The sequence below is a fragment of the Prionailurus viverrinus genome, chromosome A1, assembly GCF_022837055.1.
Source record: "Prionailurus viverrinus isolate Anna chromosome A1, UM_Priviv_1.0, whole genome shotgun sequence".
Lineage (NCBI taxonomy): Eukaryota > Metazoa > Chordata > Mammalia > Carnivora > Felidae > Prionailurus > Prionailurus viverrinus.
This window is the reverse complement of record NC_062561.1, coordinates 25,141,488-25,284,771: the sequence shown is the minus strand read 5'-3', so window position 1 is coordinate 25,284,771 and position 143,284 is coordinate 25,141,488. Positions and strand designations below refer to the sequence as shown.

The following is a 143,284-nucleotide window of genomic DNA, read 5'->3' as shown; positions in this document are numbered from 1 at the left end:
ATCAGCTCATTAGCTGTTGTTATTTCCTGGAGATTCTTCTGAGGGGAATTCTTCCGCTTGGTCATTTTGGATAGTCCCTGGCGTGGTGAGGACCTGCAGGGCACTTCCCCTGTGCTGTGGTGTATAACTGGAGTTGGTGGGCGGGGCCGCAGTCAGCCCTGATGTCTGCCCCCAGCCCACCGCTGGGGCCACAGTCAGACTGGTGTGTGCCTTCTCTTCCCCTCTCCTAGGGGTGGGATTCACTGTGGGGTGGTGTGGCTCGTCTGGGCTACTTGCACTTTGCCGGGCTTGTGATGCTGGGGATCTGGCGTATTAGCTGGGGTGGGTAGGCAAGGTGCTCGGGGGCAGGAGGGGCAGGCTTAGATCGCTTCTCCTTAGGTGATCCACTTCAGGAGGGGCCCTGTAGCAGCGGGAGGGAGTCAGATCCGCTGCCGGAGGTTTGGCTCCGCCGAAGCGCAGAGTTGGGTGTTTGCGCGGAGCGAGCAAGTTCCCTGGCAGGAACCGGTTCCCTTTGGGATTTCGGCTGGGGGATGGGCGGGGGAGATGGCGCTGGCGAGCGCCTTTGTTCCCCACCAAACTGAGCTCTGTCGTCAGGGGGCTCAGCAGCTCTCCCTCCCTTTGTCCTCCAGCCTTCCCGCTTTCCGAGCAGAGCTGTTAACTTATGACCTCCCAGACGCTAAGTCGCGCTTGTTGTGGGAACACAGTCCGTCAGGCCCCTCCGCTTTTGCCAGCCCGACTCGGGGGCTCTGCTTGGCCGGCGAGCCGCCCCTCCGCCCCGGCTCCCTCCCGCCAGTCCGTGGAGCGCGCACCGCCTCACCGCCCTTCCTACCCTCTTCCGTGGGCCTCTCGTCTGCGTTTGGCTCCGGCGACTCCGTTCTGCTAATTCTCTGGCGGTTTTCTGGGTTATTTAGGCAGATGTAGATGGAATCTAAGTGATCAGCAGGACGTGCGGTGAGCCCAGCGTCCTCCTAAGCCGCCATCTTGCCGCAACTCCTGAAGTTAGTTTTAATAATGAATTTTATTTAACCCAACATTATAATTTCAGCATGTAATTAATACAAGACATATTAATGCCTTTTTATATATACTTTTTTTTTTTTGGATACCAGCTTTTCTAATCCAGTGTGAGTATTTTACACTTAAAGCACACTCAGTTTGGACCAGCCACATTTCAAGTGCTCAGTGACCACATGTTGGGATTGGCTGCCATATTGGGTGGCCCAGCTCTGCAGTTTCCTAGCAACAATTACATGCTCGATCTAGAAGGGACTAATGCATATCTCTTCTGCTTACAACTCCTTGGATAAAAGTGGTCAAGTGGCTGTATCCAACCACAGGGAACCAGCAAGGCCAATCCTTCCTTGTGCCTTAACATGGAAAGGTGGGACTATTTGATAAAAGGCAGTTATGTCCATAAAGCCCTCCTTACTGCCCTTGATTAGGACAGTCCACCGGCTGGTGCCTCCTCTGGTATGAAAGTCTTTGGGGCCAGCTTTCTATTTTAACTTGACTCCATTCCTTGCTTGGCCAAAGAATTGGGGGCAGATATGCTAAATATTGCAGTATATGACTCAGAAGTTGTGCCATATTAATTTTTAGAAACAGAAACTCTTGGGGCATCTGGGTGACCCAGTCAGTTGCGTGTCCAACTTTGGCTCAGGTCATGATCTTGCAGTTCGTGAGTTCGAGCCCCACGTCGGGCTCTGTGCTGACAGCTCAGAGCCTGGAGCGTGCTTCGGATTCTGTGTCTTGCTTGCTCTCTGTCTCTGCCTCTCAAAAATAAATAAACATTAAAGAAAGGAAGGAAGGAAGGAAGGAAGGAAGGAAGGAAGGAAAGATAAAGAAAAGAAAGAAAGAAAGAAAGAAAGAAAGAAAGAAAGAAAGAAAGAAAAAGAAAGAAAGAAAAACAGTTCTTGGAAGCGTGAGGTAAAATACTAACAAATTAAGATAACTGGGAAGGCCAGAGACTGAGGTGATTCAGGAAGCAAAAGAAGACATTCACGGAGCAGGAGAATTTTTTGTTCATCCTTTACATTTGCCAGTATCTTTAGCTTCCTTTCTGGCTGCCTTGTTGCTGGAGTCCCTGAGCCCCCCCATCCCCCACCTCCCAGAACACCACAGCTAGGAGGCCAGGAGCAGGATCACTGACTGTCCGTTACGCTCTATAGAACACAACAGGATATTGGTGATTAATTTTTATACTGGAAGCTCTTGGACGTCCGGGCCACAACTTATTTTTTTCTTGAATCTCGGGTACTGCCTGGTTTATAGCAGATGTTCAGTAAATATCTGAACGAATGAGTTTTATATTAACTTTCACAAAACCGTTTCCTACGCTGTTTATATTGGTAACGGGTGGCCCTGTGACTGAGCGTCAGAACTGACCCGTGTGCCAGCTGTGTGGCTGCTAACAAAGAGCACCGAGTAGTCCTTGACCTGCCTCTTGGTGAGAATTCTTGTAAAATAACCCATGTGAAAATAAATCCGTGTAAAATGATCCATGACGTGTGGGCTTATATTGTTTTAAAATGTACCCTTTGTTATTTGGGTATGGTGAGGCCAGCAGATCAGGAGGCGGCGACTGCCATGGAAAAGATAGCTTATTACTCACAGTTCCCAAGAGGCGGGGTGGCCAGCTAGGCCGTGTAGGGTCACGAGCGGGACGGGACCAGTGACAGTCGGGAGCCAGAGGGAGTGAAGAGGAAAGGTAGGCGCGCGTCTTTAGTGTGGTTTCTGCAGGAAATGCAAAGCAAGATGGGGCAAACAGGCTTAGGATTGGCTAGTTTGACTGATTTCAGTGAGTTCTGGGCTGATTTCAGTGAGTTCTTAGTTGTCCGGGGTGATTGGGACGGGGACATGATTCGGTATGTGAGAGTCTGATAGAGGACGTGGTGACAGTATGGGTTTTGGATTGGCTGGTCTGCATATACAAGGCACGCTGGCAAGCAAACGTTTCCAACCTCTGAGAATTGGCTAGCTGGGGGAGGGACAGTCTCTTCAAGGTCAGCAAGCCCGCAGATACCAAAGCAACACAAACACAGGAAATAAAAAGGCATTATTAATACCCACACAAATGGCCCTACTGAGTTCAAAGGTGCCGTTTCAGTCCCTTAGGGCCTAACAGAGAACTGCAGCTTACATGCCCTTTACTTGTGCGTGTTCAAAGGTGGGTTTTAGCACTTGTCTGGGGGTTTGCAGGGCAAAAACGTAAGGGCAGACGTTAGAGACCTGAGGTGTATTTGTGGTCCTAAGCGGACTCCCTGGCATCCCAGGAGGGCCCTTGGAGAAGAAGTTTCTGAATTTTTGGATTAAAAACAGCAGAGCTGTGTATACCCAAAAGGGATAAATGTTACTTGATAGAAATTGTACCTCCATCAATATGGCTCAAAAATATGTAGGTAAGGGGCCCCCGGGGTGGCTCAGTTGGTTGAGCGTCTGACTTCGGCTCAGGCCATGGTCTTGTGGTTCGTGAGTTCGAGCCCCACATCAGGCTTGCTGCTGTCAGCATGGAGCCCGCTTTGGATCCTCTGTACCCCTCTCTCTCTGCCCCTCCCCAGCTCGCACTTTCTCTCTCAAAAATAAATAAACGTTGAAAAAATATGGGTAAACAGAACTGCCCTAAATTTTCCGGAGAGGAAATGAGGGTTCATTCATTTTCTTCCTTTTTCATTCTAACCCAGAGAACAGACTCACAGTTGGGTGAGAGATTACAGCTGGCGGAGTCGAGTGGGACGGAGGATGCAGGGATGATTGTCTGCCAGAACTTTCCGGCATGGATCAGGCTGCCGGTGCTGCACATTTCAAGCGCCATATGATGGGTCCCTAGCACCTCGGAGAGCAATTGGAAGGGCTAGCAAGGGAAGATTGATGTTCTTGAAGTGTGTGGTGTTTGCGAGCACACTGAGCTCTGGGAGTTCCTCCAAAGCGTGTTAGATGCTTTGGTGCCAGATTCTTGGAAAGTCAAGTGGGACTGAGTGTTGCCTGAAAAATGTCGACGCATCCTTTGGTGTGTCTTGAGCTTCCGTGTTATGCTTAAACCCATGGCCATTTGCTAGAATGGGGCACTGAGTCCAATCAGGAGTCAAAAGGGGTCTCTATTTCAGAAGGTCTGGAAGTCTCAATATGTCCCGTAGAATTGGGGACCTTGAATGCGGGGCGGCACGGAGAGCATCTTAAAATGGTGGTGTCTAGGGCCAAGGATGATAGCCATTTATAGCCAACAGCCAGTAGCTAATGCTGGCTTTGTGAATCATCGAGCACCCAGACAGATGCATGTGTGCAGCTGGTGGTGACACTGTGCTTTACAGTGAGGTCCCGCCAAGGCGTTGTCATCGGCCTGATTACAGCAAAAATCCTAGCCTGTTCTTGGGGGCTGGAAAAAAATAGACTTAAAATCTGTACTTTCATTTAAAAATATTTTCTACGGTCAGGAAGAAGCTTTTATGTGCTTACTCAGATTTACCCGGCTAATAAAAAAAGATACTGATTGATAGCTGGAAAAATGGATTAATGATAATACTAACGAGGAATGGATAATGTTAGTAGCTGATACTTAAGATGCGTCAGGCATTGGTCCGTGTTACTCACACTGATTTGTTAATTCCTTACAACAACCCTGTGAGATAGATAGTATATTATCTCCTCTTCCCAGATGAGAACAACAGAGATTAAGCAATTTGCCTCTAGGTCATGCAGCTAGTAAATGATGGAGCTGGGACTGGAACCCATGTGGTCTAGCCCAAGTTCATGCTCACAGCCCCAGCACCATGTTAAGGTGGGGAGCACAGTGGCGAGGCCAGCACTCTCCTTGCCTTAGCTCGTTACTCACTTTTTGGACCATATTGATGTCTGTTGAGCATTTCTACTGGGAGTTGTGGCACATATCTGGTGCTACAAGGCATACCTTCTAGAGTCATGAGAGGGTCATTAACCTCAAATAAGGCTTCCACAGGGCTTTTGGATCTTCCTATCACAGCTCTAGAAATAGAGGTCTAATGGAGTGCCAAAAATCTTAGCAATCGTAATTTTTAGCAACCTGGAATCTGGAATTTATCTTTCTACAATTTCAAAGCTCCCAGTTTCCTTGCTTGTTCCTGGTTCAAAAGCTTGGTTGCTGGATCAGTTACGAGAGGCTAGAGTGTGCTTTGTAAAAACCATAATATATTAAATAATGTAACATTTTAGAACAGACGTTTTTCACGCATGATGCATGCCCATAGGTCACGTTACACGCCTATCCCAGATTGCCAAGTGGTCTCGACTCATCAAAATCATTGAAAGACCCAGGATGAGAGAGGAGCCACCATCTCAAAGTTGGCAGTGGCTATGCCATAGGAAAGAATGCCCTGGAAGGTGCGTAAGACCTGCAATTAAAGGTGCTGCCTGGAAGAAACACATAATTCGTGGGCCCAACCTGGTCTCATGGCCTCACCCAACCACAGGAGACCTGGAAGTACAACCCTTACATGTGCCCAAAGAGGGGCGAACAACCCGTAGTTGGCAAACAGCATTCATGACCTCCACATGGTGCAGCCGGAACAACTATGAGCAAGAGGATTTTGGAAAGCTCCCAAGGTACTAATCAGAATCTGCGGAGATCTTGGTAGCACAGCAAACAGGGATCAGTGCCTGAGTCTGACTTAAATGCATTAGATTAGAAAGCACTCAATTTAGCTGGTGGTTTTCCTAATTTCAGCGACTGCTCCCTCCAGTTTTCTCTGCTTCCCTCTTTTTGTTCTCCCCCCATCCACCTGCCAGTTCCCAGGATTATAACAGTGATGCTGTTGTCATCACTACTGGGATGAGACGAGGTTGCAGGGCAGCTTTCAGTCATCGTGATTTAAAAGGTTGAATGAAACTGTGATTACAAAGAGTACAGAATAAGAATGGATTTGTAAACATTTTACGTACCGTCCACTGATTTTGTGTTCGCAAGAGGGGGTGGGGGCTCTGTGGGACTCCATCCCTGCCTCTCATGCAATAGAATCATTTCATTCTGTCTGTGCTGTTTTTGGTATGTGCAAGATGCAGCTTTTTACCACGTGCGGACCCGCCATCAAATCTGACTCTGGATTGACCTAGAGCAGAGGAGGTATGAGACCTGTCACTATTTCTCAGTGTGACTGATTCCGGGGAAAAGGCTGCGCTGCAAACGTGGTTGATCTTGGTGTGTTTCCCACCAGGAAACAGGAAAGGGAATGGATTTTGAAGTCCTACAGACCTAGGTTCAGATTTTAGCGGCACCGCTTATGAGCCTATGATCTTGGGCAGATCTGTTTCCTCATCCATTGTAAACTATCAAAACTCAGAGTCAACAACTGCTTACGAAGTTTGTCTCTTTAGACAGGCATGAAATAGGACAGCACTAGGCTGCCGTGACCTTGTCTCTGATGCTGACATGTTAGGAACTGTAGGAGGATTATTATGGCAATGAACCCACCAGGCTCTTCTCGGGTCCAGTACGTGAAGCCCAGAAGACACATGTTTACGTGAACTTGCCACCTGCTCCCCTTCAAAGAACCATAGTTAAAAATTTCAATGTGTGTTTCACATTGAGGCGATCAGTAAGTAGAGATTTTTTACACGGTAAAAAGACCTTTCAAGGAGAGAGAGGTCAAAATAGCTGGCGTGGGGTGGGGTGGGGGCTGATATTGTCACGTTATTGACTGTAAGTAGCCTGATTGTTAAAATTACACCATCCAAGTACATCAAAAGCCAGAAGGGAGAGAGCCCAACTGAAGTGGTTCTTTTTATTCCTTCATCACTGAAGAGAAGAATGCGTCAGTGCTGGGTGAATATACTCCATTGTGTTTTCCGGAAAATAGATTTAAACCGTATTTCTTGTTTCTTGTTTCATTAGAGTGAGAGATCTGACAACAATAGGTGGTCGGGATAGAAACTCATAAGTTCTGAGCAAACCAGTAAATCGCCAAGAATCACAGATTTTTACTAAAACAAAGGCCCCCTGCCCTCTGTTGACTGTCCTCTTCCCAAGTCTAATCCTGAGTGGCTTGCCAGTTTTCCTGCCCATTCCCGTCGTGGCTGCAGTGATGGGTCACGAGAGCCCAGGACCCCCTGACCGAAAATAACTCACTGAACCCAAATCCCTAGGGATGTGGCCCAGGACTCTTAATTTTTACAAGTTCCCCAAACACTGACATTTGAAAACCGTTGATGGAATGTCCATGCGTGAAATGATTCCTAAACTCCATTATCAGTGAGGAGAAGCCTCACACCTTTTAAGGATTATGAAAACTGGAGGAGGAATGTTCCAGAGCCTAACTGTCGGCAGGGAACTTCCTGAAACCCAAGCAGTTATCCGTTTCTCCCCATTTTCTACTCACATCCCCAGGAAATGGGCTCAGTAAGAGACTGTCTGCTGGGGATTTTCCTAATTTTTTTTTACATTATTGATATTCTTGTGACATTTCACAGATGGCTCCTTAAGTTTTCACAGCTTCTGTCTTGCCCTTTTGACTATAGATGGCTCTCTTGGCTGTGTTTTGTGTTCCCTTTTGACTATAGATGGCTCTCTTGGCTGTGTTGTGTGTTCCCCTTTTGTGTTCCCTTCTGTGCCCGGCGCATCATCTGTGCTCTATAGATATCTATAAATTCATTGATTTGGGCGCAGCCCAGGTGTCACTTCAGCTGGGGGGTTAAAGATACCCTGAAGGGAACGTCTGCATCTGAGTCTCTTGCTGCATCCCTCATGTGCTTGGAACAGAGCGGGTGCCCAGCAAATGCACACTGATTGATTGACCTTGGACTTGCCATCTTATTTTGACCGATGCCTGCATATCTTTAGGAAAATCGGCTCCTGTTAGCAGTCACCTGTGACCATCCAGGCGCCACTCCAGCAATGGCTGCTTCTCAGGCAGCTACTCCGGAAGTTAATGCTAACACCCTCCAACTGCCTACTTGACATTCCCTCCTGGCTGTCTAGCGGACATCTCTAACATCATACACCCGAAACCGAACTCCTCGCCCTCTCTCCGTTCTGCTCCATTCCCAATCTTCACCGTCTTGGGCAATGGCAACCCTATGCTTCCAGATGCTCAGGTCCAAACCTTTGGAGTCACCTTTCATGCCGCTCTTCCTCTTATGTCCCATATCCCATCTGCAGTAAATGCTGCTCTATCTTCAAGATACGTTGAGGATCTGACCGCATCGCAGCACCTGCACTGTTACCTCCCTGGTCTCAGCCCCCATCATCTGTCCCCGTCGGTTCTGTAACGGTCCCCTTGGTCCCATCCTCACCTCCCCCTGGTTTACTCTCAATATAGCTGCCAGGGTATACATTTAAATCCTCTGGAAAGTTAAGTTAGATAGTGTGATTCTGCTGCTACAGACCCTACAATTCCTTCTCCCATTTCTCCTAGAATAAAATCCAAATCCATAGTATGGGCCCTTCCGTATCTCCGTGGCCTCGTTTGTAATCACATCTTGCTCAGTCTGCTTCAGTGGCACTGCTGTTTGGCAATCCTGCCAGGCACCCCCGCCCCTCACCAGGAGGTGGCTGTTCTCTCTTAATGTGCCCCGTGGAGAACTCCCCCGTTTCATTCACATCTTCGCTCAGATGCCATCTTCACAGTGATTCTGTCCCTCACCACTCAGTTTAAAACTTCACCATCCCGTCAGCACACGTAATCTTCTAACCCGGCCCTAATTTTCCCATTGCATTTACCACATTTCCACACAATGTACACATTACTTGAGTATTGTGCTTGTTGGTCATATATTTTCCCAACCAGCGTGAAACCTGGGCGGGGCTTTTGTCTGCTTTGTTCCCTAATGTTTCCCTAGTGCCTAGACTATCTAGTAAATTGTTAAGCAGGAAGGGAAGGAGGGAAGGGAGGACTAAAGGGAGGGAAGGGGGGAAAGAGGAAGGAAGGAAGGAAGGAAGGACTCCATTTTGTTGGAAGACCTCAATATGAAAAACTACAGTGGTGAAGGCAAAATCAACGTAAATCCACATTGAACGGAGAGAAGAGCACCACATTTTTGAGAACTAGCAGAGGAGGCATTTCTCACATGTCACTTGTTTCTGATTGAACTCTGAGTGGTCTGCAGCACCTGCTCGGATTGATTAAATGGCTCCCTGTCTAATCAACTCTCCATCAGTTATTATCTGTGCTCTCACTGTCGGCCATATTGAATGGTGAATGGCTTCCTCTGGCTCTTTGTCAGGCTTCCAAAGCTATGGGGTTCGTGACGTAAGGTTCTGAGGAGGGTGGAAGAAGTCCCTAAGCTAAACAGAGGTTGAGAGCATCTCCCCGGGGGGGTAGTCAGAGGTCCCCACTGTAAGTGCCCCTTGGGAACCAAGGCTTTTGTGAGGACACTGGCTTCTGTGAGCCTGAAGCGGAAGCTTCATCCCTTTGCATTTGATCTAGGAGCTGCTGCCGCCTGTGGGGAGGAGGCGGATCCAAGAAAGGTGTGGATAGGTCAAAAGCCATTTCTGCTCATTAGCAATACCCTCTGTTAGCATTCAACAGCAGCACTGGTGTTAATGGGTCTCGTCAGTTCCATGATTCCTTACGAATATGGTCCTGGGGACACTCCCACAGGTGGGGTGGAGGTGAGCTCACCCTACTGCTATCTTCCAGCCACTCAGCAACTCACCCGAGTAAACCCGTGTTGTATTGGTTGAGGTCCTCATGGGTTGAGTTATCAAAAGGCTTCCGTGTGGGTCCCCAAGGCCAGGACCGCATATGAGGGTGGTTCCTCTGGGTGAGAGTGGCGATTTTAAAATGTGGTCACCAGTTCTTTGACACGTCTTGCGTTGAGAGGTTGGGGTCAACGTCCTTCAGTCCGGGTGGGTTCTGTGATTACGACGTACCAACAGAGAAAGGTGAAGTGATGCTACGTGACTTCCAAAGTTAGGTCATTAAATGTCATGCTGCCTCCACCTTTTTTTGTGGAAACACTCGCTCTTGGAGCCCCAGTCCATCGTGTAAAGAGTCTGACCATGCTGAGGCTGAGGCTGTCGCGCTGGAGAGGCCACAGGGAGAGACTCCGATTGACAATCCCAGCTGAGCAATCTCATCCTTACCCCTTCCTGACCCACACACCAGATCCGTGAGTCAAGAAGCTTCTTCAAGATTGGGTTCTGCAGGCATCGTGGAGCAGCTGTGCCCTCTCGCAGTTTCTGACCTATAGACCCCTCGAGCACAATCAGATAGGTGCTGTTTTATGCCACTAAATTTTGGGGTCTTTCTGCAGCCATACCTAATCGGAACAGCAGCATATGGGGAAGATACCAGTTTTGGAATCAGTGATAGGTCAGTTCGAATGTCGGCTCCTACTTGGCCAGTTCTGTGACATTGGACGGGGTCTGATGCAGCTTTCGAGTGGGGAAAATATCACCTGTGTTTCAGGGTGCTGTAAGGGTTAAATGAGGTAATAGACGTGCAAGGCTTATCAGGTAGTAGGCATTTGAAAAAAATCTTAGCTTCCCTTTTCTTCCCTTCCCTCCCACCTTAGGAAAAAGGAAACAATCGCCTGGCTGTGTCCGTACTGGAAGTGTGAGTAGGGCCAATGCATCCCGTGGTCCCAGGGTGGGCACTCTGTGTTAGAGCTTTCAGCTCGCTTGTCCCAGGGTCTCACCCATTTGCCCCAGCTCCGTTAAGCAGGGCCTGGTCTCCACGAGCTTAGAGCTTAGCACAGGGTCTGGGTCAAAATAGTTGCTCCAGAAGTGTCGTTCAATAAATAATGTGTTAAGAAGTGTACGCAAGCAGAAATCTGAACCTGTAGGTATGGCTTCATAGTGGCTAGGGGTGTACAAAGAGTTATAGTTCTAAGAATTAAACCTGATTTTTAGAAGTCAGCTGTCAAAGAGATCCAGACTCTGGCACTTAACTGCCAAGGGTCAAATCCTGGCTCTATTCCTTATTGGCTGTGTGACCTTAGGCTAGTTACATACCCTCTCTGTTTCTCCGTCTACAAAAGGGGAGACAAGGGATGGTACCTACCTAAGCGGTTTGTTGTAACAAGCAAACACTGTGCGTAAAGCACCTATAACAGCACCTAGCTCATGGTCACCTTATCGTGTTTCTCAAAGTAAGGTGCATAGGACCAGGAACATCCATATCACCTATGAACTTGTTAGTGTTGCAAGAATCTCGGGCCACACCCCGGACAAATCCGATCAGAATTTGTGTTTTAACAAGATCCACAGGTGATTCATACGCCCGTTAAAACTCGAGAACTGCTAGGGCACCTGGGCGGTGCAGTGGGTTGAGTGGCTCTTGATTTCAGCTCAGGTCATGGTCTCACGGTTTGGCTTCTCACGGATCTTCTGAGATCTCACGGATCTCGCAGGGATCGAGCCCTGTGTCTGAGACCGCGCCGACGGCACGGAGCCTGCTTGGGATTCTCTCTGTCTTTCTCTCTCCCCATCTCTCTCTCTCTCTCTCTCTCTCTCTCAAAATAAATGAGACATATAAGCTTTAAGAAAAATAAAACTTGGGAACCACTGCTCTAATAAGCTCAGTAGCATTATGATGTAAAGAACTGTCCTGCATTTGGGAAAACGTCTTTCTAAAAATTTTGTGCGGCCCCAACAGGCAGGGTTTTACAAAATGGGGTGGCCTGGGGATTAGGCCAAAGGAGGGGCCGTGCCAAGGGCCACCATGCACCCGTCCAGCAGCGTCCTCCTCCTGTCCTCCTGCCACTCTGCTTCAAGCTTCAGCGTTTCTTCTTTCTTGCCCGTAGGCAAATGCACGCCTTGCCAGGCGTCTCGTGCTTTATTCCTGGGCCTGATCATTCCCTGTGGTTCCACTGTGGTTCACTGTCCGGGGCTTAGTCCAGGTCAAGGGACACGGTGTCATCTGCGGTGTCCCACGCCATGGAAATTGGCTTTCCATTTGTCAGAGGCCTCCTCTTGTGTTACACGGGTAAGTGCCCCTGTAATTTTGCCTCAAACTAAGAACACGTTAAAAAAACGTATGCCTTTGTGCAAAGCCTTAGCTTCCCAGTTAACCCCTCTGCCGCTCTTAGGCAAAAATAACCGTTGTGGCCTATTTGTGGCCCGGTTCTTTTAGTAATAATATACCTCTGTGACTGCGTGCATCACTGCGGAGACGGCTCTTCAGAAACGGTTTTCGGAATAAAGATAATCATTACTTTTAAAATTACTGCAGTCTGACTTCTCATTAAAATTTCATTAATGCCTTTCCCGGGTGTATTAAATCGGACACTTTTAAAAGCATATCACTCTATCATATTTCCATTAATACTGCCCACCATTTTAATAGCCCTGGAATGCGTTAATACCTCTGTGCGCTTAACGCAAGAAAAGCAACGTAGAATGACCGAACTAGAGTCAACATCCTTACACAGTGTTCGGCCCAGCCCTGTCTCACTCCCGCACCTCTGTAGAACCACCTCGATAGAACTCAGCAATCAAAGTAGCAGTTCTAGGAAGATGTCAGTTAGGAAATCAGTGGATTCTGCACTAGGGGTCCTTGGGCCCCTGCGTTGTCATTTGAGCGATAAGGGCCCCCCAGGGCTGGGAATGCAGTTTTTCAGTGGCGTGCCGGCAACAGATAGGTCTACGGCAGGCAGGCTGCGGCCACGACACAGCTCTCCGGACTCCGTGCCCGGGTTGGGGGCATCTTCCCTTCCTGCTTCGAGGTACTCCAACCACCCCCCCCCCCCGGCCCCACCTCCCCTGCCTCACACAGCCATAGCCTCTCCGATCACGCCGCAGACGCCAGATATGAAATGGCTCGGAACAAAAAGGGAGGAAAAAGCCATCGCCTCACCGAGGCGCCCGTGTCCATGCCGCCTCCTGCTGTGGTTTAATGATTCAGTTGTGGGCGAGGAGAGCGGCATGCCTTTATGTCCCCAAAGGAGTCACTCAAATTTGCAAAGCCTCCATCCCAGCCTGCAGGAGCCCAAAGGTTTTCTGGACCAAATGATCTCTCCCGGTACAGATGTTACTGTTTTAATATAATGAAAAATGCAGTGACATCAAGGGCTTACAATAGCCCCCATCATTCATCCTTTCAAGCCATACAAGTATATTTAGTGAACGGATGGAGTAATCAGGGAGCACAAGGCAGGCTGATCTATTATTCAGGTTATTACGGAATCGGCAATGTTTACTTTCTTATTATAGTTTTCCAATTAGTGGGAGAGCAATGGCAGTAGCCCAGCTTGGGGTCTCTAGGGAGATGCCTTGAAATTTTATGTGCAACTTAAAGGGAATAGAAGAAGTTATCAGGGCTGCGACTTGTGCTCATCTTTGCTTTTCACCGAGGGATTAGGTGGAGGGCTGCGGATTTGCAGTTTTAATCAGAGGAACTGCTGGAACTTTCATCACGGCCTCTGAAGGATGCCCGTGGCTCCTTCCACCTCTGATGGAGCAGGTCACTGGATCCTTTGTGTGCAAGAATTATCAGGGCTTTTTGGAATTGGCAGCTGTGTGGTCAGCTGTTTCGGGCTCGACTCCTGGGTGCTCCCCTGTCCGTTGGCCATGAGTGCGGTTGAGGACGCCACACTTAGATGGGCATTTCTCCTCTTCTACCCCCTCCCCCCCTTCACCAGTGCCCATGGCCTTTCCTGGAATGCTCTCCTCCCTTCTCTCGGGCCAGCACACCCCTGAGGACAGCATTCTGCGTACATGTCCTTCCTCTTAAGGCTCTACTTGTCTGTAAATAGGCCCTTCCTCCTTAAAAATATATATTATGCAGGGGCGCCTGGGTGGCTCAGTCGGTTGAGTGACCGACTTCGGCTCAGGTCATGATCTCACGGATTGTGAGTTCGAGCCCCGCATCGGGCTCTGTGCTGACCGCTCAGAGCCCGGAGCCTGCTTCGGATTCTGTGTCTCCCTCTCTTTCTGCCCCTCCCCCACTCATGCTCTCTCTGTCTCAGAAATAAATAAATATTAAAAAAAAAATTAAAAAAAATACATACCAAAAATCTAATTCTAAGAGCTGCTCATTTTAGAAACTGTTGATAATAAAGAATATAACATAAAGTAACATCTAATCCCACCGCCCCGAAAGGTAATCATTTTTAGCTTCTTAGCGATGATTTTTAGCTTCTTAGCGATGATTTGCATGGTTACACACTCTGTTACTTTTGTCACTTGACAGTGTGTCATGAGTGTTTTCTCATGCCAGTGACAATTTTTCTAACAGTGTCATTTTAAATGACAGAATAGTAGTTTATTTAAAGAGGTATCTTGTGTTCAAAAACAACTCCTATATTTTTGGCCATTTAAGTGGTTTCTAAAATTTCTCTCATATAAACTGTGCCATGATGAATGTGTCTGTGCACATCTGTTATTATTGCCTTAAGATATGTTCCTAGAAGTGAGATTGCCGAATTAAAGCGTATACACCGGCTTGAAGGGTTTGACCAATACTGACATTTTATTCGCCGTAAATATCGTTCCAACTTCTTTTGGCCCAGCAAGCAAGTGTATTGTTAACGACTGCTTCCTAGTTTGACGGGGGTGGGGGGATAAACGTGTAAGTTCCCGAAGGGTGGGAAGCACATCTCCTCACTTTGTCCCTATACCAAATACGGGGGACGAAGTCTCTTATCCATGGCCAGCTCACCAAGGCTGGATCAGGTGAGAAGCTCACCCTCAGGGTTGTGCCGAGTACAGGGTCAGATCGGGTCTTTATTTACAATTCTGGATTTGTTGGCACCCGTCTTTTAAAAAATATTGCCAGAAAACATTTATTTTCATCCTTGACTTTGGGGCCCCTTCAATCTTACACCTGAAGAGAATGCCTGTGGGGGGCCGGGCCCCAGTGCCAGGCTGAGACCGGGTCGAGCAATGTTCCCCGTTGACTCAAGCCAACCCGGTGGTTCCCCCTCCCATTCATGTGGGAGGCCTGGCCCCGGCGCCAGGCTGAGACCGGGTCGAGCAACGTTCCCTGTTGACTCAAGCCAACCCAGTGGTTCCCCCTCCCATTCCCCCACTTTCAAGGGCATATGAAAGCCTTGTCAAGGCTGAGAAAGTTAATTCCTGAAGCCTGTGGTCTGCAGGTGTTGGCAGTAATGCTACCTCCCCTTTTCTACCCCGAGTCAGATAGAAACAAACAGGGGAATTGTGTTTTGCTAGCAATCTTATCAACAAGGTCTTGTGACCCGTCTAGAAAATGCACAAGAAACACAGAACTAAATGTTTTGGTGGGCAGCAATTATGTGAAACCTGTTTATTCTTAGAATGACCTAACCCATAAGAGTCTGGTTATAAAAGATTGTGTACAGCAACAATAAAGCCGTCACTTGGGCCATCAGCCCAGGGGACCCTCCTGTTCCCAAACTTTCTCTTCTCTCTTTTTTCTTGCATTCCTCTACCCTCAGGACCCTGACCTCGGTGTTTGTCGCGCCGGTCGCGACAAATGCCTCGCTGTCCTCACCCTACCCCTGGCCCTGTGCCAGCTTCTCTAACCCACTGTGGCCTGCCCTGAGGGGCCTGGCCCGGGTGGCCCATGTCCCATCCCTTGTTGATGCAGGCGATCGAAATGATGGCTCTGAGGTTGAGGTCACCCTTTGCCCCACGTGTTGTTTCCCCGGGGGTGGCTGAGGCTTGAGGAGGAGGAATAACAGATTCAGGGCCAGAGAACGGGGCGGGGGCAGGGCAGTGCTTCCCCGTCCAGGGCTTTCCACGAGCAGAGGTTTAATTCTGGCCAGGAGGTTCAGCAGCCGCCCTGTAATCCTCCCTTCGTCCTCCCACTTTCTACATCCCAAGCGTTTCCTGCCTCACGGTCTTAACAATTTAATGGTCATAATAATAGACTCTGTTGTCATGTCCTTACTGTTTGCCCGAGAGAACGCAGCCGGGAGGAGATGGAATCCTCACGTAAGCTCCCGTCACCCGGCCAAGGCAACGCGCTTACGAGCTGTGGCTCAGCGTCCAGCCCTACTGCTTTCAAAGTCTAGTTTGGCCGTTTTCAAACTGGGCGACTGGGCAAAATCCTTAAGCCTCCCTACGTAAGCCTCAGTTTCTTCAGCTGTGATGTGGGACTAACAGGGGTGGCCGTTTTGTAGGTAATGCGTTGCTACCCCGTGCTTTGTACGGGTAAAGTGGAAAGCCCGGTGCTCAGCGCGCAGTCAGTGATGCTTCAGCGTTAGCGTGGCGGAGGCCCAGAAGCTGTTCTCTGCTGCTTCTATGGCACTAGAAGCTCCCGGGCTTTCTGGGCTTAGGGTCATATGGAGTATTGACTCTTCTTCCCAGCCTGCGCGAGGCAATGAGTTCACCGAGGCCCAGCCCTGCAGAGGATCATAGGCTGAGCCCGTGTCAAAGGGGGTCTTAGAGATCATCTCATCCTTTATTACACAGTGTGTGGCCTGACGTCCAGCAGCATGGCTGTCCCTGAGGCCTTGTCAGGAGCACAGAATCTGAGACCCCACCCAGCCCCGTGGAGTCGAGCCTGAATTTTTCCAAGATTCCGCAGGTGATTCCAGGTACCCTAAGGTTTGAGAGCGCTGATCTGGTCTAATTCTCAACCCCGCCTCTCCTTCCTCAGGTCTCTCCCTCTTCCATCTAGCCTGTCGTGCCCCTGCCGGCTCGGAGTGTTAATAGTGGGGACCGTTCCTCCCTCTCCTTTCTCTCTGGCACCCCCCTCCCGCCATGGGGCAGAGAAATGGGACAACTTGATTCCGCGCATGCTTGCAAAGACCCTCTTCTTCTACTCTAGGCTCTCCAGATGCTCCTGCTTTGCCTCACGTTCTGGATGTCCCCAGTCCATCAGGCTTGACTGTGACTTATAGAGGCATGGTGACAGCGTGTGTAGAGCCACCGTTACCAGCTTCTGTGGTGACTGCAGCATTCCCAAACCTGCGTGAGTAGGGAGCATGCCCCTGATAGGCCCTGGAGGGAGTTGTTGTCAGCTAGGGTGGTGCGTCTGGGGGTAAGCACGGACAGGGAGCACAGTGAACCAAAGAGCTAGGATAGTTGAGTGACAACACAATGGCACCGGTGTCACACCCGCCAATCCTCCAATCTGCCGACCGGGACGCAGTGTCAGAAAGGCCAGGCGGTGACTCACGGGGAATTAGCTTTTCCGGGTTTGCAAAAGTTGCGTGGCTCTTTGCTCCCTGTATTTCTCGGGACTTGCCTTTTGGCAAGCTAGCCTTCACATTCAGCTTTGTCAAAAGTAGCGGACACTTATTGAGCTCCTGTTATACGTTGGGCCTCGTGCAGGGGTTGAGGAAGTGGTGGTCCTTGCCTTGCTGTTAAGACATGGAGACGGAGACATTTGTGAATAACTGGAATCCAAGAGCAGCTGGCTGGAGCTATGATACAGACGCAGAGCTGACAGGAGAGGAGTCCGGCATGGGGGAGGGGCAGACACCCTGACTGTCGAGCCAAAGGCCATCGGTCTTACTTCCTCCCAGCTACAGTCACCCTAACTTCGTGACCCCCCCTTGTTGGGGGACCATGGGCTTCAAGGGAATTGGGTCTTAGGTAACTTTGACAACCGACACAGATTAACGAAGAGCGGGAGGATTTTATCTTTTTCAAAAGCATCATCGTTGGAAGCGATCACATCCCTCTGATACGCGTTTATGTCTTCTTAAAATGTGTCTCCTTCCACTGTAATAATGTGAGGCCCTTGACAACAGAGATTCTGCCTCCTTGTTCAGGGCTCTCTTCCAGCACTTGGGGAACAGTGTCAGGCATGTGGTAGACATTCACATGAAATATACAGACCCACCCAGGCAGGCAGCTCGTTTGGATTCAACAAATAGTTATTGACTTTTCTCTCGTGTGCCAGACCCTGTGTTGGGCCCCGGGGACGCTATGAACAGACACGGATCTGGGAGGAGACACAAAACAAGGTACTTCGAGCGTGATGAGTATCATGCAGCAGAGGGATTTAAAGCAGGGCGGGCCTTGCGTTAAAGCGGGGGTGTCAAGAAAGAACGCCCCCACCCCGAGTCCCGGGAAGGAGAGTTACCCAGATAAAGGTGGGTGGTGAGCGGGAGGGAGAGCATTCCGGGCAGAGGCAGTAGCACGAGGACCCTGAAGAGCGCGGGTGCCGCACACGTCCTGGGAGAACAGAGTGCAGGAAGGTGGGCGAATGAGGCTGATGAGAAGGCAGGATCTGAGCAGGACGGAGCTGACAGACAGAAGCCACAGTAGGCTGGGGGAGCGCCCAGGCCAGGATTCAGACCGGGGTTGGGGGGCCGTGGAGGCCCACAAAGGGGGGAATGGCGGTGTGTGTGCGGGGCACTGCCGATGCGCCTGTGTCATTCCTGGTGACAGCTGACTGTGGCGAGCATTTTCCCCAGGGACACCCAGGTCCCTAACCCCCCTGCTGACTGAGTTCTGTGGATCCCACTCTTAGCCCGACGAACATTGGCAGTAGAGTCACCCCGACTCTGACAGGACCCCTGGGAGGGACCACGAGGGCAGAAATGGGGGTGGGGGTGGGGTGGCTATGGAGCAGAGCTCTGGAAATCGACTTGGCATTACAACATGGCCTCTCAGGAAGGTGATACGTTTATTCTTCCTTGTTTTACTGACGTGCGCTTTTAATTTCTGTTAAAATAACAGAATGGCAATGTCTGCAGCCTCTCCTGGGGGAACTCTAAGCCCTGAATTTAGCCCCATTAATAAGGCTATCAAGACTTCCCTTCCCTTGGGCTCACCCAACTGGTCTTTTCCCAGAACTATTTTGAGCTTAGCAGGATTTGCTGTTTCAACTCAAATCAGCAAGCATTTCTTGAGCAGGCACTGTGTCAAAGTGCTCGGCACTGAGGGGGATCCAGAGGTAAATGGAACAGTCCTGGCTCAGAGCACACACACATTAGGGAAGAGGTACATAAACAGCTAAACTGTGGTACAAGGAGGGATGAACTGGGCCCTTGAATGGCATTTGAATAGAGCATTCAAGGAGTAGGGGATCTGGGGGCAGGGAGGAGTCACCGAGGGGTGACTGAAGCTTGCAGGCTTCATAGGAGAGAAAGGGAGTTCAAGGGTAGGAAACAGCATAGAGCAAAGGGCTAGAGGAGTAAACTCATCCCATGTACTGATGCGTAGGATGTGTGATGGACACGTGGAAGAGAAGTTTGAGAGATAGCAGGAACCCACTTGTGATGGTTTTACGTGCCACACTCGAGCGTTAGAATTGCCTCTCACGACGGTGGGGAGCCATTAAGGACCCTGAAGGAGGAGAGGGACACGGCCTGATGTGTGCTGTATAAAGATCATCTTTCTGGCGGTGCAAAGGACAGATTGGAGAGACAAGCAGTCGGACACACAGGGAGTGGAGTAGGGAAGGGACGATAATTTTAGTATCCAGGTAAGAACTTGGAAAGAAGTGGTGGGCCTGGAAAGGAAACCTTAAGCACAAGCTCTAAGGGGGCGGTATTTTTCAACCCCGTCTGAAATGAAGTTCATAAATAATATAACCAACCTACTCTCATAACTTCAGAAATTATCAGACACTAAGTACAATATAAAGGAGAAACAGCAAGAAAGTTCTTTACAGTCAAAGAGCGTGCATTTCAATATGAACTGGTCAGATATTTTCACCCGTACTAAGACCTCTGTGAAGGCGCCACCTAGAAAATAGAACATGACATAGTGTGTGGAGCATCTTACGTGGTGGTCTGAGAACCTTGAGCGATACCGCCATTTGTGATGTAATTTTCTGAAAGGTGGGATGAGACGTGGGGAACCAGTGGTATAGGGGAAGGATCAAGGGGATGCCGGGGTGGACTGGAAAAGCCAGCTGAGGAAAAGGGAAGGGTTTAAGATGCCCCTGGGGCTTCTAGTCCAGGTAACTGAGAGGAGAGTGTGGCCTTTCCCAAGGCAGGGAACTGAAGGAGGAGGCAAGGTTTGTTAGGGGTGCCCCCTGGCAGGCAGAGGCTTCAGGTCCATGTCGACCTGGGTAAACTGAGTTTCAGGCGCCTAGCGGAGCTCTCCGTGTAGTCTTTAGGAATTTCCTGGAAGTCCACGGCATCGAACGTGGCGGAGAATTTGGGGGACGACGAAGTCTGGAAAGCGGCTACCGTATCTGGCAATAAGGCGGTAGCTTGTGACTTGAGAAAGCTGAGGCGGTAGTTGTGAGGGATGAAGCTGAAACACGGAAAGGAAGACACTGGGGGCGCCTGGGTGGCTCAGTCGGTTAAGCGTCCGACTTCAGCTCAGGTCACGATCTCGCGGTCCGTGGGTTCGAGCCCCGCGTCGGGCTCTGGGCTGATGGCTCAGAGCCTGGAGCCTGCTTCCGATTCTGTGTCTCCCTTAAGAAACTTAAGAAAAAAGAAAGGAAGACACTGGAAGTGAATGAAGTAGAAGCAGCAGACTTGAAGAGTCTGGACTGTTGGAAGGGGCGGGGGGGTGGGAGATGCGTGTGCACGCAGGCTGTGTGTGTGCGTGCATGCACGGGCACACGCACAGAGAAACGGATGGGGAGAGAGAGCCAGGGATAGAGGAGAGTGAGGTATGATGCATTTGGCTTGAGTTCTACCTAGAACTTAAGAATTATAGCAACAAAACTGGTTGGGTTAATAAAAGCCCTATCCAGGTTTTGTTTGGTTTTGTTTTTTTAAAGAAATTTACAAGGCATGTAGCCCAGTGTTCCTGGTACGCATCGTGGCCACTTTAATATTTCAGTCAAATCTAGGAGTTGGTTGGCCTTCCAGTAAAATGGAGGCAAGCTCATTAAAGGATTCAGTGGCAATTTAATTCTTGTTTTCTAACAACCAGGCCAAAGGATCTGGTGGCAGAGGAGGCCTCTCTTGGGCTAAGGCTCCTAGAGGAGGCAGTGGGCAGATTGCAAATATCATCTCTCCATTTGGATATGGGCAAAGAAAAATGTTTTGTTTTTTTAAAAAAAGGTCCATCACAGGGTACCAGCATGGAGACCCATGTGGGGGTGAGCCCTGAGATTCAAATACTTACAGGCTCCCATTCTGAGCTCAGTCACGGGCAGTGTAGCCCCTCAGTCCCTCCCTTGGGCCCACTGCGGAGAAATTCATCTAATTCCATTTTACATCTCTGACCTGCAGGGCTTATTACATCACCTTTCCCCCATTCACCCAATTGTCTCGTACAGCTGAATCAAGCTGACATTTTGATAGGAAACTCCAAGATGGGGTGAGTCTCAAATTTGGTGTCTTTTCCCCTAACATGGTTTTCATTGATTCCGAGAGTTACTCTTTTACAATTCCCAGGCAGGGACTGAGACGTTCTTCTTGGCGAGCAGGTGTGTCTGTGTGTGGGTTGGGGGTGGGGGAGGGGGGGCGGTGGGGGGAGGGTAGTGGTGGGGAACACTCTCTTTGTACCAAGATGGCTTAGATTTCTTCCCAGCTTCCTCTCCCGCAACAGCTCAGGAAGCATAAATGGGTTGGGGGATGGGCCGGGTGTCGAATGGAAACGTTTTGTAATTTCAAAGCAACCAAACAAAATAGGTCCTTCAGAATGGTTTTATTTTCTGTGGCGACATAGTCGTGGGCACAAAAATCTCCTCCTCTTCTTTAACCTGCGTCCGCAGCCTTTTGCATTACCCAGTCAATAGCAGAAAATAGGATTTCTCACCTACAGATGGTGAAGAGAGAAGAGGCTAGCCTGAACATTAGGTAGAAATTACTTGTCAAGTTTGATCAATTCAGAGAAAATCCAAATCCCCTTTGAAAAGGCACCGTTGATGTTCCAAGATTAGTGGGCATGTCCTTATAGATCTATTGTTTGGCTAAATTGTCTGCATATGCAGCGTGTTTGCTAAATGAATGATACATTTGCATCTAAATGGTCCATAAATAATTTCATTCTGCTCCAGACAGGATAATAAACAAGCCCCCTCCCCACTGTTGGACTGGTGAGTTGCGTGTGAGTGTGGACTCCTCTCTTACTGCTTTGCGCTATTATTTGACAAGGCACCGGGGAAGGAGTGCACCAATCTATTAACGAGCACCAATCTCCATTATGAGCTGAGGTCTGAGTGAGCCGGCAGCAAAATCCTTCATAATGTGCAGCTTTTGGCCTCCAGCTTCACGGGCAAAAATTTTTAAAAAGAAATCAGAAATCAGAGCCGCTGCCACTGTAGAGATTCTGCTTTGCACATTGGGGACGGTGTGAGGCATTAATTACCATCTGCAAGCTGCTTTTTACGAGAGCATTAAGCACCTATGCCTCCTATCCAACACGCCGGTATTTATAGCACGCATGCGGATGTGGGGCCCGAGATCTACATTCGAGTTGGTAACTCGGAGCATTTTAGCTACTAAGTGGACACGGCCAGGTATTAAGGTCGTGCCGAGCTCTCCCTCCGTGTCCAAGCTGATGAGTTCCAGCTCTTAATTTGGGAGACAGGGAGCTTACGATGGCATTGACAGTTGCCAGTTTCCAGCTGCCATTATGTCATGCCTGTTATGTCAAAACCGTGACTTTTTATGGCCTCCTTTCATGAGATTTGTGATGTTCCGTTCTTTTAAAGGCTCCAAGGGGATGGTATACCTTGATTTAAGAAAGCTCAATATATTAAATCTAGCTTCACGCGAAAGAAATATAGAAGCACAGTTATTCACTTTGCAAAAGGATTCACAATGGGATTCTTTCAGTAATAAATATTATATGCGGCACTTAGAATGTGATTTCGTTCATTGTTTCAGGAATAGGTCTATTGGCAAAATGCAGCCTACTTAAAGGATTTTGGTGCTTTTTACTTCAGATTATTCACCCTCTGTTCCCCAGACCCCACCGGCATTGGGAACAATCTAGAGCTCAGGTGGCATTTCCAGGGGTAGCCGCTTCTCATCACCAGTTTTGTTCCTGGAGCTCTGTTGTGCTTTACCACAACTCCACGAAACCTTAAGTGGACTTGCTTAGGGTAGATGGCAGTCCCCTTTCAGTTTGCCCTCTTGACCAAATCTGAGACTGAAACGCTAAGTGACACCTGTACTTTGCAGTTTTCCTGGCATTTAGGGCTCTTCATATAATTTAGGGACTTGATCTTTAGGCAAGGTACACCTCCTGGGTACCTGGGACACTCGGGAGAAATGAGTAAGCTGAAGAAGGGACTTGAGAATTCAGGATTAAACACCATCTTAATGGGGGGGGGGGGAAGGAGGGATTTAGGCCTCTCAGGGGAGAGTGACTGATTTTTCAGAAAGGTGAAGGAGCCATTAGAAAAACTGGAGGGAGGTACAGTTTGTGACAAAGTTTGTCTGAGTGTGATGTTGCCTTGAAGTCTCCTCTCCACGGTCAAAGTCAGTCTGCCCCCCTTGATGACATTCTGGGAGGGGGGGGCATTTATGACAACCGAGTTCCTGTTGGAGGACGTATCTTTAGACAGATCAAGGGAGTTCAGAGAAAGCCTCTCCCTGCGTTTGCTCTTTTTTGAGCACCTACAGCTCAAAATGTCAGTATATCAAAGTGGCATATTTGGGTGGGGGGGGGGTGCTTCTCCTGAACTCCCACAGGCATGTTTTGCTACCCTTCCTTCTTCCGGGGCAGCTGTGATAGAGTTTCCGAGCCTAGTGTTTGGTCTCTAGCATCAAGGTGTCAAGCAACAGAAGGCAACAACAGTGGTATTTCTGCCAGAAGAATGCTATACATAGCCGAGAGTTTTCTCTGGCTGGCTCTGTTTCTGACTGTATGACTCTTTGGATCTCCTGTGAATTTCCTAATACACTTCTGTTTAAACTAGCTCAAGTAGATTTTATAGTCTACAACTTGGCTGATTTACCCTCCCTTCCCTGTGTGCCCTGGGTGGTTCACACTCAAGGCTACTGTGTACAGCTGTTCAGATTGTGCACTGCACAACTCCAGAGGGCACCATTCACATAGGCTGAACAACTTTACGTTATGAATTGCTGACTTCTTGAAAGCCTGTTGCCTATCCCTGAACTCTGCAGCTCCCGCTGCCTTAGTTTGGATCTCACTCCACGACTTGTGCATTAGCTGCCTCCCCAGCGTGAAGGGAGAAGTCTCTATAGAGATCACAACTCTTTCAGCCCACATGACCTTCTCCAAGAGATTAAAACTCTTTTAGGCTGGACATATTAATCATGTTCTGTTTTTTTTTGCAATTTATGATGCCTTGAGGCCTTGACCACCTGGTGAGGGACTGTTCCTCCCCACGTTAGCTAATTCCTAGAGATAGCAAACAACTTGCCTAGGAACATGCCTTCGACATGCAAACCTGCCAATCCTGAATCCACACCCCTATGCTATTTCTTTTATCTGGCACTTCCAGTCTAGCACTGTCTCCCTGCCCTAAATCGCCCCAGTGCCAAGTACCAGATAAATTCAAGACCACCTTGGGAGCATAGAGTCTGCTGAAATGATTCAAACTATCCAGTTCTATACCTGCTCCAATGTTTACTCGGCCACACCCATTCCTTTCCCTTAAAACCACATTAAAAGCTTTTGCCCATGCTTTCCCTAATCCTTCTGCCTCCTGGTCAACCCTGGTGCCACCTTGTGCGGCCCTGCATGGCCTGGTGTGCCCCCTTCTCTTGGGAGTTGTGAGTAATAATTTTTTCTTTCAAAGGAAGTTGTTCCCATGCTGTTACTTTACCACACCCAATTAACAAAAAATCCTGGTACATCTTTAAAAACTGGGAAAGAGGATATTTGAGCAGTACTACGTACTATAATATTTCATACTCTTTTCTTTTATGATGAACTGGATTTCCCAAGACAGAACCTTTGTATTTTGACTGATTTCTGCTTCGGGGAAGTTCCTTGCAGAAGTATCCGTCCATGCAGTCCCCCTCATTGTTAGAATGAAGCCGAATCCCAGTGTTAGGGACAGATTACTGACCATCATATTCAAAGTCCCCTTTGTCACTTATTTCAGGGAACCCAGCAGCTATCATATCATATGAGCAAGGCTGCCTGTGGCTTTCTAGAATGTTCTAGGTCTTCTAGAATCTTAGAGATGAATATATATATATACAGATTCTAACAGCTCTCTAACTTCATCCTTACATTTGGAAGAAAGCTCAAAATGCCTGTGTAGTTTCTAGTTATTCTACCAAATCCCCAAACAGGGAATTGCTGAGTGATAAAGAACCCTACGAGTTACTTTATGTGCTTATTTCCTCTACTATTCTTTTCCTCATTCAGTACTTCATCCAACTCTTTTCCCTTTGAATGAATCCTTTCTACCATTTCCCACAATTGATCATCCCACTGCGTCTGTCTGAATGGTAATTGTCGTGTGTTCTCGTGTAGAAATCAACAGACCATAGCCCCTGGGACAAAGTCATTCTGCTGCCTGTTTTTGTAAATAAAGTTTTATTAGAACACAGCCACACTCAGTTATTTAGGTATTGTCTGTGGCTGCTTTCATATTACAATGGCAGAATTGAATAGTTGCAGTAGAGGGTATATGGTGTGCAAAACCTGAAATATCTGTTATCTGGCCCTTTCTAGAAAGGGTTTGCCAACCCTTTTTTCTGGTAGATAAAATGGGCTGGTGGTCTTGGATATTAGCTATAAGTTCTTCAGGGACAACTTCAAGTTCTTTTTCCACGAAGCATTCTTTAATCATTTTAGCTGCCATCAAGCTCTTCCTCAAACCACACCAGTTTAAACCTTAATCATTTCATTGACTCTTCATTATATAAAGCTGCGTGTTGCTATTGGTAAACTGTCTATGAATCTCTCGTGTTTTTACAAGTCTAGGTGTGAACAACCAATTTGTTCCAGAACCATCTTTTCAGGAATTTCAGTAAAGCATGGAGAGATGGAACTCCTTCTAGAGCAAATTTGTTTACATTCCTGGATAGTAAAGAAAGAGGTATTCCCTTCTAAGAGAGATTTGCTTCCATTCCAGGGTAATGAAAACAATCTCTCTCTCCAGAGGGGAGGATGGTCTCCTAATCTCAGGGTTTCTCTCCTATGATGTACCCACCACTCTGTGTGCAGGCAACACCTGGCCCTCATTGGACCGTCTTTTTGGAATTTGGTCAGGGAACCTGGCCCGAAAGGTTGCTATTGCTGTGAATAATAAACTGTCCAAACCCAGCCCTGTGGCCAGAGAGAATTGGTCACAGACTTGACTCCCCAGATCAAGGGCAAAGTTACCAAAGGGAACCCTCCCTCCTGAGTGCTTACTGTAGATACCATCCTCCCCCCAGAATAAAATGCATGCCGTTGATTCAGGAGGGCTCTTTCCCTCCTAGGCTGGCGGGACTTAGCAAATAAAAATCCAGGCCACCCAGTTATATTTGATTTTCAGATAAACAACAAGGACTTTTTTAGTATAAGTATGTACATCATATGTTGCGAGGATTCTAAAAGAGATGTTAAATTGTTTTGTCGCTGTTGTTTATCTAGAATTCAAATGTAACTGGGTGGTCTGTATTTTATTAAACAGCCCTACTGTCTGCTGTCTCCCCACTGGAGCCCATTCTGGAACCCAGCCTCTTCCTCAGGGTGTGGCCCCTTCTCTAAACCAGCCCCAGTGATCAGAGTTTTTCTGAGTCTCCTTATCTACAGAGCGACTTTCCTGGGTTGGTGAATACGCAGAGCTGGATGGTTAGGGAAAGAACCAGCCTTTGGGTTTTGCCCGGCAGCCTGGTCCTCCTGTCACTGTTTGCAGAAAGCAGGACCACGGGGTGGCAGGTGGCCTTGCCTTTTGAATGATCTGGAAGCATTTCGATATTTTGGGGGTGCTTGATTTCCTGTTTGATTGTTTCATTTTTAACCTCTGTCATCCCCAGAATCGTCTGTTTCATGTTTAACCTCTGTCATCCCCAGAATTGTCTGTTTCATTTTTAACCTCTGTCATCCCCAGAATTGTCTGTCGGGTCCAGTGTGAAAAAATCACAGTGTGTCCCTCTGCTGTGTATTAATGAAAGCTGAACTGGGGCCCTGGAGGGGGCAGAGAGAGTGGGAGATACACTCACCCCCCCAGACGGGTGGTAATCCACACCCCCAACTCTGATCCTTAATAGAGGCTTTTCCCATCGACTCCCTTGGAGAGGGTGTGCAGAGTATATCTTGTCTTGCTCTAGGCTAATAAGAAACCAGTTCAGTGATTTCCTTTTCTCTCACCCCACAGGCAAGGCTTACATGGGGCTTAGCTCTGAGCTGCCGCAGAAAGCGTCCCGATAATCCATATTCCCCCGGGAGGACCCTGAAATGGTGACCCTTCTCTGGCATGTTGGGGAGATTTGCAGGATAAATAAACGCCTCCCTGGGGATTTGCTAGGTAACTCCCTGTCATGGCTGGGGGCAGAGATTTAAAAATGAGTTACCATTCCAACCTGGCAGGGATTCACAGATGAGCCCCTTCTGTGTTCATGGGAAGATTTGCACAGTCCTTTCACTGGGCGCCAGGCTGCGGGGGTTGTCGCTGGGTGACCCTCAGCGCTAGGGATCGTTCTGCGCTGGCTTCCAGCAGCGGCCCTGGCCATGGGTGATGGCTGGGGAGCTCTGGTGTCTATGGCACAGCTGCTTCTCTCCCTCCTCTGTCCCCGCAGCCCCTGTTTCCATCCCAGAGTGATAGAAGAGTAGTTCCCTCTACTACTTGCTTACAGGGAACTCCTACCTAATTCTCTTCTCATATCCTTTTTGATCTCCATTCTGTGTTTCCTTGCTTCTCCATCCAAATGGAACTGTGGCCACTTCCCCAGCACCTCTTTTCCTGCCTTCCTCCTTTTTGTTTCCCCAATAAAAAATTTTTTTTTTAGTGTTTGTTTATTTTTGAGAGAAAGAGCACAGGTGGGGAAGGGCCAGAGAGAGGAGAGGGAGACACAGAATCCAAGGCAGGCTTCCGGCTCTGAGCTGTCAGCACAGAGCCGGACGTGGGGCTTGAACCCATGAACAGGGAGATCATGCCCTGAGCTGAAGGCGGACGCTTGACTGACTGAGCCACCCAGGTGCCCGCTGCCTTCCTCCTTCTTACAGAAGGACCAGCTTCTTCAGGGCACTTCATCTGCTCCTTTGTTTTCTGTGGCTCTCTTTCTCACCAGTGAGCTCTGCTCTGGATTTGAGAATTGAATGATCAGCCATTCCCTTCACAGAATCCCATGGAAGAGAGTGTTAAAAAACAGAATCCTGGGGCACCTGGGTGGCTCAGTCAGTTAAGCGTCCAACTCTTGATTCCAGTTTGGGTAATTGTCTCCCAGTTCATGGGTTCGGGCTCCACATCGGGCTCCATACTGACATGGAGACCCTGCTTGGGATCCTCTCTCCCTCCCTCTGTCCCTCCCTCTCTACCCCTCCCCTACACACTCTCTCTATAAAAATAAATAAACTTAAACATCAGAATCCTCGGCTTCACTCTGGACCTTTCTAATCAGAATCTCTGGTTCTGGGGCCTAGAAATTAAGTTCTCCAGATTATTTCCTGAGGACGCTGAAGTTTGGGAATTAAAACTCCAGATCCCAGAGTGGGGCCAGGGTTGGGCCTGTCGAATCCCCCCACAATGCCAGAGCAGGGTCACCATTTCAGGGTCCTCCCTGGGGAATGTGGATTATCGGGATGCTTTCTGTGGCAGCTCAGAGCTAAGATGCATGGAAGCCTTGTCTGTGGGGTGAGAGCAAAGGCCAGGTGGTTGAGTTTCTCCTTCCTTTTGGTGGAGTCTCGCCCTAGCACTAAGAAAACTTACTGCATGGCCTTGAGGGTATTTGGAGGGAAGGGGCAAACATCTGGGACACTGTGGGATGCGGGAATGTCCCAAGAGGGGACGTGGCCTGAGATGAATTAGGGCCTGGCTTGTGAATATTCATGCTGGCCACGGGGTCAGTTTGATCACTTAGATCAATCAAGGCGGTGTCTGTAAGCCCATGTGGGAGCAGGAAACAGGTTCTGGGAATAAGGAGGTAGGGAAGAAGATAGAAGTTAACATGAATTGACAGGCAATAGGATTAGTACTCTTGCTCAATCCTGATCTTGCGAGTAACTAACAGTGGCCTGAAATTAAAGAATCAAACCATGAAGGCTCCCTTGACAACTGATCTGATAGGCCCAGAAGTAAATTTCAGGAACACTGTTGTCAGGCAGGAGGAGGGAACAGCTAAGAGAAGGGGCCCTGGGTGGAAGGGAAGGGGAGTGAAAGCCTGTCTCTTTCTTTGGAGTCCAGTGAGGGAGGCTTTGGTCCCCTCAGGGCTGCCCCATACATTGAAATAGCGTTGGGGGCAACTTTGTTGCCAGGGCTTTTATTCACCTCTAGTAGCGCTGTCTTCCTTACATCCAATTATGACTTTAAAATCGAGGCAAAAATGAAAAGTGGGGGGGGGGGAGATAATGAAACATAAGTCAAATATGGCAGCTGGTGAATTTCTGATAATTACTTTGCCTTGTAGCATTTCGTTTCTGTCCCCGCATGTTGCACAGTAGCCTGTAGGGAGAAAAAACAAACAAACAAACAAACAAAAAAACAAAAAAAACCCCACCACCACCACCAAAAAACTCCAAAGGATCAAGGAAACAGTATCAAATTCAATTTAATGACACGTTTCATGGGAGACAGGGTAGAGATAAAGTAACGTTCATTCTAGGTTTGCTTCTTGCTGTCTTTAACACCATAAGAAAGCCTAGAAAAGTATATGTATACATCAATTCAGGATAAGTAAAATGATTCTCAATTTCTCTTTCTTATCTCAATGCCTTAAAAAAAGGTTAAAAAAAAAGGGGGAGTGTGTATTGTATAGTACTCAAGGTAAAATATTTTCATACAGTATTGGAAAAGACAAACTCTAACCCATGTAGATAACCCATGTGATAACCTGATGTGGGAAGGAATATAAAATCAATGCTTATCTACAACGGATCTCTTGGATCTCTTTTCAGTGAGGTTTTTCTTGGCTGGCCATTCTCCAGGTGAGCACAACAGAGAACTCACTAGTTCTTAGAAGCAGATCTTCAGAACAAATAATCTGAAAGCCTAGCAATCTATTGGGAGACTCTACTTTCGATGCTATTTGTAGCTGACCTTTTAATCGAAGCATAGTTTTGTGGTGTTTGGTCCATAGTCCCTTCCCTTTCCACCAGAAGTTGGATCCAGGTGGAAGCTTCAGCAACCCTCATTTCTTCCATCCCTCACGCCGAAATCACTGGAATCAGTGTAACTGACTCCCTGTTGACCTTGACATTCTGCCTGTTTCCAGACACTCAGCCTGGAGTTCCCTGTGACTTTTATCTTAGCGGGAAGCATGCCTTTAATTTGGAAAGAGTATTGGTTAGAGTAGGCTGTAGATTGTGAACAGGATCCTTTGTTGGGATGCAGTGGAGAGAAACAGCCAGAGCAGGAAAGTAAGGTGCTGGGGGCTCTCTGTTCTTCACGTGGTATCCCTTGACTCGTTACCTTTTCTGTCTCTCAGCTTTGTGCTATGCTGTGCAAGGGTCCTATTTTGATGGTAACAGACTTTATGTGACATTTGAAACCACTGCTCACGGTGCCCATCTCAGATGTGGGATATTTCCAATCACTAATTTCAGTATATGTGTGTGTGTGTGTGTGTTTCAAAGCAAACTATTGCTTTCGATGAGGTTTTAGTCCACAGATAGAGATAAGAAACATGACCCGTAAGAACAAGCAACAGGATATCCCAGTCTCTTAGAGCTTGATTTCATTTTGCAGATTGGGGCGGCCAAGAGGCTAGTTCTGAGCAGCCATGACTTTTCTATGAAATTCATCAGGTAGGACTTCCTGCACCAAGAGCAATAGTGCAAGGTCTGGAGTAGGTAGGGCAGGGAATGTGCTTGAAGTTGCTTAGAAGTCCCAGACTCCCTTCTACAGAATATTTTGTGTTTTCCCAATAATTGGCTGTTCGGCTAGCTTGACGGTAACCTGTGTCTCTGTCGGTGTGGCCAATAGGATTTTGCTTCTCCTTGCAAAGTCCCCTCTCCTCCACAATGCCGTGTGCATCCGAGATGTCTTGGCAGTGGTGGGCTGGTAAACGTTTAACATCTAGTTCTCCTAGGGGGAAAGGTCCTGGCTTACAGCTCTTGACAGTTGCCAGTGGTGTAAACACTACCACCACGGCCAATTTCAAGCTATGGCTGTGGCGTCACTTGGTTGAGGGGGGGTTGGTAGCCCGTCAGCGTGTACTGTGTTCACCATACAATTACGATAGATGTCAAGAATCTATACATCTACATATCTAAAGAGCACAGAAAATAATAGAGTCCTGAAATAATTAGGAAGTGCTGAGTTTTTAGTATTTGTTAACTTTTGTTTTTAATATAACCAATTGTACGTTGACGATTTAATTTTTAGTAACAGCCGTGCTTAATCAGCTCGCAGAATTCCTAAAACGTGTAACAACTGGTATCCAAAGCAGCTCTAGCACACCAGCCTGTCTTGGGCTGGGAAAAGCAGGCGGAAAAGGAGAAATCAAAGGGCACAATTAGTACTAAAAGGCCTCTCTGCCATTCAGAGTTTCTGACCCTTGGGTCTGAGAATTCCTAAAAATAGCACAAGTTGTTATTGATCAGAAGCAGCCTGGACGTGGGAGCAAGACCCGTGGGCTCCAGACCCAGCTCTACCATTTGCTAGCCGTGTGGCCTTAAACAAGGTCCTAACTCTCTCAGCTTTAGATTTCTCATGGGTGCAATAACAGTACCCATTTCATAAGGCTGTTATGGGATGAAATGAGATACTATATTCAGCATAGTCAACCTACTGGGTCGCAAACCCCCAATAAATGGTAGCCATGGGTATTGTTATTGTTATTAACCTGGCCCCTTTCTAAAATGTCCCAGGTAGGCGCCTGGGTGGCTCAGTCCGTTGAGCGTCCGGCTTCGGCTCAGGTCATGATCTCACAGTCTGTGGGTTCGAGCCCCGCCTTGGGCTCTGTGCTGACAGCTCAGAGCCTGGAGCCTGCTTCCGATTCTGTGTCTCCCTCTCTCTCTGTTCCTCCCCCGTTCATGCTCTGTCTCTCTCTCTCTCTCTCTCTCTCTCTCCTTCAAAAGTAAATAAAAACATTTAAAATGTCCCAGGTAGCCATGGGTAGCGATGGGATCTATCTCAGATGCAGGTTCAGGCAAAGACTGTGAAAGACAATCTGCTTTGTATGGCCTGACCTCCATTTCAGCATCCACCATTTATGTAGGCCTCCCTCAAGGGGAGGAATGTCCACACCTCCTGAAAAAATCATTCTCACAAATGCCTGAAATTGAAATACTGGTAACTCATTTCTCACTGTAAGTGTGGCTTTCTCCCTAGGCTTTTAAAATGCAGACACTCCTTAGCAGGTTGAGTCATTAAGTCAGCACCTGGGTGTCAATGAGGCAACGGGATCCCTGGGCTATTCACTGGACAGATTCCTGGAAATCCAAGAAAGAGGACCCTGGAGTAGGTAATGATCCCGAAGACTCCACAGCCAGTTCTCACTCCCACCACCCCATCCCCTGCTTCCAGGTTGACCACTTCTTCAAGTTGGGCCGCCATCTAAAAGCAAATCCACTCCAGTCTCTCTCTCTCCCTGATCCCTCAGGTATCCCAGAACCAAGACCCAGTTGACCCTCAGGCCCACAGTCCACTGATGAGGCGGGAATACTGCTGAATATTTGGGGTCGGTCTTCCTTTTTTCAAGAATACCAAATCTGTAGGCAGTTGGCTAGATTCTAGTCATGGTCCCACCCACTTGACGTGTGACCTTGGGAAGGTCATTTCGTGTCTCAGGATCTCTAATTTTTTCTAGTCTATCGAGGATGCCAATAAGGATTAACCCGAGATTCAAACGAGGGGGCCCTTTGTGGCTGTAAAGCTCAACACCACACACTTTGTTCGTATCGCTTTCAATTCTCTATTATCTTTTTGTTTGCTCTCTTTTCTTCAATTCCTCACATCTGGATATGGAGAGGCAGGCCTTCTTGGGAGCACCATAGATGGATGCAAATAAAACATTTCTACCCTTAATTCTAAACATTCCTAGGAACCCAAATACCAGTTCCTATCTGGGGTCACTTGTTCATAATACAGTCTTGTGTGCAGTAATAATCACCTGAAGTTATTCCTAGTCTGGCTCAGGTAACAGCACGACAAGAAGGCAGAGGTGATGTTTGCAGGAATCCTAAGGCCCCTGTGAACTGTAATTATATTCTTGTTGAGGTTTTGTTTGTTTGTGTACCTGGGGCACCTGTGAGGCTACAATAAATGTTTCAGAGTAGTTGACTATCGGAAACCCGGGGAGGGACTGTGGCTTCCCGAGGTGTCAAACTTACAGGCAAGGGGATCTGAGGTTTGGAGGAAGGACCTGGGAATAAAGGAAGGAGCCAAGCAGGCTAGTCTCTTCCAGCACCGGCCAACCAGCCTCAGCTTGATTCCTGGGCTGTGTGGCACGAGGGGAGAGCTGGAGTCCTGGAAGGATCTTCTGATAGAGCAAACAGGTTACAACCCTTTCCTTGGGACCGTGACCTGATGTTTGCCTCAGTCAGCGACATGATGTTTACGGGCCCCCTTAGGGTCTAACCTAACAAAAGTTTGGCCCCAGGGTCTGAGTGATCGCTGTGTGACTAGACGGGGTTGCATTATGAAATCTACTGACCGGTGCTCGCGGTGTGGGTTGGCAGAATAGGTGACTGGAGGAATACCGACTTGGGGGGAGAAGGGTGTTGTGTCTCAGGATCCAATACTTTTGGTGAGGGAAAGACTTGCTGATGCCAGGCCAAGCCGTCTGAAACTAAGGACTCGTTTGGAGGCCTGCTCGGATGCAGCCAAGACACCCAGGGAACAGGGCAATGAGCAACCTCTGGGCGGCCAAAGGCCCACTCAATTCTAATCAGCGTTGTGTGGGGTTTGGGCGCCATGCTTTTCAGCGACTGGAGAGTAGCCAAGGAGAGAACAAAACAGCAAACAGCAGGGAGAAGAGGCCCACTGGGAAGGCTGAAAGGTATTCACCTTTGGACAGAAGAGACAAAGTCGATTAAACACGCGTACTTTCTTCAACTACACGAGAGAGACTTCCACAAGAAGGTGCTGAATTGTTGCGACAGCCAAATAAGAGAAAGCAGTCTACAAGCAAGCCATAAGAGAAAGCAAATAAGAGAAAGCAATAACAAGCAAGATGGATTTTGTCACCTTTTCATTCACGCTGCAACAGGGCGCTGAATAATAGTTGACCAGCGACAACGTTTGTGTGCGGAATGGGGCCCTCGGAGCACTTTGAAAGTAAGGAAAGAGGACCCCTTTTCCCCTGCCCTAGGTGTACGAGTGACCTCTGACCCCCGGAAGTCAGAGGTCCCCTGCACACCCTCCAAATTCCTTATGGTTGATGCTAAGTCGTGGTTCCGCCTTACTGACTATCAAGAGTCAAGTGGGTCCTTTGCACCATACCAAAGTGTTCTACCCTAGCGAAAGGATCGATGGATTTTACAATTTGATAATAAAACTCTCTACAGAGAGAACGCCCTCCCAGAGCTGGGAGATTAATTTTATCTTTTGTTTTCTCAGCTGCTTCCCTTCCCTTGCATCTCGCCTATTCTTCTTTCCTACTCCACAGAGGGCAAAGAGGTTTTCACGAAATCACAAAAAACAAGAGGACTTTGATTCCGGAGCAAGAAACCATGGCCCAGGCCGACAGGAAGCCCACAGCAGCCCGCCCAACAGAGGGTTCAGCATCTGTGCACCCCCTCGAGCCCCAGGATCAAACCGGAGGGCTCATGGTGTTGTGGTACCTCCAGCCCGGGTTCCCTGGCCTTCAGAGGTGATGCCACGTCCTCGTGTCCAGGCAGCTTAGCCCTGACCCTAAGGTTCGTGGGAAGCTGTCAGAGTTGCGTGTGGTTGGTCTGGAATACACCTCAGAGCTGGCCAGGTCCCTTTCCCCAACCTGCTGTCCTCACACAGTTCAGGGTTGGCTTGGTCCGAAATAGACTGAAAAGAGAAGGAAGAAATGATTGGGACACCAAATCTCCTTTCAACCCCAACGGTCCGCTTTGCGGCCTCGGTGGCTCTCGCTCATTGGGGAAGCAGCAGAGGAGGGACCTGGGGGTGGCGGGAAATAACCCTCCCGATCCAAGTGGATTAGAAATGCTCTAGAAAACTCTACCGACAAATCAGGACAAACATCACACCAAGGTCTTGAATCACAGGATGTTTACCTACTAAAATGCCCATGGCAGACAAAGACTAAGTACCACAAAGTACCTGAGACAAAAAAAAAGAAGGGAGGGAAGGAGGGAGAAGAATAAAAAGGAGCCTGGAGTCCCGGCAACCGGGGATCCCAGGACCACAGGCAGAGTGTCTCGGCGGAGGGGGGCCGGGCGGGAACGTCCGTTGGCCTCTGGCTTCACACCTCGGCTTCTGCAGAGCAGACCTCGGCGGCGGTGATGGCGATGCCGATGGCGAGGCTGCCGTTGTCGGAGAAGAGCTGGGCCAGGGAGGTGTTGAGGACGAGGCAGTCCCCATCGGTGATCACCGAGTCCACGCACTCGAGAACGGACCGGGGGGTGGCCTCCCACTTGAGACGCCGGTGGTTTCTGTTGAGCTCCAGGCGGTAGGTGAAGCAGTCGGCCTGGGTGGGGGTCCCGATCAGCATCATGGTGGCAAAGAACTGGGGGTGCCCTTCGTGCCTCTCCTGTTTCCTGAGCACCAGCAGGAAGTGGTGGCCGAGGCAGGAGTGCATGATGATCCAGTCGGCTGGGGCGGGGAGGTGCATGTCCGTGGCCAGGAAGACTATCTCCGCTCCCTGGAGGATGTCAACCCTGTGCATCTGCCGCAGGTGGGGCACCACCACCTCCAGGTGGCCTTCCCACTGGCAGGAGAACAAGGGGCACATGCAGGGTGTCCCCTGGGCGGCGTGCAGCCCCGCCTCCTGGTGGCGGAGGTGGTGGGGGCGGGCGTGGTGGCGGAGGTGGTGGTGGGGGCGGTGGGGGCGGTGGTGGTGGGTGAGGTGGTGAGGGGGGAAGCCGCCTTGCTCTGGTGCGCTCTGAGTGACGGCGCGTCGGCTGGACACATACTGCGGGAGAGAGGAGAGTGTTAGTGGCTGAGGCCAGTCCCTCAGCCTGGCTGAGGCTCCCCAGGTGTGCCAAGAGTGGAAAGCAGGCGGCGAAAGCTTTGTTTCTTAAAAAAAAAAAACAAAACAGGGGCGCCAGGGTGGCGCAGTCGGTTAAGCGTCCGACTTCAGCCAGGTCACGATCTCGCGGTCCGTGAGTTCGAGCCCCGCGTCGGGCTCTGGGCTGATGGCTCAGAGCCTGGAGCCTGTTTCCGATTCTGTGTCTCCCTCTCTCTCTGCCCCTCCCCCGTTCATGCTCTGTCTCTCTCTGTCTCAAAAATAAATAAACGTTGAAACAAAACAAAACAAAACCAAGGGGCCGGGGCTACCCGGGTGGCTCGGCCGGTTGAACATCCGACTCTTGATTTCGGCTCCTGTCACCATCTCACGGTTGGTGAGTTCGAGCCCCACGTTGGGCTGACCGGTGCAGCGCCTGCTGGGGATTCCCTGTCTCCCTCTCTGCATGCCTTCGCTGCTCCCCTGAGCACACCATGCGTTCTCTCTCTTTCTCTCTTTCTCAAAATAAATAAATATTAAAACCACCACCCCACCAGAAACGAGGGGAAACTGCCAGACTGTTCTCCAAAGTGGCAGCACCATTTTATATTTCCGTCGGCCAGATAAGAGGATTCCAGTGTCTCCCCGTCCTCGCCAACACTTGTGATTATCTGATTTGACAGATGCTTTCATGAGACACAATTAAATTGTTCTGAAGGTCTTGCCAGATGTAGGTGCTGAGACATTGTTAAATCTTCTCCACGTCGTGTCATTTTGGTATAGGATCTAAATTGTGCCAATTAAAAACGGAAGCTCCCGCTTTCGTGAAGAAGATATTTTCCAAAGCTAATAGCATGTTAAAAAAAAAAAAAAAAAAAAGAAAACCCTAAAAAAAATTGAGGTAGATGCCTTGGGTGGTTGAGATTCTGAAACTTCAGTCCAAGAAAAGACAATATTTATGTCTTTCTGATTCCTTAACAAAATCCTGAAACACATAGGCAATTTCCCCCTTCAACGTGCATTATGATGGTCATTAGTCATAAAGACAAAAAGCAATTTTTTTGTTTGCTTTTTTAATACCGCTAATATTTTTGTGCAGGCATTAGAAGCCAATGGAATTCCTCCCCTCCCTTTCTTATCATTGATATTATTATATTTTTTTACGTTTAATTATTTATTTTGAGAGAGAGAGAGAGAGAGAGAGAGGGAGAGAGACAATCCCAAGCGGCTCCGCACTGTCAGCACAGAGCCTGACGTGGGGCTTGAACTCACAAACTGTGAGATCATGACCAGAGCTGAAATCAAGAGCCGGCCGCCTAACCAACTGAGCCACCCAGGCGCCCCCATTGCTATTCTTATTAGAACAATGCTGCCGTAAGTGCCTGTTTGTCCTTCCTGTGCTGCCAAGGGTTGTGCCGTCTTGGGTGGCCTCCCCTGCGTTCTCAGGAGGGATGCAGAGCTGATGATGTGCAACTTAGGCCACAGTTCCCAGGCAGGGAGCCTCATCTGTGACTCCCGGGACTTCGCCCTTACCCCCGACCACCCCCCCCAGCGGGCACATTTCTGCCCTGTTCCAGGCTCACTGCTCCAGAGCAGCTTCCCAGGGGCTCAATGCAAGGAAGCCTCCACCCCGAGACTCTCCCGATCCTTTGTTCCTCGTGGCATTGTGTCCACAAACACCACCCCCCCCCCCCCCCCCCCCCCCAGGAGCTGTGATGGCTCTTGCTGATCAGGTATCAGTAAACACTGATTGAATACCTTCTCTGGCCGGACTGTGAGGGTGCTTAGGGGGATCAGCTGTGAGCAGGATGAACCGTGTTTCTGGCTGTGGGTGGCACAGACATCAGCGTGCGCCTCATTAATCGTGATTTTCACAAGGGTCCTCCCTGTGACCCGAGGACTACGGTTCCTATTTTTCAGTTGAAGAAACCGGCTTCCGTGGTTGCGTGCCCAAAGTTACAAAGCTTGGCCGTTTTGACACCCCCCTGACTCTGAACACGGCAGCCCTGCTCCCCCCCTTCTCCCTCCCTGAAGCTCTCCCTGCCTCCAGTTCCTCCTCCATTCCTGAAGTTCCAGCTCGGGTTCCTTGAATTAGCCTGCGGGACCGGGGCCGTGCAGTGAGGTGGCACCTCGTGGGGCGCTCGGGGCACGAGGCCATCACGGGGCAGCCGGCCTCTAGGCGGAACTCAGGCACCGTGTCCCTTGTGCCCCGGCTCTCCAAGCCCTATCAGGACTGCAGGTGCCTTTGGACCCTTGCCTCCTCCTCTCGTCCCCTCTCCTTCCTTTCGTCCCCAACGTGGAGAGTTTGAGGGTGAAGGTCTGCCTTCTGACTCGTGCCACTGTGGCCGCCAGGGTGCCCGTCTCCCTGGGCTCGAGGATGGCTAATGGTGGAGGCCTGGCTGGCTTCCCTTTCTTTAGGGTATCCTGGGCCCCACCCCCCCTCCACTGCGTACACAGCCCCACATGGTGTGCGGGTCGCCCTGTGGCTCGGGTGACCTAGAGGCAGGTGGGCGTCGCACCAGCTCTGCTCTGGGGTTGTTAGCTCCAGCTGCCAGTTTCTACGCCCTGCCCGGGGATGGCAGCCGACCTGGGGGGTGAGCCACAGGGGCCTTTCCGTGGTTCCTGCGCTGTTCCTGGGCGGAAGCGGAGGGGCAGCGTGCCGTCGCCCATCCTGCACCCCTGCCAGGCCCATGAGGGAGGCTGAGTTCCAGAATCCTGCTAGTGATGGGTCTGACTTCCCCTTTCGTGTTAAATACAGGAAAGGGGACTGACTAGTAGGTAACCTCTGCTAGGAGTTAGGCACTGTGGAAAGTTGGTATTTTTTTGCATAATTACTTCATTTAATTTTTCACAGGAAAGATCAATTCCTCTTTATTTTTTTAAAGTTTATTTATTTTTGAGACAGAGAGAGACAGAGCATGAACAGGGGAGGAGCAGAGAGAGAGGGAGACACAGAATCTGAAACAGGCTCCAGGCTCTGAGCTGTCAGCACAGAGCCCGACGCGGGGCTCAAACTCACAGACCGTGAGATCATGACCTGAGCCGAAGGTGGACGCTTAACCGACCAAGCCACCCGGGCACCCTGATCAATTCCTCTTTAAAAGACAAATGAAAAACTTAAATCTGGCTTAGCTCCTACCTGCCTGCTGGTGGCATGTACCATTCAGTCAGTGGGAGAGGGGGAGTTTCTCGTATCCCTTGGGAACGTACAAAAGCCCAGGGCTCGCACACTGTCGGCCACATGCCAGGGTCCCCCCAGGTCTTTCCAACAGACTCAGGCCTGGCAGTGGGGTTCGTCTGCTGGGCTCAAGAGGACCGGTCTCGGCCTCTCACGGAAAGCCCCAAATGTGTTCCCCTCTCCCAGCCTCTAAGAAGCTCTTCTCTCTCACTTTGTCTTTACGACAATCACTAGAGAAACATATTATATTAGTCTTGCAGATGAAGAAACCTGGAGATGTTGAGTCCCTTGCCCAAGGTGACGTGGCTCATAAGGGGTGCCGCTGGGAACAGAGCCCAGATCAGTCAAAGGTGACAGAGATCAGAGTCTGTGATGATCACAGGCTGGATGTCCGCAGACTCTATTCTGTTTCACTGTTTATTTGTCCCGTAGCCCTGATTAAGTCAGTTTCCCTATCAACAAAATATGTATCTCAAAGGGTTGTTTGGGGATCGAAGGAAATAATGCTTGTGAGACAGCTTTAATAACTACATCAAATTATCACAAGTATTGCAATACTTGTTAGTAAGTATTACATCAAGATGGCATTTCCCTTTAGGTGTGGATTTGGGTGATTACTTCCGGTGGCCTTCTGCCTCAGTCCATGCCTGCCTGTGTCTGTCCTGGCCAGATGATCTTTGCACTTGGGCAGCACTCTGGACTGAACACAGGCCAACATAAGGGCCTGGAAACCCCAACGTTGCACTTGGCCTGGGGCCTCCTGTCCCAACACAGACCCATGATGGCAGAACATCCTGAAATTCCCGTCGCAGAAATGGGTCTCTGGGGATTCTGGTAGAGATGGAGAAGAGGTGGCCGTGGTGCTGGAGAGCAGCCAGAGGCGGCAAGATATCACCGGTGCTCAGGGGAAGTCATTAAGGGGCCCAAGAGACACAGCTTCCTGCGGTAGAGCGCTCCTGCGCGCTCAGGATGGGGCCGGTGGTAAGTCCCACTCTTGTCCAACCAGAGGACCTTAGCAATGGCCCTTCCACCTTGCTTCCTTGCTTCCTTCGGCCTCATCTTCCACTAGCCTTTTCATTTTTTAATTGCTGCTGGGTGACAAAGCCCAGGGCACAATCTGAAGCCACTGGAGTGAATGACTATGCAAATAGAGCGGGACACTATCAACTCAGGGAGCCCCTGCAATCGCCGTGCCCCAAGAAGGCTCTAGGAATAAACCCAGCCTTAATTCTTCCCCTTCTTCCTGCTCCATTTTCTGATGCAAAATATGTTTCGTTTAAACGATCTTCGGGTGAGTGAGGTCACAGGGTTTCTGGCAGGGAGAAAGGATTCTTTTAATTGGCAAAATGCTAATCGTTTTGGAAAATGAATTCTAATCTTCCCATCTAATACAGTGGATGTGTGAGTAATTACTTTCCTTCACTAAACTGTTAATGCAACATTAGTGATTACGCTAATTAAAACTAATGAACTCTTACAGGCTGATAAACTCCTCAGTCAGTCAGCAGATGCCTTCCTCCCATTGGCTGTATTTAACTTCCCATTTGGAAGAGAGATCTTGAATTAACCTTTAGAATAATGTGCACAATTGGGTTTAGAAGCGTTAGGCTTTATGGACTGGGTATAATTCTTTCCCCAAGCATTAGTGAGACCATTTCCACTGAGGGTGTAATTGAATTTAAAAAACGCCTTCCTTAATTTGATCAACCACACTCCTATGGTTGGTAATGGCTCGCTCTCCAAATCCTGGCCTCCAAAGAGGACAACTGCCCCTGGAAAATCTCATGACCCTTTCTGCTCTCTGTGGCCAGCAAGCCCTGCTTGCTACTGTATTTCAGCTGGGGGAGGGTTTGCACCCAATTTCAAATGATAGGCATTTGCTTAGACTTTGCTCACCCGAAGTCTCTTTTGTGAGAGCGACTTAAGGGGGGGTGTAGGGGAGGGGAGAGCAACATGCTTATCAGTGCATTTCACACCCAGGGCCGAAAAGCAGGTGGGGGAGGGGGTAAAATTTCAGGGTAAGGTATCAGAGTTTGGGGATAACATCAAGGCCTGCACCAAGTTTGTAATCAGGGCTGCTAAGAAGAGGGAATAGTTGTTAGCTACCCTAGGTCCCACTCTGCAGTGCCTAAAAATTCTCGCTCTTTCCAGGAGGGACGGTCAAGGCTGAAGGCTGAGCGTTGCCTGTTCTATTTTCCCCGGACATCTTGGCCCTTCCCCTCTTTTTGTCAAAACCCACCGTGGCTGTAGACGTGCCCACAAAACCCAGGAGGACTCTGGAATGCCTTCCAAGCAGTCAAAAAATACGCTGAGAGCAGAAAACAACAGTAGGACTCTTGTCACCTGGGATAGAACATCTTCATTAGAGAATGTGTCCCATGCTCCATTTCCCCCAGACTTAGTTATACTTGGGACACAGATGGATGAGATCTTCCTGTGGACAGCATGGTAATGTCCATGATTTTCTTTGAAATATTTTAGTGGGAGGGATGTGGTATAAACGTGAACCTTTTTAACCAGACTGTAGAGGCTATCAGTTCCCTAATCAGGAAGTCACTCTTTGAGGTGATCATCCGACACTTTAGCAGGAAGGCCACACTCCAGAGATGACAACTGCCGTTGCCTCAGTATCCGTATTTCTGATCCACACCAGATGCTGCTAATTAACATTTCGCAGAGGCTTTCGTTGGTGAAATTGGTGGTTAGTTAGTCAGAATAACGAAGGCTAGAAATGGACTTGCCTGTATGAAATTCGTGGTTTTCAAGCCATGAAGATCGGTTTAAGTATTGCAGAGAGATCCTTCACTGTAGGGGTGGGCCTGGAAGCTTATTCCCTAAACATTGCCGTATCTGGCCACCGAGTCAAGGCCCATCTCTAAGAATACCTGATTCTTGCCTCCGTTACATCACTGCACACACAGTTTCTTTTACCGATGAGCAAAATTATGTAAATTCAGCAGAGAGATATGGGTTAGCAGACACACAGAAGGCTTGGGCCTTGGGATATATGTATGCCGTTAACTAATTGGAAAAGAGGACAATGAAAACGAAAATTTTGGTGAACCAAACTTTTTTTTTTTTAATTAATTTTTTTTTTTTAACATTTATTTATTTTTGAGACAGAGAGAGACAGAGCATGAACGGGGGAGGGTCAGAGAGAGAGGGAGACACAGAATCGGAAACAGGCTCCAGGCTCTGAGCCATCAGCACAGAGCCCGACGCGGGGCTGGAACCCACGGACCATGAGATCATGACCTGAGCCGAGGTCGGACGCTCAACTGATTGAGCCACCCAGGCGCCCCTGAACCAAATTTTTTAAGAACCAAGATCCATAGGCAAAGGGCAGTGAGAGGAGTCCATACACGTGTCTGTACACACACCAGTCCTATGATTTCGAAAGCCTCTTGACCCGCCTGGTCAGGTATACATCCAGGACAGTCTCACTCTGTGAGGAGCGGGGAAGGAATATGTGGGTGACATTCTGAGAACAAAACCTAGGACTCAGATCTTGAGCTCTCAGGGCCCTTCTTTAGTTCCTAGGCCCTGGCTCTTGGCTGCCCGGGGCTGGTTGATTTATACATAGTTTCCTGCCTTTTGAGAGCCTTCAGGATGGGGACTTGTTGCCCACACGTCCTCACTGCTCACATGGTGCCTGACACGTGCTAGATGCTTGATACGTATTTGTGCCATCCATCGGGATATTAGTGACACCTTCACGTACGAGGATCATGTTGGCTCTTGTCCTTTATAGCATTTAGGTGGCTCAGCCACAGTCCCGACTGGTGTTGTCTGAGACCAATAAGCCTCCGTAAGATGGATGCCGCCTCTCTCTCTCTCTCTGCCCTATGGAGTCAAACGGCAGTTAAGACCTGTCCAGCTCACGCTGAAATTACTAGCTCGCGGCCTTCTTTCCTCAGCTAGGGTGGACGTCATTGAGGGCAGGGGCCGTATTTAGTTTGCCCAGTGCCTAGCCCAGTGATGGGCAAATCTAGCACTTGGAAGTATCTGGCATCGGGTAAACTCTCCATCAGTTTTTGTTGCTGGAGTAAACGAATGCGTGAATGATGTATAAATGGAACCCTGTTCTGGACCGTATCCTTGGAAAGGCTGTTTGTTTTCAGGTGGAGGCCCTGCCCTGCGCCTTTTATTTTCGGCTGCTGTATTCTCAGGAGTGCATAGGGGTGTGTGTGTGTCCTTGTGAGTCCACGGCTGGGGGCTTATCAGGAAGGTCTCCTGGCAGCCCCTTACCCAGAACCCAGCGGTGATGGGACACAGAGTAGGTGCGGGGCTCTGGCCAGGAGGAGGACACTGAGGACAGTGCTCAGCTGCTGTCGTAGGCTATAAAATAAAAGCCTTGAGGAACAAACTTTTCATGTCAGAGGGGTACTTTATTTGCTTTTACTTTTTTTACAGAGATTACTGTAAGCCTCAGACATTCCTTTTGTTAATAGCAGATTGCTCTTTACAAGTTGTTTGAGAAGGACAGGCTGCTCGATCAACCCAGGAAATCTGTCCACTTGCTAGACTGATCTAGACCCACGTTCCCCTCCCATACCTCGGCAAGACCGCTGACGTAGCAAAAGGCTGAATGCACCCATATACTCTTCCGGCTATACCCCTCCTCTTGAGGTGAGGCACTGATGGGTTGTGCCTGCCCGGAGCCCTTGAACCGACCCTTGGAGACCACACTCCAGATAACGGAGATCCTGTATTCCCTACCCAATGGCTCTAAGTCAACGTCCTGTAGCTGTGCTATTTCTGGGACCCAACATCCAGAAGGTGGACCGTTAGACATGAGATATGGCCCATGGATGACTATTTTGGGGGGATATGCAAAGAGTTGGGATGTGTGGCCTGTGGAGGTTCATTTGCCTTTGCCTGGGACCTGTCACAGTGCCAGACTAAGCCTCATGACGAAGAACACAAGACAGGCCACTGGCTGGGGGTCGTGGCCATGCAGATCACTCCGGAAGGGGGAATTCCTAAAGGGGGAGGATAGAACATATTTTAAGAGTCTCTTACCTTGATTTGTACTCATAAGTATCTGAACTTGGAAGCGTGTGGACCTCCATCTGCACTTTGGCCTTGAGCCCTGCAAATGTCAGGGCCGGCCTGCAGTCCCACCACGTAGTCAGAGGAGTGCCTGTCCGTCTTCATTTACTCTCTGGCTCTGCCTTTCATCTGCGAGATTTTGAGCCTGCTAATGAGTATTATGAATCTTGCAGATGAAAGGACTTTTTCTTAAAAGCAACTTTTCATGTACTGACATTTTTATATCTGTATTTGGCAAGCGAAACCCGGTGCCTGGGTGAGCCGTTTAAAGGTTAAAAATAGGGGCGCCTGGGTGGCTCAGTCGGTTAAGCGGCCGACTTCCGCTCAGGTCATGATCTCGCGGTTTGTGGGTTCGAGCCCCGCGTCGGGCTCTGGGCTGATGGCTCAGAGCCTGGAGCCTGCTTCCGATTCTGTGTCTCCCTCTCTCTCTGCCCCTCCCCTGTTCATGCTCTGCCTCTGTCTCAAAAATAAATAAACATTAAAATAATAATAATAAAAATAAAGGTTAAAAATAAATGAATCGAAGCCCCGTGAACGTGAGCATCTCCTTAGGAGGAAGGAGGGAGTGATGCAAGGGGGGTGTGCCCAGCCTGCTGCGAGAACCACTTCGCCCAGTCTGCACAAGCTCAGGCTGCGGGCATTGGTGCCGCTCGGGGTTATGGGTACGGTAGGAGCCGGTGCCGGAACCTGGGACGGGGGCCTCTTGCCGAAAATGGCTACGTGCCCACAGGCCGACGTCACAAGTTGTGAGGGGCAGAGGTGTGTCCTCGGTGTTCTGGGACCTTCTGGTGGCCAGGCTGCTCCCCTGGTCTCCAGGGACTCCACAGATTCAGCCTGCTCTGCCAGAGCTCCGTACCTTCCTCATCCATGCCTGGAGCACCCTTTGTCCTGGCTAAGTTGTATTCCTCCTCAGCGCGTTCCAAACTCTCAATAGGTTGGTCTGTTGCTGGTATATTTCCTTTGTAACACACAACACGCTTATTCAAGGTCCAGGTTTCCTGTTAGACGGTGAGGTAAGCTCCAGGTGGGCGAGCATTATATCTGTGTTAACCCCGCTGTATCCCCAGTGACAGTAGTGTAGGAACATGGTAGGTTCCCCAGAAACATTTTTGGAGAAGACGAATGAACGACCCCTCCCCATTGACCTGTTATACTAGCATAATCTGACCACTTTTCACCGTCTGGCTGCTACTATCCTAGGGCAAATCTCCCTCATCACCTCTCTGGGCTTTACCAGAGCCTCCTGACTAGTTGTCGTGGGGCTGAAAGGTGGACCGCCAAAATAGGTGAACCTCCAAACTTCTGGAACCTGTGAATGTGACTTTATCTGAGCAAAAGGGGGCTTTGCTGATGTAAATAAGTTCAAGATCTTGAGATGAAATCACCCTGGATTATCCAGATAGGCCCTCAGTCTAACAGCAAGCATTCTTAGAAGCGATGGAAGAGGAGACCTAGGTGGAAGAGAAAGCCGCAGAGGGGAAGACCATGTAAAGATCAAGGAAGAAGTTGGAATGATGTGGCCGCAAGTCAAGGAATGCCTGGAGCCACCAGAACCAGAAGAATCAGATTTTCTCTTAGAGCCTTCAGAGAGGATGTGGCCCTTCAGAGGGGAAGTGACCAGGTCATTTCACCCAAAAGACCAAAACACCTTCCTTCAGAATTTTGGCCTCCAGAACGGTGTGAGAAATTTTCTGTTATTTTGAGCCATCAAGCCGGTGATAATTGTATGGTAGCCCTGGGAAACTAATACATGAGTCTCCCTGTGTCCGTTCTTGCCTCATACGGACTGTAATTTGTCTCACCAAGTATTTTAATGGGTTTCCATCCCATTCCGAATAAAGCCAAAGATCCCTATCATGGCCACCAAGAGCTGACACACTCTGGCTCCCAGCTAACTCCCTGGCCTCGCCTTTTTCCCACCCATATCCTCCTTGCGCCCTTTGCTCTAAACAATCTACCACTTTTTGTGCGTTAAACGTGCTGTCTACACCTGTCACAGGGCCTTTGCACGATCTCTTTGCTTAGGACACTATCAGATACCCATGCTGGGTCTCTCTCCCACTTCATTTGCAGCGCTGCTCTGCAAATGCCTTCAATCTGAGGCTGCCTTCCCTCCCCTTCACTTACAAAAAACCTCTCTCCATCCTCTTACTCTAATTTATTTTACTCCATGGCATTTATCAACACTATGGAACTATAATGTACATATAGTATAGGTCATATATCTACGCGTGCGCACTGTACTGTCTTCCCTACCGTAATGTAAGTTTCTTGGGACTAGGAACTTGGCTATCTTGGTTAACTACTGTATCTCTAGAACATTATCTGGTACCTAAAAGAGAACAGCGATTTTTTTTTTTTTTTCAAATGAATGAAAAATTTCCTCTTGGTCTTAAGCTCTTCCATCTTAGAGGACCCGAGCGAAGCGTCCCTGCCACTGGAATGTCGATGTGACTGTCCTCATTCGTGACACCCTGCCCCGGTCTCCCCATCAGAGTTTTGGGCAGCTGTGACTTGCTGGGTTTCTCCCAACCGGTGGCTGCTGCAACCATGGAACTTCTCGTGTCTGCAGGGAACTAGGAAGGCAATGGAGAGAGGCATTCGTTCGTGTGTGTCCTTGATCCCTGCATCAGTAGTATCTCTGAACTACCGATTTGCAGATTCAGAGTTAAGATGTACCAGTGAGCATTCCTGAGCTCACTCTGACTAACTTTCAAAGTGGGCTCATGCTTAGGGTCAGGCCTAGCTTACTGTGCATAATGTTAGGCCTGTCCTCCAGAACTTTCTGGCCCGTCCATCCTGGCTCCCAGCCTCCAGATTTCCCACCCCTGATGAATGCACGCCTGCACACTGTCCTCCTCAAAGGCTTCTAGGCCCATCATGTCCAGGCTGTGAGAGAAGCAGAGGTTCTCTGCATGCCTAGGACCCCCAGAACTAGGAATTCTGGTTTCCTCCCTGAGAACTCGCCTCTTTCCTGGATGGTTAAGACTGGGAACTGCTTCACTGTCAGGGAACACTGTCTACACACAGGCATGGATATGGCCTCTAGTCCTTCCGGGATGATCGTCAACTCACAACCCATACGCTAATACCAGAAATGCACAGATCTGGAGCAGAGGACCAGGTCGTTTCACACAAAAGACCATCTTTTGACAGCAGGCTAAATTCCCAAATAATGATCTTTAGCAGATTAGGCCTCCCTAGAAGCTTGTCCTTAAAATAGGAAGTGTGTCATTTGATCAAGAGTAGATGGCAAGTTGGTGCTACAGAGTAGAAAGAAAACATATTTGAAGCCTGACAAACTTGGAAATGAATCCTGGCTTTGCTACTAAAACCCGTGAGACTGTGGACTCGTTAATTAACCTCCCTGTCCTTCAGTTTCTTCATAAGGTGGGGATTATGATGCCATAGGGTTGAAGTGAGGACTGAATGAGATGCAAAGTACATTGTATAGTATCTGGCCCCAAGTAAGGAGATATTCTTACCGAAGTTATCATTGCGTTCACTACTATTATCTTTATCTGGCTAGTGGATGGGGATGTGAGCTAAGGAAATTCACCCTGCGTAATTTCTAGGCCCATAGCTGAGTTAGATGAAGTCGTAAAAACACCAAAGCCCTTCCAAATCTCCCGTAAAGCTCCCTGAAAATTCTCACCCGAGACCGGTGTTTTCACTAGCAAAAGCCTTTTACTATTTCCATCTCATCACTGGCCAACGGATGCTGGTTGCAACGTAGAGAGAGGTTTAATGTATGTAAAGAGCCCAGCTTAGTGCTTGGAACATCGGTGGCCCTCAGTAAATGATTACTGTCACCTTCATCATCGTCGTCACCCGCTAGCATTTTGGTCAATGCAATGCTGCTACAAAGTTTAATCCTACGAGCAGGTCTGGCCCTTGGTCCTCCCACCTTTCCCACCTGCTCATCCCTCTTTGCTCCACTGAGGGTCTCTTTTTGAGGCCCGTCACCATGCTGGCACGGCCTGAATGGCACTGCGTAGGTAGTGCCTTCCCTTGAGACCAGCTCTCCCTGCCTAGGAGCGATCTCATACTTTCTACACCTTTAAAGCATGTTGCCTGAGGGAAGTTTGCCCTGTGTGTCTTTCTGTTTCCCCAGAGCCTCCGATCCATGCTGCCCACGGCAGTGATATCCCTGATGGTTTGTACCGTCATTATAACACCTGAGCAGGCCTGATATGTGGAAGAGTCCCTGAAAGGGACAAAGGTATGGCCACACCACAATGGCTCAAATGAAACAGACCAGCAGTACCAAGTGTTGGCAAGGGCGCGGAGCAATTGAAACTCTCATACACCTGCTCATGGGCGTGTAAAATGATACAATCACTTGGGGAATTTTGTTTTTTTTTCCAGTATCCGTTGAAGCTAAATCTGTGCCAGCTCCTTTGACTCAGCAATCCCACCCCCGGGCATATACGTGTGGAGAAACAATTCTTCACTGATCTCTTCCATGTTTTGCATATCTTGCAAGCATAGCACTGAATGTCCTTTATTCCAGACTAGGTTTTCAAGGATGTTTTTATAGTGAACAGCCTTGAAATATAGAGTTAGTGATTCTTTGGAGCAAAGGGCCAGTTTGCTTATAGCCTTGGGACACAGATACCATATCTGCTTTCGGGATTGAGGGCAGGTGTGCTTGCTGTACATTTTAAGAGATTTGGGTTCCCTAAGCTTTTGTAATAATGCAACATACTGTGTGTGCAGTCCTCATATGGCCCTCTCTGTATAACCCTGTGGGAATTGAGTTTCAAGGCACTGGTGCAAAAATGTGAATGCCTTAAGACAGTCTCTTCAGCAAGTGGTGCTGGGAAAACTGGACAGCGACATGCGGAAGAATGAACCTGAACCACTTTCTTACACCATACACGAAAGTAAACTCAAAATGGATGGAAGATCTCAACGTAAGACAGGAAGCCATCAAAATCCTCGAGAAGAAAGCAGGCAAAAACCTCTTTGATCTTGCCCGCAGCAACTTCCTACTCAGCACGTCTCCGGAGGCAAGGGAAACAAAAGTAAAAATGAACTACTGGGACCTCATCAAAATAAAAAGCTTCTGCACAGCGAAGGAAACAATCAGCAAAACTAAAAGGCAACCGACAGAATGGGAGAAGATATTTGCAAACGACATGTCAGATAAAGGATTAGTATCCAAAATCTATAAAGAACTTCTCAAACTCAACACCCAAAAAACAAATAATCCAGTGAAGAAATGGGCAAAAGACATGAATAGACACTTCTCCAAAGTAGACATCCAGATGGCCAACCGACACATGAAAAAAATGCTCAACATCACTCATCATCAGGGAAATACAAGTCAAAACCACAATGAGATACCACCTTACACCTGTCAGAATGACTAACATTAACAACTCAGGCAACAACAGATGTTGGCAAGGATGCAGAGAAAGAGGATCTCTTTTGCACTGCTGGTGGGAATGCAAGCTGGTGCAGCCACTCTGGAAAACAGTATGGAGGTTCCTCAAAAAACTAAAAATAGAACTCCCCTATGACCCAGCAATTGCACTACTAGGCATTTCTCCACGGGATACAGGTGTGCTGTTTCGAAGGGACACATGCATCCCCATGTTTATAGCAGCACTATCAACAACAGCCAAAGTATGGAAAGAGCCCAAATGTCCATCGATGGATGAATGGATAAAGAAGATGTGGTATATATATATACAATGGAGTATTACTTGGCAATCAAAAAGAATGAAATCTTGCCATTTGCAACTACGTGGATGGAACTGGAGTGTATGATGCTAAGTGAAGTTAGTCAGAGAAAGACAAAAATCATATGACTTCACTCATATGAGGACTTTAAGAGACAAAACAGATGAACATAAGGGAAGGGAAGCAAAAATAATATAAACACAGGGAGGGGGACAAAACAGAAGAGACTCATAAATATGGAGAACAAACTGAGGGTTACTGGAGGGGAGGGGGGATGGGCTGAATGGGTGAGGGGCATTAAGGAATCTACTCCTGAAATCATTGTTGCACTCTATGCTGACTAACTTGGATGTAAGTTTAAAAAACCAATTAAATAAAAATTAAAAATAAAATTAAAAAAACCCACCTAAATGCCCTTTAAGTGGCTACATTATGGTACATTCACACAATGGAATGCTACACAGCTATAGCAAGACAATGATTCCCGCAGCACACAACAATAGGAATAAACTTCAAAAATAAGTTGGCTAAAGAAAAACTAGACACAGAAGAGGACACACGTAATAATTCTATTTGTATGAAGTTCAAAAGCGTGCAAAACTATGGTGACAGAGGCTTGAACAGCGGTTAGCTTTGTGTGCGGGCATATTGACTGGGAACAGACATGCGGGACTCTTTCTTGGGCTGCGCACATTTTAGCTCTCGATCTAGGCGGTGGTTCTATGGATGCACACACACACACACACACACACACACACACACACACACACACACGTATAAATCCACCAAGATATTGCTAAAGGTCTGTGCACTTCGCTGTATACTATACGTGGACAAACGAACAAAAGAAAGGAGTGGTGTATGTGGCCATTGTCTCTAGGTCACTGTTAAACGGGCACGTCGTACAAAGCTTAAGGAAGAACGCTAGAAACCTTTTCTTTCATTTCTCCAGGTGCTCATTGGACCCCTGGATTGATCTGGTTGCCCGTGACGCTAATAGCTAGGGGATTGGAAGCTGGGGATGGGAGTCACAGCAGGGACGGGCCCTGGACTCAGCAGGTGGGCTTGCGGCTGCCATTCCTAGGGCTACGCAGGGCCCCGAACCCGGAGGAAAAGCAGTTGAAGGTATTCACAGTCATGCCTGGAGTGGTGCAGGCCCAGCCCTTTGGTTCTAGGGGCAGAAGCCCCCTCTCTGAGCCTAGATTAAGGGGCTGAGGACTGAAACTTGTACCACAGCATGTCAGTGGGTTAGCGGAGGCTAACTGTGGGCTGAATACAGGCTCCCTCCCTCACTGTAGTGTGGTTCTCCTCACCCCAGTTGAGGACCAGCACCACCGCCTGCCCCGTTGAGAAGCGGCTGACAGCTCTGAGTAAATCCCCGTAAGCGAGGGGGCAGGTGTTTTATTGACTCTAAAGCTTTCTCAGTAGCTGGGTACATATTTAATAAAAATCTTAGGCTTCGGGGGAAGACATGGGAAGGCAGAAGGGAGAACAGTTGCCCTCTGGGCTTGGGAGGTTAGCAGTCTGGCCAGTCCCTAATAACTCATTCATCCAATATTCATCTTTTAAGTTATTACAGTCACCATGTGTCTCTAAGGAACACGTTTATTAGTGTCCACTAAGATAATTAGCCCAATGTACTTCAAGGCAACTGACATTGTTCCCGTAAGTGCATTTCTTTCCAGATTTCTCCATGGCTGCCTTTCAACGTTGGGCCTGTTGTGTTCGGATTTCTCCCATAGTCCCCAGTGGAGGGTGCTCACTTTCTCCTGTTGTCCCAGACTCTCCAGCTGGCCCAAGGGGAAGGAGACTGAGAATCCACCTGCGGCCTAGGATTCTTGCAACCTGCACAACGCCAGCAGCTTGGGTTACATCTAGGATCACCCCAGGGGCTGGGCTTGCCTCCAATCAGTCTGCTTTTCCCCATGCTCTAGGGGAATGTTGTAGAAGGGAAGGCATTTGTGGAGCTCTGAGCGATCCAAAGCACCTGCTTTTGTGCCCTGCACGCGTATAAATCCCAGAGCATCTCTCGTAGTTTCACCAACTGCAAAGCTCCTTTCACAGCGGGCTAGACCGGCGCGCCTGAAACACTGCAGTGTGCACACGACCCCCCTGGGCATCCCGTGCAAGCGCAGACTCTGATTCAGCAGGTCTGGGCCGGGGCTGACGTGCTGCATTTCTAACCAGCCTGCGTGTCAGCGCTGCTGGGGCACAGACTCCACTTGGAGGAGGGGGGAGCCAGACCGGCTCTTCTCTGCCCACTTATGGCCTGCCGGGCATCCCTTTTGGAATCAGATAGAGGATTCTTAATGACCGCAGACATTCCTCTTAACTCTGACACTTTAACAACCTCCAACCCTCGCAGGTTCCAGAGTACCTTCCCGGAATCGGCTGCCCGATTCCACACAAGACACTGTTTCGTTTGTCAGTCCTCAGGGTCCCCGTGCCCAGAGCTTGGAGCATAGACTGACTTCACAGGCGGGGAAGGAAGGAAGCAAAACTCCGAGGGAATTTTTAAGCACAGAATGGGAAGGTGGTTTATCTTCTTTCTTTTCACTGTATTTAGAGTCATTCTTTCAGAGAGCTTAGCTTTAATTAATAAGTCCTTTACTTTTACGGCTGCCTGCAGTTTCCTACTGTTGAGTTAACTTGGGTTTTCACGTTCACAAGTTCAAAGCAGCTTCCTCCTCTTCGTTTTAAGGAGTAATACATAAACAAACATCACTCTCTTCTGCGGCATCCATCGAGTCCCACACTGTTCTGCTGTTACATGGTGAATTCATTTGTTCATTTGCTCATTCGTTTATTTCACAAATACGTATTGAGCAGCAACTGTGTGCTGTGGGGGGGGGGGGTGGATAAAATGGTGAACAAAGCAAACAGGGTCCCTGTTGTCACAAAGCAGGTTTTTCTAGTAAGGACAGCAGATGCTTTCAGAGGTCAGGAAGGCGTTTGTAGAGAACGGTCAGGGTGGCTTCCTCTCCAGTTTCTGGCAGAGGATTGAGTGCAAATTGCCCTGTCCTTTTTTGCTTTCTCTTCTATTTCTTAAAAAATGTTTGTTTATTTTGAGGGAGAGAGAGGGAGAGAAAATCCCACGCAGGCTCTTCACTGTCAGTGCCGAGCCTCACAGGGGGCTTGATCTCACAACTCTGAGGTCATGACCTGAACTGAAATCAGAGTTGGACACTTAACCCACTGAGCCGCCCAGGTGCCCCTCGCTTTCTCTTCTCTTTTTTTTTTTTTTTTCAACGTTTATTTATTTGTGGGACAGAGAGAGACAGAGCATGAACGGGGGAGGGGCAGAGAGAGAGGGAGACACAGAATCGGAAACAGGCTCCAGGCTCTGAGCCATCAGCCCAGAGCCCGACGCGGGGCTCGAACTCACGGACCGCGAGATCGTGACCTGGCTGAAGTCGGACGCTTAACCGACTGCGCCACCCAGGCGCCCCTGGCTTTCTCTTCTCTTAATGTCGAACCCAGCGGGAGGAGAGGGAAGGGCAGAGGGAAAAGAAGGAAGCCTTGGATGGGAGGTAAGGAAGGAGCTAGGATCTGCTTCACAGTCAAGAAATGACTGAGCTCTGTGTAAATTACCTGTAAGGGGAGCGGAGTTTGGAAGGAACTTTATCTTCCTCCCCATCCCTTCCCCTATGCCACCACTGTCAAAAGATTCTTCCATGAATCCAATAGTGGAGAATATTTCAGAAGGAAGATAAATTGCTAATGGCACGAAAGCGTTCCTCCGTAAAACACAGGAGTGACAAGTCCTCAATCCTCGCCCTGCTAATGTACCAACCTCATGACAAGCCAGAATGAGAGGAATTTTCCTCAATTTCTCCGCGTTACTGGAATTCAGTATTTGCACAGCACTTGATCTTGGCCAAGCGCTTAACAGTCATTCCCTGGCTCATGGTCGCAGGTCTTGATGAACAGACCTCAGGATAAAACCTACATTGCCTCGTGTTGGCTAAGAAAGGGGGTGGAGGCAGAGAGTGTGTGTGACGGGGACAGGGCAGGGGCACATGGAAAGGAGGCTCATGGAGAAAGGAGATGTGGTCTCTGTCCTTCTTATGAAACCAAGAGCAGCTCTTTTCACCTTTCCAGGACTTTGTGTTCATAACTATAAAATGAGAACACGAATACTTGCCTCCCCTCCTACGGGAGACTGAGGAATGTGTTAAAATGTGCTGTAAAGAGTGAAGTGCATTTGGAGGGAGGTATTCTATGGATGCAAATCATGGAAAGGCATGCCCCCAAACACACAGCTGTCCTGACTCACACCTGCTGAGGGCCTGTGCTAACCCCATCACACACATCGTGTCATTTAATCCTCCTCTGGGCTCCCGGAGGTGGATGCCACGGTCACCAGCAGTTTGCAAACGAAGAAATGAGAGCACAGAAAAGGATAAGGGTCTTTCCCAAGACCTTGGGGTTAGCGATAGCGGAACTGGGGTTTGACCCTCAGGAGTCTGGCTTTTGAGCATGGGAACCGAGCCCCTCCCACCCCCCTTGGGCTTCCCACCCCTTCTCTGTGCGCGCAGTCAAAGCTCAATTATCTGCCTGTGGATTATCTGTAGCTATTTCATTCCATTCCAAGCTGACTTTTCCTGCCATGCAGTCCAGCTCATTAGTTGGCAGGGGGCTCGGGGACTTAGAACTAATCCTAATATTAAGTAAAGAGCAAAGCATAATTAGGAAGATAAATCTTCTGGGGGGAAAAATGTATGTAACAGACTCCAAAGTCAAGCATGGATAATTTTTCCCATCTTCTAGATGATCTACACCACTGTTCTCCTTTTCTAGCAGATAACTATGGGATGGTGATAGATTAAAAAAAAAAACAACTTTTTTTTTTTTTTCTAATTAGAAGGGAATGTGTTCTCATTGCACAACTTTTAGGAAATTGTGCATACTATGAAGAAGAGAAAACTCACAACGCCAGCATGCTAACAAAGAACACTCTTACCATTTCGGTGGGTACTTTTTTCAGCGCCTTTTAAATTTTTTTTTTTCAACGTTTATTTATTTTTGGGACAGAGAGAGACAGAGCATGAACGGGGGAGGGGCAGAGAGAGAGGGAGACACAGAATCGGAAACAGGCTCCAGGCTCTGAGCCATCAGCCCAGAGCCCGACGCGGGGCTCGAACTCACGGACCGCGAGATCATGACCTGGCTGAAGTCGGACGCTTAACCGACTGCGCCACCCAGGTGCCCCTTCAGCGCCTTTTAAACACAAATACCTAAATACTACATGTGAATTCTTACAAGCTGCTTTTTTCCACTTCATATCATATGGAAAAATACGTGTCAGAAACGCTGATGAACACCATCATTTTAATTGGCTCCATTTGGCCTTCGAGAACTCAAGGAGAACTCATAGGGATGTGGCGTAATTGGTTTCATTCAGACCCGGCTATGAGAGTCACAATTGCCACCTACCTCCCATCGTTTCCTAGCTCATTCATTCAGCAAACCTGCCAGATGTTGGGATGAAAAGAAAAATGAGATTCAGTTCGGATCCCTGAAGAGTCCACGGTCTCGTGTCAGAGACTCTGCATCGATGTTTTTGTCTGGCCCAATTTCATTGTCTTCTGCGGTCCCCTCCTTCCTTGCCTGCACAGGCTAAGAGGTAGCTTTGTCACTGGAAGTGGTCAGGTCTTATTTGCTAACCCCTCCCCCACTTCCAGTCCCTTCCCTTTTTTTTTTTTTTTTTTTGGCCTCTGGGTTTAACAGTAGCATAAAACTAATTTATAGCTCTTGCCAGGAAGAGGACAAATTTTCATCTCAGCCCGTCATGTGAAAAGCACTAGAACAAATGAATAATTGTTGACCCGCGCTACCTATTAGAGACGGTGCTGGGGTCACCTCGTTTGTTGTTTTAACACATGAAATTAAGGGCCCTGGTGAGGCTTTCCACGGGGACTGAATTGGTAATGAGAACATCGTCTTTGTGGGTGACCTCTCCTAGCGCCATGTTCCTGGCGGGGAGGGGGATGGAGCCTCACCCACGACTGTCCCCCCATCCCCTGAGAAGGGCAGCTTCTGCCTGTGTCCACTTTTGATTGTAGGTTCAGAGCCATTTTAGCCCAGGGTCCTTAATAATTTGCATATGCCTGTAGAGCAATTAGAATAGGCTGGATTCTGTGTGACGTGTTGAGGGGACATGGCCATTGACTTTGCTGTTTTGGCCATCAGGGAGCTCACCAGAACCTGCCATATGTGAAGCCATATGTTTCTGCAATAGAAGAGTTCATGGAGAGAAGCAGGCTGTGCTCTCTTCAGTATCAAATGGCTTGAGTTGTAGGAAAAGGCTTGTGCAGGGGGTGACTCTTGAAATGGGCCAGAAACAATAGATGAGGACTGGGTGGTGGACAGATGAGAGGAAAGTGCTCCTGGAGGATGGAGAACAGCTTGACCACGGACAGGAGCTAGTCTTCGCCAACCGATGAGGCCTCAGCAGAGGAACGAGAAATAAGGCCGGGCAGGAACCGTACAATCTGATTACTGAGAGCTCTGAAAGCAAGACCGGGGTGGGGGGCAGACGTGGTGGCCGAGGGTTTCACAACACTCTCAGTCTGTTCCACATCCTGGATATATGACCATGATACCAAGGCTCTATTGAATGCCTTGTAATATGAGTATCTAAAATGATGACAAATTGTCATAATTGTCATATGTGTGTGTATAGAGCAGATGCACACAACAGGGGCTCAACAGGTATTTTAGTAACATGTTAAACTAGTCATTCTTATGCCCTCTTTCCAGTCAAGAGCTATGGCCTTGAATCATCACTAGCATCTTTAAAAGTGTTCTCATACCTAGTGTTTCGGGTAATCCTGAGCATAGGTGAGGTCACCCAGTCGATGACATTTGCTGGCCGGTATTCCCTATGTTCCAGGCATTGGTCTAGGCCAGCAGATGAAAACGTTCAAGGACAGCAAGGCTGAGTTTCAGTGGAAATTGTGCCTGTCCATGCTGACTCTGGAAGATACAGGCAGCAGGAAGGGAAAATGCTTTTCCTAGAGATTGGGATATCATGCAGGAGAATCAACCAGAGAATTAGTACAAAGAGTAAGAAAATTCAATGAAGTGGCAGGGTTATAGGAGCCTACTTTCTTCTAGCCACTGGGCCCTGACCTGATGACAGTAAGGTTTATAGGGCTAGATCTTTTGGATTGTTGAGTACAGTCCTTGGGCAGAAAGAAGAGTAGCGAAAGCTTCCGGACCGTTAGGATAATTCTCAACAAAGGCATTCGTACACTAGCCAGGGAAGCCACTTTTGCTGTTACGAGGAGCCACAGTTCATGTCTTGAAATAGGCAGGGGAGGGGGGATGCTGTGGGCTAACGCAGTATTCTAAAATGGAGATCAGAAGCCTTGGTGAGCCTCGCGAAAGCCTCCGGGTCCTTCCTGTTCTGTATTCAGCACGTTGCCATCCCACAGACCGACTGGAGCCACTACTGAAGGACAGTGTGAAAATGTGAAATGAGAATCAGCTCGGACAGAGGGGAAATTGGTAGAAATTATAAACAGTACTTTGCTTCAGCCCGTATGAATATGTGTCTGCTTTCTCTAAAAATGATGAACGAACAAAAGGAATCTCAGAAAAGATAGAAAATCTGAACACATGAGTTGCTAAGAAGCAACAGACATCGTGGTCACTCCCTCCTCTCCCAGAGCTCTCCCAGGATGCAACCACCGGCCGGATGGTTTCAGAGGGATTCTTTACCAAGATCTTTACCAAACAAATGACCTTCATCCTGCTTAAATAAAATAGTAAAATTTAATGAAGATAACACAAAAAGAAAACCCTAGGCTAATCTCATGAGTATCATTGTAAAAATCTGAATAAAATGGTAGCAGGTCGTATATAGCAGCAGCACATGGAAAGAATTATATCCCTAGGCCAGAAAGGGTTCATATCAGGAATGTAAGGATGTTTCAATATTTAGAAAGCTATTAAATGATTCACCATTTAAATAGGTCAAAAAGATCTTCCTTGATGTTGAAAAGACATTTGATAAAGTGGAAAATGAGAGAAAAGTATCCAAATCATATATCTGGTTAAGGGACTCGTATCCAGAATATGTAAAGAACTCTTACGACTCATCAACAAAAAGACAGCTAACCCAATTTAAAAATGGGCAAAGGAGAAGTCTTGAATCACTATATGGTACGGCTGAAACTAATATTACACTGTATGCTAATCAAGCAGAATTTACATAGGAACTTAAAAAAATGGGTAAAGGAATGGAAGGTGCATCCCTCAAGAGAAGATATATATAAATGGCCAACAGGCACGTAAAAAGATGCTCAGCATCACTAGCTCTTAGGGAAATGCAATTCAAAACCACAATAAGAAGCCACACCCCCTAGGATGGGTAAAGTAAAAAAGATGATAAGCATTGGTGAGGGTACGGAGAAATTGGAACCCTCATACACTGCTGGTGGAAATATAAAATGGTGCAATTGCTTTGGATGACATTCTGACAGAAGGTTAAACACGGAGTTACCCTATAACCCACTAAGTACATACCCAAGAGAAGTGAAAACTTATGTTCACACAAAGACTTTTACAAAAATGTTTATCGCAGTATCATTCATAATAGCTGAAGGCTGGAAAAAAACAAATGCCCATCAACTGACAAATAAATACACGAAATGTCGTCTATATCCACTCAAGGAATATTATTTGGCAAAAAAAGGAATGGAGTGTTAACACGTTCCAACATAGATGAATCTTGAAAACATTATCCTAACTGAAAGATTCCAGTCACCAAAGACACAACTTGTATGATTCCATTTGTATGAAATGTCCAGAGTAGGCAAATCCTACAAAGTCGATTAGTGGCTTCCGGGGGCTGGGGGGCTGGGGGGAGGAGGGAATTCAGGGCTCTCTAATGGGTATGGGGTTTCTTTTGAGGGTGATGAGAATGTTCTAAAATTAGCTTGTGGTAGGGGCGCCTGGGTGGCGCAGTCGGTTAAGCGTCCGACTTCAGCCAGGTCACGATCTCGCGGTCCGTGAGTTCGAGCCCCGCGTCGGGCTCTGGGCTGAGGGCTCAGAGCCTGGAGCCTGTTTCTGATTCTGTGTCTCCCTCTCTCTCTGCCCCTCCCCTGTTCATGCTCTGTCTCTCTCTGTCCCAAAAAAATAAATAAACGTTGAAAAAAAAATTAAAAAAAAATTAGCTTGTGTTAATGGTTGTGCAACTCTCTGAAGATATGAAAACCAACTGAATTATACACTTTTGGAGGTGTATGAAGTCTATCTTAATAAGACTTATAAGCAATAGAACCAGACAGAAACTTCCTTAACAAGCAGGCCGGTATCATTTATAATGGGCAACCTCGGGAAACATCACTGAAACCTGGAGCAGATCAAGAATGCTCACTGTACTCTTATTCTTTAAGATTCCACAGCAAATAGCCGAAGCAATTTGACAGGAGAAAAAATGAGAGGTATAAAGATTCGGAAAGGAAAGGACTAACTGGAAAATTACCATAAACAGTAAAGAACTCAGTAAAGCACAGGTTTAATAAATATAAATTAATAGTTTTCATATGTTCAAACACAAACTAGTTATACACATTAAAAACAATACCTAGGAATACAGTTTACGAGAAACATTCACAAGCTTATAAGGAAAAAAAAAGTTTAAAATGCTACTGAAGAATGCAAAGAATTGAATAAATAAAAAATATGATCTATTCAATAGGATGGTTCACTATGATAAACATGTTGACGTTCCATAAATTTAAGAAGACCATCACAAATGTGTGATTGGGTTAAAATAGGCTAAACACAACCAAACAAGTTGATTTAAAAAGTTTATATATATAAAAAAAAAAGCACGCGACTATAGTCAGGACATTACGGAAAAGTGAGTGGCAGTGAACGAGACTAGCTGACCGACTTGTTTTAAAACCAAGAATGAGTTACAGTAATGAAAGCAATGTGGTTCTGCTGTGTGACAAAACAAACAGGCCAGTGGAACAGCACAGAGTTCAAAAATACACTCAAATAGATATGGGTCTATTTAGTACACTTAGTAGAGCAGAAAGTCACCACTGCATATCATTAGAGAAAAGACTCTCCAGCTCTCCTAATGAGTTTTAAAATCTGCATCTCCGTTGATCCACAGAAGTGAGCTGAGAGAGAGCTTATGGACCTGGGGAAGATAGTGTGTGTAGAAAAGTCAGGACACAGCAGTGACCTGCTTAGGCCGTTGGCCAGACGCCACATGGCAGCAAGAATTTTTTTTTTTTTTATTTAAAAAAAAAATTTTTTTTAACGTTTATTTACTTTTGAGACAGAGAGAGACAGAGCATGAACGGGGGAGGGGCAGAGAGAGAGGGAGACACAGAGTCGGAAGCAGGCTCCAGGCTCCGAGCCGTCAGCCCAGAGCCCGACGCGGGGCTCAAACTCACGGATTGCGAGATCGTGACTGAGCTGAAGTCGGACGCTTAACCGACTGAGCCACCCAGGCGCCCCGGCAGCAAGAATTCTTAATAGTTGTGTCATTATGGAAACAGCTAGAAAGCATGCCCACCAGATCCAACCATCGACGGCACACAGGCTCTCTGTGTATCAGCTCACAAAGGCTGATTATTAAAATTTCAAGAATCTTGTGAGCTGATTATGAAGTGCACCCATTGTTAAAATTAAATTATGAAAATAATTAGATAAATTATATTAAGGACAATGGTAATACGGGACAGTTGGGTGGCTCAGTTGGCTAAGCATCCGCCTCTGATTTTGGCTCAGGTCGTGATCTCGCGGTTCCTGAGATCAACCCTGCATTGGGCTCTGCGCTGGCGGTGTGGAACCTGGTTGGGGTTCTCTCCCTCCCTCTCTCTCTCTCTCTCTCTCTCTCTCTGCTCCCCCCCCCACTCTCTCTCTCTCTCAAAATAAATAAAACTTAAGAAAAAAAAAAAAGAACAAAGGTAATAAATACTCCAAACTCATCACTTCCTGATTATTTTGCTTACATGTATTCTTGAGGTCATTCACATATCAATAAATCTGTATTTGTATCTTTGTATGGTGGAAATACGAAATAATGGTAAGCATCTTCTCCCAGCTTCATGAAAAATGACACCTTGGTAGCTTGAAATTAACTACGGTGGGGGCATTTATACCATGGAAATTGGCAAATGCTGGAAACCAGGGCTCAATTTTCTGGGTTTTTGATTGTCTAGACTAAAGAAAGCGATGGAGAAAATGTTAATAAGGCAAAGTAAACTTAAAAGTGTGTTGTGTGTGTACCTGTTACTTTGTGTGGGATAGCACACAGTGTTGGGAAGTTTAGTATTCTAAAATCGTTATTCAGTTCAGCCAAGAGGTTGTTCGCGTCACTGATGAGTGAGTGAGATTCTGACATTTACCTTTGTGGTTTCACTTGCGTCTCATTAGCATAAAAGCAACTGTCAACCAACAGTCATATGGAAATCACACGTATTCATCAGTGGTGTGGTGGCTTCTCGTTGTAATCTGATTTTATTAAGTAGTGGCTGAATTGCACCCATAGGTTGCCTAGGGGTACAAGAATTCAGCAAACCCTGCGAAGGCATTCTGCGCGGCTGTGTGGAATTTACAACTAAAACTATTGCATATTTTATTATTGTATTAAAATTGTGTCACGCATCCTTTATGTTACTAAACCTGTGTACATATGTGTATGCAGGCTTCTCCCCCCACCCACACACACAAGAGCTGCTTGTTAAATATCTACCAGAATATCACTTCGTCGGGCCCTCAAAACTTGGACACAATTGTGGGCAAAAGCAGGGAATCTTTAGGTTGGCTAATGTTAACTTTCCACTCTTGATGGAATGGGAACCTAAAATATGTATTAAGTTCAGTTATAGTTATTACACACCTCAAATTATGGATATGTTTAAGATTTCTAACCATTTCTCATCTGAAAGAGCCTAGTTGAGTAAGGGTCCTCTGAAGCCAGAGTGTCCTCTGTCTACACCTCCAGTGGTATGTCCCACATGGTGAATGAGGGGGCTTCCCACCCACTTGTGACAATATTGATGGTCCCTTCCTGCTCCTGACTCATAAAAGAAGTCGATGAGGGTCAATGAGTCCTGAAGTGGACATAAATCCTGAGACTACCCTGTATAACCTCTGACCTTTTAGTGGCTGTTGCCTTAAAATAATTGGCTGAGCTGCCGGGCATTAGGGTGGGGGAATGGGCATGTTGGGGGCTCCACAGAACCGAGACCTTTAAATGGACCCCATAATTCTCATTCCACACTTAAGGCTACACTGGAAATTTATAGACTATGGTCTGGGAATCTTTGCAGGCCCTAGACATGTTTTTTTTGCACCTGTAGATCTAGGAAATGAGTATCTCTTGACATTGTAACAAACACCCCAGATAAATAGTATATGCCCGCTGAAGATGGAGAGCTGTGCCTCATGGAGATATTTCCAGGCGTGAGTCCTGACCAAGGGCAGAATCAGCGGCTTCGTGATTGTGAGGAGAGTATCAGTAATTTGGCCCATCTTCTTGTAGCCTGGCTGAGACTTGAATCGGGGAATACAGGGGCTGAAAGGTGCCCAAACTGCTTACGCAGGAAGGTCATACCTGTGGACTGATCTTGTAAACTGTTTATGTTACTAAAAAAACAGGGGTGCCTGGGTGGTTCAGGTGGTTGAGCATCTGACTCTTGATTTCAGCGTGGGTCAGGATCCCAGGGTGGTGGGATCCAGCCCTGTGTTGGCTCTGTGCCTGATTGAGGCTCACTCTCTCTGTCTCTCTCCCCCTCTGCCCTTCTCCCTGATTCATGCATGCTGTCTGTGAAAACAAACAAACAAACAGGTAAGACTGTATATGCATATCACTATTTAATGCTCTTCTTATAGAAAAATAGAGTCACATATATTGCATTGGAAATGTCCTAGAAGTACAGATACCAGAATATTAATTGTGGCTATCTCTGGGTGGGATTATGGGTAACCTTTTTCTTAGTGGTTTTCTATATGTACTGGGTTTGTAATTAGAAAAATGTTAAAAAATAATGTGTGTGTCTGTGTGTGTGTGAGAGAGAGAGAGAGAGAGAGAGAGAAGGAGGGAGGGATAGAGGGGAAGTACAGCAAGAACAAAACCAAAAGCACTTCCATTTAAAGCTTCTGTCGGCAGCCAAGCCCAGGGCTCCCTACCTGAGCTGGTCCTGACCCACAGCACCCAAAGTTCTCGAGCCAGCGTGGAATCCTGGGGCAGCAGCTGAAGGCATAATTCAGCAGGGGCGGCTGAGAAGCCTTCAGCTTAGCTCATGATGGCTAGTGTTCCGGACCTTCCCAGGAGACTGAGCTGTGCGTCCTCCCGGGAGACGCCGGGGTTCCCCACTTGTTAGCCCCATGTCCACCTTCCAGGGGAGGTGAGAGACGGGCAGGCCCAGCCCTGTCTAGGGTGCATGGGGTTGCTCCATAATGGCCAGTCGGCCGAATGGATGGATGAACTTCTGCTTTGCTCTGGAGTCAGCTTTCACACAGCGCCTGGGTGAGGAATGGTTTGCACCAGGAGCTCCCATCTATCTCGACTCTTGTGTGTGTTACCGAGCTGATATAGTGCTGCCACAAACCACTCTGGATACTTAAAATCTGGGAGGCATTTTTCAAACTCTGCCACCAGCAGCTGGTGTTTAGTGGCTTAGACGTGGGGTTTTGATGTGCCCTGGAATCAGAGCAAATCACCCTCTGGAAATAGAAAAATGCTGTGACATGGGCCAATGAAGGACTGGAATTTGAGCCCAGCATTTGCCTGGAGCTAGTTGATTTCTCCATTTCTAAGCTTGAAGTCAGAGGCAGCCCCTTAGAGAAATAATATGCTGCTATACTCTGTGACTGCTGGGAGTCTAGAATTGATAGTCGGCGAGAATGGTTGCTTTGAACAAATTCTACTGCTGAAATTTGGCCATCATTGTCACTGCTGATTCAGTTGCAGGCAGCTCTGGAGATAAGAGGCAACAAATTTCCCCTGGGCCCTCCGGTTCATGGTCTCCATGGAACTTTTAGTTAAAACAAGGGTCTGCACGGACAGCACCTGAAAGGGCCTGGGAAAGACTTTCCAGAAATCAGGCACGGAGTCAGAAAGAAAGGGAATGCACCACTGGCGTGCTCATATCCTTCTGGCTGGCTTCCACGAGAATATGGGTAAAGAACTATTCTGGTTATGCCCAAGAGAAGTAAGATCGGGAAGAAGTTAAGAGCATGGGGGTTTGAATCCCAGTGGAGCTGCTCGTATGCTGTGCCACCTTGGGCAAGCTGCTTAACCTCTCTGAGCTTCATCTGTAAAATTAGGCCAATAATAAAACTTCTGTCATAGGGCAATTTTAATAATTAAAAGAGAGATTCAGGTACCTTAGCACCTTGCCTGGTATAGAGTCGTTGCTAATCAGTGTTCGTGGTAGTGACGATGATGCTGATTCTCTGAACTTAGTGAAGCAGGATAGTTGGAAGGGATGGAGGTAGAACTGTAATCTGACCATGGCGGCGGCGGGGGGGGGCAGTGACCATTTCTTAAGGGAAATGAATGTTTTCAGCCTAACTAGATCTTGAAAACTGTGATTAGGCTCTGTCGATAGGACAGACAGACGTTCCGGAAAAGTACTTCTAATGTCCTTTAAGTGAAACCTTATGGGGGACATTTTCTTTGTGCCTCGGGAAACGGCTTGGGGATCTCAGGGCTGTGAAGCCACCGCGTGGGACAGGAGATGACTGCTTCTGTTGTCGCGCAGGTTTCTCTTCCCAAGGGCTCCCAAGCCCTTCCTCTCCGGGCGCTGGCTGCTTTGGGGTTTTACTCCTGCTCCTCGTGGGCATCAACCCCTACTGACCTCAGAAGGGCTCAGAGGTCATCTTGGAGAAAGTCTTCCAAAGGGCAGCCGATTCTGTCTCTGGGGAAGCAGAGGGCGTTCAGCCTGTCCCGCTGCGAGAGGCTTCGGGGCCCAAGGGCACCTCCACACTAGAGCCCTGTGGGAAGGTACCATCTGGACTTTCAGGAGAGTTCTTAGCTATCAGCGGGGGAGGGACACATCACCCGGGCGTGGACGCCAAGGACACATTCAGAGAACAGGGCCACACTCTCCCCATGTGCTCCTTTTAGCCCAAAGCCTCTCCTCCAGAGCTCACCTCCCGTCACCCGTGCAGACGGAGACAGAAGTGAGTCATGTGTGAGCCAACATAGGCGCTTGTGAGACGGAGCTGCTGGCAGATCCCCAAGCTGGCTGAGGTAGAAACTTGGCCTGAGAGCTCACAAGGCAGGACCAAGCCTGGGAATCTGTGCCGCTTGCTGGTTTCCATAGGGTGTTCGCTCGCGTGATCTCGTTTTCGTTCTCCCCCAGCCCCCGGAGAGAGGTCTAAGCCCTGCGAGGCTATGTGATGGATGAGAAAACAGAATCGGAGAGGTGGTAAGACTGGCCTAAGGCCCCACAGCTAAGACAGGGCAGGGTGGTGGCCAAGTTGTGGCTCTGTTCCTAGTTTATACTTTTCTCTCCACCCCCACCACCACCCCAGAAAGAAGTTCAAACCAGTACTTGCTAAAGAGCTTTCCCCAAGAACCCGTGGCACTTTGTTCACAGCCTGCCATTAATCCTTACAGGCATTCTGGAGCAGTGGGTGGCTAACATTATAATGATTATACCGATCGTTATCATGATACGGGATCACTAGGACCGGGGTATGACTTCCTTAATGCCACGCTTCTCTGTGGCACGCATGTATACGTACATACACATACATACATATATACCCGCATGCACCCACACCCCCCTCACCACCACACATACACCCCTACGCTAAAGAGCAACCTGGCGAGACAGCTAAGTGCTAAGAACGAGGCCTGAGGCCCCAGGACTCGGAAGCAGGAATGCCCTGGGATTTTTCTGATGCTCCAGTGATACAGAAGCCTTTGCGGATGACACACACAGGGCGTGGACACAATCAGAGAAAGTTTTGGGGATCGTCACAGGCTCGACTGCAGGTAGCAAATAAAGGTGCTGCGCCTCTCCCGGGCGGGAAATGTAAGGCCACAGACTGTTCTGGGGAGGAGAAGGAAAACTGTGTACGGAGGCCCACCCATGCCTTCCAGGCTCCTGTAGGGGCGGCTGGGAAGTAAGAGAGCCCCCGGGCCTTGCTGTCGGTACCTTCCGCTCTCAGAAGCAGATTGGCTAGACCCAGACGGAGCATGTGAGCCTGCCCTCCCCCACCCGCCCCCCAGGACCAGGTCCTGGCACACTGCCGGCCACACTCAGCTCTTTACGTGGTGACACCGTCATGCAGATGAGAAGGGCAGAGGTGGAGTGTGGGAAGGAGGCTGTTTGGGAGCAAGAGACGAAGCCCCAGACCTGGAGCCAGGGAACCCGAATGTTATGGTCTGAATGTTTTTGTCCCCTCCAAATTCATATGTTGAAATCCTAATGCTCAGTGTGACGGTGTTAGGAGGTGGGGCCTTTGGGAGGCGTTTAAGTCGCGAGTGGAACCATCATGTGTGGGATTACTGTCTTATGAAGGAGGCTCTGAAGAGCTCCCGTGCCCCCTATGCCACGTGAGGACCCATGACCCAGAAGAGGGCCCTCATCTGATCACGCCGGCACCCCGACCTTGGCTTCCAGCCTCTAGAACTGTAATAAGTTGCTGCTGTTGCTCAGATGCCCTGTCTGTCGTACTCTGTTATAGGAGCCCGAATAGACTAAGACACTGGAGCACATTGTTCCTGGGTCTTGCCATCGGAGGAAAGCCCCTTCCGCCAGCTTCCTGATGACAAGCCCTTCTCCTCAGCCTTACAGAACCACTCCTCTCGTTTGCTTATCGTGGTTCACTCAGGCTGCCGTCACAGGATGCCATAAACTGGGTGGCTTAAGCAGCAATCTGTTTCTCAACAGTCCCGGAGCCTGAGACGTCCGCGATCCAGGTGTGGCAGGACTGGTGTCTGGTGAGAGCCCTCTTGCTGGTTTGCGGGGTGGCCGTCTTGTTGTATCCTCAAATGGCAGTGGGGGCGCTAGACTCTCCCCTGTGAGGACACCAATCCCATCGTGGGGGCTCCACCCCAAAGGCCCCGCCTCCCGATGCCACCCCATTGGAGGTTAGGGTTTCAATGTGCAAGTTTGGGGTGGAGGTACAACCGTGCATTCCCTAACACTCATCCATCCGTGCAGAAGTGAACTGAGAGTTCAGTGGGAGAAACCAGCAAGTTGTTAAGCAAGTACGTTACACGGGGGAGGTGCCATGGCATGGGGGAGGCGCTGGGGGCCAGAGGATATTTGACAGGAAAACCAACATCATCTTGGGGTGGTAGGGAAGGCTTCCCAGAAGAAGTGGCCTCCCTGAGAATGAGCAAGAACTGGGAAAGCAAGGAGAAACAGGGGAGCAGACTTGGCGGCATGGGGAATAGCACGCGCAAAGGTAGGGTTGCAATGTAGCCTTCATTCTCTCTCACCTCCCCAGATCTCAGCTTCTCCCCACAGCACCATGCTGCTCAGAGTGTTCCAGGCTGCTGGAGGAAGTTCCAAGTGTATTTGCTCACAAAGATCTAGCAGAAATAAAAGTCTGTCACTGTGGGTGCTTGCCGGGGAGGGGTTGTACTGATGTATTTCATCTTTTTGGATGTAATGGTTGTAATGGTTGATTTCGGGTGTCAACTTGGCTAGGCCAGAGTACTCAGATGTTTGGTCAAATACCAGTGCAGATATTGCTGGGAAAGTATTTGGGGTTTTTTTCATTTGTTTTTTTTGTTTGTTTTTAGTTTTTTAATGTTTATTTTTGAGAGAGAGAGAGAGAGAGAGAGAGAGAGAGAGAGAGACAGAGACAGAGAGATACAGAGCATGAGTGGGAGAGGGCAGAGAGGGAGGGAGACACAGAATCCAAAGCAGGCTCCAGGCTCTGAGCTGTCAGCACAGAGACTGATGCGGGGCTCACACTCACGGACTGTGAAATCATGACCTAAGTTGAAGTCGGATGCTCAACCGACTGAGCCACCCAGGAGCCTCTTCTTTTCTTTTCTTTCTTTTTGGATAAGATTAAAATTTAAATCGATAGACTTTGAGAAGGGCAGATTACTCTTCATAATGTGAGTGGGCCTCATCCAATCAGTTGAAGGTCTTAAATGAAAACAGACTGACCTCCCATGAGGAGGAGGGAATTCTGCCTGCAAATTGTCTTTAGATTCAAGCCACAACATCAATTCTTTCCTGGGTTTCCAGCCTGCCACCTGCCTTGCAGACTTTGGACTTGACAGCTCCCACAATTGCATGAGCCAGTTGCTTAAAATAAATCTCTCTCTTTCTCTCTTTTGGAAAATAGATCCTATTGGTTCTGTCCTCAAAGAACCCTGACTAATACACTGGGTAAGCCCTGGCATCTTAGGTTGCCTGATTCATTTGAAAGCATTACATCTTATCCACCAGGAAAGACCAAACTTTCTGGCTTTTCCCACTGATTACAGGTATTCATACTATGATCTCAAAGGGCTGGGTAGAAAAAACACCCCTGAATTCCATTCTTGCCCCAGTTTGGAGTGAGACTCCAGAGCCCAGACAAGCTGATTAACTTCCTAGGAGTCATTTCTTCATCTGTCACACAACCGACAGAAGCTGTTAAGGTGACATGGCATTGGGGGGGGGGGGGATGCTTGTAGTAAAAGGATAACAGATACTATTCATGTAACATTTTCAAAAACCAGGACTCACATTACACGCACTGTCTCATTGAATCCTCACAGCACAGTCGTATGTGAGGAATTATCAGCAGCCCCACTCTAGAGATGAGAAAACTGAGGCACAGAGAAGCTTAGCTGCATTGCCCAGGTTCTCATGAAGCTGAGGCAGCCAGGCTGGGCTCTCCTGCTCTCCCAGTGTGCGGGGCCTGGACTGAGACCAGAAGCTCCATCTAATTTGTTTCTCTTCCATGCCATGCCATTGCACAACTCCAGGGGGCCCTCTGCTTTCACACAGACCGCAGGGACTGGTGCCCTACGGTCTGGCAAACTGGTGGCCCTGTTTCCGCTGGCCTCCTCACTTTAGGATCCTGATGCCGAGACTGGAATAAAGACAGTGAAGTGAGGTTCAACCAGGGACACCTGTTCATATCCCAGCTAAAGAAGAGAGGTGTTTACAGCCGCTTATTTCCACTAACACGTGGCCTGGAAAACTATGCATATGCACCTGTCTTTGAAAGTCTCATTATAAATTAGAACGTTGAGTCCCAAAACCCTTGAGGATTTAGCATTCATCTGAATGTAAATATCAGCACAGCCCTAGGCAAGCAGCCCCTCTCGTGGCCACGCCCCGGAACTACTCTGCTCCTTTGCTCTCGTGCTCCAGGGTAGAGCACCAACAAAGTGCACTGCTCACTTTCGCCTGCCTGGCCTCCAGGAAGGCGAAGGGTCAGGGGGACCGCTCTCTGACATCACGTGAGTTCCGCAGGGGGCTCTTTTCACTTTCACCTGCCCTGGGACAGCCAACCCAATGTGGCTGGAGAAGATGGCGAAGTGTCTGTGGGAACCACCTGTGCCTTTAGGTAGCAGCAGTAGGTACTGGGGATCACAACAACAACAACAACAACAATGTTGTGAGAGCTTATTACCGACCAGGTAATCATTGCATTGGATCAGGTAATATAAATCCATTGAAAGAAGGCAGGACTACCTGATGATTAGGATTTGCACTGAATTTGCACTAGACGACCAAATCCCCTTCCCGGCTACTTCCTAGCTAGTGCCTTAGTTTCCTCATAGGCAAATAGGAATAGTAATCCCACCAGCCTCTTAGTATTACTGAGGATTAAATGAGTCATTTACAGAAGACACTTAAAATAGCGTCTGGATCACGGTTAGCCCTTTAATATATATGTATATATTTATATATATATTTATATATATATATAACGTATATTAATATTTTATATGTGGCTTTGTGTTTATATGTATTTTTTACTCCTCCTATGGCATGAGTCAGGCAGCATCGCTATTCCCATGTTAGAGAGGAGAATACGATGTGGGGGCGGTCAGAGCCCCGAGCCCCCGCTCTCACGCGCTGTGCCCCGTGGGCGTCTCCTGTGTGCGTGTGTAGGGAACACAGCATGTGCGTTACTTACCTGCTGCAGGTGCCCGGCCCGCGTTCCCTGGCCACGCACCCTTCCCACACACGCTGGTGCCTCACCCGACGAGTGTCTGCGACCCTGCCCCAGGGGCAGCTGTAGACACGTGATGACCAGAAACTGGGGGGAAATACCCAGATTCCTCCTTCTTAACGGGTAACTCTGAGGCGTGTCCCACGTCTCCCAGTGGGTCCCCAGGGCGACTGCGCCCCAGGTGCCGACGGCGGTAACTTGCTCATCTGTGCACCTTATGTGGCTGCCTTCCGTTTGTGGCTCATGGTCTCACTTCCCTCAGTTTACCTCCCAGATAAACTACCTGTGTTCGTGTCCTTGTCTCAGGGTTGGTTTCTGGGGATCCTCAACTAAGACACATATACACACGTAGATGTATTTGTTATGTTTATGTCTGTAGTTACATTAAATGACGATGTTGTTTTAAAGCGGCAAATAAGTGTATTATTTTCCCAAGGCTGGTGTAACAAATTTAAACTACCACAGACTCGGTGGTTTAAAACAGCAGAAGCTTATTCTCTCACGGTCCTGGAGGTCAGAAATCTGGAGTTAGTGACACTAGGCCGAGCTGTCAGCAGGGCCGTGTCCCTCCGGAGGCTCTGGGGGAGAATCTGTCCCTGCTTCTTCCAGCTTCTGGTGGCTGCTGGCATCCCTTGGCTTGGGGCTGGGTCCCTCCAGTCTCCAAAGCCAGTGTGTTCAACTATGTCCTCGCTCTGCCTTTGTATCATCTTCTCCTCTGTGTGTCTGTGCCGAATCTCTCCTGGCCTCTGTCTTCTAAAGATACATGTGATTGCATCTAGGGCCTACCCAGTAACGCCACACAATCTCCCCATCTCAGGAGCCTTAACCTAATCACACCGGAAAGACTTTGCCATAGAAGGTAGCATTCACAGGATCCAGGGATTAGGACGCAGACACCTCTGGGGTCCATTATCAGCTTACCACAATAAAAAAGTAATTCATGCAAAAGAGTTTTACTCTTAGTCCCTGTCAGGTGCGGGTACTAGGTAATGCAGAGATGAATAAAGCACAGCCTTTCCCGCTGGGTGCTCATATTCTAAGGAGAGATGGACAAGAAACCCCACCTTTCCGGGGCACTAGGTAAATGCTAAACCAGAGCCGTGAAAAGGGCACGGAGAGATCAAAGAGAAGGGCACATGACTGAGCCTGTTGCAAGGCATGGAGGGCTTCTTGGAGGAGGTGCCCCTTGAGCCAAACCCTGAGGATAGGCACCCGCAGAACAGAAACTGCCAGTGACCATTCAGCACCCAATCTCCCTGTCTTCCTTCAGAAGTGCGCCTGAGTTTCGTCGGGGGCCGTCAAGTGCTTGGCCAAATAGTCCATATTTCCTGCCTACCGTATAGATGGGGGTGGCCATCGAGATGTAAGTGGAGGCTGATGGTTGGACTTTCTGGAAAGCTCTTTAAGGGAAAGCAACCTCAGTGCATGTGCCCTTAACCCTTGTCCTTCCTTCTTACTGCCGTGTGCCTGTGATGGCTCAGGCTGCCAGGGCCAGCTGGCGATCTTCTGCAACGCTGAGAAAGGAAGTGAGAGGCCGGCGTAGAAAGGCTTAGAAGGCCGGCCCCCGAGGGCCTGTGTGGTCACCATGCTATCGTGGGCCTGCCTGCCTGCCTCCTGCCTGCTTTAACATAGCACCACGACCAGTCGTACGTGAGCCGCTGCTTTGTTGTTGTTACCGTTTGCTGTTTGCACTTGATTTCTAACAGACACAAGGTGGGAAGAGCATGGCAGGAAGAAAGGAAGGACAGTGGGCACCAATTCACAGAGGCAGGAGGAAGTGGGCGTGTCTGGGGGGCATGGCTGGGATGGGGGCGTGTGTGGGGAGACGTGGCCGTCGGGGAAGAGTCCGGCGACCAAGGGCCTCTACAGGAAATCCACAATTCCAAATTTAAGAAAAAAGTAGCAAAAGGGAAGTCAGACTTTGGAGGGGGGGACTGAGGAAAATTAGATAAGAGAGAATTTCCCAGAAGTTGGTATTCAGGAGAAAGTTATTTCTCAGGTGGCCACACAGTTGGCCGCTGTGTGTTCAAGGGTGAAACAGGCCTTATATCCAGTCAGCAGAGCCCCTGCCCGGGCCTGCATTTCAGAGGCCCGCCCCGGGCTGCACCCACCCACAGGGCAGAGTCCACAGGGCCTGCACCCTGCAGGGCCCCCACTCGAACATACCACGCCACCAGTACAAACCTTAAGCCAAAGGGGGTGGTCAGGAGGCTCTGTTTGTGGGGGCAGAGGGGAGGGGTGGATGAAGCTTCCAGGGGTGGGCTGGGCGTCCCCACCTATGCAGGAGTGGCCCCTTCGGTATGGGATGAAGCCCGGGGTAGGTTGAGAAGGGGTGTGGGCTTTGGGCCAAGGGCGGGCTCCCCTCCCTCCCGCAACTACATTCTGGTGAGGAGCTCCTCGGAGTCCAGGAATCGGGAACTTGAGCTTGGCCTTCCAGGTTGTCACAAGGTCATGTGTGGAAAGGTGGGAAAATAGAACATATTTTGTCTAACAGCGTGATAGCTTGATTTACGACTTCAAAGTGCAGAGACATATGATATGAGGGCTTCCCTATGCCCCGGGCCTCACAAATATCGGGGGCTGGCCTGCTCAAGATGACATCGTGAACGATTCCAGAGTACTTCTGAGCGGCAACAGTGCCCTGCCCCCACTACCTCCTCCATCCCCTCTGCCAATATCAAAATTACCCTGCTGCAGAGAGCAGACTCCACCTGGGAGTCTCTGGGTTTCCTGACGCTTCTTGCCCTGATGCTGGGGCCCTTGGAGTGGACTTAGCTGTAGGGTTTATTCCTGTCGTGTGACTGCTGGTCTAGTTTTCTAGGAGGCTAACCCCTCCCTCCGGGCCTTCTCTCTCTCCTCCTGGGACTCTCCCACCAGGATCTGTGGTCCCTCCCCTGTGGTCCCCTCTCTGCTTCGTAAATATATATGCGTGCAATTATGGGTTGAATTGTGTTCCTGAAAAAGATGTTGAAGTTCTAACCCCAGGTGCCTGTGAGTGTGACCTTATTGGAAATAGGGTTTTGGAAGGTGATCGAGTTAAAACGTGGTCATTAAGATGGGCCCTAATCCAATATGACTTGGGGTCCTTACAAAAAGGGGAATTTTTGGACACAGACCTCTACAGAGGAAAGATGATGTGAAGACACAGGGAAAGCACCATTTACAGGCCAAGGAACTCCTGAGGCCACCAGAAACTAGGAGAGAGGCATAGGACAGATTCTCCCTCACAGCCCTCGGGAAAAACCAGCCCTGGGGACCTCTTGATCTGGGACTCCCAGCCTCCAGAACTGTGGGACCACACATTTCTGCTGCCAAAGCCACCCGATTTGTCGTACTTTGTTCTGGTGGCCCCAGGAAACGAATACAGGGACTAGTCGCCCAAACACAGCATGCGACATCGATTTGATTTCGTGTCTCCCCGTCTAAACTGTCAGCTTCCTAAGGGCCCAAACCACAGTGTCCCAGGACCTAGCACAGTGCCTGGCATATAGTAGGCAGTCAAAAAAAATACACTAGTGCCACAAGAACAATTCGACTTCAAAGTGCAAAAGTGCTGGAGAGAACTTTAACCGCCATCCTGATTAACCACAACAGATGCAAATTAGAAGCGAGTGTTCTTTCAATGACTCTGTGGCCCTCTTAGTAGTCTCATCACCTAGTTACCGCCCCCGGGAAATACCTGTTCCTGAGTTTTGCTTTGCTGATCAACGAGTGTGAGGCAGAAAAGCAGTGAGGTGGGGGTGGGGGGAGGAATTCCATTCTGCAAGCTGGGTGGGAAGAGAGAGCTCGGACCCTCGTTCACTGTGATACACGTGGACGTTCTTTTCCACGCACTGAATCGATTTCGGGTGCTTATCTCGCAGCACCACCCGCCGAAGCGGGGCTGAGGGCCTGGGGAAGAGCCAGGAGTGATTTATGGGGCCCTCAGCGGCGGTTCCGGGGAATGCATCATAGCCGTGTGTTCCTGGCTCAGACTACACGCCTTTGCTCTGGGGGCACGTGTTCCCCACCGCAAGCGACAAGCGGAACCCAGGGCGTCTCAGAGGAGCCCGGTCCAAACTCCCAGGGCTAGTCCTGAGACCTGTTCAGCACTCTCTGGAGACCCGGGGATCTCAGCTCAGCCCTGTATACTATCCCACTCTCATAATTTGGGAGCAGTCGGCAGAAAAACTGCAGTCCTCCAGAAATGTGATTTGGGAGCTTGTTCCCCAGCTCCACCGTAACTGTCTTAGAGGTGAATATATTTCCCCAGTACTCCATTATTTTTTTAAAGTATAGTAGGCAGCATACTGGGTCATGTAAAAACACACTGTGCTAAAAGGAATTATCTTGTAATTAAATAAGCTGCATTTGAATTTGAATCTTTTCTGAGCTAAGCTTCAGCCCTGAATTATTACTCAACAGTGATCAGTGCCTTGAGAAAGCGAGCTTCAGTTTTCATTGCCAAACGTACGTATGATAACTAGGGAAAAAGGCAAAAATAATAAATAACAAATAAATAACAAAATAATAAATGGTAAATAATAAATTAAAATAATAATACATTTTAAAAGGCAATCAATAATGATTACCCCTGGACCATGAGATTATGGGTGATACAAATTTTTTTATATTTTTATTTTCCAAATTTTGAAAATTAACATGGTTTTTAAAAAATTTTTTTAACGTTGATTTATTTTTGCAAGAGAGAGAGAAGGCGGTGGAGAGGCAGAGAGAGAGGAAGACACAGAATCTAAAGCAGGCTCCAGGCTCTGAGCTGTCAGCACAGAGTCTGATGCAGGACTTGAACTCATGATCTGTGAGATCATGACCTGAGTCAAAGTCGGACGCCCAACTGACTGAGTCACCCAGGCGCCCCTATTTATTTCCTTTGTTAAAGTACAGATGAGGACTGGAGGTCATGGGTCCTCCATGGCAGTCTACACTTGGGTCACCCTGGAGAGAGGCAAACACTGGGGACTCTCTTAATCCCCCTCTGGAGAGTCAGCTCCTTTGGTTCAACTGGTCCCTTCTGCTATAGATTAAAGTGGTTAGTCCTGGGGCGCCTGGGTGGCTCAGCCGGTTAAGCATCTGCCTTCAGCTCAGATCATGATCTTAGGGTTCCTGAGTTTGAGCCCCGCATGGGGCTCTGTGCTGACAGCTCAGAGCCTGGAGCCTGCTTTGGATTCTGTGTCTCCCTCTCTCTCTGCCTCTCCCCTGCTCACACTCTGTCTCTGTCTCTCTCAAAAATAAATAAGCATTAAAAAAAAAAACTTACAGCGGTCAGTCCTTATTTGAACCTCAGTAGACTGCGGGTACCTTATTCCATAGTAGCCCTGGGTCTACTTGCATAATAGAATGACAACTCATATTTGCACGATGCTTCAGAGTGGCGGTTTCTCAGCTCAAACTGCACAATTGAATTGTCTGAGGAGCTTTGCCAGCCCAGCCCTAACCCCAGAGTACTGACTTAATTGGTCTGGGGTGGGCGCCGCTTTTGGAATCGTGCAGAAGCTCCCCAGCGACTCTGATACGCAGCCACTGCTGAGAATCACTGCTTCCGAGTTTTTAAATCACTTGTCCACCATTTCAGCTGATTCTTGGGGCCGCTCTCGGCAAGGCGAGTCCGCTCTAGCTTCCCTGGCAAGTCTTTTTATAGGCACTACTTGAGAAACCTTAAATCTCATTCTACCTCTGGAGTTTTTCCAATTTTCTTTCTTTCTTTTTTTTTCTTTTCCGCAGAAGCTATGATTGATATGCCTTCCAGCTTTAAAATTCTTCAATTATCTGAATGTAAACTCTTTGACTCTAGAGAGCTTGGTCTCTTCTGTGATTCCCAAAGCCCTGGAAACATTTTGGTCTCAAAATCTTCGCTACCCAAAGACAATGGGAAGCCTTTCCAGCTTCTGACCACCCAGAATTGTCCTACCGTCCCTTTTAGGCAGAGGCCAAAAGACGTGAATGCGTTCTGGGGAGGCAGGGACTGCGAAAGCGACCCGTCTGGTGGCTGCCTCCTAGAGACATCCTACAGACAGTATAGTGAGTGGTGCTGAATCATAACAGAAGGAGTGGGCCTGTCTCACCCGAGGCCTGGGTCCCGACCTGTGACCTTGGGCAAATTGCTTGCTGGTGTTGAGCTTCAGTTTTCTCCTCCGTCGTAACACGGGGATGATGTTTTATGGCTCACAGAGTAAACTCTACAAAGTTCAAAGGTACACTTTCATCCCTGTGGTCGTCACACAACCTAAGTCGGGGCAAATTTTTACACCCCATTTTACCAACTAGGCAAATTTGACTTAAGGACATGTAAGTGACTCGTTCAAAATCACACAAATAGCAAGCGACAGACCTTGGTTTTGAAGTCAATTCCTATTAGTTCCAAACCCTTTATTTGTTTCACTACGCCATGTTAAGTTCCCTAAAAGTGTCAATAATGTCCCCAGCCCTACAGGGTTGTTAGTAGGATTGAATGTGATAAGGCCAGGCAGCAGGCAGGGGACCTGCCTGTCAATAAAGTGTTGCTATTAATAAAAATAGAGCAAGCACAGGCCCCCTGCCACTCACCTGTCTCTTACCATATTCTTCCTTCTCTCTGTAAATCTTGAGTGTTGGTTTTTGGTTTGTATTTTGTCATGCGAGCACCTGACTGTAGCTTTCATTGCCTAAGCATCCACTTCAAAGATGACTATTTCAGATAAACACATTGCCAGCCAAACAACCAGGTAACTGGCCAGGCCCCCTGCCCCTTTGTTTTACAAATCTTGATTTTTTTTTTTTTAATTTTAGTTAACATACAGGGCAATACTAGTTTCGCGAGTAGAATTCAGTGACTCCTCACATACACACAATACCCAGTGCTCATCACAAGTGCCCACCTTAGTACCCATCCCCCATCTAGCCCATCCCCCACCCACCTTTCTCCGTCAAACCCTCAGTTTGTTCTCTATCGTTAAAAGTTGTTGATTTTGATGACTGACCATTTGGACCACTTGTTTTTTGTCTTCCCGTGCTTTAAGTTCCTGCTTTTGTGTTTTAAAATCAGTAATTAAGAGTGAGTCCTGAAACCTTAGACCCCACGGGAGCAACCTCAGTAAAAGCAGGACCCAAGCAGACCTTTGGCTAAGGTCTCCCTCCCCCTCCCTCTCTCCCTCTACATGACCCGCTGTGTGGTCCCAGAGTGCTATGTAATTTCCAGGTCCTATAGATGATAAGCCTTTAGTTTTCAGTTTCCTGATGGTTATAGCTACGGGCATCTTGCAGTCCTAGTAGGACCACAAAGGCCAGTCCGATCACAACCTTGGTTATTGATAGGCTGAGATTGGCACACCGCACTCTCCCACACTCTAGAAGCTCCAAAGGTCTAAGCCTGCTCTCATGTGACTAGAGCAGAGTCTCTGGGGGAGGGACCCAGGTTTGGCATTTTTTACTTTTTTTTTTCTTTTTTTAAAGCTTCTTAGATGGGCCCAACGGGTGGGCAGAGCTGAGAACCACTGTCAGAGCAGGTGCTGGCTTTCTCTGCAGCCCCCACCCACCCCACCCACGCCACGGAGCCTGGCGCACAAAGAGGTGCTCCGTGGTTTGTGGACACAGTGGGCTGGAATTGGCCAATCCAGACTTAGATCCTGAGAGACAGGGATGTATTCTCTCTGTGCCTCGGATTCCTCATTTATTAGGAAACAAAAATAGGAAAGCAGGCCATGCTGTGCTGTCTCCGGGGAGGGCTGAGAGGCGAGTAAGAGAGCTACCGTGTGGGCTCCTGTGCTCACGTTCGTGAGGCTGGAACGTTGTGCAGACAGGTAAGGTGGTAGGACCGTGTTCTAGGCGCTTAATAAATATTTATTGATTTTTCACAAGCTCTTACTTACCCATCTTTTCTTCACCCTTAAATATGAAGCCGGGGGAAATAAAGAAGAAATATAATTGCACCTCACACGTCAGGACTCCCCGGGCATCTCACAGTAATAGGGCCTCTTCAGCCATCCTCTAAGTGCTAATAATTCCTGGGCGTTTTGATGGTAGCACTTTCTCCCAGAGATGAATTGACCCCAGCTAAGAGCCCAGCTCCTTCCCAAATCTCATTACAATCAGGCTTGATGGCAGGCAGGCTTCAGGATGTAACAAAATTAGAGCTTTTAAATCATTATCTCGACGCCGGGAGCATCACACTAATAAACGGGATTGAAGATGCAGGAGAAAACGCAGGGAAGGCACAGCGGCCTCCACGCCCGGAGCCTCCCTCCTGCCACACTCCCCACCACAAATCACCGGGAGGGAAACCGATGGCCCCAAACCAAAGCCGGGGGGGCCCCCCCGCTCCCAACCGGGAAGGGATGTGCTCAGCATCGCCTCATCACCAGGGAGGGCCTTAAATCTGAACTGACCTTTTCACTTCTTTGTAAATTAGTGCTCCAGATGACCCACTTCTCCCAGCTCGCTTTTCTGCCGAAGGTACCAGTTGGGGAAAGTAAGAAAGCCCATGTCTCTTAGGATGCGTCTTGGTGACCGAGAGGTGACACGGGAGGCAGTGCTTTCTGCGGCTGCACCTGTCTGCCTGCATGCTGCTTTCCCAGGCTTCTGAGCTGTCTCGTGTGTTCGTTTGTTCCGCAAACATGGGTACTCACCTGGCACCCGTCAGTGGCAAGGCGCCAGGTAGACCCTGTGGAGCAACCAGAGATAGAAGCCTGGTTCTATCCGGGCTAGAAGCTTCTAGATAGAAGCTTCTCCATTCTGCCTGTCTCCCCCGTCACCTCTGTGTTTCCCACCGCCCAGCCCCCTCCGCAGTGTGGATCCTGGTCATTTCTGGATGTTGTGACACCTCTAATGGGCCTCCCATCCATCCTTCCCCAAGGCGGTCATAGCTGCTAACACGCTGAAGACACCTCTCCCTCTTAATCCCCCACCGAGGAGTTCCCAAGGGTCGAGCACAGGGACCCTTCTCCTTCTCCGATGTCACACCTGCTCCAGTGACAGACACTCTCTGGACCTTTGTCATTATCCTGCTTTGGCTGCAGGATGGCCCTTCTTCCTGCTTTCTTCTCGCTCCCTGGATTCATCCTGGAAGTCCCCACCTTGCTTCTAGACACCCCCCTACGCCCGCAACGCACACAGAGGAAGCCCAGGACCCTCAGCATTCATGAGGCTCTGACTTCCTCCCTCTGACCCTCAGAGCCCCCAGCCCTGCAGCTTTGTTTCTTGGTTTCTCCTTAGCCCCTGCCCAGCAGATGTTTTCCCCTGAGCCTTGAAGGGCTCGGCCTAGGAATGTTCTTTTCCTGCAGATTCTAGGTCACGTGTCGCTTTTTTAAGAGAAGGCTTTCCTAGATGACCCAGTCCATAGAAGCTTGTTTTAATTCTCTGTAAAGCATTTAACATTACCTGACATATTTACCTGGGTTTTTTTGTTTTTTTTTTTTTTTACTTCCTGTCTGGACTAGATGGAGATCAAGCCCGTGAGGCCAGGGACCTGTTTACCTCATTCACTAATGCATCTCCAGTGCCTAGGACAGTGTTTGGCATAGAGTAGGTGCTAAATAAATATTTGAATGATTGAATGATTTTTTTTTAACGTTTATTTATTTTTGAGACAGAGAGAGACAGAGCATGAATGGGGGAGGGTCAGAGAGAGGGAGACACAGAATCTGAAACAGGCTCCAGGCTCTGAGCTGTCAGCACAGAGCCCGACGCGGGGCTCGAACTCACGGACCGCGAGATCATGACCTGAGCCGAAGTCGGCTGCTTCACCGACTGAGCCACCCAGGCGCCCCGAATGATTGAATGATTGAATGAATGAATAGATGGGTGGATCAGTAGCCTTCCCTGCAAGCCCTCCTTGACTCTCCAAGCTATGCTATTAAAGACACTCTGTGCCTTCTCCTCTTACTCCCCTCAGGTCTGTGTTGTAGGCTTTATTGCACGTTAATGGGTTGTAGCAACATCGCGGTGCCTCACACAGTTGACACCATTAAGTACCTTTCTTCACGCTGAACATGGACTTGCCCCCCAGGAGCCTATGATCCCACAGGAGAGGGAGGGCATGCTTGGAAAGACCTTAACTCTCTGTGTGAGTTGTAAGGGAAGAGAGGAAGCGACATGGGCTGCCAGCTTCCCACATTCCTAGGGTGACAGGTACCCCCAGGCACCCCCAGGCACCCGTGTGATCTCAGGATGCCCCAGGACTGTTGCTGGGAGGCATACGAGTGGACTGGGATGAACTCAGGGCACAAGAGGTGTCCATAGAGTAACCAGCAGTCTTAAGCGCTTACTCAGTACCAGCTCTTTCCTCCCCCGCCGTGGTTACCAGTATTTCAGTTTTGTTCATGGCAGCTTAGTGACCACTTCCTGGTCTGAGCCACTGAGTCACTGTTCTTTGTTTTCCCAGCCCTTCTTAGCAGTTCTGGGTGTCCGTGTGACCCAGTTTGGGGCAGTGAAACTTCAGGGGTATCCTTTGGAGGTAGGGACCCTGAGGAAGCTTTTGCTTTCCTTTTTGAGACCAGGGTCACCCTTCGCCTTCTGTTACTCTTGAACACGGTCAAGATGGCTAGAGCCACAGTGAGCATCTTGCAACTACAACATTGATACCCTGAAGGAAAGAGCAGGAAAGTCACAGAGTGGCCAATCTTGACATTTTGAGCACCTGAACTAACGCTAGAAACTCTGTATTCCTGGTCTTTGTTCTGTGAGACAAAGAAACCTCTATTTGTTCAAGCCACTGATGCTTGATCATTCTGTTCTTTGCCACCAATCTTATTCTTTTTTTTTTTTAATGTTTATTTATTTTTGAGACAGAGAGAGAGACAGAGCATGAACGGGGGAGGGGCAGAGAGAGAGGGCGACACAGAATCGGAGGCAGGCTCCAGGCTCCGGGCCATCAGCCCAGAGCCCGACGCGGGGCTCGAACTCACGGACCGTGAGATCGTGACTTGAGCTGAAGTCGGATGCTTAACCGACTGAGCCACCCAGGCGCCCCTCTTATTCTTAATTGATGGGATGGGGCATTATGCTGACATGGCCAGTCCCAGGCCTGGAGCTGGACCAGAGGCCACGGAGTTCATAGAGGGACTGAGAAAGTTCCAGACAGCAGAGAATGAAGCTAAGGACTGTATTCCTTCCCACCTTCAGTACAGGCGGCTTGTGCCCGGGACAGACTCCTCGGTCCCATAGGTTTCAGGAGATACCTGGGCTCCTGGCTCCATCTGGCTCTGGTTAGAAAGGTCACTAAGGTAGCCTTGTGTCCATCTATAGGAAACCAGAGTAGCAGCCAACCTGTGCAGCTGCACAGGGCCCCGAGCTTAGAAGGGTCCCAGGCTCGATTTAATGGATTACTGACACCACCATGAAATTCTTGATTTTTTTCAACCAAGGCCCCTTATTTTCACTTTGCACTGTTGCCCACAAATGATGTAGCCAGTCCTGCCTCCATTTATGAACTTTGTGACTCCAGGCCATGTCTTGGCTTCTCTGAGCCTCAGTGTCCTCGTCTGTAAAATGAGAATAATGAAAATTGCTCGGCGGGGTTGTCGGGAGGGCTACATGAGGGGTCACGAGCAAAGCAGCCCCACTGTGCGCACTCTGTTCAGCCGCCTTCCCTTGAGGACGTATTTCTGCCCGATTCATAATGAGATTAGCATCTGCATGGCTGAAGTTCACGTTCTCAGAGCTTCATCTAGAGGAGGGCCAGTTAAGCTCTCTGGGGCCCAAGACCCTCTTTATTTCTCCCAGGTGCCTGGGATGGCCCCTTGTCCTTGGTGGGCACTAGGAAAGGTTTGGTGAATGTACAAATCCTACTCTTGAAGCTCCTAGAACTCTCTCAAAGCCCACTTCTCCTCGTGAGGGTGAATTTAGGGAACAGCATACTTTTTTTTTTTTTAATTTTTTTAACGTTTATTTTTTGAGACAGAGAGAGACAGAGCATGAATGGGGGAGGGGCAGAGAGAGAGGGAGACAGAATCTGAAGCAGGTTCCTGGCTCCGAGCTGTCAGCCCAGAGCCCGACGCGGGGCTCGAACTCACATACCGCGAGATCGTGACCTGAGCTGAAGTCGCACGCCCAACCGACTGAGCCACCCAGGCGCCCCAGGGAACAGCATACTTTAATAGCGGTATGATAAGGAGGGCGTGTTCAACATTTTGGAGACTCAGAAATGGCCATCCCAGCTTACCTAATCTAAGAACAACCAACATCTCCCCGCCACCCACGCTGAGCTTCCAGTGTGGAATGAGACAAGAGTGAGGGCATTCCACATGGGGAATCAGCTGGAGCCAGGATGAGGGCTCTCCCGGGGCCAAGGTGAAGTCCCCCGTGACAGCAGTAAAGGTCTTTTTCAAGAAGCCAGTCTCAGCAGCCTGCTCTCGTTTCCCTTCGGATTGAATTCTGTCGCGTTGTAATGCCTGATGGTGAAGGGAAACCTGCTTACCATGCAGTAAAGTCGACACCTAGACCGAGTGTGGTTTACAAGAAATCAGGCAGTGAAAATGAGTGGTATCGACAAACTAGTTAGAAGAGAGAAGAGTTTTGGATAGAGCCAAGTCATTTTTGTGGTTGTTTTTCTAAGAAAAACTACCTTAAAAAACCCATACGTCTCAAAGTTTCAAGCCTTTAAGGAAGCAACAGCTTACGTAGCTAATGCAATAGTAGTTAATGCAGGTAATATAATAAAGGAGCACAGCTGACTGCGTTCTCGCTGCTTCTGCCTTTCCCGCAGCGCCGCGAGGTAGACGTGTTGATCTTACCCACTATGTATTAAGTAAATTGAGGTTTAAGAGGACAAGTAACTCGCTCAAGGGCATTGAGCTGGCAAGCCCGAGCTGACTTGTGTGTAAAGTGCATTGATCTCAGGTGTGCAGCTTGGTGAATTTTCAGTCTGCGTGACCCAGTAACCACCACTCCGATCAAGACAGTGGACACTTCCTGCGTCCTGGGAACGTCTTTCAAGCCCCTTCTCAGTCAGTCCCCCTGCCTGTACCCGCCTCCAGGTAACCCTTTTCCTGACATCTGGGAGATAGTTCGAGACAAAACAATCTTGCTTGTCCCTTCCTCCTCTTTCTCAGGCCTGTGAATAAATCACACACACACACACACACACACACACACACACACACACACACACGTCTTTAAGGTTTTCCCTTCACCATCAGACACTACAATGTAACCAAAGGGAAACAAGAGCACAAACTCGCTTATTGAAAAAGACCTATTTAGGGGCGCCTGGGTGGCTCAGTCGGTTAGGCGTCCGACTTCAGCTCGGGTCACGATCTCACGGTCTGTGAGTTCGAGCCCCGTGTCGGGCTCTGGGCTGATGGCCCAGAGCCTGGAGCCTGCTTCTGATTCTGTGTCTCCCTCTCTCTCTGCTCCTCCCCCGTTCATGCTCTGTCTCAAAAATAAATAAACGTTAAAAAAATTTTAAAAAGAAAAAGAAAAAGACCTATTTAGTGTAGCAACTTCCTTGTATTTTTTGTTCAGGACATGAGAACCATATCTCACGATCCCCTCTGCTTGTGATAGGGATGCCCTTCTTTCCGGCTGAGGTCCAGGCCCACCCTCAGCATTAGCAAGACCCAGGGCAAGGGTCAGATAGAGGCTCACAAGCCGTTTAGATAGATGTTTCAGAGTTACATACTAAGCCAGAGACTGTTAAATAAAATACGTGTTTTCGGGGCGCCTGGGTGGCTCAGTCGGTTAGGCGTCCGACTTCGGCTCAGGTCACGATCTCGCGGTCCGTGAGTTCGAGCCCCGCGTCGGGCTCTGTGCTGACTGCTCAGAGCCTGGAGCCTGTTTCAGATTCTGTGTCTCCCTCTCTCTCTGACCCTCCCCCGTTCATGCTCTCTCTCTGTCTCAAAAATAAATACACGTTAAAAAAAATTAAAAAAAAAATAAAATACGTGTTTTCTTCCTATCTTAATAGATAAACACCTTCACAACACATCAGAAGGCCAGCCTTAAATTTAGAGGGCCCAGACTCCTCAGAGTTCCAGAACGTGGTGGTGGAGAGAGAGAGTTGGCCATGGGCAGCCCGCCTCTCTTTTCTTCCCATCTCCGTCCCTGTCCCATACCTGATGTACGTCCGTGGCCACCCCGGCCTGTACATCTTGGTTCTGTCCACGGTCTCCACAAAAAGGAAGCCGGGCCTAGGGGCATGCATACTGGTGGCACGGTGTGCCCTTGCGAGGGTAGAGCTGTAGAAGACAAGCTCTAGATACCCAGGGAGAGGCCTGGGAGGGAAGATGCAAGCTCCAGGCGGGAACATTCACTTGTGGCTGCAGATTCCTCAGCCCACAGGTGGGACTCGGCCTGAGGAGGGCCAGGAGAGACTTGCAGAGCACAGGGTTTAGGGAGCCATCTTGTCAGGTCTCAGGGTGGTGACTCCACAGAACTGAGATCCTGTGTCTCCATCAAGAGACCATCCTCTTTATTCTCAGATTCACTCTGAAGAGCTCAGTTTGGTTAAACCCCTCTTCAGTGAGCGCTTGCCGTATGTCAGGAAATGAGCCTTGCACCGAGATGGATGGAACCTGCTCCCAGCTCTCTGGGGCGGCAAGTCTAGTGGGAGAGCCCGGCAGTTAACAGTTTTGCATCACAATAGGAACACACACTTTCAGGGAAGGGCTTCTGGAAGGGGATGACCTCTGAGCAGTCTTGAAGGGTGAGAACGTACTAACCAGACAAGGAAGTGGGGGAGGGTATTCTGGGGAGGCATGAGTTAAGAATGGTCCATCTAGTGAGTGTGGAAGGGTTTGAGGGGTGGCATGGGGAGTGTCAGGAGAGGCCAGCGTAGGCTCTACCAGGAACATGGACTATTCCTCCAGGCCCTGGGGGAGCGGTGGAGGCTTAGAGCAGAAACGGGACAAGGACAAATTGACAATTTGTCCGTGTAGTGACATGACTGGCGCGCCTATGGAGACAATGAAATTGAGTAGAAGATAATCCGGGCAGGAGTTAATGAGGTCTGCTTATTCATTGATTCGATAGATACCTACTGAGCCCTATAATATGCCAGGCATTGTTGTATACTGGGGGTACCACAGGGGGCAAGGCAGAAAAAGTCCCTGTTCTCAAGGGGTTTACCATATAATGAGAAGGCAAGGACACTGTGGATACATAAAGAAATAAATACTTCAGATTATTTCAACAGATGCAAATGCTATGGTTAATGAATATTGGGATAGAGATAGAGGGGAGATGGCAGGGGGGAAAGATGGAGTAGCTCATTTGTACATGTGTTTCTTTATCCAGAATGGATGTATGGATGTATGTATTAAAGCCTAGTTATTAGAGAGAGAGAGAGAGAGAGAGAGAGAGAGAGCAAGAGCACGCACATGCGTGCAAGCTAGGGAGGGGCAGAGAGAGAGGGGAGGAGAGCATCCCAAGCAGGCTCCGCATCGTCAGCACGGAGCCCAATGCAGGGCTTGAACTCATGAACTATGAGATCGTGACCTGAGCCAAAGTCCGACACTTAACCTACTGAGCCACCCAGGCGCCCCTAGAATGTATTTATTTACCGAGGACCTCCGAGGGGCAGTAGCACTAACACGGAGAGAGTAAACAGACACGGTCCCTGTTACCACGGCATTTATGTCTCATGGGAGAGCCAGACGTGATTCGAATATTCCATCATGGGCGCTTGTACTTTGAAGAAGGAGCATGGGTCTCTGAGAGTGTAACCAAGGAACCTGACCTGGCACGCGGTGTGAAAAGGCTTGCTGTGGGTGGGTGGGAGGGGCAAGGTGAGCGCTATGGCTGAACTGATGCCAAGTGGCTAGAGAGGCAGGGAAGACAGGCTTGGGCGGGGGGGGGGGGGGGAACCCCGCCCTAGGCAAGCAAGGGCTCTGCCCTGCCCAACTTTGTCCAGGAACTTTGCCTTCATTTTTAAGCGAATTATATATTTTTACTATGATAAAATCTTAAAACACAAAATTTGCCATTTTTGCTATTTTAAGTGTACCATCCAGTGGCATTAATTACAGTCATAATGTTGTATGACCACCACCACTATCTATTTCCAGAACTTTTTTTTTTGCCATTCCAGACAGAAAGCGTGACCCTTAAGCAGTAACTCTCCGCTTCCCCTCAGCCCCTGGTGATCTTGAATCTACCTTTTGTCTCTGTCAGCTTGCCTATGTGAGATAGTTCATATGAGTGGAATCATGCGATCTTTGTCCTTTTGTGCCTGGCTTATTGCCCTTAGCGCCGTGTTTTCAAGGTTCATCCATGTTGTAGCATGTGTCAGAATTTTATTGATTTTTGTAGCCGAGTAATATTCCATTGTAGGTACAGACCGTATTTTGCTTATCCATTCATCTGTTGATGGATCCTTGGGTTGTTTCCACCTTTTGGCTATTGCACATAATGCTGCTGTGAACACTGGGGTACAAATACCTGTTTGAGCCCATTTTCAACTCTTTGACGTGGAATTGCGGGGCCACACGGTAATTCTATATTAAATGCTATAAGGGACCTCCATACAAAAAACTCCTGTTTTTTTTTTGTTTTGTTTTGTTTTGTTTTTTATAGGAGCTGCACCATTTCACATTCTCACCAACAGTGTGCAAGGTTTCTGGTTTCTCCACATCCTTGGCCAACACTTGCGACTTTCCAATGCCTTTGCCTTTACCCTAAGAGCATCACGTCTAAATCGTCTCTGAGAACCTTCTCTGACCTCACGTTGGGCAGGCAGTCTGAGGAGTCCTCACTTATGGTAGGACTTTGATGAGGGTGCTTTCCAGTTGAAAGAATTCCAGGGAATACTGCTCAGCATCTCTGTTACCAACGTCAGCTAGAAGGCAGGGATGGAGATGGGAGGAAACTGGGAAAGAAAACTGGGTAAGAGTTGGACACTGGTGGAGAATTTGCGGCCTCTCCCATGAGTCAAGTAGGTCTTGTGAGGGTCCTTTTAATCCCTTTATCATGATGCCACTCCCCTAACAGTCCCTCAGTAAATAAATATATCTTCATAGCCAGAGCTCAACAAAAAGACACTTGAATGAGTGGGCCACTCCATTTGCTTTTCTCCCTCACCTCTTATCTGTAGTGCCTTTTGAAGAGCCAGCAAGGGTTCTACTCCCTCAGGGGCCCTCAGGCTCCTGTCCCGTGGACCCTACCAACCTTCCTGGGTCTTTTCTGGTCTTTTCTGGCACTGAACCACTGCCTGCCTTGAGAGTTATTCAACACGCTGCTCACAGCGATGCTAGAAATTAGAAAAGAATAGGCAGGTTGCCTTGAGTCCCTTTTAGGGCTAAGCAAACAAATAAAAGAAGGAGGAAGGGGTAACTTATCCAAATAACACTCTCCACCCACATTGTGATGTAAAGATCGCAGTGCACTTTGCTAGCTATTTTCTCTCCCGAGCCTCACCATAAGCCACTGAAGTTGGCAGGGCGAGTGCTGTTTGCAGGAGGACAGATTCGGAAAGGACAGGTGACCTGCTGAAGGTCAGAGCGGAAGTGGCAGGGACGGGTGGGACTCCATGCCCAGTGCCCGCTCCCCCCACCCCCGCCCAGCGCAGTCCGTGACTCACCCCTGCCTTGCTGCCCCCGCACCTGCTCAGGGCCCCAAGGAAAAGCTCAGCCAGGCTTTTAATAATCAATCAAGAATTTTCCTGAGGCGTCTGCACAGACTTTTGGCTAGTCTTCTCAGAAGCTGTTCTTGCAAAATGCTTTCTTATTTTTTTGCCCAATCAGAACTGAGGTCAAAAAAAAAAAAGCCCTTCCATTCTCTTTTTCTGCACCAGCCAGCCTGGCAAAGCCGATTTCATTCCTGAAATTCAAATTGGAAGCCGCCTTCTGTTCTCATTAGTTTGGGTTGTAGCAGTCATTACATTCTAAACAATTAATCCCCGAATGCCAATTTCTTACAAGAATTATCCTGGACCCAACAACTGGTTTTCTTAGCAGGAAGGCTGAAGCAATTATTCCTGGCTTTTGTAACTAAACATGCTGTGCTTGGCACTTTACAATGTTTTCATCATCATTGAGTTATCAACATTTATCTCTATCAGGGGAAAGAAAAGGCTGTCCAATTGTGAAGGCCCAGCGATCACACAGACCTGTTTACTGACATCCGCAGGCTCCCTGGGGCTTCTTCCCTTTGCTTGGAAAAGAGGAAAGAAGTCCCCCAGGTCCCAGGCCCTACCTGTTCTCAGACGGGGGGGTGTCTGAGAAGTGATAGAAAACCAAGGGGAAGAGGCGGTGGAGGGGTCTCAGGCTAGACAGTGTCCTCGGCCATATGGGAGGAGTCTTTGGGGCACAAAACCTTCCTTCTGAAGCTGGGCTCCCAGGGTCAGCAGGAATCTGGGACTCTGGTGGAGTCTGTGGGATTTCTCTTTCCTTCCATCGGGGAAAGGAAGGGCAGGGCTGCTCTGAGTGGGAGACTCTGGGGTAACTGGCAGTTGAACTCACCCTGGGCTGGGAAAGCCCAGTTTACCTTCTCGTGCATTTACCCAAACTTAGGCCTTCCGGCGAGGTGGCATAATAGGAGACACACGACCAGCTCTGGGACCGGGCGCCTGTGTTCATGAGCCTGGCCTCATTGGTCCCTGCTGTGAGCTTGTGAGCACATTGCTTACCCTCTCTGTGCCTCCTTCCTCACCTATAAAGTAGTGACAAAGATTGCTCTATTTTACAGGGTTGTGTTGGAGATTGTGGTAGTATTTGTAATTAGAATAGTGTGCCTGGCACATGGTAAGTGCTTTACAAGTATGTGTTTAAAAACAAGTAAGCAAGAACTCCCCTTAAGAATTGAAGGGGTTTTAATGTTCTTTCGCCCCCTTTAGGCCCGAGAGCCCACAAGACAGCATAAAGACAGAAAGAGAAAGCTTGGTCCCCCATCCCTCAAGCCACAAAAACCCCTGATTCACTTGAGTACACCGGCAAACAAATCTCACACCCGTGTTCTTTTTTCAAAGTCAGCCTGTGGCACCGCGGGGGTAGGGACTGTCCCAGGTCTCAAAAGGCGGAACCCGAAACATTTCCCAGCAGCACGTAGAGAACTAATCTTCAGATGATCAACCCCTCACCAGTTAAGGTGGGGGCAGTTGTAATGCAATCGATGGAAGCCAGGACCCATGAGATTCCTCTCTCCTTCTCCTGTATCACCGTCAGGACCTATGGACCATGCACGCCCCCCGCCCCAACCCCCTCAACGTCTGGTAATGACGACACCATCACCAATGGCAATAATAGTAGCTGGCACCTGTGTAACATTCACTCTGTGCCAAGCACTTTATCATATCAACTCATTTAGTCCTTACAGCAACCCTACAATGCAGGTACTATTGTTATTCCCACTTTACAGGTGGGAAAACTGAGGTATAAGATAAACGAAGTTAGAAGTCCAAAGTCACAGGGCTGATAGCTGTGGAGACAGTCATTGAACCCCAGGTAGTGTGGCTCCGGAGTGCATCACTTAGCATCATACTACATTTTCCTGTATCATCGACCTCAACCATGAGCCTAGATCCAGCCCAGGCTCAGAAACCCAATCCCATCCTTAGGCAGGAAGGATCTGGGAGGTTGGACCAGGTCTCGCTGTTTGTCTAGCTCTGGCCTTATGACGGCCCTCTTCATACCGAGTTCATAGCGTAGAGCAGGCTTCAGGATACAGGCTCTATCTTTTTTTACGAATATTTTATTTTTGAGAGAGAGTGTGAGTGGGGGAGGCGCAGAGAGAGAGAGGGACAGAGGATCCGCAGCAGGCTCCGCGCTGACAGCAGAGAGCCCGACGCGGGGCTTGAACTCACGAACCACGAGATCATGACCTGAGCCGAAGTTGGACGCTCAACCGACTGAGCCACCCAGGCGCCCATCTTGAATCTCTGTCTTGGTAACACTCTCAGTTCTCCTGCTTCCTTGCTTTGTTCTTACCATCCTGAGCCTTCTACTTATTAATCAGACCTACATTTACTAAGCACCTACTATGTGCCATTCATTCATTTATGCTAAGGCTGAGGACACGGGGCTCGCCATCTGATAGGGACACCGACATGCAGACAGCTGCATGGAGCGAACGAGTCTGAGGGCTGTGATTAAAACCAGCGCAGCATCCGTGAGATAGATGGGGAAAGCGGTTACCAGGAAAGGCTTCACAGAACAGGTAGCAGGGGCTCCTTCCTGCTGCCACACCCCGCTGATGCCAGCCCGTTGCCTAGAATTCTCGCTGCCTGTCTCTTTGCAGGCTGTCTCTTCATCCTGCCTGCCTGGACATACCCATGTGACCTCAGAGGGTAAGAAGGAATTGCATTTGTCACCTCTATTTTCTAATTGGTCGGAGGAAAATGTGCAGACATCTGCTGTCCCAGCACCTGCTCCAGGCAGGGGGATGGTAGGTTCTAGCGCCCCCTGGACCACCTGGCCATCCTGCTGTTGTGAGGCTTGAAGTCTGTCTGGAGTCGTGCCCTCCATAACGGCAGCCCCGTCCGTCCCTGGTCTTCCCGAGTCCATGTGGAATGAATGTCCTCCCAGCATACCTTCTACTCTAGATCCCTTGGAGAGATCTGGGGCACCTGAGGGGACCCCTCTTACTAATTCCTCACCCAGATAACAAAAATTAGATGCAAAAGTAAGTCACCTGGTGACTTTGGATAAGTTCAGTGAATCATACCCCATCTTGAAAATTTTCCCTTCCTTGCACGTCAGGGATTTCTTTCCTTCATAATTCCAAATTCTTTCCCATCCCCACAGAGTCCCTTCTCACCCATTAGTCCAATTATGACAGAAGCATTTCCTGGAGACTTTCTTATTTAATGTGGAAAGACAAATGAAGAGAAACAAGCAAGGAAGGAGAAAGGAAGGAAGGAAAGAAGGAATAGAGGAAGGAAGGAGAGACGGCAGGCAAGAAAAAGAAACCGGTGTTTATAAGGGCACCACCATGTGCTTGGCATTGGTCAAAGTGCTTTTCTGTATATTTGCCGCATTTAATCCTCCACTAGCCTTACACTGCCTGCCTTATTTTAGACAAGGAAAGCGAAGCTCAGAGTGGTTAAGTCCCTTGCCAAGGGTCACCCAGGAACATTGGAGCCGAAGCCACATCTGAGTCCAAAGGCCACGATCCTTATAATTTCTGCCACTCACCCTGAACGGGTACAGTGGGTACAAATCACACAACGAACCCGCGTGCATTCACCGTCTTCCTTCCAGTTTCTTTCCCCTGTCACCGCACCATGTGGTTCTAAACTGCCTCAAACCTCCTTTGAAAAGAGGCAGCATGTAGATGGGGTCAATGAGGAAGGGCCAACCTCTAGCCAAGGTCACTTTGGAGGGAGGCACAGAGCAAGTGTCACCGTCTCACCTGACAGATGGAGAAGCCAAGGTGAAATGACTTGCTCGAGCCCCGGTGGGACCGAAGCCAGGCTCTCGGTTCTGAGAAAACCTCCTCAGCCAAGGATTCTCAAGAAGTGGGTGGTAAGTGGCTGGGAGCTCGCTGTCCCGCCTCTGATTTCTCTCGGATTCTTGGAGAGCCTCGTGAATCTGGCACGTGCTTCAGTAAGCACACCGAGGAGGGTCCAGCTGGCATTTATTTAATTACCATAAACAGATGTATCACTTTGGCTTCAGTGAGGTTGGTTCTTGATGTGCTCATCAGCCCTCCTGCTTACGGGGAGGCCGGGCGGGCACGGGGGCGGCACAGGGTCCCCGGGGCGCCAGCCACCCCCCACCCCCACCCCGAGGGGCGCTGGGACGAGCAGGTGTCACGGGGGCTGGATGGTCATGGCACTGGTGCCAGGGGCACTTTCCTCACAGACGCACCATCATCCCTTCCTTCCACGTCAGGGTCCCCCGTGAGCTCTGTGTGGCTCTCCGGGACTGTCCCCAGATGTCAGGGCTGCTGGAGGAGGCGCCTGGGATTTACTTTGGTGATCTGCCCTCGGCAGCTCCCGGCTGAGTGTTTTGCTCCCGCCCTCCAAAGTCAGTGTAAACACTCCTCTGCATTTCTCCAGCTTGCACACTGGACACAAGGCTCGTCCACGTCGTTCCATTTTTCTCTGACAAGCTCACCTCGCAGATGGATGCCTCCCTCCCTCCCTCCCTCAGTTCTTCCCACAGCCGTTTGGGAAAGAGAAAACGTTTGAAAGGAATTAGGGGGAAGGTTTACCAGAGATCCAGGTGGACGCTGAGTTAGATTAGGTAGAAAATGGTCACTGAGATTTCATTTCTCGTTGATTTTAGAAAAAAAAAAAATTAGCGATCAATGTAGCTGCCGACTCAGACATCCCTTCGCCTGACAACACCTGTAACCAATTATTTATTTACTTATATCGAAGCAAAACCGGCATATAACATTATATTAGCTTCAGGTGCACAACATAGTAATTCGGTATTTGTATACACTGCAGGGCGATTGCCACAATGAGCCCAGTAACGTCTGTCCCCACACAATTGACCCCGATCACCCTTTCGCCCGCACCCTCCCTTCTGGTAACCACCAGTCTGTTCTTTGTATCCGGGAGTTTTGTTTTGTTTTGTTTTGTTTTTTAGATTCCACATATAAGTAACATCGTACAACATCTGTCTTTCTCTGTCTGATTTATTTCATTTAGCATGAGGCCCTCAGAGCCCATCCATGTTTTCACAAATGACAAGATTTCCCTCTTTTTTTTTATGACTGGGTAATATTCCGTTGTATGATATCTATCTCTCTCTATATCTGTCTAAAGATATGTAGATATATATCACATTTTCTTTATCTACTCCTCCGTTGATGGGTACTTAGGCTGTTTCCTTATCTTGGCTATTGTAAATAATGCTGCGGTGAACAGAGGAGCCCATATATCTGTTTGAATTAGGGTTTTCATTTTCTTCAGATAAATACCCAGAAGTGGAATAGCCGGGTCACGTAGTAGATCTACTTTTAATTTTTTTAAGATTTTTTTTTCTTATTGATTTATTTGAGAAAGAGAGAGAGCGCGCGAGCAAAGGGCAGAGAGAGAGAGACACGGAGAAAATCTTAAGCAGACTGTGCATTCAGCACAGAGACTGATGCGGGGTTCGATCTCACAACCCTGAGATCATGACCTGAGTCGAAATCAAAGAGTCTGTTGCTTAACCGACTGAGCCATCCGGGTGCCCCTGGCTTTTAATCTTTTGAGACACTTCCATACTATCTTCCATAGTGGCTGTACTAATTTACATTCCCACCAATAGTGGACAGATGTTCCTTTTTCACCTTATCCTTGCCAACGCTTGTTATTACTTGTCTTTTTGATAATAGCTGTTGCGACAGGTGTGAGATCGCATCTCGTTGTGGTTTTGGTTTGGGCGATGAGTGATGTGGAACATTTATTTGTGAGCCTGTCTTCTTTAGAACAATGTCTGTTTAGATCCTCTCCCCATTTTTGAATCGGATTTGTTATTTTTTCCACTGAGTCAAGTTCTTTATATGTTTGGACGTTAGCCTCTCATCAGATGTATGATTTGCAAATATTTTCTCCCCTTCAGGAGGTTGCCTTTTCTTTTTTCTTTTTCCTTTTTTCTTTGTCTTTTTTTTCCTTCTTTTTGCCAGTTTCCTTTGCTATGTACCCATTTTTAAACAAAAGGGGTCACGGAGCACAGATTTCCTTTTATGCACGGTAATTTGGAGTTGAGCGTGTAGGTAAAGTGGTTGCAAGGTTTCCCCTGAAGCATCTTATGCAAATCATAGTTTTTATTGAGCCTGAATTTGGAGGGCTATGCTCTTTGTAGAAGTTTCCAGACAAGCAATTGTGTTATCAAGAGGGAGACACAGCTTTAGATAGAGGTTAAAAGCACCAGCTAACCTGCACTGCTCATGGAACGCATCCTTGGACAGGTTACTTAATCTCTCTGTGCCTTAGTTTCCTCTTGTGTGAATTGGGGATACACTGATGGCATTGTTCCGAGGACGGTCAAACAGGCAATTCAGGTAAATCGCTTGGCACAGCAGTTGGCAGTTTGTAAGTGCTCAATAAACATCAGCCAATAATAATAATTTTAAAAAGCACGCGCGTGTCCATAGTCTTAACTTGGGTTCTCCAAAAATAGAGCCGGAGAGAAAGATTTGGATGCAGGAGTTTATTTGGAAGGTGGTTCCAGGAAGCAGGAGGAAGGAGGAAAGTCACTGCTGTAGGCCACAGGGGCTTGATTCTACCAGGCGGCACAGAGAAGCCTGGAGAATGCCTCCCAGGACCGCCCGCCAAGGGCTGGGGCAGCTACGTGTGTGCTTGACGTATATACACAAGGGTGAATAAGACAGGATCCCACCTCGGCGTGTTTAAATGAAATCTAGTCCACTCGGTCCTCGTCCTCTGGCTCAGTTGTTGTGAAAAGAGAGCACTAATGGACGACACGTCAAGAAGTGCTTAAAGGCACAGGATTTGAGTTTAAGAAGGCTCCACCCCAGTGAACAAGCTCTTCCAGCGTTTTCTGCTTTGTTATTCTGTAGCACAGAGGAGGAGAATCGCATACCATTTCCCGGCGAGAACTAAACGCACCGCATTTCCCACAGTTCCTGGACATAGCATGCCTTCCACAAATGGCAGCCACCGTGTGGCTGTCATTGTCATTATTGTTATCACTGTGTGCGTACCCGACAGCGGAAAACAATTGTCTGATGGTTGCAGGATGTGTAGCTGGCTTAGCTTCGTGCAAGTCATAATACACCCCGGACTTACAGAAAGGAAACCCGAGGTTCCGGGTGGCTACTTGCGTTGGCCTTCCTGGTTGACCTTTGGTGAGGTCGTAGGAGTTAGATCTGGGGGGCCCTGGTGTCTGGCTGCAAAGCTGGGCAGATGATGAGACTGACTGGCCAGTCTCACAAAATCTGTTATTGACCTGCCTGCGGTTCTGCCTTCCTAATGCCCAGCGAACCCCCTCTTCCCTTTCCAAATGTGGTCTGTAATGGCCTTGCTCCTCCATAGAAGACATTCTCCAGTCTTGTGCTGGGAGGCCCAGCCTTGCTCCTTCCCCAGGCCACTCTCTCCTAGCTGGAGTTCCTGGGGCCTCGGCTGGAGACAGCCCTGCAGCACACAGCTCCCTCCTCATCACAAATTTGTGATTAAAAATACATTAAAGGACTGAGAAATTATTAAGAGATACGGCATCTTGCAAGTCAAACTGACATTTCCGGTTAGATCATAATTCTCACTTAGCCCCAAGGACCCTGTTCGATGGCTAAAAACATTAGGCTAGTTTCAGATCTGCTTTCTGAGGGCATTTTCACCTGGGGCCTGGGGGTAAGATGCAAATGTAGCTTTTTGTACCAGAACTTGATCTGTCTACTATCTGAAAGTCTGGGGTTATTGCTTCGTGGCTTTGGTGAAGCCATTTGGAGCCTCATCTTCCGTCTGCTGTGTATTTGAGCCAGTACCAGAGACCCAAGGAACATTGACCTTTTTAATGCCCCGCTGTTGCCTGGCTGGTTTACACCTGGCACCTTGTCCTGAGGACAAGGACCCCCTGGGAAGACATCCAGCATTGCCACAGGGTCCTATTATTAGAGAGGCAGTGTCCTTAACCAGCGCTCTCCTCCTCCAGCAGTGTGGGGTCACAGAGCAGTGGGCTGTGCCCGTCATCAGCTCTGACCTTGGGCAAGTCCCTTCATCCCTTTATCATCCTTGTTTCTCAGACCAGGACCTGAAACTACAGCATCACTCTAGCTCTCTTATCTTGAACAGACTGTGCTTCAAAATCTTGGCCACTGGACAGACAGGTCACGTTACTGCTGCCCCCTCCCTCCGTTCATTTGGAGCAAGAGGAGTTCGGTCACCCACACAAGTTGGGCAAGAGAAGCTTGCTGACCTCTTGCGCCCCGAGTAATATCCCTACGGGACACAGCTTAAGAGTAACGATGGCTCCCTTGGGGCGCGTGGGTGGCTCACTCGGTTGAGCGTCCCACTTTGGCTCAGGTCATGATCCCACAGTCCGTGGGTTCGAGCCCCGCATCGGGCTCTGTGCTGACAGCTCGGAGCCTGCTTCGGATTCTGTGTCTCCCTCTCTCTCTGCCCCTCCCCTGCTCATGCTCTGTCTGTGTCTCTCAAAAATAAATAAATGTTAAAAAAAATTTTTAAAAGAGTAATGGTAGCTCCCATTCATGGAGTATTTACTACGGGCTAGGTGCTGTGCTAAGCACTTGACGTACGTGACATTATTCCATCCTCGCAACAATCATTTTACAGGTGAGGAAATTCAGGCTCGGGGAGGCCAGAGAAATTAGTCAAGGAACAACAGAAGAACAGCATCGGATACAAACCCAGATCTGTCTGTACTTTAAGGCCTCAACTAGAATGTTGCTCCTTTCTTTCCCAATACTTTCTTTATCCCTTGACCTCCTTCCTGGGGCTGCAGTGGTCAGTCACAGATTGGACAGGAGAGACGTGTCTTGTCCATCTCCCTCTTATTCTTTCTTCCGCAGTCCTGGGGGTCGGCTCTCCCCCTCCACTGGGCTTTGCGTCCTGTGGTCTTGCACTGCTATTCAGAGACCACGCAGGGTCCCCAGAGGTCGGCATCCTCAGAATTACCATCGATTGTGCGAGTGAGCATGAGTGAGTGTGTGTTTAAAAAAATTTTTTTAATGTTTATATATCTTTGAGACAGAGAGAGACAGAGCATGAGCGGGGGAGGGGCAGAGAGAGAGGGAGACACAGAATCCGAAGCAGGCTCCGGGCTCCGAGCTGTCAGCACAGAGCCCGACGCCGGGCTCGAACTCACGGACCGTGAGATCATGACCTGAGCTGAAGCCGGACGCTTGACCGACTGAGCCACCCAGGTGCCCCTGTGAGTGTGCGTTTAGAAACTCAGGCCGGAGGGCGGGAGACCCAGGTCTGTGGACTCGCTTAGTACGTTTAGAAAGTTCTCTGAGAACAGGGGGATCCAGGAATTCTTTCCTGGCTCAGAAAGGTCAGAGCATCTCTCTTGCCGCCCCCTCCCTTGCGGGGCCTGCAGCCTGGACCCAGCCACACCCCCCTTCATCCTTGCCCTGCTGAGAGGGAGGCTGCTTCTCAAGGCAGAGTGAACCGAAGGGCAGAGAGAAAACGTCCAGTCTCCCAGGGAGCGTGCAGCGTTTGCGCACGGATGTCTCCCCACCCCGCTGAATCTCTCAGTGGTGTCACCCAGCTCGGATCCACACCCTCCGGATCCGATGCCCCTCACAGAGCCACTTACCCATGTGCTTACTCAGCTGTTGCTAATGAAAAGACGTCACGCATAAGTCATGAGGGGCACGTTTCAGGATGGGTGGAGATGGGGACGTATCTGCACGCCTCCTGACTCTGTGAATGACAGGGCACCCGGCTGATCAGTCCCTGTCCCGTGACAGGCACCTGTGTCCTGAGACCCGGGCCCTGTCCCCTTGGATGAACGGCCTCAGGACCCAGGCAGCATCCAGTGTTGTATGGAAGCGATGCCTTAAGGACAAATCTTACTTTTATATAAGGCGAGAAATTGTGCTACTCAAAATTCCCTTCAAGGCCAAGGGCGATTCACGAATACCAAAGAGCAGCAAGCAGGAGGCTTGCAGAGAGGGCGGGAGGGCAGAGAAAGACAGCCCGGTGGGGCTGCAGGGAGTGGACGCGGGCTTCCAAGGAGCTGCTTTCCTCGTAATGACCATTGTTGACAGTAACTGCTGCCGTTTACCGACTCTCCTCCGCGGCAGACATTTTCCTCGTAGGCGCTCAGTTCAGCCTCAAAGCCACCCTAGCAGGTGGGCACTGTTTACTCGCTTTTAAAGATGAGGAAAGGGAGCCTCCAGGGGGCTCAACCATTTGTTTGAAGTCACACGTCTACACGTGGCACACTCTGGATTTGACTTCAGGCCTGGCTCCTCCAAAGCCCGTGTTTTCTCCCCCCACCCGACACCCACTACTTCTCCCCGTATTGACCTGGTGGGTGTAAAGGGCTATGCTTTTGACTATGTGTCTCTTTACTACTTGATTCAAAAAACAATGTGCACGCAGAATGCAGGTTTGGTGAAGGGGGATGATAGGTGTGTGGTGCAACCCGCGGGGTCATACTACTGGCCCAGGGCTGATGGGGTGCAGGACGGGGGGTCCCTGTAATTTTCTGCTCTGACGGCAGGCACCTGCACGAGGGACATTTCGTTGGGGGCTAACTTCAAGGCAGCCTGGGACAGCGCAGGGGATATGGGTCTGGGATTAGGAGATGTAACTTAACGCTTCCATTTCTGTCGCCGGATGGGTTGACATTTGCAAAAGTTGTGTAGTGGGTTGAATGGCGGCCCACACGATGACATGTTCACATCCCCTGGAACCTATGAGTATCACTTTACGTGGCAAGAGAGTGAATATGACATGACCCAAAGGTAGGATTGAATTAAGGGTCTCGAGAGGAGAAGCTTATCCCGGATGAACCAGGGAGGCCTTAAATGCAATCCCACGTATCCTTGTAAGATAGCCACACAAAGGAGAGGACACACGGAGGAGAGAAAGGGACGGTGGGACACCACAGAGGCAGACATTGGAGGGATGTGGCCACAAGCCAAGGAACACATGGAGCCACCAGAAGCTGGATGAGGCAAGGAGCAGAGTCTTCCCTGGCGAGCCTTAGAGCGGGCAGGGTGCTGCTGACACCTTGATTTTGGACGTCTCACCTCCCGAACCGCGAGGGAATGCGTTTCTGTTTAAGCCCCCAGTTTGTGGCAGTGTGTTACAGCAATGCTGGGAAATGGATGTACATCACTTCCCCCTCTCTGGCCTCAGTTTCCTCAACTATAAAATAAGAAGCTTTAGGGGCACCTGGGTGGCTCAGTCGGTTAAGCGTCCAACTCTTGGTTTCAGCTCAGGTCACCATCTCACGGTTGGTGAGTTCGAGTCCCGCATCTGGCTCTGTGCCGACAGTGGGGAGCCTGCTTGGGATTCTCTCTCCTTCTCTCTCTCTCTCTCTCTCTGCCCCTCTCCAGCTCATGTGTGCACTCTCGTTCTCTCTCTCTCTCTCTCAAAATAAACGAACTTTAAAAAAATGAAGGTTTGACCTTCCATTTCATTTAATGACTCCCTGTCATTCCCTGAGTCCCAGGCCCCTGTGGAGGACAGGTCTCCATTCCCCAGACTGACCCCTTCCGTGTAACAATTAGCATCTAAACAGGTCAACTTTTGCCTTTGAGAAACAGAACTATTTGATTCAAGATGACTTTCAGGGTAAAATACCTTCACAGACGGTTATTTCCCTCCCCCCCCCCCCCCATTGTTAATTGCTAGAAAAATACTCTGCCTCACCCTGGGGAAGTCATCCAAATAGCTCTGACCTCTCTGTGGACTTCAGGGAAAGCTTGCAGTACCGGTTTTCTCATTTCTGTCACAGAGTCTGCAGCTCGAGGGACCCTGGTTAAGAGAGTTACACGAAATCTGCTCTGGCGCCTCTGGATACGTGGGGGACAGAGGTAATCGGCTCACCTCGCCTCGGTGCCAGCTTCGGCCTCCCTGCAACTCCATCACCAGCTCACCAAATGACTGCTCGGGGCCCCGGGCCTTTACTTATGGGACTCGGGAGCCTCGTTTGCAATCACCATTAACCAGAAAAGCTGCACAGCTGCTCGGTGCCCGTGGAGTTGAGTGTCCTACAATATCCACGGGAACCCGAGGGCTGGAAGAGTCTGCACGGGGAGCTTTTAGAATAAGGCCCAGAGAGCGACCCCCACCAGTTTCAGCTCCTCTCTTATCCTCTCCGGGCCCCTCCAAGGTGCTAATGAACTGTGCGGAGGCACAAGAGAGGCCAGCAAAAGGAAGATGGTGACACTTCCAGAGGATGGGGCCCGGGGTTCCTCAGGGGTGGGTTATGTCAACCAGAGTCGGGTAACCCACACTCTGGCTATTAACCAGTCTTGGCGGAAGCCTTCAAGTGCTTCAAAACAGGTATTCAGGCTGAACGCTCCAAAGGCCGCCTCTAAATCCCTAAAAACAATGTTCAGGTCTTTAGCTCTCATTCGGCTGCCTGCCGAGCCATGTCAGGCAGAGTTAGGGAAAGCCCCGGGGTGAGAACGGGATTTCCAAAGATTACCCACAAACAGGAGAGGTGATGTCTGGCTTTGCCACACATATCTCCTCGGTCCCCTCCTTTGGTGATCCCCCTCCTCCGCCTTGCAGTTCCCCCCCCCCCCCCCCATCACCTGTCACTCAACACACATTCATCCACACCGGCTCAGGTTGGTCTTAGAATAAAAGGCGTGTGGATGCTTCAAGTAATGGTGCTGAAATGCCCAGATTTTAGAAGTAGTGTTAGTCAGGCCCTGAAATTAAAGCCATCATTGTCCCATACGCCCCTCCCATCTCGTGCATGCGTGTGTGTGTGTGTGTGTGTGTGTGTGTGTGTGTGTGTGTGTATTTTCAGTCTGTAAGCCCAAGGTTAACAGGTTAAAATAAAGAGGTTTAGGACCAGCTAGATGGAGGTATGAGTGGCCTTCCAGGACAAGTGGGGACGTTACACCCTCTGTTCTAGATGCTGGTGAGGGCACTGGGGTATTCAGCAGGGCCTTTGGTACCGGCCAGGGCCTTCAGAAGTTTGCCAGAAAGCTCTCTGCTGGTCTTTCCGAAACCAGTTTATCAAGGGCTGTGGTTAAGAGGAGGAAGTCGTCCAGCCAGCCTCAGCTCAGGTACTGTCTGCTTGGAAAGCTCTGAGGACTGGCCCTAGAGGGACCCTGGCATCTCCAGAGACAGGGCGGGAGAGGGGAAGGCTACCCAGGACAGGGCATTATAGAAGTGGCCAGTGCCAATGGGAGAGGAGCCAGGGCAGAAAGGCTTTCTTGGTTTGGAAACAAGCAAAAAGCACGGGGGCGAAAGGGGTGCCGAGTCAGGACCAGGAGCTGGCGCCCTCACCAGGGCCGGCCCGAAGCCTGCTGACCACATTTCTGTAACCTCTGTGAATGAAGACGGAGAGGGCAGCAAGCCAAGAACGCTGGCTTCTTGCTGGTGACCCTTTATAAAGTGGGAAGGAGAAATGTGGGGGCATCATCTGGAATCCTTATACGTGCAAGGAGACAGACACAGGGACACACAGAGTGTCACTTGCGCCCCATGGAGAGGGCGCTGCAACGGATTCTTCCTCTGCTTGCCCCTTGCTTAAAGCCGAGGTCCCCGGGTTCTGGTCTCCTGTGTTCCAGTACAGCTACTCTAAATGCCCCCTTTTAATTAGGGTGGGCTTAAGGGGTGTCGTGGCTTTATCCAGGGTGTCTGCATTGCCAGGAAGGCTTCTGCCTCCCATGTAGAAGGAAAGGAATCCGCTTGCTGGAAGGAATCCCAGGTTATGGAGTAATCGCCATAATAAGATTGAGGATGAAGGTGACCTAGGGAAGCATGGTAAATACACGATTTTCTCTGCTCAGGAAGTGAATTTTGATTATAACTCAGCACTTGCCTCAGGTCCTAAAATACTGTTAGCATTCTCTGGAAAGCCCGGGAAGGGACGAAGTGCAAAAAATGCTTCCACAAAGAAAAACACAGGCTTCCCAGCCCTCTTTGTAGCTACACACAACCTAGAAAATTGAAAGCGAGGTTGCAGTCTCTCTGTCCTTGGTCACCATTTCACGTGCCAGCCTGTCATACAAAGTGCACGGAAGCACCACAGATCAATAGCTATTCTGGGTTAACGTTGCCACAGCCACCCCCCCCCCTTTTTTTCCTTTAAAAAAAGAATTTTTTCCTCCGTGTAGATCACAGCTGATTGTATCCAAAACATATTTCTGTGGTCTATGGAAATTCATGCTTAGTAGGAGCACCTTTTCTTTGAGGTTTTGTTCACTCACTTTTTAATGTAAGTGAAGCGGCCAGCAGTGCTCCGAGATCGAACTGTTCCTTCAAAAGCTATGCAAATGGCTGTTAGCCCCCAGGTTTGCAAAGCAGGTAAAACTTACCTGATGGGCCACCTGGACTTCCATAAAGGTGGTCTGGGCTGTAGAGGTCTTTCTGCCTGGCACAGCCCCTGTGACTCCTGTCTTCTCTGCCGGACCCCCCTGGTGGCATTCACAGCCCTCAACTTGCTTTGTTTACCTCCGGGGATGCTTGTCTGGGCAAAATCCTTAAATGGTTTTTTTATGGGAAATTAAAAAAGCCAAGCGAGAACGGAAAAGCGAGCCATGGAAAATAGTCTCCCAAAGCATATGTCAGAGATTTTTATGTTACTGCTTATATGGTTTCTAAGTGGGCTAAAGGCTTTGAGTGACAACTTTTAAAGTTCCTACCGGAACCCCCCACATTATGTGCCATAACATAATTCTTTTGGGGGGAGAGTGCCATGAGGCACGGCCACCCCTTGTAACTCTTTTTAGCCTCACAGAGCCATGGATATACTCATTCATATGTCCATTTCGAAGGTGGAGAAGGGAAGGCTCAGAGAGGTTGAATCTTTTGAGGGCGCACAGCTGGTCAGAGCTGACCCAGAGCCTCCAACCCTGACTCTGAACTCCTGGGTTTCGGGCAGCAGGACTACTAACCAATGTCCAGGCAGACCTCGCTAAAAAATACACACAGATGCGTCTCACCCCAGCCCACCCCACCCCACCCCAGATCTGAGCCGTCTCCTCCCGTCATCAGCTGCAGCCAGCGAACCATATAAATGCAAACTTTGGTCTCAGACACAATTTTTAAAGGCATTAAAATGCAAAACAGAAGTAAACAAAACGTCTTGCCACGGGGAAGTAACTAATGTAAAGTGACAAAATAATGGGAGTTTGAACGCGGTCTCCAAAGTGGCGGTAACGTGGAATTCAGAATCACGTTTTAGTATGTCCGCCATGCACTTGCTTTGCCAAGGATGACTGGCAGTGGACTGTCATTTGTATAACTAAGCCACGAATGCAAAAGGAGCCAGTGGAACGAGGGGCAGGAGAGCTAGAGCCAGAAAGAGAGAGCATAGGGCGGAGAGAGCAAATGCAGTTCATGGAGCTGGTGCTAGTCACAGACTGGGTACTTCCGAGAGCTAGTTCCTAGGTCTGTGCACCATAGCAATCCTGGAGCAGTCCAGCACCCCTCTGCCCAGGACTGGCCGCCTCTACTGCCACAGGCACTCCAGGCAGCTGTCCCTCCTAGGGACTTCCAGGAATCGGGGCGGCGGGAGGGGAGAGGCACCCATCAGTCCTGACCTGCAGGGCCGAGGAGAGTCTGACTCTTTATAGGAGTTTATACAGTGATGAGGGACGAGCAACACTTTCCCTACCCAAGAGCAGTGGTCGGAATGAGAGATCTGTCCTGCCAGGCTGTTCCGGCACTCCCCTGCAGACCTGCCCTCCTCCCTGTCACTCAGCCCTGCGCATGGTGAGGTAGACAGGAAAGCAACTCCCAGTGAGTTCATCGTTTATCTTAAAACAGAGCCAAGGTGGCTCGGAGTTTCATATCGGGGACTTCAGCTGAGCCCCCCACCCTCCCACTCTCTACTGCCCTGTCTTATCTCTGCCCCCACCACCCCTAGCCAACGGTTCTTCCTTCATTTCCCTGTGGATCGCGGCTGTGATGTGGAGCGGTCTTCCCAGACCCCAGATTTAGGCTGTTCTTGTAAAGGGCTTTGGCCCGAAGACACAAATGCAGAGGCGGTGGCGCCAGACGCGGCCCCGGGCAGCCGCTGGTGATTCACACACCCCACACCTCCGCAGCTCCCAGCCGGATTCATTATTATACAACTGAAGCAAATCCCGCCCCCTCCGGTCCCCAGCGCAAGGGGCGCAGCAGCTCACAGGGAGCAAAGACTAACTCCTCCTGATCTTTCAATCTCTCTCTTACACACACACACACACACACACACACACACACACACGCACGCACACGCACGCACATGCACACACACGCCAAGTCTGAGCAAAAGGCAAACCACTTTGCAGAGAGAGCCCCCCTCATCCGCTCCCAGGTCAGGCTCTGGGGGTTGAGCGCCCCCGCCCGTGGCCACTTCAGCGGCAGCCAGCAGAAGGGGGCTTCCGCAATCCATGTGCCTGCCTGCCTTTCCAAACACATGGGACAGTGTGCAATTTGGGTAACTTTTCACATCCTGTCTCCTGAACGCTTGCCCACAAATATTTGGGAGCCAGAAGAGGACGCCCCCTTCCCCCTCCGCCACCCTCCCTTCCGACCCCGCTCTTAGGCTGACAGCTCCGGGGAAAGAGACTGGACTCTCACTCCAGCTGTTCTGCCAGTCGGGGAGACAACACGCTGCCACCGAGAGCACGAGAGACACCTAGAAAGCGAGAAGGAGCCGAGGCAACCCCTCCGGGTACCAAGCGCGTCCTAGCGCTAGCCAGAGAGCCTTTGCCAGGAGCTCCAGGAGCACGCGGAGGGTCACCGACCAGCCGGGAGAAAGGACTGGAACCCGAGCCGCGGGAATAGAAAATGATAGCAACTCACCTTTAGGTTGTGTGTGGGGTTTACAACGCAGACAAGTTGCCCAGCGGCGGAGAAAACCCGTTTAGCCTTGTAGTGCTGAAAGCGGAGGTGAATGAGATCTAACACAGCCCCAAAGCACTGGGTAAAGAAAAGCATCACAACTTTTGGGGGGGTTGTTGGCACAGGAAGGCAGCGGGAAGAAGCTGGTAAGTCCTTGGGCTCTGGAAGGAGCACAGCCTCTGAGACACTCCGCTCCAGCCCGGCTTAGCGTGCCTTCATATTCATCATCAAAATAAGACGGTTAGAATCTTGCAGCAGTGAGGCGGCCAATCAAAAGGACAGAAATGTTATCCTTGAGGTGCAGAGACAGCCAATAACAAATGCCTCCCCTACCGAAACTCCCTGATGAATTGAGCCTGGCGGAGAATGTATTATTGAACATTACCATAGATCAGCACATTGCATTTATCTTGTGATTACAGCCAACCATACATAATGCTGGGGAGATAGGCTGACAAAATTGATTGCTTAATGTGTCTCCATTTATTAATTGACTTAATTTAACACGAGAGCCTTTCTCAACGCGCTGGCAAAAACGTAAAGCATTTAAACCGCCAAATAGTAAAGCACCCTGCTCCAAAGTAGGCAGATGGATAACGCAGATCGTGGCTCGACGCACCAGAGCTGCTTGGGAGAAAATCAAATATTACAAGACTCCGATTCCAGATAAGGATTTGGCAGCATGGAAACGTGCATCTTTCAATCTTGTGCTCTCTGCGATTTGGATTTCAGCCCCCTGATAAATCTTACTTTCCAATCTTTATCAAAGAAAAGAATCCCTAACAAATAAAAGCATTTGCAGTTGGGAGGTGGGGGGGATACATATATATACTGTAATTACTGAAGCCTGAAAATATTAAAGCATAAAGATGCACGGATCTGCTGCTAAAAATAATGAAATCCCTGATGCGTGAATGCACACACACACACACACACACACACACACACACACACAGAAAAACCTACACAGAGAGGAAAGTGGCTTGTAAATCAGCAAAATAATTACAGATGTGGAGGGTCTTTGCTTGTCATTCATTTGCATATTGGTGGGCAGCAAATTGCTAATTAACCACTAGATTGTTGGAGACATTAAAATAGGGATTAGGAAGTGCACATACCACATTGTTTGCTGGTCTCCGGGAATGCCAGCGGCACATTTCTGCGGGAGCAGGCAGAGGGCATTCTAGGCTCCTGACGGCACTCCCTCTCCAGAGTGGGGCTGGCGGGGGCACTAAGCCCACTCCCTGGTTCCGGAAAAGAGGCTCATGAACGGCACACCCAAGTGTCCTAGGGTATCTGGGGACTAGTTCCGATGGCTTAGTCAAGTCTTTGTAACTAACACAGCAGAGTTAGGTGTGTTTTGTCTCCTTTCGTCTTTTGTTGTTTCAGCACCTGGGGGTGAGTTGGATCAGCCTTGTATGCGAATTGCACCCGGAGTGTGAGCCCAAGTTCCTTCCTGATTGGCCCTCACTCTGCTGGGGCGACAGTGCTTGTGTTGTAACGTAGGCAAAGCCTACACACGCCTGGGACACCCACGTCTGTGACCTGGTCAGACCAGGTCAGCCAACAACAGATTAAACTCTAGGGGGGAGAAGGTACAGGTTTACTGAAACCAGGACAAAGGCAGGGATTCGTTTTGACCCGAATTTAAAACCACACCGATGCTTTAAGAAACACTGAATTGTTGCTTCCATTTTCATTAGTGGAAACTTTGTACTTTCTAAAAATGACTGCACTCACACAAAACTAGAAGGTGACAACATTTGAACCGGTTAGAAACTCACACGCTGTGATGCGTGCTATAGGACATGAGTTCCTAGACCCTCTCGTTATATGGTTCATAAATCAGGGTTGCTAGACCACGACCCTGGAATTTGCTTTCTGAAGTTTTCATTCTCCAGAAGCAGCTTTCGGGAGTTCAGCAGGAAAGCATTCAGTGTTCTTGCACTGCCTCACTTAAACAAACAAACAGAGATTGTATAACCTCAGACAGGTTTCTTAATCTCACTGAGGCTTGGTTCCCACACTTGTAACTTGGGGATAACACAAATTTATTTGCTTCTCAGGGTCGTTGTGAAGACTAAGTTGATGTATCTGTAAGTACCCTGCACAGTGCCCGATTCAAAGCAGCCTCCCAAGTCTTGAGTCTACTGCATAGCTCTGGCAGAAGGGTGATTATTTGCAGGTATGTATTTTCTTCCTGCTCCCTGAAATATTTTTCCCTGTGGAGATTCACCCTACCACTGAGGGCCACACAAGCAGAGGGCACGGAAACAGTGGACTTTGCTCCTGCTGTGTTCTTAAGGATAGGTATTCCCGATATGAGCTGGAGGCCACCATTGAGGGCTGGAGACCAGGCCCAGGAGTCAGGACCCAGGGGCTGAGGAATGCATGTTGACATGAGCAGTGGGGCAAGTGACAGACCTGCTCTGCTGGATGTTTTTCTTTAGTTCCGGACGTGAGCCCTTGCTCTAACTCTCTACCCGAAAACTGGTTTCCATTACTCTAGTTTAGGGTATTAAGCACATCATGTGTCCTCAGAATCAGTTCTCACAAAACTCATCCGTTGGAAAACGTTTGGAGTTAACCCTAACAGCAGATGTTCATGCTTAATGTCTCCAAAATAGGGTGGCATAAACCAACCTTCAAATAGAGATTTAGAGCTGTGTCACTGTTTACCGCTAAGTCGGGTCCTCTGCAATAGCCATGCCAACCCCCCCACCCCCACCCCCCGCTGCCTCATGTTACACCGTAATGTTCAGGGCTTCCCTTCACCTCCACAGCAACCAGATTTATATTTTATCTGGACTAGAACGTCCTGACAAATTTTAATTCAAACCCTATATTGCTACTTCCTGTTACTTTGGGCAAATTGCTTTATTTCACTGATGCTTGGTTTGGTTGTCTTGTGAAATGAAGCTAATAATTTCCCCCTAAAAAGTAGCTTACAGATTAAATGAGATAATAGAGGTAAAATGACCAGCCCAGTGCCTGGTTTTCATAATAACTTCAACAAGAAGCTATTCTCCTCCTTCTCCTCCTCTTCTCATCAAAAATATTTTTGTCATTGGGGCGCCTGGGTGGTTCAGTTGGTTGGGCATCCGACTTCGGCTCGTGGTCATGATCTTGTGGTTTGTGAGTTTGAGCCCCACATCGGGCTCTGTGCTGACAGCTCAGAGCCTGGAGCCCGCTTCAGATTCTGTGTTTCCCTCTCTGCCCCTCCCCTGCTCATGCTCTGTCTCTCTCTCTCTCTGTCAAAAAGAAATAAAACATTAAAAAATTTTTTTTTGTCCAAGTCACCCCAAAGCGTTAGTGAAGATGTGGAACAACGAAAAAATTTCATGCACGGCTGGAAACCACTTTGGAAAACTGTTGGGGATCATCTACTAAAGCTAAGCGTATCGATAGCCTGTCTGCGACCCAGAAAGCCTGCTCCACGTGCCCAACAGCAGTGTGAACACGTGCTGAGCAGAAGACTTGCGCCAGGATTTTCACTGCAACATTGCACCTATATCCACAGCGGTTAAAAACTGGGCACAGCCTAAATATCAACAAGAAACTGGGTAAATTACCCCATTTTGTCCTCCTTCTGCAAATAACTACCTAGACACGAAGACGTGAATTCTTTGCTACCTGCAGCCATGCAGTAACGTGGATCTCACAGATACGATTTTGAGGCACAGATGTGATACAGAAGAGTACATGTCGTGTGATTTCGTTCATGTGTCGTTGAAGAACACAGAAAAGGTAATCTACGGCGTCGGGAGACGGGGCTGCGGTAACCTTGGCAAGGGCTTGTGGCTGAAGAGAACGCATGGTAGGTTTTAGAAAGCTAGGTGTGCTCTGTTTCTTGATCCGTGCTCTAGTTTTGTGACTGTTGTGGGTTGAATTGTTTCCCTAGAAACAGATTTGCCGAAGCCCTGACGGCCAGTACCTCAGAATGTGACCTTAGGTGGAAATAGGGTCATTACAGCGGTAATCGAGTTAACGTGAGGTCATTAGTGCAAGCCGTAATCCACTATCACCAGAGTTCTTATAAAAAGGGAGAATTTGGATACAGAGGCATGCACACAGGGAGAATACCGTGAGGAGGTCAACGGCAGAGACTGGGGCGATGTATCTCCAAGACAAGGAGCACATAGGCTGACCAGCAAACCCCCAGAAGCTTGGGGGAGGGCATGGAACAGGTTCTCCCTCACAGCCTCCAGAAGGAACCAATCCTGCTGACATTTTGATCTCAGATCTCTCGTTTCCAGAACTGTGACACTGTTGATTTCTGTTGTTTAAGCCACCCCGGGTTGTTGTACTTCTAGCTAACGATCCTAGCTAACTAACGATTACGACTATTTCGTGGAAATTCTTCAGGCCCTGAACTTACCATCAAGGCACCTTTCTTGCATGTAAGATAAATGCTCCAACTAATACTAAAGTAACATGTGGATGAGCACATAACTGCATTTTGAAATAGTAAAGAACTCCATTAAGATTTTAAAAGCCTATTGAAGTAATAAGGGAAAGACTTGATTATGTAAAATGTTAGACTCTGTGAAATAATGTCTAACAACTGAAATTGAAAACAAAAACCAGAGCAACCAACCTGCTGGGGGATTTATTTGCATCCCCCAACAGCAAAAGATTTGTATTCCTGATAAAGAAGCCTTGTATACACATTCTAAAGAACTAAAATCATATAGAACAAATAGTTGCAAAATATAAACAGATTACACAAAAGAAAAAAAATTATTAATAAGTGGAAAATGTTTAATAGAACTAGAACTCCAAGAAATGCCAATTAAGACAAGGTAGCATCTTTTACTCGTCAAATTAGCACTTTTTTATTTTTAAACAATACTATCCAGTGCTGATGGATCTTCCATGAGACTGACATTCTCATCTGTTGGTGGTGGTAAGACTAATAATGACAAACGTATAAATGCGAAACCTCCACATTATCCCTCTGTAGGGGACTGGTTGAAATAAACTATATGCATCTATATAATAGTGGCTATTAGCCTTAAAAAGAAATGACAGTTATCTCTAAATACTGTTATGGAATGAATTCAGGTGGTATTAATCTGAAGAGTCTTATGCATAAAGTGCAGATGTTTACCTTCGAATGGGGGATTTGTGTTTGTTATTTATGTTTTAAAAGTGGAAGAATAAATAATAAACTAAAAACAAGGATAGTCATAGGGGAGAGAAGGGAAGAGAGAGAAGGCAGAAATGAAGCCACACGTCTCTGAATTCACTTATTCTATGGTTTGACTTTGAAACCTTGAGGTTATTTTGTAAAATTGTGAAACAAAAACTAAAAAGAAATCCCCAAAAGTTAGAAGCGAGATGAGATAAATCAACAGTTTTTCAAGTTGAGGGGATAGGCACCCAGAAAGGACAATTTTAGGCGACTTTGGAACATGATCATGTGACTGTAAATCTTTAGTGAAATACACCCTAAGGACAAAAATAAGTTAAACGTTCAGCTACACTTAGTAATCATATTGTTGACGATAGTGTTTGTAGTGGTTTAAAAATATAATACCGCCTACAGAAATACCCTGATCTGCCTCCGCGTGAACGTGAGACGCTCATTAGTGACTTGCTTCTTTTTTTTTTTTTTTAATGTTTATTTTTGAGACAGAGAGAGACAGAGCATGAATGGGGGAGGGGCAGAGAGAGAGGGAGACACAGAATCGGAAGCAGGCTCCAGGCTCTGAGCCATCAGCCCAGAGCCTGACGCGGGGCTCGAACTCACGGACCGTGAGATCGTGACTGGAGCTGAAGTCGGACGCTCAACCGACTGAGCCACCCAGGCGCCCCATTAGTGACTTGCTTCTAATGAAAAGTGTGGGAATGTTGATGGGTGACTTCTGAAGCTAGATCATCAAAGGAATGGCGTTTTCTCCAGGGTTCTGGTGGATCTCCTGCTCTGGGGCCAGCCTTCATGCCATGAGGACATTCCATTAGCCTTCCAGAGAGACCCATACAGAGAGGCACTTATGTCTCCTGCCAGCAGCCAGTACTACTTTGCCAACCGTGAACACGAGATACCTTGGAAGCAGATCCCTCAGCCTGGGCCACACCTTCAGGTAACCTCAGCCCAGGACACATTCCTTCCTGCAGCTTTATGGGAAAATCCCCACCAGAACTAGCCAGCAGAGTCGCTCTCAAATTCTTACCCTACAGAAACTGTGGCATAATCCCTGTGTAGTATTGCTTTCAGCCACCAAGTTTTAGGATAATTGATCATGCAGCAATAGATGACTACAGAATTTGTGCCAGGAGTAGGGTGCTGCCGTTACAAAACCCTCAAGTTTAGGAGTGGCTTCGGAATTAGGCCGTGGACGGAGGCGGAACGTATTAAAAAGGCTTAGAGGTTCTTGAAAGGACTGTTTGTAGAAGCCCATGATCAAGGAGGGCTGATTTTTGGAAGAGTTTGTGAGTGTGGTCTTGTCCGAGTGGGCCACAACTAGAATCACAGGAGATCCAAGAGGTTTTTAAGAGAAGTAAATTGGCAGAAGTCCCACAAGGTTGGATTGAAAGGTGGCAGAAACAGTATAAAATGATAAGAGGCCTTAGGACCCTGAAGCTTCTGCAGGCAGGAAGCAAGCTAAAACTCTTCTGCAAAAGACCTGGGCTGCCTTTCTCAATGAGACGAGGGTGACCTAGAGGGTGGAGTAAAGAGAAGAGAGGCTGGGGGTGCCTGGGTGGTGCAGTCGGTTAAGCGTCCGACTTCAGCCAGGTCACGAGCTCTCGGTCCGTGAGTTTGAGCCCCGCGTCGGGCTCTGGGCTGATGGCTTGGAGCCTGGATCCTGTTTCCGATTCTGTGTCTCCCCCTCTCTTTGCCCCTCCCCTGTTCATGCTCTGTCTCTCTCTGTCCCAAAATAAATAAAAAACGTTGAAAAAAAAAATTAAAAAAAAAAAAAAAAAAAGAGAAGAGAGGCTGGAGCTGAGAGCTAGGGAGACTCACTTTCAGGCATTGAGTCCTAGTCAAGGAACTTCCACCATTTGCCCCTGTGGGTTTTGCTATGGATCAGAGGCTTCTACGTGTCTCCTGTTTTCCTCTATGGTGTGTGTGTGTGTGTGTGTGTGTGTGTGTGTGTGTGTGTGTGTGTGTTGGGGGTGGGGGTGGTCCATAGTAGTTACCCTATGCCTGTCCCACTGTTAAGTGTGTGTATGTGCAAAGAGGTGGCAAATATTTTCTCTTCTATTTATTTATTTGTTTGTTTACTTCTTTATTTATTTTTAATTTTATTTAAATCCAAGCTGGTTAACAGACAGTGTAGTAATGGTTTCAGGAGTAGAATGTAGTGAACCATGACTTACATATAACACCCAGTCCTCATGCCAACACGTGCCCTCCTTAATACCTATTGCCCATTTAGCCCCAGCCCCCAACCAACTCCCCCCCCCCAGAAACCCTCAGTATGTTCTCTGTATTTAAGAGTCTCTTATGGTTGCCTCCCTCTCTGTTTTTATCTTACTTTTCCTTCCCTTTCCCTATGTTCATCTACTTGGTTTCTTAAATTCCACATATGAGTGAAATCATATGGTTTTTATCTTTCTCTGTCTTATTTCACTTAGCATAATACACTCTAGTTCCATTCACGTTGTTGCAAATGGCATGATTTTGTTCTTCTTGATTGTTGAGTAATATTCCACACCTTCTTTATCCATCTCCTTTATCTATCCAGTGGATGGACATTTTGGGCTCTTTCCATAATCGCCTGTTGTTGCTAATGCTGCCATAAACATTGGGGTGCGTGTGTCCCTTTGAATCAGCAGTTTCGTGTCCTTTGGCTGAATGCCTTGTGGTGCAGTTGCTAGATTGTAGGATGTAACTTTTCTTTCTGGGTCGTAGGCCTTCATGTTTTGAGAAACTGTACTCGAGGAGCTATACTCTAGGAATCCTGAGGTGTTTTCTCCACACCTGGACCTGATTTAGGTAACAAGATCCTAGACTTCAAGCTGATGCCGTAAAAGAATGAGTTTTGGGGAGTCTTTGGAAAGGTAAGTGTACTTTAACATTTGCAGTGTAAATCAGTAAGCCAGAGACTAGAAAGAAACATGCCTACACATACTTTGACATTGCTCTTTCAATGGGTGGAGAGTCATTTTCCTCCCTTTGAGTATGAGCAGACATGGTGATTCACTTATAACAACAGAATGTGATAGACATGACGATGTATGATTTTTCAACATTTATTTATTTTTGGGACAGAGAGAGACAGAGCATGAACGGGGGAGGGGCAGAGAGAGAGGGAGACACAGAATCAGAAACAGGCTCCAGTCTCCGAGCCATCAGCCCAGAACCCGACGCAGGGCTCGAACTCACGGACCGCGAGATTGTGACCTGGCTGAAGTCGGACGCTTAACCGACTGCGCCACCCAGGCGCCCCGACGATGTATGATTTTTGAGCCGAGACCGTGAAAGTCATTGCCATTTACACCTTGCTGTCTTGAGTACTCACTTTAGGGGAAGCCAGAAATCATGCTGTGAGGACCCTCCAACAGCCCTCTGAGAACAACTGAAGTCTTCTGTCAACATCCAGCATCAGCTTGGTGGCCATGTAAGTAAGTCCCCTTGGAAACCTGTCTCTCAGCCCCAGTCGTGCCTTCACATGACCACAGCCCTGGCTAACGTTCTTCTGCAATATCATGAGAGACTCTGACCCAGAACTGGGCAGCCAAGCTGCTTCTGATTTGCTGCTTCCTTGACACTGTGACATCGCTAGTGTTTATTGTGGCTTCGCGCCATTAAGTTTTGGAGTAGATTGATGTGTGTGCATTGTTGATGAAACAAATAGATAATTGTGTTGGTGTCATTGGGGTAAGAGAAAGGACCCACAGGCTTAAGATTGATAAGGTTTAAAAAATACTGTAGTCTTAAAGTCAAATGGCAGTAATTGCAATGGGATATTTTATGTTAAGGAGCAGCCAGAGGAGGAGGAGGAAGAAGAGGAGGAAAGGGAGAGCAAAAGCAAAGTTTGTTAATTCCATCCACAGAAAAGACCTTGAAAAATGAGTACCTTAAAACCCAGGTTGCGGCTTCCATATAAATTTTCCCCCTTGAACACCAACAAACTAGATATTTATGAAGAAATGGCTAGTTCCAGATCTGGAGCAGAAAATGTTTCAGATGAGCCTGGAGCATCTCATCACACCAAAAAGTAACGAGGCGATAAAAAAAAAAACCCCAAAAAACAAAAAACTAGAAAAAATGCTAGAGTCTTCTTAAGGATTCAGAAAGCAATGCAAAGAGGCCCCTACTGGCCAAAGATGGGACGATTGAAGCATGATTAAGAATAATAACTGTAATGGATTAAAACATATCAAATATGTTTAAATGAATTCAGAATGATACTAGAAAAACTAATTAGTTCCCTTTGGATCGTAGTGGGCACTCAATTCATTATCGTGATAGCTAGTGAATACAAGGAATAAATTAGGCCTTTATCCTACCTTTCTTCTATGAACTGTACCTGAGTATAATTAAATAGGAAACGAGAAGTTGTTTCTCTGTCTGTAGAAGGACTCCAGTTCACAGATGAAGAAATAATGGTGAAATGAGAATATACTTTTTTGAAATTCCTAGTGGATCTGGATATCACAGGAAGATAGCCAGGCAGGCACTGCGTGCCATCGGGGAGGTCTACAGTGCTGTTTGCAAAGCATTCTTGCCAAAGTGACAAATGCACATTGATCACACTTCCAGGTTTAGCTACCAATTTTTAGGGAATGTAGGGGACAGAGGAACGTGCTAAATGGCAACATAGGGACCTGAGTAGCAAATTCCAGGTTGGATAAATGACCGGGTTCTTTAACCAATAACACAGACATTGCAGAGACAGAGAGAGAGAGAGAAGGATGGGAAAGAGAGAGAGAGAGAGAACGAGCATGTTTCAAATAGTTTTTATAACATGCAGAGGCGCCCGGTGTCTATTGAATTAGGCAAATCAGGATATAAAATTGCATTTATAAAATAAATCCATCTTATGTTTTAAAAGTAACATACGGCACAAAAGAAAAAAATGTAAAAAATCGTAACGGTGTCTGGGGGCAGCAGGGTTGCCGGTGGTATTTAAATATTGTTCTATATTTTCCCAATCTGCTTTAAGATACAAATATTATTTTTATAATCGCTACATTATCTCTTTTTTGGAATAGGACAAATAGATAAAGTCAACAAAAACGCTTATAAATCTAAAGTACTTGTTTTTTCACACGGTAGCCCTGTGATTCCATCCATGGAGATTCTGTTTTCTGCCATAACATGGACTAACCCCGTTGGGTTGTAATGTGCTGGGGGGGTCCTGACTCCCTAGCAGCCGCACATGTTTGACTAAGGGTCCTACGGGAAAACCCGAAACCAGAGGAATGAATTGGCCCTTCTAGCTTTGAGACAGGTCTGTAATTCAGCGCCTGAATTACAAAGTCTGACTTTTGGTGGGTGACGAACAGGACGAGGAAACAAACAGCCTCAACGTAGCTCAGGTTGGGTACAGATGGCCCAAAAGCAACAAGTTTATACTGTAACGTTGCCAAGGCAACAGCAGCTGCTTCTGTGGCGGCGGGTGGGGGAGGGGAAAAGCAGTGGAAATGAAGAAGCAGAGTGATTCCGTAAATCTTTCCTAGGGAAATAGGGACGGATGCTATAAAATATTGAATATTCTCTGGGCGAACGTACTGCCATAACACACGAAGCGTCGTCAGTAAAAGGAAGGGCAAACGGTGTGTTTCGTATCATAATCTGCCTGGACCCCAATAGGAGTCCGGTGCCTGTTGTCATCCTGTCATTTTCCCTTCCACGGCTCCAAACAGCGGTAGACGGGGCCTTCTTACAGCTCCGTCCCCTTGAGTGTTAAAACACATTGACGTTTTCTTGTGACAGTTACGGCGGCATCTATTCACAAGGCTGAAAGATGCTTATTAGGTTTTCACTATGTCTGGACTTGAGCGGGAAGACGAGAGGATAAGGGATACTTCGGTCTTCCCCCCCTTCTTCTCCCCCCCCCACTCCTGCTTCCGTTCTTTTTAGCTGCAGAGGAAGAAGATCAAGGAAGGAGAGTGTGGCAGTGAGAAGAGAGCGAGAACAGCAGGTCCGGGGAATGTGCTAGAGATATTTTCAGCCAACGGGTAGTGCAGCCAGCAGGCTACCTGGCCAGAAGGCGGCCCCCTGGGGTCACCGGGAGCCTGGGAGGAGCTGAGTCAGGAGCCCATCTCTGCAGGGAATGAGGGAGGGGTCAGAGTTGGACATGAAGACAGAGGTTTGGAAACGATCGGTGGGACATGTGGAGCATCTCAGTCGTTCTCCAGGTGGAGACGCTCTGAACGCACCGGCTCAGGAAAAGACTCTCTTCCCTCCAGAACCTCATTTCGTGTGTTGAGAACCTGGGACAAAGTTTGGTTGGTTTTCACGTGCGCTCAAGTAAAGAGAATTTAGAGCCCTGCTCCTGCCCAGTTGGTACTGAATGTTTTTTTCAAATGCCAAACCACTTTTAAAACAATGCAGGGTGGCATAGAGGTCGAAAGCCTGAACTTGGGAGTCAGGCAGGCCAGCCGAACCTGGATCTGAACCCCAGGCCTGCCACCTGGAGCCGCTCATACTATTTAGTTGGAGTCACGTTGACAAGGTTAACCGCAGGGAACTCAGCCTCCCCAGGCCTCAGCTTCCTCTTCTGTCAATGTGGGCCCAAGGCCAACCCCCTAGTGTTAGGTTGTGAATTTGGCACAGCACCTGGGACGTTACTATTTCATCATTGTCATTTGAACTTGTCTTTGAAAAGTAGGCTGGAATGGAGTTAGTTTATCTATGCTTGCTTCTTGACTTTGGGAGTGACACTAGATAAGTTAGAAACCCTGACCAGAAAGCTCTGTCACGAGTTGACGATGGGCCTATAAATAGGGTTCTCCAAAGAAACAGAAGCAAGGATCTATATGTATATTTATAACTGTATCTATATCGTCTCTCTGCCTATCTATCTATCTATCTATCTATCTATCTATCTATCTCTCTATCTGAGAAAATAGAACTTATTTTAAGCAATTGGCTCACATAGTTGTAGAGGCTGCAAGTTCAAAATCTGCAGGGCAGACCAGCAGCCTGCAGGTGCAGGGAAGATTTGATGCAGTTCAAGTCCAAATGCAGTCCGGAGGCAGAATTTCCTCATTCTCCGGGGAGGTCGGTTTTTTCCTATTAAGCCCTTTGGTTGGGTAGATGATGCCTGCCCACCTTGTGAAGAGTAATTTGCTTCACTCAGAGTCTGCAGATATAAATGTTAACTCACTGGGGGAAAAAATCACTTTCACAGAAATATCTAGAATAACGTTTGACCAAATATCTGAGTACCGTGTCCTAGCCAAGTTGACAGAAAAATTAACCATCTCAGGGCCCTTAGAGCCCTGTCCGAACTTTGGTATCTCCTCACGAATCAGTAACCGTGACCCTAGAGAGTCACTCACACAGTGAAGAGGGTCCCATTAATGCAGTTAATGTCATGGCATCTGTAGAATAGCTGGGACCAGATTTCACTGTTTTCATGATCTGTGCTGTACCCTTCCTCAGGAAAAAGTCAAAGCGTGACCAAAGTTGATAGCAGGAAATATGTAAAAATGGCAATTTTCGCCATAGATCCTGGGGCTAATAATATGTATTTATTCCAATGTCTTAAATCTTAAGTGAAAGAGTGGAATATTTAAAGGGAACACTGGGGGCGCCTGGGTGGCTCAGTCAGTTAAATGTCTGACTTCGGCTCAAGTCTTGATCTCACGGTTCATGAGTTCGAGCCCCGCATTGGGCTCGCCCTGGTGGTGCAGAGCCTGCTTTGGGTCCTTTCTCTCTCTCTCTCTCTCTCTCTGTCTCTCAAAATAAATAATAAAACCTTAGAAAAGTAAAATAAAAAATAAAGGGAGCACTAGACTGGGGACCAGAGGTTCTAAACCCTAGCAAAGTGGATGATCATACCTGCACCAAAAAATGTAGCCGTAGGGAGGATTTGCTATAATAATCTATGTAAAAGCACACAGATATCAACTCTACTCAAATCTGGAAAAGGGTTGAAAGCTGAAACCTTGCCGGGGGTAATCTAACTTTCTCAGAAGAGCTGTATAAACAGAAAGCATTGCTGCTTTTAAAAGAGAAGGGAAGGAAAGAGGGAACCAAGCCACATACCTCAGGCTGACACCTTGTTCTTCTCTTTCTTCTTTCTCTTAAGCAAAATTTCACTATGTTTTGACAGCGCTTCTCAGTTAGTCCTCCAGTTTATGGCTTCCTGCCCATCTTCCTTTGTTTGGTGCACACGAGTGGTGCAGAGCTCTTTCTGTAAGCTGCTGTCAGGGAGTGTTGGGAGTCCAAGGGCAAAGATGACCTACAGGACTTTAAAAGGTGCCTTTCATGGGTCTAGGGAAAGAGGATTTCTTAGACGCTGTTGCTAAAAGTGTAAATCAGTATAATGTCCTGGAGTACAGTTGGGAAATACAGAGCAACTGCCTCAAAAGTGTATATGTACCTAGCGTTTCTGGTCTAAGAAGTTTATCCTAAGAAAGTAACAGATAAGTATGCGAAACGTACATACAAAGATACTCATTAGGGTCTTTTAACAATGAACGGCTGCAACTAACCTAAATGTCCAAAGGTATACAGGATTGAATAAATGAATTACAGTTCATCTTGGAAATAGAATTATTTGGGGCACTGGGTGGCTCAGTTGGTTAAGGGGCCAACTTTGGCTCAGGTCATATCTCACAGCTTCTGGGTTCAAGCCCTGCGTTGGGCTCTGTGCTGACAGCTTAGAGCTTGGAGCCTGCTTCAGATTCTGTGTGTGTGTGTGTGTGTGTGTCCCTCCCCTACCTCAAAAATAAAGAAACATTAACAAATTTAAAAAAAGAAAAAGAAAAAGAAAATAGAAATATTTAGGGGCACCTGGGTGGCTTAGTCAGCTAAGTGTCCAACTTAAGCTCAGGTCATGATCTCACAGCTCATGGGTTTGAGCCCCATGTCAGGCTCTATGCTGACAGCTTAGAGCCTGGAGCCTGCTTCAGATTCTGAGTCTCCCTCTCTCTCTGCCCCTCTGTCTGCTTGTGCTCTGTCTCTCTCTCTCCCTCAAAAATAAATAAACATACAAAATTTTTTTGAAAAGAAAGAAAATAGAATTATTTAACCATTAAAGATAATAAAATGATGTACATGTGTGCATATAAAAATATATAAAGATATTCATAATATATTAGGACAAGTAGATCACTAGTATTTTTTAATGTTTTTATTTATTTTTGAGACACACAGAGAGAGACAGAGTGTGAGCAGGAAAGGGGCAGAGAGAGAGGGAGACACAGAATCTGAAGCAGGCTCCAGGCTCTGAGCTGTCAGCATGGAACACAACTTGGGGCTCTAAACTCGTGAACCATGAGATCATGACCTGAGCCAAAGTCGGAAGCTTAACCCGACAGAGCCACGCAGGTGCCCCAGTGAATCAGTAAGTATTAAATATAGCATTAATTCCATTAAAAAATAAACACACACAAACATATGGAAAAGTTTTGATGAGATGTCTTAGTACATTTGGGCTTCTATGGTAGAATACCATAGACAAGGTGACTTAATCAACCACAGAAATGTTTTTCTCATGGTTCCGAAGGCTGGGAAGTCCAAGATCAAGGCATGAGCAAGTTCATTGTCTAGCAAGGACCCACTTCCTGATTCATAGATGGTAGTCTTTTTCCGGTGTCCTCACATGGGGGAAGAGAGGAGGGAGCTCTGGGATCTGTTCTATAAGGGCGCTAATCTCATTCATGAGGGTTCCACCGTCATGGCCTTATCATTTCCCAAAGGCCCTACCTCCTAATCACACTGGAGGTTAGGGTTTCAACATATGAATTTGGACCTGGAGTGGGGGTGGGGGGACATAAATTTTCGATTGATAGCAGTGGATATACACCAAAATATTTACAGTGATTTTCTCTGGGTAGTAGAATTTTGGTTGGTTGTTTTATTTCTTCTTACTTATCTGTGTTTTCTATTTTTCTACACTGAACATATGATTACTTGTATACCTGAAAAAATAAGGGGGGAAATGCCTTCCTTAGATAATATTTATCGCTCTGCAATTTGCCTGTTCTTGATTAGAAGGGGGAGTGCTGTGAATTCTAGAGGATCATCATGACATCTGGGGAGGAAAATTGTCCTCAACATTACTTCTGTTATTTTTCACCTTCCATTGGCATTTTGACATCAGTGCTGAATGTATCCCCTCAGATTGATTTTCTCTCTTCTGTAAAAAAGAAACTATTAGCAGACGCCCACCCTGGACAGCTCTTTCTGAAGAATCTAGATTGTGAGCCATTGCAAGGTAAAGCAGCCATTTACCTGATACCCCCAAAGACACCCTGGCACCTGTATTATCATAAGGACTGTAATTCTTGGAGGTTTGCTAACATGAACTCATCAAGAAGGTTCTGGGGTTATTGCTAAAACCTGAAGTCAGAAATAGAACCCAAGGTAACACTGAGAAAACCTTGACAGGTGGGTATGTACTTCCATAAGGAGGGCTGATAGTTTCCTTCCTTTGGGCGGATCATGAGATCTGATATTTTTAGTGTATGCCGTGGCAGGGCTTGAAATGATGTTACTTCTCGATAACGTGGGGACACTTCACCCTGAGTGCCTGTGTAGGTAACCCAGAAAACACTTAGCAGGTTGGATACTGTGGCAGAAAATCAGCATGTAATCATGTTACCCTGCCCTTCTTTTGGGCTGTTGAGCTGTAATGAGAGATTTTTGTCTCCTGACTGCACAAATGTTAAGACCCCTTGAGGTAGCCTCCGGCTTCTAGATCCCGAAACACAAAGCAGGATCACAAACGCCACTCTGTTTTGCAAAAAGGCAACAACTGGTGAGTCAGGATGGGAAGACAAGGAGGCTGTGGGGAGGAAGGATGACATGCCATCCATTTATCTGGAGTGTCAGGTTGGCTCCAGCTTCCCGAAGGGCCTCTTCCCTGTCCCCACTCTCATACAACAATGGAGGTCATAGATTGTTCTCTTGCCGTATCTCTACCCTCCCAGAGCTCGACTAGCCTTTATTGTCTCTCTCAAGACGGTCACCTTATCTTGCCTCGTGTTGTAGTTATATATGAATACTTCTTAAACTCTTACTAGCTTGCGAGTTCCCCGAGGGCACTGACAGTTTCTCAATTGGGTTGGCATTGATCATGGATGGTACCCAGCAGATGTTCAGTATATATTAAAAAAAAAAAATCATTGAATGAACAAATGCATGAATGGATGAATGAACAGTAGGCATTCCACATTTACTCATTTCTACTGACAGAGAGAACAAGAAGTTGGAGCTCTCAAAAAAGAAAGTTGATTTTCAGTCTCCCAATGGTTTAATGGATGTGTGTGATTCCCCCTTCTCAAGGAAGGAGTTAGCTCTGATATCCTTGATGTCACTGCTTTGATGCTTTACTCTTCCCCTCATGGGAGAAAAGGTGAATTTAGCTAGGAATCCAATGGACTCATTCAAGGATCTGCCATTATTCTGGGACTCTGCCTAGTCAGTTTCTCTCTGACCCCCACTGGTAATAAGCTGACAGTGGAGCAGGCTTAATCTTTCCACTTACAACCTATTAAATGGATTCATAAGATCAACCCATAGGTATTTGTTATTCAACTATTACACTCCCAACACTGCAAGGTACAATACTCCTAGAGTTTTTGGACTGAACAGTAAAGTGTTTTTTCATAGATTACAATATCTAGCATAGATCATTTAATCCCTCCCTTTTATAGAAGATTGCACCAAGCCGTTCCAAGGCATCATCATCATCATCAACATCTCTTCCTCCCCTTTCTCCTTCTCCTCTTCCTCCAATCATCAGCCAAAGGCCCTGTGTACATAGTACTATGCTGAGTGTGTAAAATGTATACAAGGAAGGGGCACCTGGGTGACTCAGCCGGTTAAGCGTCCGACTTCGGCCCAGGTCATGATCTCACAACTCGTGAGTTCAAGCCCCACGTCAGGCTGTGTGCTGACAGCTCAGAGCCTGGAGCCTGCTTCGGATTCCGTGTCTCCCTCTCTCTCTGCCCCTCCCCAGTACACGCTCTGTCTCTCTCTCAAAAATAAACAAAGATTAAAAAAAGAAAAAAAAAAACCACAAGAGAGAATAAGAGGTGTGGATTATATCAAGAATCTTGTGATCTCAAAAGTAGTCAGGCTAGGGGCATGTGAGTGGCTCAGTCGGTTAAGCCTCTGACTCTTGATTTCAGCTCAGGTCATGATGTTGCAGCTTCATGAGTTCAAGCCCTGTGTCAGGTTCCGTGCTGCCAGCTCAGAGCCTGGAGCCTGCTTCAGATTCCGTGTCTCCCTCTCTTTCTGCCCCTCCCCCATTCGCTCTCTGTCTCTCTCTCTCTCCTTCAAAAATAAACAGACATTAAAAAAATTTTTAAATGAATACAGGGAACTGTTAGATCAATATGTGCATATCCATAGAACTGTTTTCATAGTATAGTTTTACATTGTGGACTCAAACAGAAACTACGCCTTCCATTTCTAATGACATCCTGGTGCTCTGTCCCTCCTTTGAAGGACATGCTAGTAACATTAATAGAATATACAATAATTTGCTGGCCCCATGCCTCTTTCCCTCTTGTAGGCTCCCAAGGAGCACAGGCACAGGTAAGTTCTAGGTGTTTTTATTAAAGGGGCCTTGGTTTCCCTGCTGGCAGCTCCTGGGAGAGGGGGACTGGCCCTGTGATTAGGTAGGACCCCCTCCTTGGGTTCCCCCAACAAGCGTGAGCTACGCATTCCATCACATGTCTGGGCTATGCCTTCCCAACTTGCAGACTCCCTGTAGATCTTTCTTTAGTGAAGGAACTCCACTCTCCCTTACCTCAGATTCAAATGGAGCCTCAGACATGCCCCAAATCATCGGGCCAAATCTGCCAGGAATCATAAAGGAAAAAAAAAAAAATTTCCGGGAGTGAGTTATATATGGCGGTGAATTCATACACTTTGTGTAGCTCATTTCCTTCCATTATGCTAATTCTTCTAACCCCATAACTTAATTCCACCACCGCCCCTTCCCCCTGCCATACACACGCTTTTTTTTTTTTTTTTAATCCAGGGAAGAAGCTGATTGATGCGGAAGTCAGAAGCCATCCAATTTTGTGATGGTCTAAGTACTCCAGGCAATTGCCCTGCAGCTGCCAGTGGCTGTCTTAAGCCCACGCGAAAACAAGCACATTTTCAGCAGGCTCATTTAGAGCTGCAAGGAGGTCGGTGGCGTGTGCTACGTGTGCATTTAGGAGTTTGTTTGCAGCTGCGCGTCCTGGACAAATGCCAAGGTCAGGAAATCTATAGAGGGCTGTCCTAACACTTCCTCCTTGATCTGTATCAACCTGCCTGTGTGCCACACGGGGAAGTGCTGCTCCAGCCTGTTGGCCTCGCTCCCTCACACAGTCTGTGCTGACTCGATGCTTATTTATTATGCAATTATTAGAGTTATTGGATGTGCTCATGGCTTATTACCCTCTGGACGCATTTACAAGTAGGATAAGAAAAACCCACAGCAGCTTAATTTCTGTTGTGATCAAGAAATGTGTACTTACTGTGAAACATTGTCTTTGTTTCATCAAGCTTCTCAAACCTTAATTTTCCTTTGTAGGGGCCACCTAAAATGTATATATGTGTCTTTTATATGAAGTAGGTTAGAAGCAGGCATGACTGATCAAGAGACTGGGCGAAGAGCCAAGAGCCGGAGCTGTTGGGGAGAGGGCCCCCGTGAGCTAAAAGCTGCAAGGTGCTTTCTGGCTCTTGGTTATGTCAACATTTGCTTAACAGACTATGTTTCCATTCCTTTCTGGTCTTTCTCAGAAGCTTACTCTCTCTGTCTCCAGTTTGTGGACAAACACATGTGCATGCAAGCAGATGCACACACGCACACACACACACACACACACACAGCTGCAATACAAACTGCAATACAAAGCTGCAAACAAAGAAGCATTAACAATTTTCTAGGGATGGAGGCGATACTTTTCCAAGCATCTCAGCAGATCCTCCCTCATGGTTTCTTTCAGAGGACAGAAGGTTCTGAAGTTCCTGCATTGCCGTATACCCTGATGCAAAAGGAAGGCCCTGAGTACATGTGGACTGACTTCACCTGGGGATAGTCTTGGCCTCTGCACGTAAGATGATACAGTGTGCATAGAGCGCCAATAATATGCAGAACATTTCTCCTTCCTACTTAGGGAGAGAAGTGCTGGGATGAAAAGGATCTGGGAACCTAAGTTTTATTGTTCTGGCTAGCAATTTTCAGTGACTGTCAAGAAAAGAGAGGAACGTGAGAGTTCTGTCATTTCTTCTTTCTCATTTTCTCTCATTCCTGCCCTCGTCTTACTGCAACCCACCCCTATGATTAGGGGGGACTCCGACCACCCTGACAGCACTACAGAGATCATTTGGAGCCCACATGATTTCCTTGCCTCCTGGCAGTTCTGATCCTATCTCTCAGCCAGGTATTTATCAGAATCTCTGCTCTGGCTTCTCGAGATTCAGGGTGGCGACAGGGCAGCAGTCAACTCTGACCTCTCCCATAGTAACACCTGTATGTTCCATCCACTTACCTTCTCAAGGCTTAAACGGAATGTCCCAAAGAACTTACATGGCCCCGGAGCCTAACCAACTCTGGTCAATCTCTGGAGAAGGGGCCTGATACTAGCCCACGGCAGAGGCCATCTGAAATAGCCCATATGGGATTTTGCTAGATGGGCTGGGGCCCCCGGGGACAGCACCCCGTTGGCTCCCAGCTCCCACTCTAGTCTGGGTTCTAGAACCTGCGAGGGCGTCACCAATTTGCTGAGCTTCGGAGTCTCCAGGAAAGCCAAAAGGTGGAACCCTTTCAGGGGTCCCGAAAAGCGTGAGCTCTTCGAAGCAGGTGTTTGGTCTCTTAGAGCAAATGCTTGATTCACGTGGATCTGAGCTGTGGGCGCTGGCTGGTTCTGTCCAGGGTCACGCTCAACCTTAAAAGCAGCGCTGACGCTGAAGCACTGGAGAGGAACATTCCGAGTCATTCGGACCCTAAAGGAGTGCTCACCGGTTGTCTGTCGATTGTTCCTACTGCCGCTCTGTTATCTGGCCAGCGAGCAGCTCCCTCACCCGCAAGCTGCTCCCTCCACATGATTTGCCAGCCACCACAGGGCAGCGACTGAACAAAATGCTCTTCTAGGGGATGCCCTGTTCCACTCCATTTTTATCTCAGCATTCCTGTCCTTTAGATGCGCTGCTGCAATTCTCACTCCCCGCTGCCTAGGTACGTAGCGTCCATTGTGTATTTCCTGATGATGCGCTTTGGTTTGTCTCTTGGAAACACTGTTATTGCACCCCAGGGACGCAGCCTCCAAACTGTTGCATTCAGCCTTCTCCTTCCTCAGCTGTTCGAATCGCGGTAAATCCCTTCCAAGAACAAGGTCTGTCTTTGCCACTTTGGGCTTTGCCAAATATTTCAAACGGCCTTTCGCATCTGGGCAAGGGGGAATGTTGGTATGTATCATCAGGCTGAGGCAATGTTCTTAAACTGTGGTCATGATCCACTAGGGGCTTCTGAAATCAGTTTAGTAGGTTACAACTGCATTAGAAAATAGAATCGAGTGCGCCTGGGTGGCGCAGTCGGTTAAGCGTCCGACTTCAGCCAGGTCACGATCTCCCGGTCCGTGAGTTCGAGCCCCGCGTCGGGCTCTGGGCTGATGGCTCAGAGCCTGGAGCCTGTTTCCGATTCTGTGTCTCCCTCTCTCTCTGCCCCTCCCCCGTTCATGCTCTGTCTCTCTCTGTCCCAAAAATAAATAAACGTTGAAAAAAAAAGTTTAAAAAAAAAAGACTTAATGATATAACTCAATAAAAATGTAAAACTGTTCATGTTTAAAGCACAATATAGTCGTGATAGCACACAACTATTAAAAGGAAGGAGGTGTCTGGGTGGCTCAGCTCATGATCTCGAAGTCCCTGAGTTCAAACTCAGGGACTAGCTTTGGATCCTCTGTCCCTCTCTCTCTGCCCCTCCCCTGTTCATGCTCTGTCTCTCTCTGTCCCCCAAAAAATAAATAAACGTTGAAAAAAAAAAAAGAAAAAAAAAAGAAAATAGAATCGAACCAAAGAGAATAGAGTAGACGTACAGGAGTACACAGCCCGTAACAAAGGTTGGTTTCTTTGTGAAATTTTCTTTTTGGTATAAACACACTCACATAGATACATAAACGTGTGTACTGATGTGGGGGCACGAATGTATTTCTGTTTATTTTTTAACCTTTATTTTAACTGTGACGTATTATTAACCCCCCAGCAGCATATATACAATTTCTATTCTAAAGACTCATTAGACCAACTCCTAAGTTTCCCCCACTATGACTGAGAACGAAGACAGAGCTGAGACCTTAGAAACCGTCTGTCTGGGGGCACCTGGGCGGCTCAGTCGGTTAAGCGTCCAACTTGGCTCACATCGTGATCTTGCGGTCTGTGAGTTCAAGCCCCGTGTCGGGCTCTGTGCTAACAGCTCAGAGCTTGGAGCCTGTTTCAGATTCTGTCTCCCTCTCTCTCTCTGCCCCTCCCCCGCTCGTGCTCTGTCTCTCTTGCTCTCAAAAATAAATAAAACATAAAAAATTTAAAAAGAAACCGTCTGTCTGACCCTCCTCACCTCATTCCCCTTCCCGGCCCCCAGAAGCAGCCGCACTCCTGACTTTTACAGTAATCATCCCCTGGCTTTGGTCACAGTTTTGCCCCCCACATCTACATCAGGAAGAACACTGAGTTTGGTCTGCCTTTGAGCTCTTCCTAAGGATTCTCCTGGGATTTGCTTCTTCCCCTCAAGGCTGTGTTCCTGAGATTTTTCTCTCGTCGGCACGTTCACCTGTAGCTCAAGCATTTCACTGGCGTGTAGCTTTCTTCGTAGGATTGCACCATGATACCGGCACCATCCTGGGGCTGGTGGACACGAGAGTCATTCCAGATTGGGTGTTTACAAACAGTGCTGCTCCGGAACCTTCTCCCTCATTTCCCCGGCATGCCTACAGAGGGGTTTCTCTGGCACGCAGGAGAGGGCTGTTGGATCTGTGATTCCTGCATGTTCTACGTGACGGGGTGCAGCTCGGTGCTTGCACCCATTCTCCACCACCAGCCCACACGTGGTTTTGTTCAGATGTATTTCTGACTGTGGTCTGTAACCAAAAAAGTTGGAAGACGTGTCTAAAGGCTCCTAAGGTAAGAACGGTACTTCTTTAAAACTAAGAATTTTTTCATTGCCGTGTGTGTGTGTGTGTGTGTGTGTGTGTGTGTGTAGGTGAGCCTGGAGGAAATTAGAGCAGGAGAAAGGATGAAAGGACACTCACGTTGTGAGCACTTGTTACCCACCATGCACCGAGCACAGCGCTTTACCAATTTGCACGTATTTTCTCCTAAATCTTCACATCAGCCTTGTGAGACGTGGTTAAATCCCACTCGGTAGAACAGAGGTTCAAAGAAAGTAAGGAACGCACCCAGAGCCATATGGCAAGAAATATGCTGGAACTGGAATTTGAACCCAGGCCTATCGGTCTCCAAAGCCACCTGACCACTTTTCCCACCTCGGGTGCTCTTCCCAAGGCCCCTGCCTCTGCAGGTTGTACTTCCCTGCCTCACTGGCACATGACCTTGGCCCAGGATTGCCTCCAAATCACTGTGAGAGAGGCACAGTTCATCCCAGGACTTCAGATCTTCCACAGAGTGTCCTTGGCCCCCTGCCCAGCTCACACCTGCCCTCCAGATGCCAGGACCTGAACAGCTCACCATTCCGCCCGATGCTTAGACGGCTCTTGCCAGTCACTGGCTCCTTGGTCTCTCACTGTCTCTCTCTGTCTCTAGATGGTGCCCTCTTGCTGGAGGACCGGCTCGACCTTTCCTCTCTGAAAGTTTTCATGTGTCTGCTCCCACCCAGGGAGGTGAGTTTTAGCTCCCCCTCAAACTGCTCCTAATGGCGAAGCCTCCACCACTTGAATGTTTGCAAGAACTCCTGTTCTGACCTTGGCCACAGATTGCCAGGGCAGCACGGGGATTTTCAGTTGGCAAAATGGGGTGTCTGAGTAGCTGCCCCAGCAGGAGTTCTTCCGGACTCTATCTTAAACGGCTGCCCCAAACTTTTCTCACAAGACCTAAGGGCACTACCTGTAGCCAAGGAGCTATTCCCCTTCATTCAAAACAAAATCAAGGATGGAAGGGAGGGGAGAGGAAGGACGTTCGTTTGTTCATTCACTGGACATTCACCGGGCACTTTTGGGGATTGGGGGAGGTCACTGCTGTAAGACACCCCAGCCAGTCCTCACAGAGACAAATACGAAAGCACACCCATGCATTCTGTTTTTGATACGCTTGTGTTGATACAGGTGGAGGCTTTCTTTTGGGTATTTTACGTTCTTCTGACCATGAAAAGGGCAATCACGGAGGAGATGTTTCATTATCAAGGTATTCTTAGGATGTTTTTAGACTGTTCTCACAGCTCTAGCAGTTCACGCAACAATTAATATATTCAGGCAGATTAGTCACTTACCAGCAAAACCCTCGATTTCTATAGCACTGCTGGAGGCAGAAAACTCACTGTGTTTAACGGACTTAATTAGTAGCTCGGAGTTACAACTGAGATCATTTGGAAGTCCCACGGACAAGAGAAAGTGGCAGGAAGGACTGATCACCAAAGACTGAGAAAATGTGTTTTCTAGGCAAATTACACAGAAGAGTTTCCACCGGCTCAAATGGGGCTCACTTTCAAAAGACAGGCCCTACAGATTAAGGACTTCTGTTCAGTGAGCTACTCTGGAGAGTCAACATTGGCCCACATTCAGCCCCAGTCCATTCTACCCTGAGTTATATACCGCATACGTGTGAGATAGGTAGGTAGGTAGGTAGGTAGGTAGATCGAGACAGACAGACATAAAGAGATTGGATTTAAGGAATTGGTTTATGGGATTGTAGGGGCTGGTAAGTCCAAAATTTGCAGCACAGAATGGAAGGCTGGAAACTGAGGCAGGATTGCTATGTTGTAGTCTGGAGGCAAAATTCCATCTTCTTCGAGAATCCTCGATATTTCCTCTTAAGGCCTTCAACTGACTGGGGGAGAATGACGTGCACTGAATTGTGTCCTCCCAGAATGCTTCTGTTTAGGGTCTAACTGTATTTGGAAATAGGATCTCTCAAGACGTAATTCAGATTAGATGAGGTCACAGGGTTGGGGCCCTCATCCAACCGGACTGGCATCCTTATTGGAAAAGGAAGGAACACCAGGGAGGGATGCGCAGAGAAAAGGCCATGTGAGGACTCAGGAAGAGGGAGGCCATCTGCGAGCCAAGGAGAGAGGCCTCAGGAGAAACCAAACCTATTGACCCCTCGATCTTGGGTTTCGAGCCTTGAGAAATAAATTTCTGCTGCTGAAGCTCCCCGGTCAGTGGTCTTTTACTGTGGCAGCCTGAGCACAACAGTTCAGAGGCCCACCCGTATTATTGATTGCAATCTCCTTGATTTAAAGTAGGCTGAGGGGTGCCTGGCCGGCTCAGTCGGTAGAGCATATGACTCTTGATCTCGGGGTTGTGAGTTCGAGCCCCACATGTGGCATGGAGTTTACTTAAAATGAAAATCTTAGGGGCACCAGGGTGGCTCAGTTGGTTAAGCGCCTGACTTCGGCTCTAGTTGCGATCTCACAGTTTGTGGGTTTGGGCCCTGCATCGGGCTCTGTGCTGATGGCTCAGAGCCCGGAGCCTGCTTCGGATTCTGTGTCTCCCTCTTTCTCTCTGCTCCTCCCCTGCTCACATTCTGTCTCTCTCTCTTGCTCTCTCATTCCCTCTCTCAAAAACAAAATTAAAAAAAAAAAAAGAAAAATTTAAAATAAGTAATTAAAAATAACGGGGCGTCTGGGTGGCTCAGTGTGTTAAGCATCTGACTTTAGGCTCAGATCATGATCTCATGGTTCATGAGTTCGAGAGCCCCGCTTCAGGCTCTCTGCCGTGAGTGCAGAGCCTGCTTCGGATCCTCTGCCCCCTCTCTCTGCCCTTCCCCCACTCTCTCTCTCTCTCAAAAATAGATACACATTAAATAAATAAATAAGTAAATAGAAAAAAACAGCTGATTGCCGGCATTAATCATATTAAATTTACCTTCACAGCAACTTCGAGACTAGTGATTGACCAAACACCTGGGCACCTAGGCCCCCACATCACACACATGGAACTTGAGCAGCAACATTGGATGAGTTTCACACTCAGATGAAGTCTGTTGCTAGGCTCCCTTGACCTCAGGTCCGATTTTGCCACCAAATGAGTTTTGGGAGCTTGGGGGTCTGGGGGGAAGGGGTGGAAAGGACCAAAGGTTAATTTCACTTACTTTACAGTTTCCATTCTGATCAGGCCTGCTTGCCAAAGTGCAAAGGGCTGCTATCTATGCGTAAGAGCGATAATAACGGCAGTCAGTTATTAAATGTGTATCATGCTGCCAAGTGTTAAATAACTTTATTCTCCTGTATCTTTCACGGCAGCCCTGTGAAGCACGTCTTATTTTTCCCATTTTCTAGAAGAGGAAAGTAAACCCAGAGAAGGGAAGGACTTTGCTCCAACTCACACAGCAAAAAAGAGGCCGAGCTTGTGACCAGCTCGCTATGCTGCCTCCTTCTCCGGAGGGATGTGTGCAGAAGGGAGAAAGTGTAACCGCTCAGAAAACATTGGGGCGCCTGGGTGGCTCAGTCGGTTGAGCGTCCGACTTGGGCTCAGGTCACGATCTCGCGGTCCGTGAGTTCGAGCCCCGTGTCGGGCTCTGGGCTGACAGCTCAGAGCCTGGAGCCTGCTTCGGATTCTGTGTCTCCCTCTCTCTCTTCCCCTCCCCTGCTCATGCTCTGCCTTTCTCCCTGTCAAAAGTAAATAAACATTAAAAAAAAAATTAAAAAAAAAAAAGAAAACAGAGAAAGTCCACACCCTGAAGCCAACTCACCGCCAAACCACTGACATCCTTCTGAAGTCCTTCCATGTGAGTCTGCCCCCTAGACTGTGGCTGGAGGAACCTCCTGAAGATCTGGCATGGGCACTCCCTTTCTCATACATCCTCAGTGGCTCCCCATTAATTAATTACTCAACACAAGCAGGAAGCCTCACCCTAAACTCAAGCCCCCCCTCCCCCCGCCCAAACTTGGCCTTCATGGGGTTCTTGCTTTTTTTTTTTTTTTTTTTTTTTTTAGCAGCACTGCATCTCCTTGCTGCTTTCTGCCCCATACCGTCCTCCCTAAACTGAACACCCCCTCCTCCCAGGTTGCAGAACGGACCTTCTTGTCTGATGGAAGGAGGGAGCGCTCTGGAGTCCTCCCGGTCCCAAAGTCTGCCATGCGGAATCACCACTTCGGTAAGTTGCTCCCTCACTCTGAGCCATTTTCTACTTGTGGGTACCTTCTGCCCGAGGCTGATGTGAAAACTCACAGGTAAGGTACAAGGACGAGGCGTCACGCATAGGACGCGGAGAAGTGCTCTTTCCAACCCCCTTCCAGGGAGCCGCTGAGCCCGGGGGAAGGAACAGCCTCACCCTTGCTCACAGGGTCAGTGTTCACCGTCCCTTTCCGCGCCCATGAGTGGCCTCAAACATCTGGCCTCTTTGGCTCCCAGAACAGCAGAAACCCCTTTGGTGACTGCCAGCGCCTGTCCGCACGCCTTGGGTCCGAGCCGCTCTGGAAAGCTCGTCCCCTCTCAGCTCCCGAGTCTGTGATTGACATGCTTGTTTCTGGGGGTGGAGGTGTCAGTGAAATTCCACAGGCTTGAAAAACATTGAGCAGCGTCTCACTGAAATTGCTTTTTCCACCCCGCCCCCCCCCCTTCATTTTTAATTTGAAGAAAACAAAAGCCCAAATGCTGCAGCGGAAGATTCATTAAATAATTTACTGCACCTGCCATTTTAAGGGGTAATTTAATACAGCCACCCTTCGAGCCACCTTTATGACAGAAATTTTCCGCCTCCTTTGGGAAGGTGGCTGCGTTCCCTGGAGTGGATGCCTGGGTAGCAGGAGAAGCCAGAAGCCCTCGAATGTTTTCCAGCCCCGACAGAAGCCAACCCCATCAGACACACGGCTGGGTAATGGCTGCAATTTCACGCAGATTAAATTTACCTTTGGGGGCGAAATATGGACGCAGAAAGGAAACCAAACCCTGTGTTTTCTATCTTCTTTTTTTTTTTTTTAATTTTTTTTTTCAACGTTTATTTATTTTTGGGACAGAGAGACAGAGCATGAACGGGCGAGGGGCAGAGAGAGAGAGGGAGACACAGAATCGGAAACAGGCTCCGAGCTATCAGCCCAGAGCCCGACGCGGGGCTCGAACTCATGGACCGCGAGATCGTGACCTGGCTGAAGTCGGCCGCTTAACCGACTGCGCCACCCAGGCGCCCCAAACCCCGTGTTTTCAAGGTAGCCTAAGATCCAAGTTCAAAGGGATCAGAAAAGAGGTTTGTGATTTGGGGGATTTAATAACTTTTCATTCTTTCACTGGCTTTTCAAAGTTTACAGTGCCTTTTTCTTTGTGAATCCATCTGCATTAAGGATACCACTGCTGTCATTAACCACAAAAAGAAAAAAAAAAAAAACAACCTAAATGGATTTTTTCCCCCTTAGCTTAATGCGTTAATTGCATTGCTTAAAAAAAAAAAAAAAAAAAAAGTCTGGAATAAAACGCTCAGGAAATCACTTGTGACACATCTTTTTAAAATTATGGTTAAAAATACACATGACATGAAATTTGCCAGCTTCGTCATTTTTAAGCATACAGTCCAGTGGCCTCTGGTGCATTCACGTTGTTGTGTTACTGGGGACACTTGCACTTCCTCCTACCCCCACCCCCAGCGCCCCAGACTCACTAGAAAGGGTCATAGCAAGATTTTGTCCAGTGATATATATATTTTTTTAAGTTCATTTCTTTCTGAGAGCGAGCACACGCACGTGTCTGCATGCGAGAGGAGGTGACGGGCAGAGAGAGAGGGAGAGAGAGAATCCCAAGCAGGTTCCATGCGGTCAGCGCAAGCCTGAGGTGGGGGAGCGGGGGGGGCGGTGAGGGGCTCAATCTCACAAACCTCGAGATCACGACCTGAGCCAAAATCAAGTGTCGGACACTCAAGCAACAGGGCCACCCCGGTGCCCCTGTTGAGTGTTATTTCTGCCTGTCCCTTTCCAGCTTTCTTGGGATGTTGTGCCTTTATCCTAGGAAAGTCCCTCCTCCAACTGAAAAGTAACCATCGAACTCGTCTATCTTAGCCAAGTACCCACAGAACTAGAGGGACATATTCTTCTCTAATTTAGAGTCACTCTTCTCCGCACAAAGACTAAGGAAAAGTTGTAAGAGGAGAAGGAGCCGTTTGTTGGGTAGCTCTGTGCTCCTTTTGTGTTAAGCCGTTTACAGATGTCTCCCTATTCGCTGTTTATAATAGTGTCCACCACTACGGGCGCAGAAGTTGTGGCCCAGAGGGGTGAGCGAACAAGGTCCCGCAGCTAGGACTGAACTCCATGGCCAAATGCATCCGAAATCCGATATGGCAGATCAGCCAAGAGAGAAAGAACCTGGAAAGGCAGGAAGATTTCTGGGAGGGAGACGGGGAGGGTAAGCGAGTCAGGAAAAGAAAGACCACGCTGGCCTCCCTGGCCGGGAAGAACATCATCCACTTGGGCTCTTAACAGTACTTGCAGAGGCTATAGCTGGCTGGGCTTCACTCTTGTGGAGAGACCTCCCCCAGAGGGCTTCCAGACAGCGCCCTCCCCGCTTTGGGGGTCTGATTACAGCCATGACAAATTACTTTGATCACTTGCCTTCTCCTGCTCAGAGGGTCACTCCGAGCTGCAGGCAGAGTTTCTGACTCTGCCTCAAATTAAAACGCCAACTCGATGTCACGATAGATTTTCTTAACCACCCGTCTCTGAGTGTTGGAATGTCTCTGTCTGGTTGAAAATGCCCCCTGGAGAGTTACCATGGCAACCCTTGTCTGCAGCATGGCAGGATCATATCTCTAAAAGAGACTTCCAAATTGGTGTGGCCACTTTCAGCCACAGGCCCACACAGGGTTTTGCTTTGGGTACCCAGCTGATGACTCCGGCCTGGGGGCGAAAGTCCGGGAGAAAAACTCAGTGGTACCAAAACACACGAGGCGCTCCCCCCTCCTTCTCCCGGAGCCTCAGGAGTGGGTTTGCATCTTCTCTGTCAGGATGTACTTATTTCCCTCTGTGTTTCCTCCGTCTTCCAGGCTCAAGGTCAAACCCTTAGAGGTAGATTTATTTCTTACAGAAAAAGACTGACATGCAAGTTAGGGAGGAGGCAGCTGGCTCAATAAAGGGGGATAAAAGAAGATAGAAACCTTTGAAGGTTTGAAACCTGGAATTGGGTTTTGATAAAAGATTGAGATAATTTTCAAGAGACTCGGTGACTTGCTCTTCCTTCCTCCTTCCCTCCCTCCCTTTCTTTCTTTCTTTCTTTCTTTCCTTTTTTCTTTCTTCTCTTTCTTTCCTTCCTTCTTTCTTTTTTCCTTCCTTCTTTTTCTTTCCTTCCTTCCTTCCTTCTTCTTTCTTTCTTTTCTTCCCTCTTTCTTTCTTTCTTCTCTTTCCTTCCTTCCTTCCTTCTTCCTTTCCTTCCTTTCTTCTTTCTTTCTTTCTTTCCTTTTTCTTGTCTTTCCTTCCTTCCTTCTTTCTTTCTTTTCTCCTTCCTTCTTTCTTTTTCTTTCTTTCTTTCCTTTTTTCTTTCTCTTTCTTTCTTTCTTTCCTTCCTTCCTTCTTCTTTCTTTCTTCCTTCTTTTTTTTTCTTTTTCTTTCTTTCTTTCTTCACCTTCCTTCCTTCTTTCTTCTTTCTTTCCTTCCTTCTTTCTTTTTTCTTTCTTTCTTTCCTTTTTTCTTTCTCTTTATTTCCTTCCTTCCTTCTTCTCTTTCCTTCTTTCTTTTTTCTTTCTTTCGTTCTTCTCTTTCCTTCCTTCCTTCTCCTTTCTTTCTTTCTTTCTTTCTCTCTTTCTTTTTCTTTCTAGAAATGGAATAGAAATGCACACAGCCAGAAGATTTGGAATGTATAATTTGTGACAAGCAAGTTCAAAGTTGTACAGACTCCTATGCCAGTATTTAATTAGTGCTGTGATCCGCCTAAAGATGGGGAACAATATACCTTAGCACTTAAAAGCTGTGCAAGCTTGATTATGTGAGTGGGTAGAGGAGATCCACGAATGTTGCAGAAGCACCAGCCATTTCCAGATCTTTCTGGTTGTAAAATATGGTCACATTATTATTTTCAGTGGCTGTAATCACCCAGGAGGACTCAGAAGAGTCCATTCATCCCTTTCTTCCATTCCTATCTGCCCGATCTCTCCTGACATCACAGTCTGACCCCCTGACCAGGAACAGCGTGGATTCCTGCAGTAAGAGACTCTGAAGCACATAGCCAGAGAGCCCCAGACTCGTAGAAAATCCAGAAGAAGGAAACATTCACTTTTATCATGGGTCAGTGTATTAGTTTCCTAGGGAGCTCTAACAGAAGACCACAAACCGGATGTATTAAATGAACAGGAATTTATTCTCTCATAGTTCACAAGACCAGAAGTCCAAACTTGGGGTGTTGGCAGAACTGGTTCCTTGGGGGAAATCCTCAGAGAATCCTGTGTGTGCATTTCTTGTAGTTTCTGATGACTACTGACAATCCTTAGCGTTCCCAGGCACACGCATGCATCGCTCCGGTCTCTGTCTCTGTCTTCTCACGGCCGTCTCCCTGTGTGTGTCTGTGACTCTTCTCTTCTTGTAAGGAGCCAGTCATGAGGGCCCTACCCTGATCCAGGATGACCTCAGCGTAACTTGATTTCATTTGCAAAGATCCTATTTCCAAAAAAGGTCGCGTGCAGAGATGGGGGAGCAGAGACCAGAACTTCAGCATGCGATTCGGGGGAGACACAGTTCAATCCGCAACATGGGAGTCCCTCCCGAAACAGACCCCGAGACAAAGATTTGAATGCAGATAGGTTACGTTTGAGGGGATCGCAGGAGGTAAGTGGAGAAGTGAGGAAGAGAAGGGAAGGAGGCCAATACAGAGGGCATTAATGAGCAAGATGCCGTTGTGGGCAGTTGGGGGTCAATCTTGTTGGGGGACTCCAGGAGACAGTGTCAAATGCATCTCCGAGCTGTCATACCCGAGGAAGTTAGGGGATTTATCCCCTGTTTTCTTTCATTGGCTGAAAGCCCACCAGCAGAACCGTAGAAGGGACAGTGGGAAATGGCTAAGTGCAGGAATGGTGAGGGCCGTGGCTGGACTGCCAACATCTTCTGCTGGAACATCTGATAATGACACCTTCTCTGACGCTGAGAATAAAGACTTCGCATTGTAAATCACTCCAATTACTTTTTGAGCATTGGCCGAGAACTACTGTATTATAAATTAGAAGTAAAAAAAAGATATTTACTCCAGAAGCACTCTGTTCAAATACTGCCCAATTATAGATCATCTCAAATGTTTTAAAAAAATGTGTCACGTATTTATTTTTGAGAGACAGAGGGCGAATGGGGGAGGGGCAGAGAGCAAGGGAGACACGGAATCCGAAGCAGGCTCCAGGCCCTGAGCCGTCAGCACAGAGCCCGACGTGGGGCTCGCACCCATAAAGCGAGAGATCATGACCTGAGCCGAAGTTGGAAGTGTAACTGCCTGAATGAGGTGCTCCATCTGAAATGTTTTAAAATTAATAATTGCATTATCTGAACTTTGAAGATCCTTGTGCTTCTGTCGTATCTTTCCATATCTTCAGGGTTTGACTTTCAGTCCTGTGCCTTCCTCTCCCCAACTCATGTCTATCTGGTAAAGTCCTATTCAATCTTTAAGACCAAATTGCGTCCCCCCCTCCCCATCCCCCCCCCCCCTCCCCATTGACTTTAAGCTCCTCTTAGTATTCCTGTACTATGGAGCACAGCGCCTCACATGGTTGATGAATGAATGCATGAACGTGAGATCACTGGTTCTCGGAAGCTCTCCATAGCACACACCCAGAAAGTCACACTCTAGCAACAGAACCGTGCAATTCGTTACACTTCGAAAGATGTCATCAGCCAGAACATACTTTAGAGTCCCACAAACACCTTGAAAATCGTTACAGTTTGTTCAGGTACCACGGAAAAGGCCAGCACTCGCCCAGCTTTTCTCCCCGCGGTGACGGCCCCGGCGGTGCTCTTGTTCCAGGGCCAGCAGGTGTTCTGTTCACAGCCTCCAGTCCCCGACTCCACGTCAGCTTGTTGCCCCCTCCCCCCACCCCCGAAAGAGCCAGCCCAATGCCCGTCACTGCCAGCAGACCTGACTCAGTGGCGCTGGCATCCCGGCACGTTCGGGCCCTGCTCTCTGGGCTCTTGGTGCAGGCGTGCGGCAAACGCGAAGGTCTTTTCCCGTCTTAGACCTTCTGGGTTTTTTTTCCTGGATTTCTATAGGAGCTGAGGAACATCTACAACACAGGCAGCTCGGTCTCTCGGGGCACCTGGGTGGCTCAGCCAGTTGAGCGTCTGGAGTTTGGCTCCGATCATGATCCCGGGGGCGTGGGATTGAGCCCTCCATCCGGAGTGTGGAGCTTGGTTGAGAGTCTCTCTCTCTCCTCTGCCCCTCTCTCTGGTTCGTACATACACACACACTCTCTCTCTCTCTCTCTCTCAAATAAATAAATACCCAGTTCCTATTCCTCACAGTCCCTGATTTCCAAAGTTTCATGTTGAAAGTTTTATGGGCACCCAAGGAATCTATAGTGTAATGAGGAAGACAGATGATAATCTGACACTAGAGGCAATCATTGATATCACGGAGAGCTTCCAAGTGGAGAAGGACAGGAAAACTATCAGTGGGCAACGGCTAGATTGGGATTGGGAGAGAATGTGGGTATGACGGTGTTAATGCACCTTGGCCCAGGCTTCAATTAGTAGCTTCTTGTTTCTGGAGGGGTGTTTTTTTGTTGTTGTTTGTTTGTTTGTTTTCGCGTGACCACTTGGCAGCCACGGGGCAGGTTGATGAGGAGGAAGGAGGTCCAAGGATGAGCCAGATGATGGTCTGCCCGCTGTCCAGCCAGCGTACATTCTAATGTCTGCAGACAACGGTGAGCTGAGGCGGAACAATGCGCGCCATGGGAAAGGGTCCCGTCAAGCTCTCTGGTGCAAGCCCAGCAGGCAGAAAGGAAACAGTCTCCACCCAAGAGAAGGAATCACTTGATGCCCACACAGGGCCCGACGGTTATGGGGGCTCCATGCCCCAGACTTTGGCTTCGTAAGCGTGTTTGATCCCGTCGGTAAAAGAGGCCAGTAAGGCACGTGGCAAATTGTTTCTAGGTTCGATCAGCAGTCCGCTGAGCATTGTGGATGTGCCCCAAATGCCGGCTGATTCTGGTCTTTTACTTTTCGCTCTCCAAGGGTCGTCCACCTGGCTTTCCGCACGCCCTGGGGTTGTGCGTTAGGAGCAAGAGGCACTGAGGACGTGGAGATCCTGTAGCGGGGGTTTCACTCTGCCGGACAGGTGCGCGGTGTTTTACCTACAAGTATTTCTCATAGTTGCCCTTTGAAATACGGATGGTAGCCATCCCTCATTTGCCCACGAGGCCCAGAAAGGTTCAGTGATTTGTCCAGATCACACGGCCAAGAAGTGTGACGGGTCGGGATTTGACCCCAGACCTGTGGCACTGCACAGGCTCCGTGTGTGGTCTCAACCACAGTCTTCCTGTCTGGCGAAGAGTCGCGCCGTAGAGCACAAGCCTGAATTGGGACAAGCCCGACGACTGAAAACATTAAAGGAAGAATTATGTGAAGCTGAAAATGCTAAGAAGCAGTAGTTTAAAATATGCACAGAGGTGCCTGGGTGGCTCAGTCGGTTGAGCGCCTGACTTCGGCTCAGGTGGTGATCTCACGGTTCGTGGGTTCGAGCCCCACGTCGGGCTCTGTGCTGACAGCTCAGAGCCTGGAGCCTGCTTCGGATTCTGTGTCTCCCTCTCTCTCTCTGCCTCTCTCCCACTTACACACTCTCTCTCTCTCTCTCAAAAATAAATAAAAATTAAAAAAACTAAAAAGAAAATAAAATATGCACAGCACAGACCTTGCCCTCCCGTGGGTGGCCAAGGCTCACTTCCTCGAGACCATAGCTCTCCATCCAGCAATCCAGTCCAAGTGCTGAACCGGACATTAGGGCAAAGTTGCCGTAGATCAGAAGCCAGCTGGCAGGGGGAGTGGGAGGAGAGTGAACCTGCCCCTCTGATGTGTCATGTTAGGGCCTCATGGTGTTCTTTTTTAACTTTTGAATTGGAGGCCAATATTTAACATTCAGGACATTTTACACAAAATACAGATTTTTCTGCTTTTTCTTGACAAGCCACGCTGGACGAATATTCCTGGGCATTTCCAGGAGTTGGGTGGCTGCGTGGGCTCCATCATTCACAGGATGTCCCTGATCCCCCCTGGGCATCGTAGCCTCGACCGCTGCGCAAAGTCACGTCCTCGGCGCGGAGCTGAGACCCGTGAGGTTTCTGGCGAAGAAGGAGCCAAGTGTATGCAGACTTGAGTCACACTCTGTCACGGCGAAAAGGCCAGAATTGGCATTTTAAAAATTCATCATCTTCTAATAATAAAACCCTGTATTTACAGAGAGCCGTGCTTCCGAGAGCATTCGGGCTTGTGCAAACATCAGTTCTGGAAGGATCATCACAGGGGCTCAGGGAAGTGAGAAGGTGACTCGGAGTGGGGTCTCTGCAGTTATGGCAAGAGGCATGAAGGAAAAGTGGCCTGTTCCAGGCGGCCAGAGGGATGTGATGTGGGTCCAAAGAGCAAATATTTGCTGAGCAGCCACCTGTGACAGGCGCCAGTCTTTGCCCCGCGGAGCACCTGCCTTCAGGGTCCCGTGCTCAGTTCCTTAGTCCTTGACTGCAAGCCAGATGGAGGTGGAGGAAGCTGGTCCTGAGGGGCCAGAGGGACAAAGTGCACCTTGGTGGCTTTCTGCAAGTCTGCCTGGCCTCACAGTCACCCTCTTTCTATCAGGCTCCGGGCCCTGGCGTACCCTGGTCCTTCCGCCACTCGTCCAGCTGGCAAGGGCCCTGCTCGTCCTGGCCTCAGCTCAGAGACCACCTGCTCTGGAAAGCACTTACTCTTTTTTTTTTTTTTTTAATTTTTTTTTCGTTTTTTATTTATTTTTGGGACAGAGAGAGACAGAGCATGAACGGGGGAGGGGCAGAGAGAGAGGGAGACACAGAATCGGAAACAGGCTCCAGGCTCTGAGCCATCAGCCCAGAGCCCGACGCGGGGCTCGAACTCCCGGACTGCGAGATCGTGACCTGGCTGAAGTCGGAAGCTTAACCGACTGCGCCACCCAGGCGCCCCAAGCACTTACTCTTTTACAATTCCTCTCTGGTCTCCCTACCGCAGGGCCGCCCTCTCTGTGAGGGGAGGGAATGTGTCCCTTAGGGGGCGTCTCTAGTTCCCTGTCGCGTGCTGGCAGGTGGAGGGGCTCCAGTCAGCGCACCCTTCCTGGCCCCGTTCCCATCCTCACTCATTGCTTCTCTGGAGAGGGGTAATGGGCATGGGGAACCAGGGTGCTCGGTAAACCAGCCCAGAGTCCTCTGGGCTCTCCCCTTCCTTTCTCTCTCTGTCTGGCCCCCGTGGGGGAGCTGGGGATGCCTACCCACTCTCAGCCTGGCAGTGAGCCCCCCGGGGGGCACGCTCCACCCTTTGGGGGAGGCTGCCGTAGTCCGGCTCTGCAGCGGTGGGCCGGACACGTGTGGAAAGTAATAGGAACCTTCGTATCTACGCTGTGCCCTCCAGTCTGGCTTTTGCCAGTGCTAAGGCTGATATTTTCATCTCCACCTGTCTCACTCTTGAGTATGTCTATCCACTGGTTTTGAACTTAGAAACTGGAAACAGAAGGATAATATCTTTCTTTTGTAGACCCACGGTAGTGTCTGTTTTCTATCCCTGCACCTAGTACATGCCTGGCACAGAGGAGGTGCTCTCCATGTTGAGCAATGAATTTCTCACAGATTCTGGGGTAGGAGGCTTCTGCTTTTCCTCCCTCAAGACAGGAGAAGTGCAAAGCACGCCCACTGTCCCGGCCCCTGGGTGAAAGTGCTTTCAGGCAGGAGGCCGGTGAAGCCTCCCAATCCGATTGGCTGAGGGTCTCCTATCTTTGAGGAAGTTAGGTATGAAATGGCATTGGCTTCAGTTTGAAATGCCCGGGGCAAAACTGCCCAGACCTATCTATTGAGAGAACAAAACACAATGTGGATTTGACGAAGTTGAATTCTTTTTCAGGACAGGAAAATAACTGCTGAAGTTTTTGTTTGAAAAGCACCACAGCTGTCTGACAAAAAGGCAGTGAACGAACGTTGAACTCATCTCAGCCAAGCTGCCCCTCTGCGCTCAGATCGAGACCGGGCTTGGGAGGTTAAGTCTCCCCGCTTGTGTCTTCCCCCAAAAGTAGCAGATTTTGTGGGTGGATTTGGGGAAAGAGAGGGAAGAGGAGGTGTTCCCAGGCTTGGCTGTGAGGAGAGGAGAAACGCCATGGCAGAGGTCAGGTGAGGCTCAGAACTCAGGTGTCACCTTTAATACCACCGGGGCGCTAACTGAGGCTCTGGGCTGCCCGCAAGCCCCAAGGAATGACAAAGTGAAAAAAAATGTCTTTTCAGAGAGCATAAAAGTAAAATTAATAAGAGGGACATGAGAGCGATCCCAAGACATCCACCCACGGGACAGAGAAGGAGACTGTAGAATTCTTCCTAAGAAAGTAAATGACAAATAAGGTGAAATTAAAAATCCATTGACAAAGGTACCCAGTAATCAACGCGTATTTCTGTTGTCTTGGTGCTGAAGCAGGAGTAATGCCTCAGGCTAAGTCTTCCAGGCCACACAAAGGATATTTTTCTTTCCCCTGTCATTTTGTGTTGTGTGTGGGGTGGGGGTGAGGCCGGAGGGGGGGGAAATGGAGCGCCCGCCCCCGGCTGGAGGTGCGCCTGCAGAGCAGGTGGGCGGGGCTTCCTGCCAGGATGTGCAGTTTCAGGAGCGGGAGGCAGCAGGTTTGCCTGATGGGAAAAACAGAACCAAACCCAAAAGACCGGAGGCCCTTTGAGCAAATGCAGATCCCGGTAGGGTACATTCCCGTCCGGCAAGGCTCTTTCGTTGCTGAGAGATGGGGAAGCTACTGGTGCGGGGCCAGGTTGGAATGTTGGCTCTTCCATTCACCCGATTTTGATGTTGGGCAAGTTGATGAATCTCATTGTGTCTGTTCCCCCACCTTTTATAGGAGGATGAGAGCGTCTATTATTTCAGGAGTGGTGCAAATTAAATAAACGAGCGTTCTGCGCCACAACCTGCTTTGTCACCTTGTGGTAGGTCCAGAAATCCCACCCTTAGAAAGCATCCCTCTTGTACATCTCTTTGGAAATCAACCATTTATTTATTTTAATTTTTTTTCAACGTTTATTTATTTTTGGGACAGAGAGAGACAGAGCATGAACGGGGGAGGGGCAGAGAGAGAGGGAGACACAGAATCGGAAACAGGCTCCAGGCTCTGAGCCATCAGCCCAGAGCCCGACGTGGGGCTCGAACTCCCGGACCGCGAGATCGTGACCTGGCTGAAGTCGGACGCTTAACCGACTGCGCCACCCAGGCGCCCCGGAAATCAACCATTTAGATGGCTTCCTGCTACGGTAGTCGCCCCAGGAAGAAAGGCCTTTCCGGGAGGGGCCACAGATAGCCCCGGGGCGGGGAGTGCTAACATGATGGCAATACTTAAAACCTCCATTCGTGGAAATGTTCGTTCATTCGAGGTGTGAGTTAATGTCTCCCAGCCTAGGAGGAGCACAGAAGTTAAGTGGAGGTCTGCCTGGGTGGCATCCTCCTGCCAGGGCTGTGACTTTGGGCAGGCTAAAGTCTGTTTCATTTTTTTTTTAAGAGATTTATTTATTTATCATTATTTTTTTAAATATGAAATTTACTGTCAAGTTGGTTTCCATACAACACCCAGTGCTCATCCCAACAGGTGCCTTCCTCAATACCCCTCACCCACCCTCCCGTCCCTCCCACCCCCACCCCCCAAAAAAGGTTGCCTGCTCTGTTTCAGAAGCCCCCTCTGAAGACGGAGCCTATCTGTAAATTAAAGATACATGCATGGCGCCCTCCTCAAAAGGCTGTCGTGAGAATTCAGTGAGGTAATTATGGGATGGGCTCACAAGGGTGCCTGGGACATATTAAGCATTCAGTAGACATTGGCTCTTATGATCATGATTGGATTCGTCCTCCCAGCTGGAGCATTCCTGAAGGGAGACAGAGAAAGAAGCTCCTGGAGCCCAGGGGAGGGGGCCGTGCCACCCTCCAACCCCCAGCCCCACCCCGTGATCGTTAGCACCCCGTAATCAAATCTTAGCAGACTCTTTTCTCAGAGATACAGGAGGGCGATTGCCTGAATCTGCTAAAAGAAAGGACTGGCGCTTCTGGTCACCAGATTGAGCAGCTAATCAGGGCTCTCCATCTGTGATTATAAAGTCGTGAGAGACGTGAGAACGGGGAGCTTGTTAAGAACTGAACCAGCGTTAGCCACTTCTAAGAGGCAAAGCTTGCAATGAGCATCAGAAACTGCTGTGTCTTAGGCATTAATCAGGCAATAGCTTATGATGGGTTTTTTTCGTTCTTTTTTAAATATCCAAAGCCAAACCTCAAATGCCTTAAAGATGAGGACCCAGGACAGACCAGGAGTCTAAAATACCGGAGGACCCAATGAACTCGGAGGTTCTAATGAGGTGTTGAGCGTATCACTCCATTCAGAAGACTGTCCTCTGGCTTCAGCTGCTCAGCAGGGGGTTCAAAATACTTGCTTTCCCCCCTTCTTTCTCCCTTGTGTAGTGTTTTTAGTGTTTGTTCCCAACCAATCTGCGATCGCCTGCAATTACTTCATTTTCCCCCCTCGACTCTCCTGCAGTGCGCCAGAGTCTGGACACCTAGGTGAAGTAGTCACCCCCAGCTTCTGGTTGCTGCGTTTCTCTCGCTGCTCTGCCAGGGAGCAGAGGCCTCCTCCGAGCCCTGTCCCTAGCTGCAGGGTCCTCA

General features: G+C 48.5%; 1 protein-coding gene, 1 long non-coding RNA gene and 1 other non-coding gene across 3 annotated transcripts; 2 read left to right on the top strand and 1 right to left on the bottom strand.

Annotated features, from left to right (window-relative positions):
• Positions 1 to 35,160: 35,160 nt before the first annotated feature.
• SIAH3 (siah E3 ubiquitin protein ligase family member 3) lies at positions 35,161 to 104,303 on the bottom strand. Its single transcript, XM_047823192.1, has 2 exons — positions 104,160 to 104,303; positions 35,161 to 35,829 (listed from the first exon to the last, which is right to left on the bottom strand). Exons 1-2 carry the CDS (start codon positions 104,292 to 104,294, stop codon positions 35,161 to 35,163), a joined length of 804 nt encoding a protein of 267 aa, XP_047679148.1. The 5' UTR covers positions 104,295 to 104,303.
• A 7,702-nt stretch (positions 104,304 to 112,005) lies between these two features.
• Positions 112,006 to 123,521, top strand: LOC125146953 (uncharacterized). Its single transcript, XR_007145042.1, has 4 exons — positions 112,006 to 112,205; positions 112,660 to 112,765; positions 122,318 to 122,537; positions 123,273 to 123,521. It is a non-coding gene; the product is annotated as an uncharacterized LOC125146953 (long non-coding RNA).
• A 14,535-nt stretch (positions 123,522 to 138,056) lies between these two features.
• Positions 138,057 to 138,141, top strand: TRNAR-UCG (transfer RNA arginine (anticodon UCG)). Its single transcript has one exon. It is a non-coding gene; the product is annotated as a tRNA-Arg (tRNA).
• Positions 138,142 to 143,284: the final 5,143 nt, after the last annotated feature.

What these genes read in the sequence shown, in the direction of transcription:
- SIAH3 (XM_047823192.1), bottom strand. Translation starts at nt 104,294, where the DNA reads ATGCTTTTCTTTACCCAGTGCTTTGGGGCTGTGTTAGATCTCATTCAC. An exon ending in ACCCCACACACAACCTAAAG is followed by an intron (nt 35,830 to 104,159) that starts GTGAGTTGCTAT and finishes TCTCTCCCGCAG; the next exon opens with TATGTGTCCAGCCGACGCGC.